Below are 108159 nucleotides of genomic sequence, written 5' to 3' on the forward strand. Positions count from 1 at the left end.
TTTCTTCAAAAAAAACCTTGACTCCACGTGTAATAATAATATACTTTTAGTCTGTGTCCATAATTTTATTATCTATGACTCCGTGTCATACTTATAATTATACGTTCATTATATTATTTTCAATCCCCTTCCCATTTATATTAGACATTTATCACCCACTACTTACAGATAATAATTTTATATTTAGTACAATTTTAATCAATTTCAAAGACATATAAATAACAATATCTATTTAAATCGGTAAAAATAAACGTAATTAGGTTAGTGATTAAAAGCCATTTAGATATAATAGCTATTTTTTTTTAACTGTTATATTAATTTTAATAATACATTACAACCAAACCACACAAGGTTCCTGGTTTTTATTTAAAACATATTTTCACCCAAAGATGAGCTTATAATTACAATTACTCAGACCATACTTAAACATCCACCCCATAAATGTGTTAAATAATACTTGTGTGCTTATCGATAATAACTGCAGCTGACCTGTCCATTACAAACAGAACTGGGCTTTGATTGTAGTTAACAATAGTTATATGAGGTAATAAAAAAAATCCCACAAAAATCAATTAGTCCACAAAAAACTTAACTAGGTAAAAAGTTATTGTGATCTCTTTTATAGCCCTCATCACCAAGACTGTAACACATTTCAAGTTTTTTCTTTCATTCATTTTTTGTTATATTCTTTTTGATATAGTAATTAGTAAGCTTGTAGTTTTAAAACAATTAAAACGTTTATAGCGAAATTCTAAAATTATAAATAAACTCTTTTTTGATTAAGTTTATAAAATACTTGATGAGTGTACAGTGTACACAGTAAATTATTTATTTAAAATAATAAATACACGTCTGGAAAACTTGTAACACTAATAAATAATTAATGATCATAAATTAATGCATTTATTAAGAAATAATACCGTTTTACAAATTGTATTTATTATGTATAATATACTCTTACCTATCTAATCAAATAAATAATAAACCTACATTAATAAATTGTTACCAGTGTAATTAATGATATATAATATTTATGTGTGTATTTTTTTTATCATTATTTATTATATATTTTATATTAATTTATATTATCAAATTCGTAACATACTAATAAATAATTATTATTATACGTACCTTACAATTGAATTAAAAACTTTTTAAATAAGCTACATAACCAACATATTTGCGAATTCGATTAGCTTATACATGTATAATATATATATATTATAAAGTCTTAAATTAATTATATTTTCTCAGACATAAAATATATTGTTTATTAATTTAAGAATTAAAATATGATTTATACAAATCATTAACAATAACGTAATCAGTTAAATCAGCAAAAGCCCAATATGTTTACTATTTAAACATTACCAATGGATATAGCAAACTATATAAAAATACAATATTTAATAATTATATCCAATCCGTTAATAATATTAAATTATTTGTTAATTTATTTGTATAAATTCTTTTTATCAAATAATATTATTGCGCGATATATTTAAGTGCAGAACATGACTAATACCAAATTCTAATATTTTTATTTAAATTTATATTTTATTTTTTAAATGCATGAACACCCTATCAAAAAATAATTTGTGGTTGGTAAGTACATTACATAATATATAATATAGGGCATCATATAAAAAATAAAATTCCGCACATTATTTGCGATGCTTTTGTCCTTCACTCCACCTAATTTTCACCTTACTAAATAATACCGTAACCCTTCTTCGACATAACTTAATAATATATACAATGCAAATCTAGTATACAAATAATTCGAAGCGACAATAATGCAAAACAATTCATGTATGTCACACGACTATTTTACTAAGTTTTATTTAGATTTAGATTTTATAAACCTACATAGTACACAAATATATATATATAGGTAGGTACAAACACAATAAATTATACATAAACGTCATAAGGCGTATGAAATTGCAGCAATCCCTAAAATTTACAAGGGCATGATATCATATTATGATATAAAGCATCCAATATGTAACTGAATGCATCCTTTCTTTATTAAGAACGAATCACACGTTGAGTGTGTAAAAGGTGCTTTTTTTAAACTACTTCATTTTTAAGATATATTATTTATAAATTATTATCATTATCACTTTAAGTTTTTTATCCTTTTAAATTAGAACAACTATTTTTAATCTCATATTCTGAGGTATACTTTTTTTTCGGCATATTCAATAAAAAAAAAAAAATCGATTTTCGAATTAGTAATTCATTAGTATCAATGAATATATTTTAAAGTTAATGATGAACGAAGTAATCGATCAATATTTTGTGGTGTGGCACTGTGCTACTTAAAAATCGTATACCTATTTGATCAAAAAGCTTAAAAATACAAGTATAACACAATATATCTCCATAAACTATATTTATATAAATTAAAAAACACCTAAATAATGTGGATGCGTAGATTATTTTATTTTTATAAACGTTTGAAATTCAAAGTTCTGAAAAATTCATTTAAAATCACGAAAAATAATAATTATTTTTTAAAGTTTAACATTTTAAATGTTAATAGAAAATTAATAATATAATATAAATGTTAAAATATACGATATTTTTGGCAATAGTTAGTTCAATTCATTGTACTATATCAATAAAAATATAAATCACCAATAGTATAAAATATAATATGTATGGATTTTAAAATATCTTAAGAGTGACACATCGTGATTGCTCAAAGTTATTTTTTTATATACAATGAATTATTATTTAATTCAAATTTAACACATTCATTAAAATGGCCAATGACGATATACACTTAAAACAATAGAGTGATTTCTCCATTTTGATTTTTTTAAATGTCACAATGTCACGTAAACTAATAGGTATTTAGAATTAATTATAATAATATGCTATCCAGATAATATTATTATTTAAATTTTTACATGATACAATTTTAGTACAAATAAATTTTAAGTAGAATGAAAACGGTGCATTTTACGAAACAAGTTATTTTGAAATTTAGTATTTTTATGACAGTATCTTAACATATTTTACATCAGCTTATATATCTAAAATATGTACTATATGAATAATTTAGATAATACATATTTTCTTAGCTGCCTGTATAAAATTATTTGTTAAATTGCTTAGTGAAAATAATAAAATAATTTGATATAATTTTGAATATATTATAATATATTATATTTTTATAAACTTATAAATTGCAAAATACAAAATATTATTCTGGATCAAAACTTATAAAAAATAATATTCAATTAAAATAAGTATAATTATTGATATTATAATATTATGCTCATAAATTAACGTTATCTTCTAATTTCAAAGGATGATATTTTTTTGCTCACAAGTTCGATAATAATTAAGAAAATATCTCATATTATTTTTTTTCATTAAGATAAGTTCCAAAAATTGATCTAAATAGGTCGTATTTTCGTTTTTAATTGGTGCAAACAGACCATGTCATTTATGTCCAATGAAGGGGACTGTTTTTTGTATGGATATTTAGTTAGATTATTGATGTCTAAGATTGATTACGTATTAATAAGACAATTTACATAAATTTACATTAATTGCGGGTCAATAATCGCCATTCCTCTTTTCAAAATACGCACGTTAGTAATGAACGTAAATATTATACAAATTTAAGTAATATTAAAAAGAGACATAATATGTATTTTTAAATATCTTTATATATCTCTATAAAAAAAAATGATTATTTTAAAATATATTCTACTCTAATAAATTATATCAATTAAATCATATTCCTTACTTTATTAAGATATACAATTCATCTATAAATAGTACCAAATAACTGGAAACATAACAGACAAAGTTACAGTACCAATTTTATGTTATTATAAAATATTAAGCATATTTTTACAAAAAACAAAATAATAATCACATATTTTATAAGATTTGGAAAAAAAATTCAAAGCTAAAGTTCAAACTTTTTAAACATACATTTTCATACAGATATTTCAAATAACCATTTAAATACTCGAATTAAAAACTTACATATATATTTTATGAGTATTTAAATATAAATATATTCAAATAATGCCTATAATATTTCAAACAATATTACATAGCAACTCTTTTTTTTTTTTTACTCTTGTATTACTTTATTGTGATAAATTAATTTTTTTATTAAATAGTGACGAAAACAACTAACAAATCTCCAAATTATTTAACATAAAAATATACTTAGGCTTTTTTTAATTACTTTATATTATTTCAAATAAAAATCAAAAAATAAATTGGTTTAGATACTTTTTTTAATTTATTTTGAATATTAAATGTAATGTACTTAACAAATACGATATAAAAACTAAAACAATAAATTGAATTAAGAAAATTAAAATAATATTGTTAATTAATTTAATTATTGCAATTTATGAAGTATTTATTAAAATACGAATTACTTGTATAACAAACTATTCCAACTTCTCAACATGATTTAATTTAGTTTATTATATCTTAAAATATTATTTTTTTGTTTTTTTTTTTTTTCATTTATTTTAATTATTAATAAAATTCCATATTTTTTAATTATATTTAATACCTATATAATATCCTAAAATATTAAACGTCATACATAATTATAACCATGGAAAGTTTTAATATAACTCATTCAAAAACACTTAAAGTTTAAATACATTAGAATTAATAACATTAATTATTTTTTATTTTGTATATTAATTAAACGCTGTAAATACTATACTTTATTATAAATATGTACTGAAACTGTTTTTTGTTATTAAAACTGCATACAACTAAAAAAAAAGTAGATATAATATAATACTTCGTATATTTTTAATAGCTAATATTTATTCTATTTTGGTGGTATTAAAAATTATTTCGCACAATTAACAAATAAACTAATACAAAATTAAAATGCGTATTAAGTATTCGGGGTATTTTGATACACTATTTAAAATCATTTCTATATCCATCTATTCATCACAATTGAAATACATCAGTAACTTAGCGATTATTTTTATTTCAAATAATATATACCTAGACAGTTTAAAATTTCTTAAACGACTTGAATTTATGATTTGATTCACAACGTTAGTAGAAAGATTCATGGACAGATTCAAAAATCCTTATGTAACACTAAAAGACACATGTGCTCACAAAGCATAGGTGTTTTCACATAGACAAAGCTATCAGGTCCAGTTCATGTTGCAACACTACCCTTTTTACACACTCTGTACAATTTCAAAAACTGGAAGTGAACCATATCTTCCGTTTGGATTGTCAACCAAAGCACTCTGACGTCCTCTATACATATACTGTATATGAATACTCATAAACTGTATAAACATGTGATCCGGAGTCTTAAGAGATCTGCTAGCAAATTATGAAAACAGGACCTTATTGATATATGTTGAATATTCGATCGGGATCTTCTATAAAATATTGGATCTGACAGATTACAGAAAGGACATGGTCTTAAATGCGTTTGAAGCTAACTAAAGGACAGAAAATACAAAATGCGTAATCTCGAATGACGGGTTAAAACCGGCTTGAAATAAGGCGAGACAAAAACAAGTTTCCAAACTGATGGATAACTATATTATATTATGAAAGTTGATTTGTAAATATCAATAAGGGAGAGACTATTTCCCCTACATCTAACAAATTTAATCATTCACTAGATCCTTTATACTACAAATACATACTATCCAAGTGATAAAAATATCATTCTCCAATCTACCCCATGTAATAATTAAAATAAAAAAATAAATAATTTAAAACTTATTGAAACAATTTTAATACAATATTTAATAAACTATTCCTCAAAGTAAAATTTTGTAAATAATCTTAATAAACATAGAAGTACATTTTATAATTATTTCATGTTATATATTAAAATTAAAAAAAAACTGTTAGTACATTATTAAAATAATAATATTGATTATTATATTGTTAAGTCAATACAAACTTTGGTTTTTTAGGAGTTATACAATAAGTAATAACAAATGTCATGTTAATATTACACTTTTTTTTTTTAATTTAATAATAATAAACTTATCAGTTTCTTTTAAATTAAAAATGATTGTAATTTTATTATTGGGTTACAAAATTATTGCTCCTAAAATCTAATTAGTAATAACCATCCTTTAACAATTTAGTAGAGAAGCTAAATTTGTAAATAAAGTTCTAATAAATTGTATTTTATTTTAAATGACTACTGTAACTTTGCAAACATTAATTTAAATATATATTTAAGAATAGATTACTTAATTGTTAGAATACAACACACATAAAAAATATAATTTAAGTATGTATATATAGTATATAAATTAATAAAACTTAAAATATAGATGTCATTTCAAGAAATATAGAAAAATAATTGTAACAACATCATAATCAAACCTATTGAATAGATAACTTGGAGAGTAGGTACCTTTATTATACCTATATTACACAACTGAGGTGGAAACAACGATAGTATTACTATCCTCGGCCGTATTGAGTATTATATAATGATAACAATAACAACAACAACAACAACAAGCAAATTATACAAAAACATCTTTATAGCAATTCATGATAAGTCCCTTATAACAACATAAGAAAAAGAAGATCTGTCATTATGTTCGTACAATCCGTGGTGCAATGGAAGGAGGATATAAAAAATGTCAAAGATCAAATCTATGAAGATTATAAATCTAAAATTACTTTAAGAATCAATCATGAAGAACCTTGTATTAAGTTACCAAGCTTTTTTGTAAACACAAATAAAAATGATATCAAAAAATACTGAAAAGTCAAAAATTTTAAATATTTACAAACGACACAAAAAGAGCATGTCATTTTATAAAAATTATATCAAATATAGAAAATAATAATATTAAATTTTGTTAAAATTTAAAATCTCAAATTTTATTCATTTTAAAATTTCAAATAAAATTACCAAAATTAATTTTATTGAAATCTGGTTTTATGCAAATATGCTCGTTTGTCAGCAACTTTTATAATGCACTATGACATCATTTACGCACAATTTCATTTTTGTTTCAGTCAAAATAAAATGATTCAAAAAAATAATTAATTTTAAAATCAAAATCATGGAAATAAATAAATAATAATTTTACAAATCATTGATAATTGTTATTTACTTATTATTTTCATAGTTTCTATGCAACAGAAAAAATTACCTGGAAATATCACATTTTTACATGAACAAAAAATATTATGGTAAGCATTATTTACCATTTGTAAACAATACTATATTAAAATTTTAGCATTTGACTATTCACTCTACCTAAATGCGAAATTCAGCAAATAATCCTCAGAAACTAGGCGGCTGCACGTGTTGTTGGGTCGGACGTGATCAAGTCTCGTTCACCTCTACCTATAATAAAAATAATACAATCTTTCGAACGGCGATACGAAAACAATCGATTATAGATTGAGATTCATGATATTAATTTCGTCGAAATTTAAGCTGTTGATCAACATACATCTATAATTATTTTAATAAGTTTCTATTTCTTTAAATTCATTTAATGTTATGTGAAACAGCGTTTTTGAAATAACTATATTCTTTACAATAACATTTGTATTACTACTGTTTTTAAATTTTTACTTTTTTGAATGAAAATATACATTTATGATAATATCCTATGTTCCAAATCATATAATATTTTCAGAATATTTTTATGCATAAAATATTTTGCTGCTCCAACAAATAATGACACATATAAAAAATAAAAAACACTCATTACAAAACTTATACATTCATCGCTTTCCTTAGAGTCTAAAGTATGATATATTTCATAATTCATGTAGTAATGCGTTTTTAGGTACTGTTTTCTTTTTATATATTGTATAATATCAATGTGGATGGATACAATTAATGTTCTGTTGTTTTCATTCATATGTTTAAAGTTGTACTATCGCTTATTTTCAATAATTATATACTTAGATTTTTGTCTTAATATATTATTTTAAATTCAAAATAATTTCTGTATTTAAAATTCTTAACAAAGTAATATATCTAGCTTACTTAAGCTAACTTAAGCTTACTAAAGTAATTTACTTTCAAGTAAAATTTCAATAGAAGTAATAAAACTTTAAAATGATCACAATGTATAAAATTAATTATATTATTATTATAAATTAACTTGAAGTTTTAATACATTAATTAATATAAAATTGCACTAATTTAATAGTTTTCATATAATTTATTTATATGTAATATTTAGTTGCATATCAAGATGATTTTAATTATTTTTAAATTTAACAAATATAATATGGTTTAAAATGTTTGTATTTAACAAAAAACATTTTCTAAAATATATAGGATAAATTTAGAGTAATAAGTATAAGATATTATTTATTTCAATTTAAAAGCTTTTTATACTATATTATTTACTTCGGATTTCATCAAAAAACTGCCATACAATTCTGCAGATATATATTTCACTATTTGAAAAATGTTCAATTATATTAAAAACTGAAATAATATTTTTTACTTTATTTTTCACCTAAATAAGTTGTCTCTGTCTTGTAAACGTACAATATCTAACATTTTTATTCATGGTAGGTTAGTATGACACAATTTTTGACTAGCCATGGTTGCTTTAACGCTTATTCAAATTCAAGAAACAGATGGATGCAGTATGTAGAAGTTAGGTGCAGCTTTGATCCATTCCAAGAGCAAGTGGGAGGCGATGGACGAGATTGTCAAAGCAGTACTTTCAAGGAAGGAACTAAACGAATAGGCTTATCATGGAACCAAGCTTATCATTTTTATTTAAGTTGTTTAATGTGGCTCGAAGAGCAAGTTGAAAGTTGTGTGGATAGAGACGTTTATGTAAAGATTAGTGAGAGGAAGATTGACTTTCCACTACTCGAAAATTTTTTTTTGTAAAGTTTTCTAATAAATGATGATTAGCAGAGGTAAGTGGTGTGTCGCGTAAGTAAACAGTCTACCCCCGCTGATCACTGCAATTAAAAAAAAAGAAAAAAAGAGGTTAATTACTCTATTATAAAGATAAAATTACTAAACGGAATTGGAACTTCTGAACGTAAATTTTTATATTGTAGGTAAGTAGTATGAAATGGCCAGTTCTAGAACCCCCCGGTAATTTACTGTCACATAATGTATGCATAACAAATGACTTTTTGTAATGAATTTATTCGATGATGATATACAATCTCTCGATTATATCCAACCCATCGGTCAAAAACCGTAAGAGACTCTTTTCAAAGACGAAACTATCACACTGTCCAAGACTACTTATCGTAGTGTAAATATGCTCGTAATCGAATCACACCTCTGGCAAGGATTTTGCGTGCTTTTAAGCAGACAAAATCTGAAAAAACGTGGAATAAGCCATGAACGAATCGATTGCGTAAAAATCTACCATCATACGATGTGCGGTGATGGAACAGTCCGATCTGATCACATCATATTTAAGTATGAACATTTATGTGGAAAAATCATCAAACATTGAAGAATTAACTGCAGCCACCTGTATATCCATAACGAACTACACACGATGAATATAGTTTCGAAAAGTCAATGTGGTTTCATAAACCAGATTAAGTTGTTCACGAACAAACAATTGACATTGTATTGGTCGACGAATGTCCGGAATAACTTGATCAATAGCGGCGACGGCGGCGGCAGGAATGGACAGATAATATTTTATATTATATTATATTATATTGTGTTATAATATATTATACATTTATACGTTATTATTTACGACTTATTGGATTCCATGAAATATTGATCCTGCATTGTTCTTGTATATTATATAAAGTACTGATATTAGCGTCCAGATGCTGTAAACTTGACCTCTGAATCTCCCCGCCGACTAAGGATATAAGGGAAAAATATAGCTAACATATAGGTATCACATTTAATATACACACTCATATGCCAATTGTACCATCTGTGTGTTCACTATTCATCTTCCCAGGTTTATATATATATATATATATATATATATATGACATTTGTACATTATTTTATGTTACTTATACGAGTATTATTATTGTAAAAATAGGTATGTATTGTTCATAATATTATTATCGAATATTATATTTTAAAATAAAATTAGTGTTGTATATTTTGTTATTTTAATAACCTAATTTATTTCAAAATTCATTTTTTTTTTTTTTAAGTAAATGTTAAACTGTTCTAACTTCTTGGTAGGTAAAGAGATTGTATTAAATAATTTGATCATGAATAATCAGCAATTAGGCAACTGTGTTAGCTGGAAAAATTATTAGCCGCTTCGATTTCAACGCGAATATCTTCGTTGGAAAGCTTTGGATCATAATTTCATCATGAATAATCTATGCAGATAAATAAGTCTAACTGTTTATAATTTTTCTCATCAGACACAACTGAACACTAAGTCACTTATTAAAATGATTATACATATTTATATTGAGTTTTATCACACAATGACACAAATATCTGTATGTATAATTATCATCTGAATGACCCGATGACACGTAGTTACGCGCAGGACTGTATGCTCAACCGTCATCTGGTAACGATCAACCTGATTATCGAACGTAATAAGGACAACACATTACAAATTACCTACAGTCCTCAGCTCTTCAGCTGTACGCAAGATCGCTGTGTCATCCTCGGCCAACCCGTTCTAGTCATATTTATATACATATATATATGCCTCTAATATTCTTGATCTTTTAAAGTCCTTGAAGGACTTTTTTTACCTTGACTATATTCCTTCATCTATCTCTACCTAAGCTGTCTGCTATTATTGCCACTCCCTGTACGCACTTTCTTCAAAAATCGTTGACTCTATCTGCCCAGCGCTGTCTTAGACAACTCCTAGGTCTTTTACCATTAGTCTTTCCTTGCAGAGCTTTCTTTAAAATCTTGTATGACCTCCATATATTTCCCGCTAATATACACTATACCGAGTTTTTGGTAAATATGTTGTATTTATCTATTAGCTCTTCTTTTGTATACTTCATTCTCTAAAATAGGTACACATATATTTCTAAGCTATTTTCTTTCAAAACAAGCCATGTTTTTCTTCACTTCTTTAGTGTTCGACCATGTTTCACAAGTTCTGCAAACGATAGGTTTTCCGCCAAGTGTACAAACTCGATGCTATAAACAGGCACGTATTGATAAACCGATCAGAAAACGTACTATATTTTTTATACATTTCTCAAAATAAGTAAACTTTTTCTAACTTTTTGCTATTAGCAATATTACGTTTTTATCAAACGATAAGTTCATCACGATGAAGTGTGCGTCGTAATTTAACAAATTGTGTAAGAAGTACGGCACGGATTTTAGCTTTTTAATTTAAGGTTGTATATATGCATATAGTTTTCAAAAAACGACACGCCAAGTGATTGTGTTATGCTTGAGTGTCCAATACCAGCCATCCATACTATTGTTGTATGTTTATAAGACAGTAACAACACATGTGAGTGTAGAGTTCTTTAAAGTGTCATTTCCTTTATACATTTTTCAATTATATAGGTATTTCTACTTTAGATTGATTTAATTTTATTTGCAAATCAGAAATATAAATTCCTATAAGTTAGGTATTCCCAGGTTAATCTAAAAATTTCCTATAAAACTATATAACACATAACTTTAGTTTAAACGTTTAAAACAACAATTGACTTTATTTGTATTGTATTATTGTCTATTGGTTTCTTATGTAATTTACTATCTAAACTAATTCTGTAGATACCTCACACATACACCAATATATCCGGTTCAATAGCGACCACAATAGTCCATTCTTCCTTCGTGAATAAATAGGAAACATTTATCATCAATCACTACTGATTGATGAGTAACCAGAACAGATTGCATCGACTCTCTTCACTTCTCCAGTAGTAGTATATGATTCACGTAACCCTTTCTCGTTACATAATATATCCTAGTCAAAATTATGTTAAAAAATAATAAAAATCTAAATTTATACACACATAAAAAATCTTTTTAATAAAACATAAACATAACACGTTCATAATCGTAAAATTAATGAAATTTTTTTATAGTAAAAACAATTGTGCATTTAAAATGTACTTATTCACTTAAATAAACTAAATTACAAATTTTAAGTCATGTACATTTTTTGATGAACATTTTAAATAAATATTGAGTATATATAAATATTATATATACAAAAATAATATATAACTAAAAAATATAAATTCACAAAACTATATTTGAAACTTAATAAGTACACATTAAAACTAAATATAAATTTATTACAAATATTATTGAAGTAAAATGTAGAAACTATTATTTTATTGGTTTAAGTTGGAGTTCAAGTCTAAAGTAAAGCTAGAACAAAAAAATTTCATAAAAAAATATATAAACATGTTATATCAAGGGTATACTATTAATTATTTTAATTTTACTGCGAATTATTCAATTCTTAGTAAAATATACCTCAAATTAAATTTCAAGAAAAATAATGTATTTATTATAATTTTTTTTTTGAAGCTAAAATGAATTTGATATAACGTTATATAAGTTTTAATAATACAATTATTTTACTAAACAAAAAAATTCATTTCATTTTATTAAATAAAAATACAATATAAAAAATGCTTTTATTTTAAAATATTTTTAAATTCTACTTACTCTTTAAAATATTATTATGTTTAATTGCTTAGCTAACAAATTAAGTTGTTTAGATTGAATACTTATACAACATTAATAATACGGAGTGTTTAAACAATTTGCCTTCGATTAAGAGTCAGGAAAATCGTTTAATATTTTACATTTTTACACAATAAAAACAAAAATGGAATATTACTTTTTTCAACTAATTATATTATTTTACCTATATACCGGACAATTTTGACTGACATATAAAATAGTTGTACATGACAGGAAAATGACATAAAATAAATGGATATCAAACTATAATAATATGTACTTGTTAGTTGTTTTACTTAGTTGGAAACTTGACAGAACAATTTAACCGCAGGTCATCAAAGCATTTTCAACTAATTGAACTTCTAAGGTAAAATTATCATATAAGATAAAAACACGTTTTTATATTAAAATGTTATAGGGAAACGATTTCAATCAAAATAGTTAATTATTCAAAAAAAAAAAATACAATTATCTAACGAATACTAAATAATAATAATAATGTATATTCAATGTGTTCAAATGTGTATAAGGTACACACATGCATTAATATACACAATTAATATATATGAATATGATTCAAAATTTCGAACTTACAATTAATTGTATTATAAACAATATTAGTCAGGAAATTAATAAAATAACTGAATTATTATACTGCGTCTTCAAAGAGTTTTAGTTTATTTCGAATAATACAATTTTTTATAGCTATATGAATAAACGTATATAGATTGGTTTATCTAATTAAATATAATCTGAAAATTGTCTAACACATCGAAGTAAAAAGAACATTATAATATTTATAATAATTCATCTCCGTGATAAAAATTGGTTAACTCTGTACACTAATATAAAAATAAATATATTCTGTTGGCATAATTATACGTAATAGTACAAGATACATATTACAATGAAATACATTTTCAAAAATGTATGAATTGTAAAATTTACAAATTAACGAGATGAACCCAAGACCAAAACTATATTGTAAAATCAAACAAATATTATCTAAATAATAAATTTATAGCCTTTACTAAGATTAAAACAAAACAAAACAAAAGACAATGAGAAAATTGCAAAAACCAAATACTATACCTATTCCAAGTACCACAAAAAAATGAAGAATAATTAAAGTTGCCGTACTTAATGAAAACAAATATACAGTTGACACGTAATAATGTCAAGAAAGGTTGAAATGAGGATCAATATAATATTGAAAATAGAATCCCACCTACGGATAATCTACGTATAGAGGTATCCAATGGTAGGATCTAAAATTTAAATGTGACACACATTGGATTCTATAGTATAATGGTAAAAAATGTAACCATCAACCGAAAAGTAATAAAAATAAACTCAAAGAATATCCAACAAAACCTACAATCATCCAAACGAAAGCTTTGTTTAAAAATAAACAATCGACAAAGAAAAATTTTAATTTTAATCTAGAGACAAAAACTTTTTCTACGCTATTCTTATTACCTACATAGTTCAACGTTTAATAACCAACAGTAAAAAAAAAAAATAAAAAATATTGTTAATTGAAATTGATAAACTCTTATAAAATAATATAAATTAAAAAAATAATAATAATAACGTAACACATTAATCCAATTATTAAAACATCGTTTTAATTGTATATATTTTACGAAAGTTGTTAATTTTAATTTAAATCAATAACTTATTGAATAAATGCAAAAGTTTTCAAAACTAAATAAAGATAAATAAAAAAAAACTGGAGAACTTGCTCTACTGTAAATTTTAAATATACTTCGTTATTAAGTTACAGTACCTAATATATGTGTTAAATTTGAATTCAATTATAAATTGCTGATAAAGTACAAAAAATAATTATGATTGGAAACAATGTATCAGTATTTATTAAAAATAATAGACAGTTTATTTAAAAAAAGGAGGTACTAACCAATAAATTTTTATTTTATTAAAAAGGCAAGTTGAAGTAATTTTTGACGAAATCATCGCATATATTATATTATTAAGTAATATTATGTATACTATAAATTATTTTTATTAACTTATAACTCAATTCTATCGTGCTTTGCGTAGAATGGTCAATTGTGTAAATTGCTTAAAATTATTTGTCTTGTATAAATTTAAAGAATATTTCCAGCTAAGTGAACTGGTTCACCGATTTATGAAGCAATAAAGATTTTAAGTCGTTGATAACTTTGTTGTAATTTTGAATAAATATGCTGGTTCTAAGTTACTTTTTTGTCTAGAATAATTTCAAGATATTTTATGCTTGTTGACCAAGAGATATAATCACTCTTACATTTTAAAGTTTTAGAAGTCTTGTTGGACAAAGTGTGAATAATAGAGCAGTGATAATAAGTTTTATTGACAATGAAAAAAAAAAAAATATTTAACCAAAGACTATAATCTAAGAACAACTAAAATTTATAACGTTTTTATAATCTCATATTTGGTTTTTGTGTAAATTATTATTTTAATACCAGTTGAGTATGCCACTTGATGAAAGTTTAATCTGATTGAAATCGGTATAACTGTTTTAGGCGACCACGTGTAAAGATATGTTAAGTAAAACAGAGTCTGGCTTCTATTTCACAATAATATTATTTTTATATTTAAATAGCTGTTGACTATTGAGTCAAATTGAATCATGATGATAAATTTTAATGATTAACGATTTTTTGATGGAACATATTTAATTCCATAAATATATTATGCATATTATTTTCATATCGTATTAGCTGTTTCGGAGTCACGTACTTTAATATCTTGGATATATTATTATTATATTTATTTTAAGATTGTAAAATTTCTATTTCTTACAACTACGTTTTGTTATTTATTTTTTTTTTAAGCAAAAAGAATTACTACTCGTGTTTATGAAAATTTAGTAGTTTAAGTATAAATTTATAATGAATATTTCAATACTTTGAATTGTGATTTATTTTGTTAGATATTAAATAAGTGACACATGCTTATAATTTTTACCGTGCTTATTTAATATATATATTATTCACAGATTTTATCAAATGTGTAAGAGTAAGAGTTAACCACGATAATATTTTGATTGTTTGATTTTCAAGTAAATTATAGACAATGGGAAATTCACCATTACATTAATTAAAAGATAATTATGTCATCACTGTGAAGTTTGTAGATAAATACATATAATAAAACTTTAAGTATTTGATAACATTAATTTCATCTCACAATGTCACTTACACTATACACAATATTACAATCACTCATTATCTTTGTGTATAAATTAAAATTAACTTAATAAATAAACTACTATTATCTTCGTTGGTTTTGTTCTACATATTATTTTGTTAAACGTTTGTTAAGTATTTTCTTAAACTTAAAATAAAAGATTTATTTTAGTTTAGGTTTTAGTTATCTTCCTATAGTTAATATGATCATTCTTGTGCAAGAAATGATTTACTTATCTGATCGCAATTATGCATTGAATTTGCATAATTCGAAATTCATCAATACAATTATAATTATATATGACATGAGTAATTTATAGTAGAACTTAATTGATTCGGGTACTTGACATTTATTGATAGTTTAAAGTTATCTATGTTCGAATCAATTGAAGACAATATTTCAATAATTAATATATTGGAGAAGATGCTATGAATATTTTAAATACTCAATGAATAATTAACTAATTTGTATTAAGCAATACCAATAATTCACTTGATAGTTAAGAAAAAAAGTTTATGATTATTTCAATAAATAGTTTTTAAAATATATTTTTTTTTTTTTTATTTGTATCAAATATTTGTAATAATTATTATTTTTTTCAATTTAAATCCTGTCAGTAATATTGATGTACAAAAAATTTACAATAAATTACTGATCAGTGTAATATAATTATAACATTTTAAATGTGGTAATTACTTGAATAAGCAGTTCGTAAACATTAAATTAAAATGAATAATATTATATGCATTAATATATGATTGGCATTACACACAAAATTTTTCCTAAGTAAAATCATCGATTATAAATATTATTATAAATTAATAGTACAATATTTTGAAAAATATAATTTTTCAAAGAAAGAAATTTTTTTTTTTTATTTATTCTGAAATATACAATCTATGCCCTTGGCATAATAAGAATATGTGCTATAAAAATATTTGACATGTATAAGGTGAGGGAAGAAACCATCCAGTGATCGCATTTCCTTTTGTTTATTTATACCTAGTCATTATATATAATTTTTTTTTTTTTTTATGTTAATTATTAAGAAGGTCTCTACAGCAGTTTTTTTTTAGACGCCGTGGTGAGTTTCCTGGAATCGTGTGAGAAGCTAAGCCTAAAGAAACGAAATTAATAGTTATTTGCAAATATAAATAAAATTTATTAAACAATAATATAATTATTACACCTTTTCAGTTTTCAATAACAAACTTCATTCCTGAAATGTATTCATTTTTCGTAAGTAATTAATATTATAAAGTAGTAAAATAATCAAGAAACAAATAATAATATTAATTACAATTTGAATAGTTTATACAGTGCAAATTTAATATTTTGTGATATACTTAAATTTGTAGGTTCCTAAATTATGCCAATTTTCTAATAGAATGTTTTCGTTTGTTACATCATCAATAATATACATATTTTGAATTAAATGTATCTTAATGCATATCATTTGTTCAATAAAATATATAACTGAAAACATTTAATTACCTAACCAATATTACGTATTAATTACACAAAAATCAAGTTAATAGAAGTTTTATTTTTCTAGCCTTAACAACAATATTCAGTTTAAATGTACAGAATGTAAATAATATATTAAAATATGGCGCATTAATGATAAAATGTACAAGCTCATCGTAAATTTAGTTCATTGTTAGTAAAAATGTTAAACAATGCTAACCTTGAATCTGTACTTATAGTTATTTACTATAAATAAATATTTTTTTTGTTTTTTATTTCATATAACTAATATAAAGTGTGTGAACGTAGGTACTCAAACGTAACTATTAGCCATAAATTATTGATTTTATTATAAATAGGTATTATGTTAATTTAAAATTATTTTTAACTCTAAAAATATAATTAGTTTAAATATTTATGAGCTCTCGCATAATATGTCAATGTATGTTTACAGTGCGTAAAAATTATCTTATCATAGTAAAGCAGGTTTGGAAATTTACAATAATACTCATAAATAATTAAATAATGATAATATTCCGTTACGAATATTATGACATTTATTACAATATACCTAAATATAGTATTATTTTATTCGTTTTCTATGATCAGCTTAATTAGTTTATAGTAATAATTTTAAACAAAGTAAACAATCGCACTTTTTTAATATTTTACAAATGGGGGAAATACGTTTGAGCGCATTTACTAAAAATAGAACACTTTAGGACGTAAATCCATATTCCATATACTACGTTTGGACGTAATATTTCTCTTCATAATAGCACGTTTAGGCACATATATTTTTTGTATATATTAGTATATTATACTAAATCTGAGCATATTAATTTTACCCAAAAGACACTGCAAAGAAGTTGGCTCAATATAATCTTTCAAAAATATTTAAATTTAGATTTTTTTTTTAAATGTCCTACTTTAATATTTTTATTTATATTTATTAATGTTATTATATATTATTTAATTAATTTTGCCGCAAAACGTGATACTAATGTTTTTATATAATTTAGTATATTTTTGTCAATTTCATACGTTTCTCGACATATTTTAGAAAACTTTTGTTTTTCTTCAGTTTCTTTTTTTAATTTAATTTTCAATTACTAGTTACAATATTCAATATTGTGCCTAAATGTGTTTTCATAAATGCGCCCAAACGTGCTAACAATTTTCATGTAATTTTTTTTAAACTGCGCCAAAGAGATAAACGTCTTAACAAATACGAGTATATTCGGTTATATATATTTTAGGGAAGTAGGGTTATAAATATATACCTAAATACATAATATGAATATTTCTTAATATTTTTAAACTTTTAAAAATATTTACATCAAAACCAATTCTATTTAAAAAGAACAAAAACTTACTTAGGAAACACAAATGTTCACTCAAATTTAATCATATCAAATATTTATTATTTAATTATTTTTATTATTATAACTTATAAAAACAGGATTACTTACTTTACAAATTTCTAAAAACAATAACCTTTATAAATATTGAGTATATAAAATAGCGTCTTTGATTCATATTGTTTTTATTTTTAATAATGTATTTAAAAAATACCTATTCAACAAGTAATAAAAATTTGTAGGTACTTAGATAATGCAATATTATTTTCTATTTATATCAATAAATTTATAAACCTAATCAATGCATCTAATATCTTCAGTAAATTATAAAAATGTTATCTTAAAAAGAAAGTGCATTATATATTGGCAGTTTTAATAAAACAAATGTATCCGATTCAATTTTATTTTGTGTAGTTATTGTACTTACGTTTAAAATACTCAAATAAATAGATAATAAATGAATTATTTTTAAAAACAATTAACCCAACTAAATGATATCTTTTTACTGATTTCTTAGGTATACTTTTTCATAATATTCATTGGTTTTCGTTGTAAGCATTTAAATATAGGTACATATATATATTATACAATAGATAATCTATTATTTTTGTAATATATTTTAAAATCATTCAAAATTATCTATACTTTTGAGTTGAAAGTTTTAACACAATATAGTAAAACAACTTGTGTTTTCATTCACTTTTGTTAGATATTGAAACACAATCAAATAACTAGTATTGATAGAGATATGGCTCAAGATCAATAGGTACTCACTTTATTTTTAACTCTTTAGGTACTCATCAAAACTACTTACTCATAAAAATATCAACTAAACGCATCACACCAACAATGAAGACGATTTTTGCTATTTGAGCATAAACTCATCAATAGTGCAACCGTCAAAATCCAGCCGACCATCTATATTGGTTCCCTAAAATAATAGTTTTCGTGACTACATGCCTTATACTAGGACCTACGTTTTAAACGATAACGTTACAGACGACCAACCACTACTGAAGATTAACTTCATCAGTCATCGCGTGGAACTTTCTTGTTTACATCCAACAATTTCCTACAAATCAGACATTTTCATAGTAAACTCTTTATCTTAGATCACCAATATCGACAACCAATAACCACAGAAGCAACAGTGGCAACTAATTTCACAAATAATATTTAAACCAAAGAAACAAATAGATTTTCCACATTCTGCAAATTCTCAGTCATTTATTGTACATTAAAAGTACAGATGATTAATGTCTTAAATCTAAAAAATATATTTAACAAATCCCTCTAAAAACTAAAAATATTTTCCCGTGCAAATTATTACTATTATTAACTAAACAATAATAAGGAAATGTGACAAACGTGAAAACTTAATTTCTATTTGCATTGATGTTAAAAAAATAACTCGTTCAATTAAATTTGATGTATAGTGCTTTTTTAAAAACATCGCGAGCGCTCATGAATTTTATTATAAAAAGGTCGATGGCCTATACTGGACAAAAAAACTAAATGAGTTATAATTATTTTAATTTACTCCGCTCTTGATTAAATTGGCTTAAAAATTAAAAAGAAAAAAATAAAAGTAAAATTTTAAATTCTTTATCGTTTTTACTTAATTATTAACCATAAATGTGATATTATGATAATAAATTTGAACTTAATCAATAATTATACTCCTAAAAAATATCCATGAAGCTTAATTCTGTCATCAGAAATATTAAGACAAATGCTCAGTATCTTATTGAATTACCGAAACAATACTCGTACAATCCTTACAATGTAATTTCTAGATAATTAATATTAAAAGTTCTATATGTAAAATGAACTGTATATTTCAACAATAGAAGAAAATACGTGACCCGAAAATACACTAATTTAATGAAATATAAGTAAAGGACAATGGAACTTTACTAGCGTACACTAAATGCCGGTCTAGATAGAATTGGATGCTTAAATTGTACTTCTCCACGATGGAGATGATGGTTTTACAGTTTTTACAAATACATAAATCTGATGTGTTACACTTGAATTTCACTTTATCTTATACATATATTTTTTTTTCACTCGACAAAAAGATAACATATTATGACGTATCACAATTCTTTATTGAAATGATTAGTTTTATTATTATTTGAATACTAGTTGTGCATACAAAATAGTTCATATCTACAAGGAGGTAAACATATTATATTTCTCGAAGAATATAAATATTTTACTGAAATACTTTTTTACAAAATATGAATTCATTAAAAATACAATTTTTGAAACGGAACTATATTTTTTTTGATTTCTTACTTTTTCGAATTGTAAATTAAATTTTTAATTTCATATTTCAATCAGAATATTTTTCTGAGTAATATAACGTTTACAAATTGAACTTTGATTTAGTATTTAATATTATTTATAAGTATGTAAAATGTTGACTAACAAAGTACTAGATAAATATTTTGCAAAGTCCTGTTTGTCTCAACTCCGCTCATCTAAACTATAAATACTTATAATTGATTAACTATTCGTTGAAAATTCCATTTTTTATTCATAAAAACTTCTTGTAAAAAGAATCTAATTTGGAAGTTTAAAATACGAGAATATGCAATCATTCAAAAAAATAAAAATAAATGATAATGGTAATGATAAAGAATACAAAAGTTACGGTGAGGTGTCTGAAACATAAACAACAACCCACAAAATGTTTAAGATACACTAAAAAGAGTCACAATGAAACATGACTTAAGATATCCAACCAAAATATTTTTAAAAATTTTAATTTTTTTTTAATATTAAAAACTTATATTTTAAAATAAACTATATATACTATGTCGTATCTATACCACGAAATTCCGCGAATCGTACGTTTCGTGAAAAAGTCAAAGTTTACATAAATGGAAATGTTTTTTTTTTTTTTACTTTGCGTTATTCCACTATCTTGGATAATATTTTACGAAATGGATAACTAAACTACACATAACGAAACTAATTTTGTCATTAGGATAAATACTTGGCGTAACAGTATTTATAATTATGTGTAAGTATATAAAAACTATATTATAAAGTGTGTTGTGTGTGAAATAAATTACTCTGTGTAAGATATTTATATCAGACTATCAGAGTAACTATTACTATAATATTACGGTATTTTAGATTATATTAATACTTACTATAGTGATCTTATAATGACTAGCTAGTATCTTTAGTTTGGTCCCCTTATATGCTGCCTTTTTATTAATCTGTTAGAAAATTTCCAATTTAAGTATACTAAATCTATCTGTTTCAAACTAAATATTGATCTATCTAAGGATTCATATTATAATCTGCACTGTGCTCAGCTAAGTATTAGATCTTGTGAATTTAAAAGAAAGTTTATGATCTAATTATTTTTATATGATTTTTTTAATAGTATCGAGGATTACCCTAAGTTATTACCAATGGTTGACCCTCACACGAGTCAGATTAACTGCAAGTCAGATAAATTGTTTTTTGTACCATTTTTTACCTCTAATATTATAGAATCATATTTTCCTTTTGTATTATCATTATTTAAGTTTATAACCGGCTTTTTCGAATTCTATCAAATTAGAGTAAGAAACATGAAGTTGAGAAAATGTTTAAACAAACTGTTTCTACATTAATGGAAGGACACGGTTTTTTTAGTTGCTTTTGTGAAAGAAAATGCCAAACAAAAAAATGTGCATACCTACTTAAAGATTAATTTAAAATGCAGTTATCGATGTCATAATAATTATATTCTATATTTAAACAAACAATAAATATAAATAATTCATAATTCATAATTTTCCCATTTCATTTTATTTATAATCAGTATATTATATTCCAAATAATTAAATATTTAAATATAAATATTGTTACGCTAAGTATTTGTCCAGATGATGGAACTAGTTCCATTATGTGTAGTTTAGTTATTCATTTCGTGAAATCTTATTAAGATCGCAGGATTATACGAAGTTGAAAAAAGAGTTTCCATTTTGCGAAATAGATATAACCTTTGTCCATTTCGCAAAACATACAATTATGCAATATGAATACAACATATACATAAAAAAATATAAGTTATTTTATCCTTTGAAGCATAGTGTCAATACTAGATAAGCGTCAAACAAAAAATAAACTAACTGGAAAGGTATTTGATTTTGTTATTTATCAAATTTATAATTTAATGCCTATTTAATGAAACTGCCTCTTTTCAAATATTAGAAATCATATTGGCTATAATGTATGAATACAACACTGCTAATACGTGCAAAACTTACTTTAACATCATAACTTATTATTATTATCTTATTTCGTACCTCTACTATATTATATTATATTATTTTACTTTTTACTTTTAAATATTTAGTATTTTCAAAAATGTTCAATTCACAAATAAAACTGGACTTCGATACAATTTATTTTAGTGAAACCCAGTAATATCTGAAAAAATATTTTCAATAAAAATTAAAAATAAATATAAACGTGAGTTTCTAAAAAAATATATTCAAAAATAAATATAAATTACTGGAGTAAAAATATTTTCAAAAACGTTAATATTTTACTGAATAATCAATGCGCATACAGTAAAAGAATAACCATCCACAAAGTAAAATATTTGTTAATTAATACCTCCAAATTTATTATCTTCACATTATATTTTACATTATGAATGTTTGTTTAATGCTTACTTATCCATTAACGTATTCTCCATATAGAAATGTATTAGTTTTAAAACATACACTTAGTGTTTAACCATTTGATGTATTTTTTTAAATTAAATAAATAATTAATATTCGAAAATCTTTATTTACTATTGGATTTTTTGTAATGGACGTTGCATAAAATAAACAATAAATCAATAATTTTAATTTACATGCATTTTGAAGATTCTTCAGCATAAACTGAACTTGCAAGTGTGAACACACACACACACAATAATGGCAATATTTTTTACATGAAATAATATAGCTTACTTACTATTTTCAATAACATATAATAAATGGACTTGCAGAATTTTTATTACCATATAAGCGATATTTAAAAATTGAGAAACATAAATTATTTTACAAGTTTAAATTTGTTTTAACTTGTATATTGATTACAAATTTTAAAACAATTTATCAATCCTTTAAAATTTATTTTGTTTTAAATACTTTACACTTCTTTAAACATTAATACTTAGTTTAATAAGGAGGTAACAATAATAACCCATTAATTAGTAAAATTCAAAACAATAAAGTATACAACGTTGGTTCTTTATATTAATTTAAATCAATAAAACCACTTACTTTGTAACTAATTTTTAACGAATGCTACCTTCTATTTTTTGATTCTGGTAATTAAACAAAAAAAATTGTTTGAATATTAAATAAGTAATGTCGTAAAATAATTTTGTGACTTGAAAATATCTCAGAAATTATTTTTGTTTTAACGGATGTCTGAAAGTATCGAATTCGGTAATGCTGCACGGTCATTTAATTATTGAAAACAACGTACCTAACATCAATGTAATATAAACAGCGATAATATTATAATTGGCTATCTGTTAAGCTTATAAAAGGATTAAGAATAATTATCATTATGAAATAGTTTTTAGATTCTGAGTGAAACAAAGGATGCATTGTATAATAATGATGTTAATTTATTTTTTTCCAGTCTTCATATTTTAGAGCAAATCAACTATTCCAACTTTCAACATTGAGGATTATTAACCCAACTTTTCTTGATACTTGGGTAATTAAAAATAGAAAATTCCTTGTACTTTTCTTAATAATTTTGAAAGATCACGAAAATTTGTTAGGATTTTTTCATAAGCGGCTTAAGTTCTAATTTTTACAAACCTAACTTAAGGTTTACTCTAAGTAATCTAATTATAATTCTCAAATTGACTTATGATATTTTTCATACTGTATAAGTATGATAGACATTAAACAGTATATGGTTACGTATATAGTTAGTTTTTTAACATATTAAAGTTAGTACAAATTCAAAAATTGGAAAATTAATGTAATAATTGTTAGATATTAACAATTAAAATGTTTACATGTAATCTGATAATTTGTATTATTTTTTACAACCACAGAGTGTACATTGTGTAGGTATGAAAAGAATTTTTTTTTTAAACTATTTATTTCGTTTGATAAAATGCACAACAGTGATTTTTGGTACTATTTGTTATGTATAAAATAAATAGTAAAATATCATTACTAAAAATTTAATTCAAAGAATCTATTCTTGGTAAAATTTTATCTTCAGTACTCAGTAGAATTTAATACAATAGTAATATTCTATATTTTAAATTCTATTCATAACAATAAGAAATATATAAATTTCAAAAGAGTAATTTTTTTAATTAATTTGTCAATTACAAATTATTCTAGTTTAACTATTGATTTAATATTGTATTAACTTTTTCATTAGTGGTTATCAAGAATAACCAAAATTGTAAGTTATTTTATAGTTTTGAGCGAAAAGAATTTATTACTTTTAGAATAATGAATCTTTTTATTTTTTATTTTTTTTTTCGTGTTTTTCATCACCCTTTCAAAACAATAAAAACGCTTCAATTTTAAACTTCAATAGTGATTTCTAGAAGCAATAGCAAATTAGATATAATTGCAGTTACTTTAAAGTTTTTAATCCTAGTACTTTTCAAAAAAAAATTATCGAAAAATTTTAATATTCTTGATTGGTAAATACCAATGTTTGACTAAACCAATTTTGTAAAATCAAATTACAAAATCAATAAATAATCATACATTTTTTTAATGTTTAATTTATTTATATTTTTTTTTTTTGGTTAATATTTTTGATAAAGAAATGCTATTTTTAAGTCAGGATACTTACAAAATGTAATGCAGTCCTAAGTTTTTTATGCAATTAAAAACTATAAAAATACAAAGTAACAAAAAAATGTTTTATTTTGACAATACATCTTCAAAATCAAGATAATTTTGAAGTTATTTTAAGATTTGTATTTAAAATCTCAATTGTAATAGCTGGTACGGCTTGAAAATATACAAGATTCTTCATCAGTTTTCTTCCAGTGTTCGTAAAACATTGAAAATACATCAAGGAAATTTTTTTTTAAATATCGATATTATTTTTAAGTTCGAAATCATCAAAATATTTCTAAAGACTAACGATTTTTCCACGAACAGTTTTAGTTGTAATTTAAATTTAAATAATAATCGTCACAAGCATTTAAAACTTATTTTTATTGAGCATATTATTTTTATCTATATCCGATAACATTTTAAACATATTTCTACTTATTTAAGCTATTATTTATACCACGAACTTATTGATACATAGCAATATTTGAATAATCGTACTAAAAAAACTGTTTTCAGACAGAATTTTTGACTTCTAATAAGATAAAAAGACATTAGTCATTTTATAGTAATAGTAATATAAAATAAACAAAATTTAATAAATCTAGTAAAATCTTTGATAAAAATATCCCAAAACTGTTTTAAAAAGATTTTCTTCTTCTAAAGAGAGTTTTTAAATGCTTAATGTATTTTGCGGATTAAATTCGATCACAGTCATCAAGTTTCTGAGGATAATAAGCTTCAAAATTACATACAACTATTTTTTGAAATAAATTATGTTATCCCGCCTATCCACAAATTGTGTACTGAAAATGTTCAATACATACGTAAATACGTAACTTAAAATCCTACGATACTGATAAAAATGTTCAAAACACAGCACTTAACCAATTAAAACAAAGGATGTACAACGTCGATTTTTATTGTCCATTAAAATATTGTGAGACCCGCTCTGTATAGGATATAACTATTCATTAAAGTTATTTATGTTATCTATGTATATAAAGATTTTGTTATTTTTTATAATATAAGAACAAGTAAATTTACGATTACTAACAATCAAAAAGGTATCTACGTAACTTTTTTTTTGTCCATACAATATTATTATTTGTGTTTGTCTATTATTTTTTTTTTTTATACAATAACAGTAAGTGTTTGTGTATGTAAATTTAAAAAAAAATGCAATGCTTACTAAAACTAAATTAAATATACCTTAAATAAAAAATATATGCAAATTTTAAAGAATTTAATATATCAGTATCACAAACACAATATCTAATCATGTAAATTAATTCAAACGTAAATATAAGTTTTTAATCTAGAAAACTTTGATTTTATCGTGATATACTATCTCATATTATATATAAATTTAAAATGAACGTGAAATAATGGAATCCATAAATTAATTTAGTTTGACCAACTTATTTTATTACTTCAGGTATATATAAATATCTCTATATTCTTCAAATATTATGGAATGACATCAATTTTGCGAAATTTCATTTTTATACTGAACAGTATTAAAAACTAAAACAATAAATTATTTAATAATGTTTGATAAATAAACACAATAACTAGATAATTATAATATTTTTATAAAAATATTTAAATATTAAACAAAGTTCACTTGAAAAATAAATTTTAACCTTACTTTGATTTAATTTGCTGAATATTATTCAACCCCCGTACAATCAAAACAATTGATCGGATACAATATTAGATACATGCAATTAGTAGTAACAAATATGTACATTAGCAGTCCTCGGTCCAAGGCTCATCGACAATATCAATGTATACCCCACTACGCGTTAATAGATGAATGTTCGATTTTACCCTTTCGACTCTTTAACACACACACACACACACACACACACACACACACACATACATCCAAATACCACCACTTTCAAACCAATATATTATGTACATGCAAACCGTATACATGATATAGACTGCTAAAGCAAATGTTGTGCTTTTTTTCAACTCAGTTACCTAGTGCCCATCGTCACAACGCGCGTACATTTTTTCCCTATGCACTTTATACAAACTTATTAGATTATTAATGTTTTATCTTTTTAATTATATTAAAGAGCTTCTTTGAAACTTAACTGATGCATATTTTTGCAATCTGAACTATGGATTAATGGCCAAAAAAATGAAAGGAAATTCAAAATACAGCGATGAGTAAGTTTAAATATCTAGTTGTAATATTACTAAAATAAAACGCCATAATATGATTCGTGCAGATACAAGCAATATCGAATAAAACACTCGTAAAAAATGAATATCTCATCAGTGTAATTCATTATTAAAAAAATTTTTTATTACCTTTGTAACTATGAAATAACATTTTTATTGCTAAGAATTATAAGAAAATTATTAATATAATATATACATAGCATATGAAAAAATAAATAAAATTCTATTCATTTTTCTTGTATAATTGTAATGGGAAAAATTAATTGGAAATTCAGTAACTCTAGTTAAAAATAGTTAATTAGTGTAATAGTTTTTATTCTTTTTTAATATAATAAACTATGACATATTATTATAATAATAATAAATAATAAAACTGCAGAAAAATATTTATACAGTCTCTGATTTTCCAAATAATGAATACACATAGTGCATTTATAATTTTATACTATTAGAATAAACAATAGTAACAAGATTCAAAGTTACAAATTTTCCATAGTGTTATTTCGAAAGGGTGATTATAATAATTAATGGAATCTACGAACTCTAATGAAACTCAGCATCCAGAATGTTTTTCTGCAGTAAAATTTTCCCCTAGTTATCATGCAACCAAGTATAATACACATATCAGGTTAATTCTAAAATATTTTCGACAAACTTATTCACAAAACAGAATTTCAGTTAATAATCTATGATATGGTATAACTCATGTAACAAACTAATGTACATCATTATTTAGTTCACACGAAATCATTATGTATTATAAACATATTTTAAAAAAAAATTTAACCATTTAAATATTTTGTGGTATGTAATCAACCTTACTTTTTATAAAAATTATAAATACTAACACATATGCTATAAGATACATTATTAATTATAAATACCAACTTTCTAGTAAGATACTGTTAAAAATAATAAAAATACATTATGTAAAAAAAAAATGAACCGCGTTGTACATTATGTTATTAGTACACTAAAGTCATCGACAAATAGATATTTTTAAGTTATTTTTAAAATGTATTTCTCATTATATTTTTATAAGTGATATTTACCATTTTTATGTTCCTCATATTATTTTCTATTAGTTAAAAAAATGCCTATTTGAGAAAATCTGACAAAAAAAATTTATAAAATTACACAACCAGTACGGTGACAAATTTCGTATAAAAGAAAGTGAAATGCATATACGATGGCTACATAAGATAGCTATTTTGTTCAAAAATTAAAAGAAAAACTTTATAAATTATGTAAATATAATTTTTTAGGATTCATTTGATTTACTGTACAGTATAATAATATAAATATAATATTTTACTAATATTAACACTAGTAATAGAAAAAAAAATTATTTTCAATACGTAATAAAGTAATAGAAGAATAGATAGAAATACTTTTCAATAATCCTACTTTTTTAATGGTAGTCTTTAAAATTATAAAATTATTTAATAATCTCATTAAAAATTATAAAGATTAAAATGATAATATTCATAATATATTCCTGACGTTAAACTAATAACAGACTATATTATTTTTATGTATAATCTTTTAAGCTATAACGTTGATGACTTTTAACATTAAAACGGTTTAAAAAACTAATACAAAAACACCTAAAATTTATCTAATTTCAAATTATTATATTATTTTATAATAATATCTAAGATCCCCTAGCTAAGACGTTCTTGTACACCAACCACTCATAACCTATTACAATACCATATATTCAAAAATAATTATATTATTAAAAGTATAAATAAGCCTATTTCTCTTAAATGGCTGTGCATCATAACTATGTCGAAACGTTTTTATAGCGTATGTATATAATATTATTTTCAAATTGTATTAACAAAAATCGAAAAAAATATTTTTTTTTTTTTTTTAAACCTGTAGAGTCGGTCCGATTTAAAGTAGATTTAAAGTGTAATTCGTCGATGAGTAGGTCACTGTAGTGTTACATTTGAATTAAATAATAAATCATTGTACAACAGTTATTATTTTTAAGAATATTATAATATAATTTACTTATATTATTAACACAATTTTTCTAATTGCACCTAATATATAAAAATTATATTATTGTTATTATTTTTATTTCTCTGAAAGTCAATTCTTATGTACCTTTAGATGGTATATGAATAAGATCATATTAAAAATCCAACTTCAAACACATATAAATAAATTGAAACCATTTATTTTTTATAGAAAACTCATCATACACTTATTAATAGTTCAAGATTTTAACACTTAGTGATCAAAAATTAAAAATTAACTTAAAAATCGATAATTTCAAATTTCTATAATATCCCAAAAATATTTTTTAAATTGTATGATATTTAATATAAATACATTTTGAAAAATTTTTTAAATATCTATACTCTACAGTTATTAATTTTTAATTTTTAACAAAATAACGATTGGAATAAATGGTTTGTCGAAAATTAGTATTGCAACAAATATTTCAGTTTGATTTAAGTGTTTTCCTATCATTTAAATAATGTTGTAGCTACGAGTATATATTGATGACATAGGTAAACGTCAAAATTCAAAAATGCTATGACGCAAAAGTCATCTATCTAATATACTTTTAATAAACTTGTAAAAAAAAATAAAGACTAATTCTTTGAATGATACACATAATTACAACTGTTATGTAATAAGTTATGAATTAAAAAAAATTTTAAATTAATATTATAATTTTGTATATGTGTATATTTAGGTTATATTTCGTACAGTAATATATTTACCTGAAGAACAATACTTATATATAAGAGTTAGATATTGAAATAACATAGCTAGCGATGATAAAGAAAGAAAAAACAAAATAAAGGCTGACTACGACTTTTGGCATGATCAATTACTTCACATCATAAAAAAAAATTCAAAATAATATGAAACTTTGTAAATACTTATATTATGCACTTGATATTCAATATTTATTAAATTTTAAATTACATTTGTCAAAAAAGTTATGTAGTTTTGGATTGAGAAACATGACAGTTCTATTTGTGAAAGTAAAAAAAATATTCTTTTAAGTACAATTTTATCTGTAAATATTATTTCAGTTTTATTTACTAAATAATCATACATATTAAAAATATTTCTTATATAATATTTATTCAATTTTTCGTTATAGTAAAAGCATAGATATTACAATAACTAATTGCTTGGCTTATTTAATATACTAAGTGATACAAACAAATGTATGAAAAAGTAGAATAACCAAGTAAATCTTATCCCAATAATAAATTTAAAACTATTGTAGATAATTTAAGCCAATAATCATCCAATAAAATACATTTTATGCAGCAGCTTTTTTCGTGATATTTTATAAACATATTCATAAAAATAAATTAAAAGTAAATTTAATTTTAGCCATACAATTCGTAATACAATTGTATCTTTTCAGTGGGTCAATTCAAAAGTTTGATAGCCTCATGCGCTTTTCAATAAATATTTGACTTTTATCTTAAAAATTTGAAAACAAAAGAGCAGAAACTCATAAGCTTAGAAATCATTATTGTATTTCTAAGCTTTTTTAAACTCGAAATACATACAAAAGACTTTTAGAATAGAATATCGTTAGAGTGAATCAAAATACCAGAAAATTTCAGGAAGAATTCGAGAAAATATCAAAAAAACCGTTTCTTCCCAAGAGTTTCAGAAAATATGGAAAAACTGAAGAATATTAAAATAATACATTTCCAAAAAAAACCAAAGTTTTCAGAAAATTAAAAAAAAAACAGAATTTCAGGAAAATTAAAAGATTATATTTACGCTTAAGATAATCAAAAGATAAATAATAACCCAGTTAAAAAAAATAAATAAAAACTTACCATTGCTATTTCCCATTTGTCAATACATTGCGCGTATTATATTATACGTATCATTGTATTAAAAAAACAATGAATTATTAATAACTAGATGCATAATAAATAATAAATAATAAATACTTAATAATTTATATTATTCATAATAATTATTTATAAATAAAATATAGAATCTGCAAGATCTATCCACTATATAAACTTTAATTGATGGTATACGTATACTTAGTAATATAGTATATTAATATCTTATGTATTGTGATTATCATTGTTTATTGGATTGTTTCTTTTTCATTTAACATAACATTGTTAATCCTTTAAGGAAAAAATTTTTTAAATCACTTTTTCATGGAATTTTACAATTTTTTAAACGAAACCAAATTTTTCCAATTTCTTCGAAAAAACTCTGAAAATCTCTAATTATAAGTTTAGAAATAATTACTTTTTTTACTTATAATAGCTTAATTTTTCTAGCAAATTTTATTTAAATATAGTGAAAATTTGGATGAATGTACTTTATAAGTTAATATTAACGCCTTAAAATATTAGTCTTCAATATCCAATGTTCATTTGTAAAAATCAATATGTACAACAAACAATTTATCACATTTTTGATGGCATAGAATAAGATACTATTCATAAAAGTGTGTTAAGGTAAATCAATAATATTCATTTTATTTTGAGAATTTCTAAATTTATTATGTTAAGTATTTTAACTATCAATTACATTGACATCATGTAGTAGTATGAATGATTTAAAAGAATATGAAATGAAAAAATATGCTTGCCTTGATGCTTGAAAAAGTATCATATCTATTTAAATTGACACTTTAGAAATGAATCACTAAATACTCCATTTTCTATTTTAGTTCTCTTTCATCTTTAAACGAATCAACTGGATCATTAAACAGATCGTACAATGATATTTCTGATCAAGAAAACGGTATATACGTCATAGTAAGGTGAGTTAAATAAATTGTTTTTTTTTTTTATATATTAATTAATGAAAAACTTGTTCTTATAAATAATTGTAATAATATTCAATAATTTCTTAACTTAAGATCTCGGCCATTAAGCATCAAAGAAAATACAGCAAGTGAACCATCAATTGTATCGTTTCCGGGAAATGGACGTATTTTGGTAGGTTGTATAATGTATATATTTTATACAGACATACTTAAAAATGTTGAATAAATGAGAACTGACATACATTTACAATAGAAAAAATAAAGTTTCATTGTATTCAAACAATGTCATGCTATTAATATTGATATTATATATACCTACTATGCTCTTGATAATAATTATATTGTATATTATTAAACTATACAAAAATCACACGGCGTTTGAGTATGCAATTTGACGGCATCTATGTGTAGATCTCATCACATAATCTATCACAAAATTATAAATTCAACGAATTTGTAAAATATAAATTGAATAAAAAATACCATGACGTAATTTACAGGGTATTATAATAATGTTTTATTTTTAATTTCATAAATAAATATACATAAAAAATATGAACTTTAAGTCAAAAAAATAATGTCTCATTAATATTATATCAATCGGTTTTCACTGCTTTCAGACATAAATTTATCAAGATAAAATTATATATATATATATATATAATAAACAAATACTTGATATTTATTTAAAAAATAAACTTCCAACTAATCTACTATTTTTTTTCTTTTTTTTTCTTTTATATTAATAATTTAGCATTGTGCCTTAAGTAATAAGAAATTCAATCGATAATAATAATACTTATAAAAATTATATACAGTTTTTTTTTTTCAATTTTAATATTTTATAAAAAATATAATTTCTATATATACATAAATAAGTACGATAAGTAATTTTATTTTGTATTAAGTGACAAAAATAAGAAGTTTAGGAGGAACACTTAGTACTATCATCCGATTAAGAAATCTCTAGACCAGTTTCATTTTAAATATCTCTAGGGGGTTTTCGGGGATTGTGCGAGAAAAAAATCAGTTTATTAATGAATCTATATAATAAGATAATTTTAAATGAAAACGATGTAGTATGATTTTGTTAAATGAGAAAGCATTAGGCTTTTTAAACAAAAAATTAAACAAATTTAAAAAAATAGTAATAATTAGTAAAAAAGAAAAAAAAATGATTTTCTATTTTAAAACTTTTTATAATTTTATGTTGTCAATTTTATATTTAATGAGTTAACTATGATTAATTATTAAACCATTAATGATTTTTAAGTTAACGACACTAAAAATATGTCCTATGTTTTTAATTATTTGATAACTAATAACTATCAAAACTTTTTTATCTGCTTTACTAAATACATAACAAATGCATTATAAAATAATTGATTCTTGACAACATTTTTATTTTATTTAAATCTAGAATCATTTTTTAAATTTGTCTAAGTTAATAAAAAAATTAGAGTACACCAATACTATTACATCAACTTATTATATTTTAAATTGCATTTATCATTTATGTTATGCAATAAAATATTAAATTTTCAAATAACTTATCAGTACTTTTTCTTTAACAGACCTTAATAATTTTTAAAATGTAATAAAATAAAATAAAATATTCAAATAAATAAATATTTGTTATTTAAGTGTATTATCATATAATATAAATTAATAATTATTAATAATATTCTTAACGTCGACTGAACAGTATTTAACTATATACTTTAACCATATCATTCTTTATTTAAATATTAAATTTTAAAATTATAAATATTGTTTCAATAATGTAATTTCCAAAATATAACATATTTTAATAAGCTAAGTAGATGTCTACATTCTATGTTAAAAAAATTTTCGATAGGTACCTACTAATAAGAAGAACACAAATAATTTTTAAACGAGGTTTTTATGAAATGAAAAAATGTTGCATCATTTTCATTGTTGATCCAAATATATCAGTCTAATAAAATTGTACGGCATATGAATATATGGATTTATATAATATAATGTGGTATAAGAATTTTGGAATATACCTGTACATTAGGTATTCATATTATAAAATTTATTATTATGGTTCAAACTTAATATTTTAAATATACGTCATAATATTACTCACGTCAGTGAATGTTACCCTTAGGTGGAAGGTTTTCAAACAATTGGTGGATCTAATGGACCTAAATCCAAACTGTTCTCTTTTAATGTCGTATTCGAACCAGCATCTACACAAGAGGACATATTTCAATATTCTGGCATCAAGAAGCTTATCGAGATGGCGGCCGAAGGTTTCAACACCACTTGCTTTTGTTACGGACAAACCGGTAGTGGTAAAACCCACACACTTACAGGACCCCCAGGAATGGTGAGTTTTGATAAAATTATGAAAATAAATTCTTTCAAAAACACAAATTTACATACAACTTTGAAAAAAAATAATGTTGTAAATATTTTATTTCTTTGATTTGATGTATAATTATATTATTTCATCTTTTAGATTTGAAAAGATAAATAATGTCAAATTAATTAATTAAAAGTCTTTTTACGATATTTTTATAAAAAATAATAAAAATTCAAATTCACAAATAATAATATCTTTTTTAATCTCAATAACATTTTGTAATGGATTAATAGCATTGGATCTAAAAATACAGTAATTTTCGCTGCTAAAGTTAGTTTTTGGTTAGGTGGTTTATATTAAATTGCTAAAAATCAATAAAAATCAATTAAAAAAGAGTGGATCGACTATGTAGAGATGGAAAAGACAGCTTGTTTGTTTGCTTTACCCAAGTGCTATATGAAAAATGCTGATCAGGTGATGGATGTATTTGGTACCCTACCTACGTTATTTATAGCAAAGCATTTCACGCCGACCTCCTCTGAAAAAGAAACTTGGGTCATCTCTTTATGAGTTTAAATATATGCGCATATTATGCATGATAATATATGTATACTGTATATGATAATATAATTTTAATACATCCTTCGGTACTCGGCTCGGACAGTGTTCGGGCGTGTTGGTATTCATTTGACATGGCAAGGTCGTCGTCGTTTTTCATCGTCTATTCAATTTCATCTATACCATCACGATAAATTACTACCTGCAACACCTTATCGTAACCATGTCTGCTATTTAATACCCAAACATACACTTTGATTTCAATATTTTGTATATCTCTGATAATACATTTAGTTAGGTTACCTAATCTAACCTTATAACACTACATAACTCATAGTCCACAGACAATCCATACTTATTACACATATGCTTGTTCGCATATAGCGAAAGGAGTGGCGATAAGTGTGTGTGCATGTTTTAAAAATATTTGATATCACACACAAAATAAAAAATACAAAAATACATAGAAAATTAAAATAAATACGAATACAATATTAAAATTTTCCATATTTTTTTGCAAAATTTAAATCATTCAACAATCATTTTAGTTTTCGAAGTTTTTATGAGCTAAATTATATATTTAAACATTTGCTCTCATATAAACTATAACACATTGCACACATAAATAATTACAATAATTATATATTACACCAAAGTACAGTTTAGAATTTCTTTATTGATTGATTTTTTGATTTATCATTGCTTTCAAATGCAATACATCCATCTAACAAGTTAACTGCTCTATGATAGAATACCCTTGAAATTTAATTTAGAACCAAATGAATTCCCCAGTTTTAATTGAATTTATAGTTATATTGTTCAAGTATTTATTTAAAATTATAAATAACTATATAAATAAAACAATGAACACATACAATTTAGAATGTTTTAATTATATAAAGTAATTCACAACTCCGCTCACTCCCCCCCTTTTCTTTAATAAAACAGAAATTCAAAATCTAGTTTTTGAAATTTTTGAATATACTTAAAAACTATATAATTAAATACTCAATATTTTTTTGTACCGTTTAAATTTGAGAGTTGATAGATTAATAATTACTTTTTTAGACTTTAATCATAATGTATGATTATTTAAAAATAACTATCTACTGAACATTTTAAAATAAAAAAGAATGGATCTCAATTAAAAAACAGAAGTGTTGTTATAACTACGGGATATCTTTATGTGGTACAAAACTTCTCAAATATTCAAAAATGAGCTATAGAAGTAGATCTAAAAATTCTAAAAATCAAAGTTTGTATATACTTAATGAATCATTCTGTATATTTATATATGTATAATATATATTATTTTAACTGACAATTAATTATATTATTATTATAATTAAACAGAATATGGTTCTTAATTTGTAAAATACGTACTTATATTTTAGTTCCTTAAATACATATGTGATGCTTATTTCCTAGACGCTATTATAAATGTTTTCTTAGATAAAATGTAATTCATCTGCTGAATATCAGGTACTGAATAGTATGTTTTGTTTTGAATACGACATGCAACGTATCTATCTGCCATACAAAAATGTAAATGCTTGAAATTTGTCCGTTGTGTGAATATTCTGTAAACCCAAACAACTTACAGTGATAAATTACAGACTTGTGTCCAAGTGATATATATTATTTTAATATGACAAAACATAAACCACCGTAAATCATACGCAATCATATACACATTCAAAATTATACTCATCGAGAATTGTATTAGTTTAATTTGGCTCCATTCTCATCAGCAATTATTTAAGTTTTAAAATGATTTTAATTCCAAATAAAATATTACTCTCATACTTATTTTTAATCGTATTCAATGTAATGTTTTTTTTCTCCTCGCCTACTTCTCAGTTATTATAATTGTACTATACATTTAAAAATACAAATTTATACGTACTCTTAATGTCTATTAATTTTAAAGATTATCTAAATTCCTAAAGCTATGGCAATTTTTTATTTATTTCAACGTTTAACTATGTAGCTATATTATCAATTAATGATAAGTAGATTTTTATTTTACAGTTTTAATTGTTGATGCTTGATATGTTAATTAAACAAATTTGAGTTCAAAAATACAAAATATTAATATAATCACGCTATTATGATTTAAACTGGTATATCTAGTCTTTATTTGAATATTTCAAATTTAATAATCTTTTTTTATCTTAATTATTATTTTATTAAATTATCATAAAAGTAACTTATCCAATTAAAATATAATTTATATTCTTTCAATCTACTTTTACTGATATACTATAACTTACCACAAAAAACAAATTTCAAGTATTGGACTTAAATACATACAAATAATTAATATACTCATTACTTATTTAGTTTAAATAGTATTCCTGTTTAAATAATTACATTTGCTATGTAAAATTAATTTGATTATTTTTAGTTTTTCAACAAGCGTATTGAACCATTTTCCGTGGACCATGGTCTTATATTTCGATCATTTATGTATCTGTTTCGATTGGTGCAACAACGACAAGATCTTCATTTCGTACTTAAAGCCTCATTTTTAGAAATTTACAACGAAAAAGTAATTTACTCCATTATATAATATAATATTATGCACATACACTTTATTGAATAATTATTTTTACACATTTCTATATGCAAGTCAATATAGTTCATTGAACTCGGACATTTTTGCTATTATTTGTGATGAGTTTGAATGAAGCGTTTCACTCAACACATGCCTTAAATATTAATATATTATACTCGCCTTCGACATGTCCGATCGTTGAACTTTAAAAAAAAAACATTTTATATAATTTTTTACGCAACAAAAATAAGTTTAATGACATAGACAAATATTATTACCATTTATTGAACCTGTAAGTGATGTAGTTCATTTAATTGAATGTTGAAAAAAAAATTATGTAGGTGATAGATTTATTAAACCCAGGAACTGTCAGAAAACCATTAGACGTAAGATGGTCCAGGAAAGCTCGTAACTTTTATGTCGATAACTTGTTTATGGTGGACTGTGAAGAATTAGATGACCTACAAGCTGTACTAGAAGAAGGTAATACATCATAAATTTATAAAAAATAACTCTATACATTTCCAAATGCAATAATACCAATAGATTAAATACTTAATTATATAAACGTTATTACAGAACTAAATTTAACATAGCAATGCATTGTAAGTTAAATAAATTTGATGTATTCAATCATGTTTTCCACGAAAATCATATATGCATTTAATTTTAATTTCACTTTATAATGCAATTGAGTAATTATTGAATTTTTAAAATGGTGAAAAATATTTAATACAGGCATGAAAAATAGAACGGTAGGGAGCCATAATATGAATGAAAACTCCAGTAGAAGTCATACAATGTTAACGGTGTATATTACGTCCGAACAACAAGTGAGTACCAACTTATGGGTAGGTATATAATTTATTTTAAATTATTTTAACACATTTATAGAATATAATTGCCGATACATTATCTTATCAGATTTCATTAATTTTAAGTAGTTCCTTAGTTTATTTCCTACATTTTAGTTATTATTTAAAAGTACAAATATAACATTAATTTTCAACAAATTTAATGCACGAAAATAAAATAAACACTTTAACAATCAATAAATATATTAAAATATTCATTATACCCAAATGTAATTTAGCCACATAAATTCATATTATTAAAATATTATTCAATTCATCAATAACCCAATAATCCTCTGGATTTGTAGGGTTCATTGTGTTAGTCAATACAATAATTAATAAGCCATTAAATAATTTTAGTTACGCTACCAATGACTAAAAATCTTGAGCCAAATTCAGTACCATTTAACGCTTTTATTTTAGTAGGCATTGAGTATCATTTTATAATTTAATCTCGTAGATTCCACATCTATGATCTCCTCTACATTTTAATTACATTTAAAATATTTTCAATATCTAACATTTGTTACGTATAGACACTTTCTGTTCCTATCAAACACACAATAATATTTTCCAGTATTATCTAAACATTCTAAACTAATAAATATTGTTATAAATAATGTTATTTTAATAAACTTAGTTTAAACAACATAAATAAATTTGTAACTAATATGAACGTTGGAAAGTAACTAATAATTGAATAGCCCTAATTAAATTAAAAAAATCTATTTAAAAAAACAGTACTAACAGTGGTAGAATCAATGTCCAAAATAGTATTATATTATGATAATTTATAATATTTAAATTTTTAAATTTTGTCATTTATATGTTGTACAATATTTTTTATTATTATTTAAACATTTTCTAAAAGAAAGTAATACTTTTGTATTTACAATTAAACTTCCATTGTAAAATATTCATTTATATTCTACGAGTATACAGGCATACAGCTACAATAATATATTAGTAGTAAACAGATACAAATCAATTGTTTATGATTTCAAGTTATTATTTTTTTTATTTTTAATGGTAAATGTAAAATATATTTTTATATTATTTCAAAGTTTAAGAAGTAGTTTTTCGCTTATTAACTTTAGTTTTCCAAATACACTGTGAGCTAAAATGTCTTAAAATGTGTTTAAAATACATACGGTAAATATATTTTACAAATATAATCTATTAATATGTTAACTATATTAATTAAAATCAAATATATCATAATATCATATTAAATGTCTTAAAATGTATTTTAAATATACCCGTTACATTATTGTAGTAAAAAATTACAAAAATTTACTCATATTTTACAACACTCATAATTAAACAATATTGTCACTATCTATTTCATAAATTATACTTAAAATACACTCTGTATGATATTTCTATAAAATTTTACTGAAAATATCTTGACAATGTTACACCTGCATATTTTGAAAACGTGGTTTTTGCTGTCAAAACACAATGTGACAATATTTTGATAATATTCAAAAACTTTCCGAACACACGATCAAAATTTTGTAACAATAATTAAATTTTTCTCACAACATTTTGAAAACATAATTTTTCTGTATATATTATATTATACATTATTTTCTACCAAAATAGCTGTAATTTCAATAAATAAACACATTCAGTAAGATTATAATACCATTATTATCGTACACATAAACTACATAATAATTACCTAAAATAGTGTATTTTAAATTATTTATCACATAATCTTCGCATACACGAAAATAAATTATTTTAACCGAAAACGACTGAGCGGATTAGCAAAATAAATTTATATGAGCAATTATTAATAAAACTACATCGTTAGAAATCGAATTCATAGTCAAACATAATATAATATATAGTACATAATATCGAACTATCTACATTATATACATATATATATATATATATATATATATCTTTTTTTTTCATATTAAATAATGTAATCTACTAGTTACCAATATAAAAATCTGATTTATAGTAAATATTTATTATGGTAAAAAAATATTATACTATGAGAGTATAAATACCTACTATTTTTAATTTAAACTTTACCTATAAACAATATTGTCTTACTTAATTATTATTTATTTTTAACAACAAGATACTTTGACTTTTGAATTATCAGTCTGGTGTTTGGCTTACAATGATATTCTATGGTGTTTTTGTATTATTAATTATTTTATAATTTTAAAATAAAAAAAAAATGTGAAATTACTAAACATACGTTACTGTATCTTTACATTATTTAATATTTTCTAAAAATACATGGGACGTTTAATTTTTTTAATTAATATTGATTTGTTTTCATTTATATTAACCGTACGGTATAATATGTGTTTATTATTTTAAATATTTTTACTGATTATTTTTAGTTATCTGAAGACGGTGTTTTTATCACGAAACAAGGCAAAATTAATTTTGTTGATTTGGCTGGCAGTGAAATGACTAAAAAAACCATGAGTGAAGGAAAAACTTTAGAAGAAGCAAATAATATCAACAAAAGCTTAATGGTTCTAGGTAGTACATAATGTATATATGTATATTGTATTTGTATGTGTGTGTGTGTCTGTGTGTGATTTATAGCTGATACATATCATCCCCAATCAAGATCAATTTATACAATTAATTTATGGATACACAATACAATTGCATACGAATAATGTACAATCAAGTTATAAAAATATCTAGACAAATTGTAAGTTCAAGTTATATCAGTAGCGAATCCAATAACTGGTATTATTTTATGTTCCTTTCAAATTGTTATAATATTACATACAAAAAGGTTAACATCTATTTCCACCAATATTTTTACATTATTCTTATACAAATGTATTAAATAAAATAATTTTTGATAATCATCAGACTTCAGGGTCTTCAACGTCTTCTTAATCGATATGTCATAATGGAATTGTTGGTTGAACAGTCGAGGTCAACTTTTTAGTAGCCGTTGAATAAATAATAAAGATATTTTCTTGGGGTCATCATTCCACAAAAATAAAAATAGAAAACCTAACCCTTTCGATCAATAACGCCTTTACCAATACTGACTTCCAATCATGTGTATAGAGTTCATAACTATCAGTGCAACACAGCGTGTCAAACGGAAAAGTTGACCCCCGCCACGATAGAGGCGGGGGAATAAATAGTTACGAAAAATGAAAAATAAACGTTCTTTCGTTTTAATGATCTTTCTTTTTTTTCTTACTTAGGCTACTGCATAGCATCGCTGAGTGATCCTAAGAAGCGGAAAGGTCACATCCCGTATCGAGACAGTAAACTTACCAAACTCTTGTCTGATAGCTTAGCCGGTACTGGTGTCACGTTAATGGTAAATTATTTTAAAATTTAATAACAATTTTAACTGTGCCAATATAAAATAAAAAATAAAAAACTGAATTAAAAATACTTATTTTTGACACATACAATTAAATTTAATTCAATTTTACTCCTATGTTCAAAAAATAAACAACAAATTCAAACAATTTTTTTATAAATATTACATTATTACGATATATGTATACATTTGTTACAATAATAAAATAAAAGGGTGGTGAAAAAGTTTGTATCTTTATAAGACATACTAAGTGATTCCCTGAACATAGAACCTCTATTTTTCATGTATTTATTTGTGTTCTATTTTTAAAATGTTTTATTGTATTTTATAAAGACTATATTTTTAAATACATTTACTTAGATTTTTATTCCGTCTAAGCGGTATCCTGAAGCGATGACAATTTATTTTAAATTTAAATCACCTTCTTTACGTAAATTGTTCAGCAAAAGACTTGATTGAAAATGTTGATGTACCTACTAAGCTAAATTAAAAATTATACGATTATTTTTTAAGTTACTTAATTTTTTTTGTTTTAAGAACAATAGATTTATTAAAAAATTATGAAAGAAAATTATATATAAATCTATTAAAATCTTAAAATTTGTAAAAAAAAAAAAAAAATGCCTAACATAAAAGTATTAGATTAAATATGAAATAAATTTCATATTTTTGTCCATTTTAAAAAAAACACCTTTAATATGTACAGTTTTATTACTATAAGAAACAACTCGTTCAATTGTTAATTGAAATGTATCAACGTTTTCATTTGTTTGACAATTTTCAATAAAAAAAAATTCATTCGCATTTGAGAAACTAAATTTATTGTACCCCTATCAATACATAGTGCTGTATGATATAAAAAATCTATTTATTTTAAAAACAATACTTAAATATATGCTTCAAAATTCCAGAATTTCTAGAATTTAAATAAATTCATAATAAAAGAAAATGAAGGTAAGCATATTAAAGGAATAGTTCTGTATAGACGTGTATACATAAATAAACATGTGTGATTATATTTTATTCGTTTTACTTATGATACATTTAACGTATATTATAATCTATAAGAATAATGATTTCAATATTTATAATTTATTTTTATAGATAGCATGCATATCACCAGCAAGATCAAACGCTAGTGAGACAATAAGCACATTAAGGTATGCAGCTCGTGCAAAAAAAATCAAAACCAAACCAGTGATAGTTATGGTAAATAACATTTTTAATAATTTTGATATTAAACTTATCATAAGCATTTAATTTTAATGTTTTCATAATTTTTCATTTTAATGTCAAAACTAAAGAGCGGATTTTTAGGTTCTTAAAAGCTTAAAATATGATGCTAATATGTTCTAAAAAAAACCCTAAAATATTCTCTAAATATACCTTAAACTTTTAAATATAATAATATGATTTGTTTTTTTTTTCAAAATAATTAAATTAAAACAATAAATAACTTATGTACTATTCCTTTTTGGTAACATATAAAATATTTAACTATAAAAAATACAAAACAGTTCATAGGTATATGAATATAATGAAATACGTATATAATATAAAAACAAAATAGTTTAATAAAAACAATGCATAACTTGTATGGCCTTTAGTGACAGCTAAGTTATTTAACTATAAAATATAAATCAGTTCATACTTAGTTACCTTTATAAATATAATTAAATATTAATAAAAAAACAAATAAAATTAATAAAAACAAAATTAGTTCATACTTAGTTACCTACTAAACTTTATCACCATCAGTCGTAAATACTGTATCATTTATTTTATTATACGGCTCTATCCACTGTTTATGTAAATATTTTAAACTTTTGTTAATTTTCGGTATTTAAATAAAATAAAAATGAATATTACAAATGTAACTAAATCGTCAGACATTAAAGTTAAAATAATAAACAATATAAAAGTAAAAATAGATTTATTATTAGAAATCATTCTTATCACGTTATTATAAGATCGTAAGTACAATCATGGATGAAGAGTAACAGAATGATCATCATTACCAATTTGATTACAAACAAGTAGATAATTGGATGATTTTTAATTTTTATCATTCTTATATAAAATAATTTTTTTTTCTAAGCAAAACTGTTGCTGAAAAATATCACAAATCGATAAATTAATAATGTATAATATGATTTTTTATGAACAATAATAGAATATATTCTAAAATATGAAAAATAGGCTAAATATTCTCTTAAGTCAAAAATATGCTTTAATATGCTAAATAAATTTTTTCCTACGAACTCTGTGATGGATAAGTCGTCCACATTTTTCACTCTCATAAAGCTGCATAAAACCAATAAAAATATGTAAAAACCTAAAAATCCGCTCTCTAGTCATAACAATAATTTCACAGACGCTTTAACGTTTTCTTTTACGATTATTAATTTACAAAATGACCAAACCAATTATATTCTATCTGAATAATTAACAATATAAAAGTGATATTTTTAAAATTAATTTGTAATTTTATCAACATTATAATTTATCATTTTTAAATTTGATGACCAATCATTATTGTAGTTGTTATTGTTTAATTACAAAAATTATAATTTAGTATCTTGAAATCTTATATCATATTATATTAAATTAAAAAAAAAATTGTTTCTAATCATTGTCATTTTGTTTAAAAACAGAGTGAATAATTAATTAGTAGCATATTAAAAAAATATCAACATAATATTATATGTGTCCAGTTCCTTTAAATTATAATTCCTAAGTATTCCAATTTATAAACAGGTCATGTTAACAATACGTCACTTAAAAAAAAAGAAAAAAATTGCCTTCTAAAAATACTATATTATAATATATTAAGAACTCTATTATGACCTAGGGTGGTGCGGTGGTTGGCCTCGGTCACTAATGTGTTCTAAGGTCAAGCATCAGCCGACGTCACTAGCTCTCGGATGGGTGACCATACGAGTTCTTAGAAACGAATTCATGGCAAACACACGTACACACTCATTTTCCAACCCTACTAACCAAACCTTACAAACAAACGTTATACAAAAAAAACCTATTGTTCCTATGCTCAGCTAATGGTCTTAGTTTCCAAGCTTAAATAAGATCAATAAAAAAAAAAAACTATTTACGTTAAATTTACATCACAGTATTAAACAAATAATCTTCAATTATATTTTTGGTACAACTTGAAAAGTAATTTACAAAAACACTAAACTTTATAAAGCTTATATAATTTAAATAAAAATCCACTAAAACTTCTTATGATAAATAAATTTAAAGAATAATATTTATTATTACATTAACAAAGGGAATTATTTAAAAATAAATGTCCATTAATAGTAAAAATTTAAACTAAATAATAATAAACTTGAACTTTCAAATTATAGTGAAAAATTTTTGGCAAAAATTATTTAATGGTTTAAACGCGTACATTGAGACATCAAAATATTTTGATTATAATAAAAATAACTTATTTTAGTTAAATGTTTAATGCGTGATAACATTAAATATTTTTATTTAAAAAAAAATCATAGTTAAGATTCTATAGTCTACTAAAAACGTATTTAAAATATAATAAATTCTTTGCTTTACTTGTAAGTTTTTTTAAATATACCTACTGATTGTCTTTGTATTAATATAATATATATTATAATGAGTAATGACTACCAGTAGGTTTATAATATATATTACATTTAAATGTAATAGATACTAAAATATAAGTTTCTCTATAATACTGTATAAAATGTTTTTCAAAAAAATTTTCTAAACAATTTTATTCATTTGAATAAATTATCATCATCATTATTATTATTATTATTATTATTATTATTATTATTATAATTATTGTTTTTGAACTTTTAAAATAAATGTTAACATAACTTTTTTTATTATCATCTTATTAAAACAATAGATGTAATAAATAACATTTTCTTGTCATGATAACAACAAACTACTTAATTTATTACTACATATAGCCATATAAGTATGTAACAAATAAATTTCATACATTATCTTAATATACCAAGTTAAATGTAGTTTTCAAAAAAAAAAGAAATGATATTTAATGTCGTATTTTCTTATAGGCGACATCGTCAAATGAATTATAATAGAAACTCTGCAATTTCAAAGTAATAAAACCCTAATCTAAATTTATTGCAAAATTTTAAGCTTTAAACAAATAATATATTAAACAATAAACGTTATAATTTTATAAGAGATTTTATTATATAATTTATTTACATATTTATGACGGTCCAATGTTTCCAAAAAAATAATATAGCATGATACATAAAACAATTTAACAAAGTTATCATAATAAATAATGAAAAAATATTTAATTAAATTATAATTAAGTACTTTTCTTATTAATATTAGCAGAAAACGATGAGCCTTCGTTTTCCAATTTCATAATTCGTAGAATAGGGCAGTTATAGGAAAAATGAATAGAAAGTATTGATATAGTAATATAATGTCCCGGACTCCAAAATTCAATTTAAACAACAGAATTACACTATAACAACAATATTTTTTTTAAAAAAAGATATGTTAATTTGTACCCTCCTACCAGCAACTATTTAAAACTATAGATAGATTTAGTTACTACTCACTGTAACATATCAGCGAATAATTGAATATATTATGTTAAAATGTTTACGAGTTATCCATGTTTAAGATATGGAAAGTTCATTAAATTCTATCCTTATTTTGCACTTTAATTAAATTCACTAATTTTTTTAATTAACTTCTATTAGTGGTGGAGAAATTTTAAACAAACCATTGTAGTATGTATAATATTTCTATTGAAAAAATATGCATAACAAAGTATTTTGTGTGATAATAAGCGTGCATTAAATGTTTACAACGCTTAACTCAGACATTTATGAACATTGTTCGTCGAAACCAAAAAAGTCCATTAACCTTCAGAAATGCGTAAGCTTAAATGATATAGAATTAATCAACGTTGCCATTTTCTTTCATCTAAGTTTCGTTGAATTACATAAATACGATTGGTGGTAAAAATTGGTTTATTGATCTTTAACCTGTAATACTAACAAATTATGGTAGTACATCAAAATATAATTCTATAATTATTTAAATAATGCAATTTTGATTAAATTATGCACTTCGTATTGCCCATAGAAATACCATACAATATTGAAGATACAACATTTAAAACATTGATTGCGTAATTAATTAATTGCATGTAAAATATAATTTAACGCGTTTAACAGAGATTTACAAAATACTTAGTCATGACTGTTATGAATAATAATTGTTAAAAATTTATTTCAGTATAATACGACATCAAATTTAACGCACAATATTATCCTTTTTAGAAACTTCAATATGATTTATAATTTGTACATTATATATATGTATTAATAAACTCACATAATTTATTTATTTATTCATTATATATTTTACGGGCTGAGCTCTTTTTACAAGGATATACCTACAAATGAATTTGATTGACAGAAGATATGTGCATAATAGATACAATAATAAACCTATTTAATAATCAATAATTAACCTATTTTGAAATTATCAATTGAATTATATTCGCTTGTTGTAGGTAAAGAAATTAATTCTAGTTGATCTTTTTCATTTTTTTTTTTATAATAAGTCATATTGAAAATTATTAATAAACCTATTATAATACATTTTTTTATGACGCTTCCATTAAATACTTATTTATACTCACTTGTCGTTATATTTATATTATAACTTAAAAATATTACTCTTGATTTTATTCAGGATCAATATTCTGAATATTTTTGATATTACTTGATGTTGAATAGAAATAAAGAATCATTTGTATATCTAATATTCCATGTACCGTATTAAGCAAACTTGTATAATGTATATACTCTCATGAAGCATAATTTTATAACTAATATAATTTTTAATAGATTTTTCAACTTTTTTTAAAATTGATGATATCACTTACTATTTCTTTTCTATTACATTTTACACTTAATATTTTTTAAATCATTCAAAAGCTTTATACATTATTCAGGCAATATTAAATGCCTGTTTTAATTGTATTCTCATTAAAACATTTAGTTTTATTCATAAAGTAACAACTAATAAATAAGCAAAACTTATGTAAAAAAAAAATAAAATAGATTTTTACATTAATATTTATATTATATTAATAAAGCATAATAGTATATGCTATGTAAATATTATTATTAATATTTTTGTTTATTACTTAATATATTAAAACAATTTATTGCTTATGTAGATTTATAAATAGAATATACTAATTAGTTAAAAAATAATATAATATACACTTTATTAATATATATATATATATCAGTACAGTTTATGTGCCTGTGCAAATAATATATTACTTTTCAATACATATTTTATAGTTCTGCTCTTGTACTATAATAATTATTTTTATACGAACTGAATACTTTTTTTTTAATCATCGAAAATCCTGTTTTTATCAAAACCAAAAAAAAAAAACAAAAATTAAAAACAAGTTCTCCAAGTAAAACATGATTATTTTCATTTCTAGTGGTTTTTTATTTTTAATATTTCGCCCCTATTGTTATGTATTTATTTACGTTCAATGAATGTTAGAAAACACCTGCACATCAGTAAATTGCGTCCTTCCAACAGAATGGTTCAATATTATGATGTAGGTACCCATCTAAATAAAACAAATATATGATAGGTTTTATAATTAAAATGTTAGTCCTACTCACCAGGCGCCAATTCGGAGGTGAGTGCCATCTCCCACCCTCGTTGGTCGTATCAAAATGTGTTATTTAATTTGGTATATATCAAATTGCAATAGTTTGTGTTATCCTATGTTAATGTATTTTAATTATAATAATTATTCAAATTCATACATTTTCGTCTTTTATATTCCTAACATAAATTAATAAATTGATGATAACAACATTATTAATGTGACCTACTGTCAAATGAGCTACGATGACCGTCGCTGCTAGCCGACGCGCGTTGCTTCATAGGATTTTGTCTTAAAAATATCTTCCGTATTCATCTAAAATATATCTATACAATTATTGCTTATCAGTTCATAAAAGTCACGTAATAGTAATATTACATAGTGTTGATCACGCAGAATACACATTACGCTATCAACAATTCCACACTCGACAACCGTCGATACACACATTTTACGATACCTATTAATTATCCATCCCTCTCATTAATTTAGCATGCTACTCACTCGTAATAAATCATGGATACATTAGTTTGATTATGTTTTATAATTCTATGTAATGTGTTACAATCAAATTCAACTAAATGCGTCAAATAATAATATGTATATTATTAATTTTACACGTTATTGTATACCTGTTAATTATTTTATTTTTTTTTTTATTATTAATAATTTTTAGTGTATTAATTATTATGTTTATAAAACAAAAAAAATACTTAAGCATAATGTATCAATAATTAAAAAACAACAGATTGTTTAAAATATTTTATAAAATATTAAGTACCTACCTAAATTTATCATTATGTACATTATACAAAAATTTTAAAATTATAAAATATTAGTAGAATAGTGCTTTAAAAATAGTTTATAAATTATATTTATTCGATGAATCCAAACCAAACATTTCAATAAATCTTAAATATTCAATTTAAAAATATTTATTTTTTTTAATGCCGAACCATTTTAATTACAATTGTATTTTGATCATACAATTTAATATGCTAACCGTTCGAATCAAATAACATTTTAGATAGTATTCTTAGATTATTTTCGAAAAATATAATCTAAAACATTGTTACATCAAATATTAATTCTTTCACTTTAGACATTATTACTACACTTAAAAATGTTCACCTTTAACATTAAATTTTAGACATATTTTGATTTATTTATGTTTTAGATTATTTCAACACCTGAATACTTTATAAACATCATAATATGTCGTAAACCCTTTTTAATGAGTTCAAAGTTTGTAGATATAAAAGATTTTAAAATAAATAAACATTATTAAATAACTTTACTCGTACATCATAATCGATGAAAGTACTCTAAAATTGCTGTTCCTAATTTTTAAACTTGAATAAATCATTATTTGTTTTATTCATATCCCCATAATAAATTTTATTTTATTTTTATTATATTTTTTATTTAAGTAAAAAATTGCTATTTTTTTTTTTTAAACCATTGTATAAAAAACAATAACAGTTATATATTCAAATATAAGTAACATTTGTCATAAGTAAATTATAAATATATACATCAAACATAACACCTACTAAAATAATTTTTTCAAAAAATGTATTTGACTTTAGTATAAAACTATATAAATAAATTTAAATAAAACTAGACAGTTACAAAAACGCCATTAGGGTAAATATAAATTAAATAAAATAAATAACGATAATCACTACATTTTATAACAAGGTTTGCAAATTAATTCAGATGTTAAATATTGTTAACAATTACGGGGAATTTGTTGTGTGTTTATTTAAAAGTATGGCTAGTAAAGGAATTAAAGTACTTGATATAGTTTTAAATTCATTCAGAAAACTGGACACTATAAAATACCAAAACTATAATATGATATTTCAATTTTCCTTTCCACTTACGCCATTTTTATCTTACCAGTACACACAAAACTTGTTCTTCTTGATTCCCTGGTAAATGTGAATGATGTTTCATTATTTCCGAGTACATCAGTGGCATAACAAATAATAAACAGTAAAAATAATATCAAACAAAACCGATTCTCAGTAAATACCACAATTATTACACGTTTATATGATGATGACTGTTGTATATGATCACATTACGGTCCCTTGTCTGTACAACAGGACCCCAGAGAAGCATTAATCGTCAGTTTGCGGCGTGAAGTGGAAGCGTTGCAGAACGAAAACGATCATTTGCGAAATGCTCTGGATATTAACAAGACGTCGTCGGCCAGTATTTTGAGTAAGTTACTTGTATACATGGACACTGTTCTTTGTGATAAAAATAGAAATAAATACAATACACAATGATTACCAGTTACCACTAACAACATGATTACATTAATATTTAACGACATAAAGTAGTGTGGTCAACAATGGTAGGGTGTAGCAAAAGGTTAGTACAAAAAATAGTTTTAATATTTTAGACTACCAAATTTTATCTGTAAAAAATGATGGTAAATTAAAAATAAAAACAATATAATTGAATATTTTGACTAAAAAAAATAAAAAAATTCTGATTTTCCATGAACAATTTGTGTGAACGCAAATCACATTTTGCGAACACTTAATTTTGCACATTATAATACCTAGCTACTTTAAAAGTTAATTAAAATACATAGGAAATCTTGCCGTCAATAATCACGGTAGAAATGTGATCGAACTACCAATAGGAATGTTTAATTTCTGGTCATCTAAAATAAAAATGATATACTTAAGCATTAAGTATTATTATGTAAGTATTTATATAGATTTTAAATTTAATATTTTATGTTTATTTAAATACAAAATAATTTTTATCGTTTATGTAAGTATTAAGTTGTTACACCCCCCCCCCCCATTCCAATCAAACAACTCGCAGTTTTTTTTTTTTTTTTAAACCCTATTGTTCAAATTTAGGGATATTTTGTACAACGCTTTACTATTAAAATAATTACCTAACTATAAAAAACCATAAAAGCGTATTCCCTTGTTAGTATAATACAAAATAACATCGTTACAGAAATATATTGTATACAATTCGTTACATAAATTTTACTGTGGTACAATAGTTCCAAAAAGCAACATAATTTTCATTACATAATCAATAATTAAAAAAGAAAATTATATTGAAGATATTTGGTGAATGGTGAGCTTATTTTACTTAAACAGTAAATATGAAATGGAAATAACATTGATAACCATAAAACTTAAAGACGTGTAAAATATATTAAATGTTCAAACATATTTGTGTAATAATGTTACGAGTACACTAAAGAGTCAACCGCTATTTTATTATTATTTCTTATTTACGTACAGAAATAAAATGTGATATTAAATTGCGTTTCTTTTAAGTTAGCATTTGTCGAGTTAATTCATCTAAAATATCTCTCAACTTTATTAAAATTAAAAACAATTTTTTTTTTATCTATACATTTCATAGATAAGTTGGTTAGTATCAACAAATTGTATAAATTTAATTCGAACTTTACAACTCAAAATATTACTACTTGTCTAAAATTATTTCTTTTTATAAATACAATACAGTTTCTGTGTTCAACACGTTGAACAATATAATCCACGATTAACAATATTTCAACAAATAGCTACATACATCCGATGATAGTGTTTCCGTTCAAAAAACAATATATTTCAGACATTTCCTATTATTTTTCCGATTATCAAGTGACAAACGATTTAAGGATACCTACCTTTGTTTTGTCTTTCTTATGTTCTATCAAAACAATCATTTTATTAAAACGCTACCCTTATACTTATAATATGTTATATTATATTATATTATTTCGTATTCAGTTTCGGTAAAACTATCCCTTAGTTTTTACACGTTTACGCAATTTCGTACACAACCATAATAACAATAATAATAACATTTTCAGCCGAACCTGACCTAATAATTACTTTTATTTCTCGTAGATGTAAAAATGCCGCCCAATATGGACATGGACCGGTTAATACAAATGGACCCCAAGGAGCTTGTGGATTTGGTCAAACATTACGCGAACGAAAATGAGGCGCTGCGCAGAGAAAACGCCGAGCTATTCAACTCCAGGGACCTATTACAAAGAGACCACGAAATTGTTTGTCGGGAGAACGAACGGCTACTGAAGAAACTTGAGGACGTCAACTCGTAAATACTTTTATAAAAAAATAACCGATTTTGTGATTTTGTCTCTATTTTTCTTTCTTCTTTTCGTCTCATAGCAATAAAATGTTGTACGTGTGTCTCTTGCTTGATTAATTCTTTGCAGTTGTTATGTCTACACTGTTATGTTTTTTTGTCTTCGGTTTCTACAGCACAGTTTTATTGAATTTCTATCTATGTATTTTAAACTCTTCGAAACTATTTTAGTCTGTTTCTAACAAGACTAAAAAATACTACTTAGGCTTACGATCAAAAATGAAAATTGTATTTCATTTTTATAATAAGAAAACTAACATAATGGATTTATCTACTTGGTACTTGTCATTTATATGAATAACGTGTTAAATAATTGAAAATAATAATAAACTTAGATTAGTTCAACCCTTCGTAGTTCGTGGTTACTTTAATATGTATGCACGACGTGCGCATATTAAAAATTAACGAAACGTCAAGAAAATTAACCTTAATGTAATTTAAAAACTAAATTAATATTTTAGTTTTAAATACGTCACTGTTGCTATTTTATTTTATAATTATTTAATATTTAGGTAACACGATAATACTGTATACCACAATAAATATCAACACATACAGGTCGAAATTAAAGAATCGTAAAGCCGTCATTACAAAATAAACTAAATCAATCTATACAACGTTCGTGACGAGAATAGAATACATCAAAGCAATAATACACTTGGAAAATCGTAATCATAGAACATACTAAAACAATTTTAAAGACACGAATAACTAATATAATATCATTTAAATTCAATTTGAATACAATTTAAAAGTCCTTGATAACTACAAAAATAAACCCATAAGCACAGTTATATTTAATATTCGTAATATACTTCAATCAGAAATACTATTACAATATACGTAAATCTCACGATTCTTAACTTCGTTAAATTGCATGCCGTGCACAATCCCGTAATTATTAAAGCGCTAGAACAAACATACTTTCAGGGCATGTATAAGATCTCCAATAATTCCAGCGCGTGGCCAATATGTTGACAAAATTGAACTGGCCTCGACCAACAGCTCTCTAAACACGCAAAATATCCAAATGGTAAGTTGAATTACATTTAAATATTTTTAATCAATTTAAATATGATTTATGTTACTTCCGTATTTCTATCAATATATTTGGAGCTTTATAATAATTTGTATTTACGTATAATATAGTATATGTGCAATTCAAATTTTGAATTTTAGTAAAAATTAAAACTATTGGACGAAAGTTTGAATACTAAATAATATATAACTAAAAATATGTTCAAACAACTAGAATAATGTATAATATAATAACATGATATAAGAATAATTTAAATGTATGCATTATAACGAAAGTTCTTTATTTTCTATAGGTATTTAATACTTCAGTATTAAAAATAACATATAAAACTCGATAGACACATATTTTACTTTATGTTTTGTTTGCTGTATGAATAATATTTCAATATAATACGATTTATCATTTACACAAATTTTTAAAATATAAATATGAATATTGTATATTCAAGGGTTTTAGTCAACTTTTGTTACCACAGTCAAACCTCTAAGGAATACGAAATATAGGTTTGACAAACGTTTGATCCTCGAATATCATAAATTTACAAGTTTACTTATCCGATTGATTAACATAATATCACAAGAAAAAATATAGATCTTTTAAAAAAAAAAAATGTTTCGTATTCATTTTTATAAAAAAAATTAGAGAAATGTATAAGTTTTTGTACTCGTTTTTCTTTCTTTTGTTTTTTAATTTCTAAAAAATAAATGATTATAAGTACGAATAAAATATATTATCAGTGTAATATAATAGAAATGCATTCATACATAATACATCCAAAGAAATTAATAATCTAGTTTAAATTTGATATTTTAGAATCAGATGTAACTATACACAACTTCGCTGTACCTACTAATATAATTCCCTATCTCCTACTGGATTGTATTTCGCTCTAGTATGGTGTTTACTTATTTAACTCATCTTAAGAAAAATATTATACAGTAATATGAATTTACAGTATTAAATTTGAAAGCAATAATAACTCACCACAATAAAAATATGACTCTGAGTTGAAAACAAAAAGATTTAATACGTGGATCCATCGAAACTAATATATTATATATATATATAGTACAAAATGTCAAAAAGTAGTCGATGAGGGGCCATTTTACAGTCACTGCCTGGTTGGCTACACGATCGAGTTGGATTATTCTAAGCATAATTTAACCAGTGGTAATCAGCCTTTCTCGTGGGTTTTACTATAGTTTTATGGTAAATCTGAAAATGCCAGGACCAAAGCCCCAGAGGTTATTTCAAACTAACCATAGTAAATCTAGTTTTATGGAGATTCTCACATTCACATAGTTTAAATTCACCATAGGCAGCGAATAGTCTTATATTAGCTAAGCTGGCAGTTCGATAGCAATAAATTTTCGGGTATCTAACTAAATCTGAAACACTAATATTGTCAACAAGAAAATGCAAGTATTACTAACATAATAACTTATATACCTATTGGAATTCAATAGTTTTCCAATCCGTAAGTTGTATCTACTGGTGTTTTTAAATATCAAAATCTAGGTCGTTATTTGCCAAGTTTATATCCATTAAACAATTTTGCTTATTCCGTTGTGTTCGACATGTAGCTTTTGTGTAAGACTGTTTTAGGACTTAAATTCTAAATAATAAAATATATCGTTAAAGAAAAGCATTGCGGCATTTAAAATAAGTATTACAGAAACATATATGTAATTAAAATATTAACAATAATAAAATAAAAACCCGTCAAATCACATAAAATATAGCAAATTGCTCAATATTATAAAAATTAAGTTAATAGTTTAAAAATCATACTATTTGATTTTTGAACATAAATTTAACACGGTTGAATACGGTGCTATTATAACTTCAATAGCATTAATGTGATAAATAAATTATAAACATGAACTTTAATCATTAAAGCATAATTATCAATTGCATACACATTTAATACAGACACTGTAGAATAAACTCAAATTTAATTAGCTTCGAAAACGGAAAATTTCTTAAGCTATTACAATTCAAAACAATTTTTTCTTTATTAAAAACGTTAACATAAATAACAACATTCTTTGCACGTAATTCTTATCAGTTTTTAATCACCACCAATTATTGTCAATTGTTAGACATGACTTAATTAAGTTTAAAATACATAAATATTAGGAAAATACTTAGAATGATTCTAAAAAAAAGAAATAAATACCTACCTACTTATTGCTTAATAAAGAACCAATTATAAACAATGTTTTTATAATTTAAATTTCATATAAATCCAAAAAAGTTTAACAAACATGATATATTGCCATTAGCCACTAGAAGTTTATATAATAAATAAAAAATATATGTTTATAAACTTTAAATAAGGATATGAGTAAAAATGAAGTTTAAAACATTAAAATGTAAAATGGTTATATCTTTAAATATCATATATATTTTACCATAAAAGATGACATTTAATCAATGTTGACAATACCAGTCAATAACGATAATGCCTGATTTAACAAGAAATTAACGTCAATAACTAGTCATTGATAACAATTCCTAATAAAAGAAGGCATTGATGATAACTAGAGTTAAGATGTTTATGACTTTTGCATATTTTTTCTTTTAGTTGTGCACATTACAGATTCAGTAATAAATTCGTTGACATAGAATCAGTACATTCAATTTTATGTTACAAATTTAAAAATAACTTAAATATGATATGAACCTCGATGTAACGCAAATGACATATTTAATTTTTTTTTAAGTATATTTTAATATTTATCCGGCATATTTTCATGTATTTTTAGTTTTTTTAAGGCCATAAACCCTAATGATAACATTAAAAATTAAGTTAAAAATTGAATAATATATTATTATACTTATTATCTATTATAAGGATAAATCATAATCTCAAAACATTTAAGATTAACTTATTTTTATTATATCGATTTTTTTTTTTTTTTTAAGTGACTTCAATATTTTATATCTTTTCATCCTTATTATTTCATGGTAGACTGTTATGACACTTAGAATTACATAATCTAGTACATGCACGATAATCACTAAGAACATCTATTGGTTTTATACTGTGTTTTACAATGGCATCCTGTAAATCCTTACGATCCAGGTATGCTGTTGCAAATAGTTACAATAGGTTATGATAACAAAAATAAAACCGGGTTTACCATAAATGAATATACTTTAGGTACCTACCTATGTTTCAAGATTAGATCGATCGCCGATACAGCATGGTGTTAACATTTGTTTTGATACGGATTTATAACATTGCCAAATATAATACGAAAATGTTGATAAAGTTACGAAATATCCAACATTTCCTATACTTTCCAGTCATTGTCAACAATGACTGGGAAATCACGATAATTCCTGAATTATCATCTTTTTGGTAATATATATAAGAATAATTTATAAACAATAGATACAATCAAAAAAAATTGTATAAATAAACATAAACATGAAAACAAATAAATAAATCATATCTACGAGTATGTGGCCAAAATCAATGTCGACAAAAAAATAATAACAAATTTACAAATTTACTGAACAAATTTAACAATTTTAAAATAATATGTTGATCACTTTAAACATCTAAGATATTACTATTTCAGCGAATAGATATTAAAAAAAAAAATCTAAATATTATGATAATTAATAACAAAAAATTTTACAAAATTTTAACTGATTAAATATTTTATATACCTAATATACATTTTCGAATAATAATAATAACCTTGTTAATAATAGTCTAAAATTATTATACATTAACCCTAAAAATTCAACTTCATTAAACATTAAACTATGAATTATAAATTTTAAAATCTTAATCATAAAACGTAATTCAACTGACCTGCAAAAAAATAAATAAAATGTGGCCTTAAAATACAGTAATAATAGGTGTACAAAAAAATATACATAATTTTTAATTTTAAAATTAATTTTGGATTAACAAAATAAGTATTATTTCAAATTATATTAAGTTTGTTTGTATTAAATCAAGTCTAGTTAGTAGTATTTTTTTGAAAATATGTATTTTAAATTTCCACAATATTCTTTATAAATTTATGAGAATCTGACGACAACCTTAAAAAGTAATGAAAGTACTTTAGCAAAAATGTTTTAACCAAACTCCGCTCTGAATTGTTTTACAAATACAATGGTATACTTTAAGTATAGTTTTCAAATTTATGGTAAATAATACACCACTTTATTCATTATTGTTCATTTCTGCTCTGTAAAGAGTGAAGTCAGACGAGTGATCACGCCTGTCATTCGTATTCTGCATCTAATCTAGTTTTTTAGTATTTAACATTTTAAAATTAAATTATCAATTCACATAATTTTTTTTTTTTAAGATAAAATGTCTCGTTTCTTGTAGTGATAAAACTGATAAATGACGATACTTATATGGGTTTTATATTTTGTATAAATAACACGAACAATGCTCATATATTGAATAACTAATAACTCATAAATGGCAAAACTTATCCTTAATAAATTGTTGAACTGTAAAAGATAAAAATGGATACAAACAAAGAAACTTTTGTATAGATTTAAAACAAAAATCATGTAAATAACACATATAAATTCATAAAATGAAGTGTTATGATTACATACATAATCAAAAACATATTTAGTCAAGAAATACATTATGTTTCAGGAAAATATTGGATTGGAGAGAGAAAAAAGAGATTTACCTATAGCCTATCAAAGAGAAATAGATAAAAAAGGAATTGGAAATACGTATGATATTGAAGTATTCGTTATTATAGAAATAACACTATAAGTTTATTATTTTTCAGAATAAGTAATTTTGTGGGCTCTTTCAAAAACCGAAGAAAAGCTTTATCAGATATTTATAAAACACCGTCGAAACCAACTTCAACTAAAAGGTAAAAAAATAATAACATATAAATCCTCATGAATTTTCGCGGAAATTTTTACTCACCCTACGCGTCATGGTGTATATAACTTCATTTTATATACACCAACCAACATAAAAAGTCATATATCATATTATTCAAAGTATAGTGGCTAAATAATTATTGTCTAGACCGTTTCATATAAAATTAACATATCAACTGAAAACCCCACAGGAATTTCAGTAAATAAGTTTTCCTTGAAAACTTCAAAATGTACCCGTCTTATTTAATTAGTCTTGCAAACTTTCTAAAACTAAAGTAAACAAGTTTTCAATAAACCAACTAACGGCTCCAAAGATTGTAAGCATTATAAAACTCGTATGTGTTTAAATCACCATTGTTTAAAATACGTAATTTATAAATTACAACTAGGCTTAAAGAATAATTATGTAAAAATAGTGTTTGGGGTTAGGTTAATACACATTAATAATGTTTATCGTGTCAAAAGCTCATATTGTATAGAATTGATACTTGACGTCACTTATTAATTAAGTTTGACAAGTAAATAAAATATATGTACCTATACTTCGTAACTTTATGAAACTATACCTCATCGGTTTTACACAATTTATAAGCCATATCATATTGAAACAGTATCCAATTATAGTCGATTGAATATTTCAATTATTTGGAACAAAACATGCAATATTAAAATAAAATACTGACGTATTTTTAAAGAGAAACAATGGTTGAAAAACCCACTAGCTACACTTTACTCAATTACGGTTCTTATTGAACACGCAATATAGTAAATTAAAATTTAACGAGAAGTATTTTCAAATAATTTGTGTACAGAAAATATGTACAGGAATCAATATAACTAACATTTCTATACGCATACAGCCAACAAAATGTTTCTAAAATGTATTATGTACATAAGTAAATTGCCAATGGACTAATATTATAGAATTAAAAGAACTATATTATTAAATTTAAATTTAAACCCTGTATAAATAAAGAGTAACACTTCAAATGGTCGACCATTAATTCTTTATAATCATGCAGCCAAATTGAACGACAAACACAGGTATTCATAAATTTAGAATATTTTTAATTTTACTTAGACCCTACTGTACCTAAGTAATATCAAGAAGGTACATAGTTTAAAAACTGCTTTACCTATATAATATATTGCATGTATATTGTATACAATACCTGCTAATTGTATATCAAAACAAAAAACATGATTTTAATAATTCTACAACAGTTATATTTTCATGAAAAAAGTTTATTTTAAGTACTTAACCAATTAAATTATTTCAACAATCCAAAAATCTTTAGTGATTTACGTAATCTAAATTATTTTCAATATATTGAGCGAACACTTATTTATCATTATTAACAATACATTTTTTTAAGTATTATTAATTTGAATTGCATTGCATTGGCAATGTTTTAAATCCTTATACAATTGTTTAGTTTAATAAAATTCAATATTTTATTATTTTGGAAAAATCAAAATAACTCTCAATTTTTTTAACTAAAACAAAATTTATAAATATATAGCCATAAGGAGAAAAATGATATATTATATTTTTAATGTTATGAAAGTACAATTATTTATATATAAATTTATAACTGATGATACAAATTCAATTTTAAAGGACCTATATTCAACTCCAGACAATCCCTATACAACCATCCTTTTCCGTGCTCTAAAACATAATTATACCGGTAGCCTAAACTAAACATAATTATTAAAATGAATAATGATTATTCAATTTTTTGTACTTCAGTTTAAATCTGTAGACTTAAGTAAGACTTAAAATTCGTAGGTACTTATTTTAAATAGTATAGTAATATAAACCAAACTATAATCTGCATTCTGTGTAATATACAGATAGGTACTTTACATATAATATATACGATATACATAATATATATTTCCAATGGGTGGCACTAAAACATAGATAAAAGTAAAAAAAAAATTGAATTTTCAATAAAACGAGTTAAACCTAATTTATAAAATACCAGTATACTTAAATCGAGCTTTGATTTAAATTAACACAACAAAAACAGTATCATAAAACAGAATACAAATGTAAATGAAAAAATAATCAATAATTTACTGGATTAAATTATTATTATTAATTCATGACAAATAAACACGAACAAAACAATTTCATCGTTTTGATATGCTAAAATATTGCTGGCAATATTATCCTATTAAAATGATTGACAGTGACAACTAATAAGGATTAAATTATTTTTAATTACTTAGCTGATAGTTACCCGCCACAATAATGGTTATTTTTATGCGAATTTAAACAAAAATATCAGCCACTAAATCATACTAATTAAATATATTTCGAATTTTAATTAAAAATACTTCAAACTTAAATAATACCTACGTACAAATAAAGGTTGTATTAAAAATTAAAAATTAAATTTTTAAATTACCTTAACATTTCAGGTATTTCCCCTTAAAAATAGTTCAAAAATTAAATTTCCGAAATTTAACATCTCTAAATGCATGTAACGTTTGCACATTTGTATATTACCATAGATCGCCGCCTATGGTTGACCGCGTAACCTCGTCATCATTGGTAGTTGACGAACCTAACAACAAATTTGACAACGGGCTGAGCTCAGCAGCGTCGACGCTCGCGTCCATCATCAGCCGACAAGCATTTGACATACCACGAGCAGCCAAAGACAGTGATCACTTAAGAGACAACAGGGGAGATAGCAGCAGTGATAGAAACAGTGGAGGTCGTAGAAGCAGTGGAGGTGACGACATCGGCAGTGCAGATGATCGACGGAGCGCCGGAGGTCGATTTTCACTGCCGGACATCGTAGACTCCGGTGACGACATCAGCAATGGCGTACAAGTTCGACGGGACAGCGTCGGGAGTAGCGTGTACTCGAGGCGAGACACCCCAGCCAGAAGCCGCGACCCGTTTGGAAGTCCGGTGACGCCACAGATGTACAACGGATACAGACACCATGCTGGAAACACTCGAACAGCCGCCGCCGTCGCCATGAAAACAGCCGCCACGTCTAGTTGAAATCCACCACATGAACCGTATGGACTTCAATGGGTTAAATTCCGTCATTATATTGTAAACATATTTTACCTTACGAAAATTTATCGCAAATTATTGATCGTCATAAAAATTTATCGGAACAATATTTATCACGACTTATAAACCGTACAGTAACTGTTTTATTATTAATTGCAGATAAAAATGTGTAATAAATTAAAAAATAATAATAATAATACAAAATCAAGTTTAAATTGCATAAAAAATTTAAAAAAATTAAGCCTACCAATTTAATTTCCAACTTAGATATCAACATACTAATATCTTATCTACCTATATTACTTATCTATATTTTACGCATACAATACTTAAAGCTTAAATATGTAATACAGAAAATTCTCTTTAGTGCCAATGTGTCTGTACTGGTAACTTCTATAATGTTATTAATGTCTCAAAAATAGGCTTATATGTAGGACATGTAGGTATTGCGATAATAGTTATTAATCTAATTCTATACTAATGACGAAAAATAGCGAATAACTCGGATAAGATAATACTGTGATTTGCAATTATTTACGATCAATAATTTTACAATAAATAATTAGTCTATACGATCAACCAATGTCCTATAAAATAACTGCGTTTAATTGTCGTATGGTGAATTATTTACATTCAATTGAAATGTATCTATATAGCTCAATGCTATAACCGAGAAAAATGTTTAAAATCTACTACTAGACATAAGGCAATTGTTTAGAAACTACTAAGAAGCCTACTATAAAATGTAAAGTGTATAAAGTGTTCTTGACATTTATAAATATTTATCAAATATCATTTCATGTGCAGGTATCACAGTGTAAAAATACATATTTGAGTAATAACGAGTTAAAAATTAACATTAAGTTAATACGTTAACTTGAAAATTCGTTAATTATTTTTAGAATTAACTAAATAAGTTACTTTTTTACCGTACATGAGGTGATATTAATTTAAAATAAATTTTATACAGATGTATTAAAATGTTGATAAAATTAAACTATTATATATTTATTTAAGGAATATTACATATCTCAAAATCATCTAGGACTCGTTCAATCCAAAAACGTATACAATATACATTATCATTTTATTTAATAGTTACCAATTTGCATTTATCAAAAATGTATGTCTTATAACATAGTTAGATAGGTAGAACTTATTAAGAATAAAATAGTTTATAAAATATTATTTATCAGTGGATATAATAATACAAAGTTTCCTAAATATTAAAATACAAATACAAAAATACGACTTAAGATTCCCTTCTTTGATGAATGAAGGGAACTTTGTCGGAGAATCAACTGCTCTCCCAACATTTATCATTAACATATATTTATTAAGATTTGAGTTTGGAAAAATATCAAATTCATGGGTAGGATATTATAGCATCATTTAAAAAAGCTATTTTTGTTACCAATAATTATAAAACGTAAAATTTTATTTTTTAACAAAATTGAGTCAATTTTTTTATTAATTTTTAACTGAACGAAGTTGAAAATAGACTTTAGGAAACTTGAAACATAAAAAAAGTTTTCTATTAACTTAACTTAATTAATTATTACATATATGTAAATTGTGAACATGTCAAATATTAAAAATCATATGCATACCTATTTTGAATATCACTATTAAATATTATTTTCTGTCCAAATTCTACTAGTATATTAGCTTAGTTACGATTCAAAAATACTATAATTATTTTTCAGAATTTAAGGTGATCCATCATTTGTTAAAATGTATGATAATATATAATACTGTTTGCGCCATGAGACTAACTATAATTTGTAACACGTTTTTTGGTTATAAAAACTTTTTTGCATTCACAGACTGTTTTACCTTGTTTAGAAAATTTACATAATTACGTTCTGTCCTTACAATAATATTAATAAAACCTGAATAATTAAAAATAATGTTTAAAATAGAAAACAAACAAATTATTTATCAAAGATACTTCCTTTTTATCATTTACCATTACATTAACGATTAACTGATCATTATCATAGAATACATAAAATATCCAATCGATTAAGTAGATTTCCCAAAAATCGCCTAATATTATTATTATACTCCTATTGGATGCTTGAATTTTCTATTTTATTCTTATATAACATAATAGTCTATTTTTAACTGACTATTTACAGTATGAAATCGTCCCTTATTACAATGCGAATTATACTATAATGTCTATAATAGTAATATAGCTATCAAACACCTGTTATAATACCTAGTAATAACGTTAAATAACGTTTTATCTAAAAAATTTCCATTAAAATCAAAAGTGTAAAAATTCTTAATTTTGAACTAGAAACTAATTCACCCAAACGTACACGAGAGCTGTACACCATCCCTCTAGGACCCAACATAACCTTACTTAAATACCTATTTAATATTAAGTTTATTTAGTTTTATATATTTGATATTTTTAATGCATTGCGTTTTCTATTGACTCCTATTAATTATTATACTATTTATTATAGACACTCATGTTTAAGATAACTTATCTTCCTCTCTATATTAATGATTAATATACTATACTACTATACCTACCTACATACGTATCTCTTCATATAATATACAATATTTTTTTTTTAGTATATAACATAAATTGTTCTCCTGTAAACAAAACTTTTTTGTACATTTATTGTCTTATTATATTATTATATATTATTTTTAATTGATGACTGCAGTATATATTATTTCTTCAACCTCAACTTGAGTAGTGGAATCAGATGTATGGATAATTTTAATAATTCTCTTACAGTAGTTGCCACTTATTGAATCCTGTACTTCACAAGAACGCGAGTCCATTACCTGAAGGAGTCAATTAGGTAAAAGGTACAAAAACAAAAATACATACATACTCGTATTATGCGTTATAATAAACAAATTTAATTTGATGATCTACTAATAATATATAAATACTCGTATATATATTTATTTATATATTTTAAAAAATATGTCGTTATTCATAAAAAAAAATTTGATAACGATAAAAATAGAAAATTTTTCAAAAATGTGAAAGTATACCCTTAACAACATACGTTGACCTACTCAACCAGTGTAGTTTGTCCAATACACAAATGTATACGTGTAAATCGTGAACCGCTTATTTGAATCCAACAGCCTAAAGAAACTTTTAACCTTTAGTACAATTAGCGGCGACTACTATGTTAAAATAACATAATTAAATTAAATTATCATAATATCTATAAATTATGAAATATCGGTAAGATTTATTCACGACAACAATGTTGTGCCTACTCAAATTTCTCATCCATATCGCCGTATACCTACTTAAATTATATTAGGTATTGAAATACATAACTAAAATATCTTAATAGAACTACAGAAAAATAATAGTGAAAAGAACCGCAATTAAAAATTGTAAAAGTTATGCATTAAATTGAGACACTGAGTCGTATGTAGTAAGCTTGAAGATTTATATAAGTATAGAGAACATTTACTTATTTAGTTACGTTTACATCAAAACTGAAATAAAACGAGGAAACAACTATAAAACAATGAATAGTATAATAAAACTAAATTTTAGGTTAAAATAGAACCCATACTTACTCTAAAGTTATCATACTATCTGATATTATTATGAAACAATGTTGTATATCGTATAATATAACTTCCAGTTTACAAGAATTTTAAAGTTGAATACTATCATTATTTGTCGCTATTAAACCTTACTGTACTTTCTTCAATTCATCTGATATTATAATAGATCCTTAAATTGCATTGAAAAAAATTTGAACCAACTACTGAACTATCAGTATACAATAGTTCAAGAACTATTAAATAACATTATCTGTATGGACGCAACGCCATGTCCTAGTTTATAACAGTATAGGTATTAAAACAGTTTTAACATGTTAAACTCATTTTAACTTTTAAACTAAATAAATAATTTAATACATTACTAATATTATTGTCATTTTCAATCTTTATCTTTGTATGTATAAAAACCACAGTTAAAAAAAAATATACTCGATTTATATATTTTATTATAATAAATATATTATATGTTCCAAGATGTTGGAAAAACATGCACTGTGCACTTAAAAACTAAGCACATAAATATACACGTCATTTACAAGTATATTTTGTACAAATCTTGGGATAATAAAACCTTAAAAAAATTATTTTAAAGGGCAAACGTTTGTAAAGCAGGATCATTTATACTCTCCCAAAGCGCATACACATACATAGATTAAAAAAACTAAACCTTTTGAACTCTGATTTAAATTGATTTATGCATTAGTTGAACTTGTAAATAATACCAACGTCCTACATATTATATTATACATATTAACAAATCAATTGTGGGTAAACAATAAAAAAATTATATTCAAGGTTGGTAGGTGATATAATCTCTTACATTTATGCAGTGACGTATTTAGGATTTATTTGAGGGGAGAGATATGACTGAAATAGTTTTTCTCTCTCTTCTCAAAATGCATGAAGATACTATCTATTTATTATAACTACACACCTAATATATATTATATCTGTACATAGTAGGTACATAAACCTTATAATTATAACATATAACATATTAAATAATAAATCATTTATTTATTTATCATTTACAAAACTAAAAAAAAAGTCAAGGGGAAGATATATCTTCCTCATCTCCCCCCATAAATACGCTACTACATTTATGTATTGATTTAATTTTATTAATTCCAGTTTTTAAATTTAAATTATTTATTAATTATTAAATAATTAAAATATTTTAAATATGTATATATTTAATAATTAATTACATTTAATCCACTTACATATTTTAGAAGCTAATTTATTTTCAATTCCTTCATTGGCCAAGCATTTTCATTTTCTATACCGTTCTAAAACTTGTAGAATTAGATTAGGATGACCATACGTCCCATTTAAAATGGAATTTTCTCTTATTTAATCAATATGTCCCGCTGTTCCGACAAACTTCAAACAGGAAACTTTTTTCCTCGTTTTTAGAAGATAATTTCATTTTAATCCTATTATCCCTATATTATTATATTATATTGTAAAAAGTTAAAATATTTTTATCAATAACTTTTTGGAAGTTTGTAGAATATTCTCTACCAATACCAGGAACTAATGTAATAATAGAGAGAATATTTTCTATCAAAAATTGATGTATGTAAATAAGACACTTGTATTAGGCTCGATAAAGATCCAATTCAATTTACATTTTGGTCACGTAATCGTGCAATTTATCGTTTACGTTTACTAATGGACATCGTCAAATATGCTCGGAATCCTAATCTACAAATAATAATGTGTTATATACAATCACTCGAAAGGTTGAAATAGTGGAATCTCAAAAGCATTAGGATTAATTATGCATTTTCTTATAGATATTATTATTTAAGTGCCTAGTCACATAGATATACATATATAAACATTATAAAATCGATCAATTGTATTGTGTAACACCAATACTTTGCATGCAATTCGTTTTATTCCAACACGTTTTATGATCGAAAGTATAAATAATGCACACAGTACTATCAGATACACTGTGACAAAAACATTCGGTAATTTTCTCACAGTCATTTTCCACACTCTTGAATAAAATATGCTTTATGAAGATATGATCGAATGTTATACTAAGAGCCAAAAAATGTATAGCAATATTAACAAGGACCACAAAGATGATGAACATAATGATGTTCTTATGGAATTCGATTATTTGTATGTACATCATACATTTATTACGCGGACCAAACAAAATTGCCTTGCGTGCTACGGGTTAATCGACCTATGAAATAGAAAATAAATTTTATGTATGATAGATTAAAGTTACAGTTAATAGGTAATTAATAATCAGGCCTGTCGTTAGGGGGGGGAGGAAAGGTAGGATTCCCCCCGGGCCCGAAAAAAGATAACTAATAATATGTAATGTATGAATACATATAAAAGATGTAAAATTATTTAAAAAGCAATTTAATTAAAAAACTAATATTGTTTACAAATTTGTGCTTTTACTTTGCTACTTGAAATAGAAAAAGTATAAATATTTGAAATTTATTTGGTCTTGTGAGAGGTTGGGGGAAGGAGGGTGACCGTGGCTCCTGAAACCACCACTAATAGGGGCCCTTAAGCATTTTCCTCCCGGACCTGAACTTTTCTCTCTACGGCCCTGTTAATAATTATAGTATCATTAAATTAGACAAACAATATTATAATCTGTTATATAAACTGACATTTAAATGTATTATTTTTGTATGTAGTACATCTTAATTTATAAAAGGCATCGTGAAATGTATATTAATATATTATTTTATTAATAATTTGTTAATAAAAAAACATAGTTCTACCATAATTTTTACTTAATAGGAAACCAAAAATATTTTTTCTAGATAATATAAAATTATAGTTAAAACATAATAAATTATATGATAAATTTGTTTTTATTGAAGCCATCAACCTATTATATTTATGTATATCTAAGAAAAGAGACCTTAACCGTTAAATATATTCAAAGTCCTACCATCCACCAAATAAAAATAGTATATTGGTTACTATTCACTATACAGAATATAAAATATTTAATTACCATCAATTCTCAAGATCTTAAAATGTAACAAATAATTTTTTTTAGTTAATAATTATTTTAAATCATTTGAATTTTATTTTATGAATGTATACTTTCCATGATATACAACTTTTTTCTATGATTTACATTATGATAAAACTGATGTGAAGTTGACCCTTCTTAATTTATGGTACAATCATAATACCACTAAATTAAAATATTTGATTTTTAAATCAATATTATTCAGACGTATATTACTCAATCACTTATATGGATCTGTTTTATGGTCTCCTTATACTCAGAAAGACATCCAAAGAATCGAAAAGATTCAAAAACGTTTTTTTTCTCATTTCGCAGGCTATGTTTTAAAATTTCAACACAAATTATGCATGAGTAGCGGAATCTTTAAATTTATTGTCCCTTGAAACTAGAAGAAAAATTTTAAACATACGTTTTATTAATAACATAATTCATGGTAAAATAGATACTATCCGTCTGCTAGATAGAGTTACATTTCATTTACTTAGGACAGGATCCCGTAATAAACAGGTTTTCAAAATCAGCACTCGTAAAACAAATTATTTATATACCTAATAACACTATCCAAAGAACAATATTATTGACTCAGACCCAAATCTCTTAAGACTTTTAGTCTAACGAAAGAGTAAGATTATCTTAGACTAGGACCACATAACGTTTTGTTTTTAATGTAATATGTATACTTCTACAACAAATCAATTTCTTTCCATTATTTTAATGTTATATTATATATATATATATATATATATATATATATATATATATATATATTATAACATCTGTTCCTCGTAACATTAATTATTATCTCTAATTGTACCTATTAACATTTATGTATTTCCTTTGGAAATTGCCGTCAGTCGTAAAAATAAATAAATACCTACGGTAAAACCAAGGTACATAGAATTAGCTAAGTCGGCTATAAATTTCTACATTGTCAATGAGTGTGATGTGGATGTTTTTATACAATTATCATACGTTATAGCGAAATCTAGCGACTCAAGCAAGAGTTCATTGCTGATGGTTATTTAATATACCAAATTACAAAACGGTAGATATCATTGCTTTTATCATTCTCTACAAGGTTACAAGTTGCGACCATTGATTGATTGATTATAGAAGAGAAATGAGAATAGAGATTATTCTGCACGGTTTTGTTCGTGTGCATTATTTTTTAACGAAAATCCAATACCTATATTTTATTATTTTAATATAATAATGTATCAACTGCGGCATTTAATACGTTAATACCAATAATACTTGTTATAAAAAATCAATTTTTCACGTTTCTGTGAAATATATTACCTCATAGTGAATATTTCACATGAAATAATGTCAAACTTCAAACACTTGTCGATTATCATACATATTATAAATATAAACAAAATCAACAAATTTGTATTTAATATTAGAACTCGATGACTTCATAAGTAATGATATAAAATTGGAAACTGCAGGCAACTTATACATTTATGTATTAATGCTGCTATAAATAGAACTCTAACTTTAACAATACCGTCTAAAAATCATACTAATTAATAATAGAATTAGAAGCATCTTCATATACCATATTTTATTTTATTTTGTGTTTTTATTACAGCGAGTCCAGGTGAGACAGTGATTGAGTGTTATAGGCTTATAGCGAAATATTTAACCGTAAGAAATTCAAAACTACTCAGTAACTTGTAAAAAAATTAAAAATTACGTATTGCTAACTTTTAACTTATCTATTAAAAAAAAAAATGTTAGAAAATAATTTAATTAGTACCTAACTAAGTTATTCCTTTTTACAAATAATTGTAACTTAACGTTATTATATTGTTAAGATCAAAGTTATTTACTAATTATTTGTATTATGAACTGTAAATTTTTTGTTCTTATTTTAAGTAATTTAAATAAAATAATATTGTAATATTGTAAATGCTATCATGTTAGGGTAGTGATAAAAATATCGTCATTCGTCGTAGTCGCCCAATCCATCCGGACGATATTGCACCGGTCTGTTAATTAAATATATTAATAATAATAATAATAATTTACTTTACTAAAACTAGTCATTTTATTTTCGATAAGATAAAAATATTTATGAGTAAATTTAAATAAGTTATCATTTTCTGAAAATGTGTTACTTACCTTACTTACTTAAATTAATTTATATTTTAAAATGAACTTCAAGTTTGTACCTATTAACTTGCTCAGTTTTGAGGAAATGAAAAGATTATGCTTGTTTAAGGGTACCTAATAGTATGAAATATAGATTGATTTGTCTTGGTTAACTACTATTTTCTATATCAATCTTCCATTTAAGAATGATAAATGATGATTTTTATGATAAGTAGAAGTTAAAAAAAGCTGTATTAGTTGATATCATTGCCTTGTCATCTGTATAGTCCACCGCTAAGGTGTTGCGTGTAATAGGTTAGTCTGAACTCTGAAGAACAGAACTTGACAAAAAATTCATTCTTGTGAAACACCATCTCTAATGCCTACTATATTAAAATAAATAGTCCTGTGGCCAAGGGCAGAGTGGGAACAAATTCAGATCAGGAGAATAAATTTCCTCCGGGCCATTCAACTTTTTCGTCTCTTGAATAGAAACTTTATTTTATTTATGTATGTAATGAATTTTGTATTTAAATGTATACCTAAAGGTAAATAACAACTATTTATTAGGTACCTATGTATTTTATTGATATAACTATTAAAAGAAACTTTAAATCTAAAAACTAAAATAGGTGCCTAACCAAAATGTATTAATCTTAGAATGTTTTTAGATAATATTATATGTTAATAAATAATAAATATAATCGATTTTAGATGATAAATCATTATGATCAAAGATATTTTCAGTATTCGTTAAAAATTTAGGTAAATTTCTTTTGCAATAACATGAATCTAATTTCATACATTGTTTTCCACTTTGCATCAATAACTTTTTTCTTTCTCTCTTCAAAACCGTTTTTCCTTATCTTACTATCACTCATTTCGAGGAAAACCAGGAAATATTCAATATTTAAATGAATATTATATTTAAAAAAAAACTTTTTAAAAGTATGAAGTATAAATATAGTATAAAGGTACTACAACATAGGTATATTCATTTAAATAATAACGTAATTATCAAAAAAGTTTTAAATCATGAAAACAACGAAAAAGATGATGATGAAACTTTAAATAGACAGACTGTAAGTTATCAACTGAAACCTAAAGCTGTTGATGATATTAAGGAGAAGCCAAGTAAAATTATTCATATCCACCTTAAACAAGACATAGACACTTTGACAAGGTTAGGTTTTTGACGATTTAATATTAATAAGAAAGTATTACGCCAAAGTTACCTGTAAACTTGAATTAATTACAAATCGCTATAGACAATATGAGTCATCTAGTAATTACAAATCGTAATAAAAATTTTTTACTTCTAAATGACAACACATCAAACATTTTATTATTTTCTTCCGCAAATATGCAAATATTTAGTACCCCATAACATACAGTTGGTATCCTGCGAGTATGAAATATATCGCAAGTATATACTATCCCGTAACATACAGTATCTCGAGAATATGTAGTATCCTGCGAATATGTATATAGTATCTCACATATATATTCATGGGATACTGTTACAGAATAATATATATTTACGAGATACTGTATGTTACGGCAGCGTTTCCCAAACCATGGGTCGCGACCCATTATTGGGTCGCGAAATTTTTTTGATGGGTCGCGACTCGAGGTTACGATTACAGTTATTTTAGTCGTAAATTGATAAATAGTATAAATAACTAGTATTGTAGAATAAATGACGTAAAGTTATTTTGATTATGGAATTTTTTTTATCTTATCGGTAAATGTGCTAATGACTAGTGACTAGTCGATGCGATCGGCTTGGTCGTTTGTCCATAATCCATAATATACAGTTGAGCAACGAGCGGTACATCGAGACTACGAAAAGTTAAGTTTTCGATTAAACACACATTTTTAACTATTTTAACACATTTTTACCTAATGGATAAATTTATAATTCGTAAGGTTAGGAAATATTGATATGTTTTTTGTACTTAGCGAGTTTCTAGAAGAAGACGACTCGGTGAATGTCAATGATATCAAAACAATTATTTCATTGCATTTAAATCAAATATCAATTGCATTGAATAGTTATTTCCCGAAAGATATTCGTGACGATTTTCAATGGATTGAAAATCCTTTTACTGTTTCTATTGAAGAGTTGAACTTCAATACGCTTCTTGAAACTCAGATTATCGATCTTTCTTGTGATAAAACTTATGAACATAAATTTAAAAATGAAACTCTTGTAGATTTTTGGTGTGCAGTATATAATGAATATCCAGAACTTTCAATTAATGCAATAAAAAAACTATTACTTTTTCCTACCACTTATTTGTGCGAGAAAGGATTTTCTACCATGGCCAATATTAAAACAAAACAAAGAAACAGATTAGATGTCACACATGACATGCGCATCAGTTTATCTGAAATTGTACCCCAGTGGGAAATTTTATGCAACAGTGTCCAAAATCAAAATTCACACTAATTTTTCTATTATACTAATTTTTTGTATTTTTTTATAATTTATTTTATTTATTTATTAATTAAGTTATTATTATTCAGTATATTGTATTTGTATTGTATTTTATAAAATTCAATGATAAAATGGAATATAGTAAAAATCTTATTTATTTAAGGCATACTTTTTTTAAGGGGGGGGGGGGTCGCGTACCTAATAAAGATTAAATGTATGGGTCGCCATTGCAAAAAGGTTGGGAAACGCTGTGTTACGGGACAGTATATGTTTGCGGGATAGGTACTGGATTTTATCTAGACTGGTTTAGGATCCACTAGACCATCATACTGTATTCTGTCAAATAGATACTCTGATGACGAAATATGGGAAAATGTAAAAATGTATATTTGACTCGATAGTCACGAGGCAATTAGTTATTATTGTGTTGCAGAACTTTGGGAAAGTTATAAAAATAGATGATGTGTACTATACTAACGTGAGTGTAGGTATATCGTATATACTATGTACGGCCAACGACAAATTCATAATATCGAATAGTTATCGCTTATCAGATTCAAAATTTCAAAAATAATATAAAAGTGATTATTAATTAAATTGTTAGTATGATTTCGTTTTCATTTTTTTTTTTCTATCAATACTTCAGGCCAACGGGCCATTTAGCTTCCAGGCTACCAGGATTTTTCCCAGTATTCCGGTGGGCCATTTCGCCTCTGCCCATGACGGATTTAAAAGTAATGGTTAATGATCATTTAAAATTATTTTAAATAAGATTTTATGATAATGTAATAAGTTTAATTATATTGCATCTATCTCATAGCATACTACACTATATAATACTATGGTCACAGGCTCACAGAACAATATATGTAGAAATTAGAAAAGAAACTTAAGAAACAACACTCACACTCGGTCAGCTGGGCGGTCTACTGTATCCCTACAGTATGAAGTATTGGATTCTAAAAGTTAAAACCGTATCCGTAATCTGACTAGATGTTGGTAATGTGCATCCCTATTTGTTACGATATTATAAAAACGGAAACAGTCCATTTCCCGCGTAATCTTCGCGGGTCTTATGTAAACAAACATTGCTAGAAACGAGCAAATCTGGAATTGCAATAGTTGCATTTTTTTATTATTATTCAGTGTTCTTTCAACAGTTTCAACTAATTTTCAACAATATATTGTTCATATAACCATTAGTACTGTGTTTATCTCGTTTTTGATAAGGTGAAACAGAGCCTTGGAAGTATTTATGTTTGGAAGTTTAGCGGGCGCGGGGAATCGTAATCCGCCGGTAAATCCCGTACATACCTACCAGACGATCGATTTATTATCTACTACGACTTAGCCAATCATATCACCGAATTCGTCGTTAGGATCTCTGCTATGCTGGGGATGCATTTCGGAGAGTAAAATTAGCATACATGGTTGGTGGAGTCGAGAGATACCATTTTGAAAGCTGTAAAACCAAATTTGGATTTTTAGTAATTTTTATTTCGTACATTATGTCCCGGGTACTCATAATATGCATTATGCCGGTAGAGACGAATCGGTTTATAATTCATTAAAAATTTTGTATTACGACTTAGATAATCATATCCCTGGCTTCGTTAGGATCTCCGCTAAGTAGGAAATGCATTTTGGATGCAGAAAATTAGCATACAGTGGTGGTGTGGTCGAGTTGTCTAGAAAATAATACTTGATGCAGGATTACAGAGATAAAATACTACGTTTAACTACAAGTGCAATTTGCTTACCAGGGGAATTAAACCTATTTGGTGGTATAGAGTAAGTCATTTGAAGTCGAGTGATACCATTTTTAAAGCTGTAGAACAAAATTTTGATTTTTAATAATTTTTTTTCATAGGATACGTTACGTGCGGACGTAATATACATTACAGCGGTAGATACGAATCGGTTTAAAAATAGTCTGAAATAAAATTACTAAAAATCAAAATGTTGTACTATATATTTGAAAATGATATCACTCGACTCCATAGGACTTACTCTATACCTACCACTAAAGGGTTTTAGTCGCCTTATAAACGAATTGCCAATTGGACTTGTAGTCATTATTTATTTTTTTTAATATCGTAACAAATAGGGGTACGGTAAACATTACCAACATCTAGTCAGATTACGGATACGGTTTTAACTTTTAGAATCCAATACTTCATACCGTAGGGATACAGTAAACCGCCCAGCTGATCGAGTGTCGTTTCTGTATTGTTCTGTGGATTTACTCTATGATCTATTTAAGACCGAGGTTAAAAAGATATTAGCAAGAGCTAACCATGGTTTTGGTTATGATCTTATTTGTTATCAATGCTATTATGATAAAGTTACAATCACAAATTATTAAATTATGATTAAAAAATGAACTAAAAAATATTTTGTTCTCAGAACAGTCTGAACTTAATTTTTATCATTAGTAGTTATAAACACTTTAAAATTAATAATATTTTAATGCTTTCATCCAAACCAATATCATTAAATGTAAACAAATACGTTTACCGAGCTTACAACATTTAACTGAAAAATTATCCCTACTGCATTTAATTAACACATTAACACTTGGTAAGGCCTAATAAATACTATTCAAGTATTGATGTGATTTCATTTATGTTTGAAATTTTTTCAGTTGTATAGACATTTTTAAAAATTTGGACTGATGTCTTCTAATAATAAAAGTGGAATTCCCTCTAATGAAGAAATTATAGAAGAACTCACTAAAGATTTGGAGAGTTCAGCCATTAAAACTGATATTTCTGGCGATGATGCATCTCATCACAGTGAATCAGATTCAGAGTTTGATACTAATGTAAACGAAGAAAATGAAGTTAAAGATGAAGATTATATTGATGACACACTATTACAAGCAAGAGATGATAAACTACCAGAAGAAAAAAAACGGGTTAGTATTAGGATTTTCATTATATGTAATATTATTATAGATCTTAAGAATGTTTATGAAATAATTTTATACTATTAAACTTGTTTACCAGTAATTTCATGGTTTAATTAATACTCAAAGATATGCATGATTTTAGGAATTATTGCAAGAAGCTATTAGTTTAAAAAATGAAGGTAACGTCAAGTTTAAGAATCAAGAACACGAAGAAGCTTCTAAAATATACACGGATGCATTGCGTACTTGTCCATTAATTTTCCCGAATTACAGAGCTATATTTTTTGCAAATCGAGCAGCAGCCAAATCTAACATTGTATGTTATAACAAATTCTTTTGTTAGTACTTACCTTTAATTTATTTTATTTATTTTATCAACAGAATATAGAAAGTGCTATTCAAGATTGTACTCGTGCTATTGAGTTAGATCCTGATTATTTAAAAGCATATATTAGACGTTCTAAATTGTTTGAACGCAATGACAAGCTTGATGAAGCATTAGATGATCTAAAAAAAGTCCTTGATATTGATCGAAATAATGCTGAAGTAGCATACAATGCTAGAGTAAGTAATAATTATTCATTATTAAAATTTTCATTAATTTTTGTACATATAAATTTAGGTATTACAAGAAAAAATAAACGAGCGTAATGAAAAACTAAAAACTGAAATGATGGCTAAACTTAAAGATTTGGGCAATATGGTACTAAAGCCATTTGGTTTATCTACCCAAAACTTCCAAGTTAACCAAGATCCAAATACTGGTGGATACTCAATTAATTTTAAACAATGATTCAATTAAACATTTTGTCACGACTTATCAACTCTCTTTAGCTTGTATATATAAATGTAATTATAAGTTTAAAATAAATAAAAACTATTTGGTGATAAAAACATATTTATTTGATCAACTTTTTATTGTTTAAAAATAAGGTTTTTTTTAATAATAAAAATAAAAAGTTAAATAAATGCAAAATTAGGTAAGTAAAGTTAAACAAATCCACACAAAACCAAAAATAACTAATACTAACAAAACAATAGTTTTCTTTCATAGACCATGAGAATGCAAAATTCAAAGTATTTAAATGAAATACCATTGAAAGGTTGACATTTTGTTTGTATGACATCAATATTGTAATAGTAGTTGTATTACACTCAACAAATATTTTTCGCCAATTTTCACATGAAGAATTCTTCCGTCGAAACGGATAATGTGAGTCATGTTCTGGCTACTATAGGTTGATCTAACATAGTTATTTCAATCTGTTAATAAAGAATTAAGGCAAAGTACATTTTTTTTTTATATGACATAAAAATCAAAAAATAAGGTATAGAAAACTAGTCTTTTAAATCATCCAATAACTTTTCTTCTATCTATTTATGTAATAAAAGATTCAGTCATTTCAGAGGCTCCCTTTAAGGATAGTAGGGTGTATCTTAGCACTCCTATTTTTGTCTATTCTTTTAGCATGCCTTAAAATTTACAAATGCACTAAAAGTCTATTACATAAAAGTTATAATATATTATAAAAACCATTATGCATATGACTTTCAAATTATTTTAATTCGTCAACATAATAAAAATATAACTCAGCAACACCAAACATTTGCCATACATATATTTAAGCCCACAAGGAACACATCTAAATGGAAATAAAAACTCATATATCCCCCACCAATTTCTTATAAATTGTCATCAATCAATATTGATTGTTACAGTCAGTTTATATTTGGAAAACAGGTGTGTTCTTTTGTGGATTGGAATATACATAACATATATCATGTATATTTAAAATTTATTGAGATGAAGAAAAAGTGAACTGATAATGAAAAAAAATTAGACTACATCCATTTTAGTAACCTTATAAATAAAATTTAAATGGCACCACTGAATCATTATTTGAATTAATTATAAATCTATATTGTATAAAGAAAAATTACACTACCACCAATATCCTGGTTTCAATAATTTACGACTCAAATAAAATTTTTAAAAAAAATGGTTACGTCAGTAGAGTAAATATTAGTTATTAATTAGCAGTTGCATAATAATATATAGCTTAAATAATAATAAAAAATAATAAAAAAGGATACAATTCTTAGCCCTCGTTCAGCAGGATTGGTAAGCAGCAAACCTCTTGGTAAATAAACCATTTCATTCTGTTCAACTATAAATTTTCCAACTTTGCGTAAACACTAAAAATTTGTTTAAACAATCATTTAATAGTAATTTTGAAATACCTACATATAAAATTAAATTTTTATTTACTTTTTCATAGTGTGTATCTGCACACAAAAACATTGTATACACGGTGAAGCATGCAAAACAGCCTTCACAGTAAGTCTTACATGACGCTTTTTCAGCTTCGGCAAAATATGTATTCAACTGATTGATTGTATATTCAAAAACCGATCGCTCGATCTACAATCAAACGTTATTCAAACAGTCAATAGTTTAATAAAATCAAGCATTCAATAAAATTCTTACCTTGTTTTCAAGTCCTTGTGGAAAACTTGTCATAAATTTTACAGTTGTGCCATCTGAATAGTCTCGTTGAACAAATACTTTAGCATATTGAGGCCCTTGTGTTTGACTAGCTGCATTTCCTTGAGATGACCTTATAGTTGGTGGAGACATAGTGTATATAATATTTTATAACTTCAAAATCAATGCTTCAAACTATAAAACACTTATAACTATTCACCAACTACTAAGTACTTTCAAAGAGAAAAATACTAAACGATATTGAGACAAGTTATACACTTAATTATATACCTTACAGTAATTTTTTAGATATTCTCAAACTAAAAATACAATTAAGATTTAAAAATAAACACAAAATATATTAATTTTCTTAAGAATAAATTAGATGTTTGGAATTGAATATTTAGATCGATCAACTTTTAACAATTTTAACTATAATACCTATATAGTACTATATCATGTCCTATATTAAAGTTATTACTATCTATATTTGGTAAAAAATACACACAACAATAATGATAAGTGATAACAAATTAAAAAACAAACAGTTGGTGATTGTATAACTGTATAAGTAGACCATGTAGATAGTAGTTAAAGGTTCATAATGTTCATATTATGACAAAATATGTTCATTGGTGAGTATAATAAAGATCTAAGATGAATGAACTCGGTTAAAACATGAAAAATCTAAATACTCATTTCAATAAAATAAATTATAAAATGTTGTATCTTAAGTTAAACTCACGCAATCGATTTATCATGCAGTAATTCTGTAACAATACTTCAATCAAGTAGAATGTTTAGAGACTTACAAAATTAAATCAATATGGTGAGTAATCAGTGACATTAAGCTAATATTATTATGAATTATAACACAGATTTATTGATTTTCAGTTAATAAATGCATGTGATCCAATTTTCAATGCAAATATACAGTTGGATGGCAGTTGTATTTCTCGAGAAGACTATTCTGTTGAGAATCTTATTTCATCAGATGTGGAATTACGAAAAAAAGGATTTCTTTGCGAGACTTTTATTCGGCCACCTATAAGCTTAACATTTAGTTTCCCATTTGCGTTTGACATTAAGTATGTGGTAATTGGCACTAGAGTAGGCGGTCAAAAGTCTTCAGGATTTCAGATATGGGCAGGACGCAGTAACAATATGCAAAAGATCTGTTCTGTGGTAACTAATAATGAAATGATAGTATTTCATGACAATAGTACGGATTTATCTACCTTTGGGAACAATTATGAAAAATGCTGTTTTAATATATCGGCTAGTAGAAATATCAGATCGGCTGAAAAGTTATCCGTGGGTATTTTCAAAACAGCAAATTCTATACCTGCAATAGGTAAGTTGGAAATTTGGGGAAAAGTTTCATGTAGTGTACCGAAAGAAATTCGTCAATCAATAACTCGTAATTGGGAAGAGAGTAAAATACCAAAACAAATACAAAAACAAATTAACACACAACTGATAACAGAAAAAAATACTGATCCTTTCATTATGTGTGATGACTTTTTAGATTCAATTACTTATGAAGTAATGACATGTCCTATGGTTCTACCTAGTGGAAAATATGTTGACAGATCAACAATAGAAAAATGCATTGAACATGATACCGTATATGGACGTACACCTTGTGACCCTTTCACCGGAATACCATTTACAGATAAACTAAGACCAATACCTCTACCTGAATTGAAAGGACGAATTGATTCATTTTTAATAAAACATGCAGATGATGATAATATAAAATGTATACCACGTGCAGTTGGTAAACATAGTTTTAGTTTTTACACAGAACGACAGACTAAAAAAGCCAAAGTACAATGTAGTACATGTAACAGCAACTGCAATTTGTATTATTTACCTTGTAAACATCTGCAATGTAGAAGTTGCTTAAAGACTGAGAAAATTAAATGCAATGTTTGTCATAGTGACTTTAATCGGAATCAAATTGAAAAATATCATGAAAACCATTAGTATAAACAAGATTTTGTTATCAGAACGATTACAATTATGTATTTCTGTTCATTCCTTCAAAGATAATTACTACTCCATAATATTAATCACTCATAACAATAAGATTAATGATTAAAATTACCATAAGTAAAAATCAACAACTATAAATTCATTAGTCAAAGTTTTCTATTTCTTTAAAGCACATTGTACATTATGTTTTAATTTTTTTTTTTTTTGTATATTATGTATTCATTTTATTTATTTTGCATACAATTGTATTATATTTCAAAATAAATAGAAGTTATGTACAAAAATACTTTTAAAAGTATTAATTTAAACTAAAAATCTTTTTTTTAACATAGCTGTAAAAAAAATTAAGCTGTGATGTAAATTGTTTTCATTTTTTTTATTAGAAAAAAACTTCGTATTAAAGGTAGTTACTTTTTACCTAGTATATTTTTATACATACAATTTAATTAAATATTTAATGTATTGTATATTAAAAATTTTTTTTTTTTTTATTGAATTTAAGCTTCGGCGACTAGGGCCATTAGCTGTTGTAGGGGTTATGAACTGTGGTAGGGATAAAGTTGGTACGGTAGGTTGTATTTTTATGATTGTTACAGTTGATAGTAAACATGTGTATGTGTGGCAAGGTTTTTAACCACTATGATCCTGGGTGGTCACCCATCCGAGAGCCAGTAGCTGTGGCCATTACTTACTCTCAGTCGCATTCCGCAACTGGTAGCAGCCAACGCGCCACGCCAAGCTACTATATTGAAATTGTTAATTATAAATGTAATCATAAAATAAACTTAAATCATTAGCTTAGGAAAATAATTACTCATGTAGAATATTTTTGTAACTGAATATTACTGAAAAATTGTATTCATTAGAAAAAATACCAAAGCACTTATGTCAGTTTACATCCACCTCAAACATATTAAGCAACAAGTTATTTTGCCAAAGTATGTAGTATGGAAAGCTTCAAGGTATACTTTTCAAGTATACTAAAAGATCTGACTATGAATTTCATTATTTATACAAACGGCACTGACATTTAAAAACTTGACAATATTGATAATACTAAATTAAACATCAACTAATCTACTAATCTCAACTGTCGTCTATCATTCATCCACAAAGAGGATTTCAAATTTCAATGATTCTTACCTTTAGCACCAAGACTATTTTTAATAAGATAATATTATGAATGATTTAATATAATCATGTAATTTGTTTTTTTAAATATTTCATCTAATAATAATTGATATTTGATATTAAATTTAACATAATTTTACATTTCTATTCTTAAATTATTGCTCAATAAATATGTTGCATATTACATATGTTACTATATGCGATATTTATTAACTCATTTTATTTCTCCATAGTCATATAGTAATAAATGAAAATTAAATAATTTATGAAATAGTATCATAATGTATTAAAACCATATGCTTAACAACCCACCATTAGTCATAATTGGAGCACAGATTTTTATGTACTAAAAAGTATTTAAATATGCCATATAATATGCAGTAAAAATCATAAAAATATGCAAGAACATTTTTTTTATTTATATAAAATTTACAAATTAAACAATATACAATAATTAATTACTTAAATAAACTAAGTATATAAAAAAATTTCGTTTTAATATGCAGGCCACAACTATGATATTCTTATTATTTTGGCCAACAGCGGTTGCCATTTGATTATTACAATTGTTTTCTTGCTAATATGTTGACTTAGCATAAACTAAGTCAAAGATATACCATAGTTAATAAAGAAAAAAAACAATTATTCAGTTATTGCAACATATTATAAAATACAATTAAACATTTAATTTATACATCAGGGTACATCATATGAATTGTACTACACGAGCCAATATGTTTTTATGACTTGTTCTTAACGTCACTGTTCTATTCATTAGCAACTCCATGTGGATTTGGCAGTGAGTGCAAACAAAAAGTTTATTTTAATATGTAAGCTACCCAACACAAACAGTGGTATGATGATGAAAAGAAGAAATGGATAATAAAAAATAAAATTTAAAAAAAACTGTTCTACATGCTTTTTTTATTATTTATATCATTTCATAAAACATTTTCATTTACAAAATAAATTCCATAAAAATCTGAAAAACCTTACATGCAACATTGATAAATTTGATTAAAATAGAAACTCCTATGATATATATATATTTCTATAAAACATATACACATATATTTATAAATAAAATTAAAATTCATATTGTCAAGCGTATAATATTAATACAATATATTATATAAATATAGTTTACATAATATAAATATTGTTTTATATATTGAAATAAATTAAAATGTATAATATTAAATCTTAATATGTTTAAAGAGAAAAAAAAATTTACCCTATGGCACATGAGCCTGAAATACATCAAACAGTTATTTATTAATTATTTTGGGGGGGGGCAGTAAAGTGCTCATCTACAAACAAAAATTTTTCTTTCTAAAATCTAAAATATACATTTATTTTATATGTATATTTATAATTATTTTATAAATTAACTACAAATGTCTAAAATAACAAGAAAAAACAAAAACACGACTATTTTAACGTTGAGATTCGTAAACAACAAAATAAAATAAAGTAATATAATAATGTATGTATATGATATATATATATATATATATTTAGCCTATTCGAGAGATTGTCTAAATTATTTAGGCTCTTAAGTACTTACAAAAATATTATAAAAACTTAATTACATATATATATATAAATATATATTAATTTTTTCATTACGTATAAATATATATTTTAATAAAATATATAATTTTAAATATATCTCACTAATAATTAAATTATTGTGAGTATTATATTCTATATTTATTTAACATAATTCTATAACAAAAAAAAGTGTAGAACGAACTGGCATGGGTCGATTTTGGCACCTGGCATATGGTTTTATTAAAGAAATTATATTTTAATTATATTTAATACTGAAAATTTTCTCTACATAATAATATCGAAAAACTTTTCTAAAAAAAAAAAATTAACATTTTATTGCACACTATAAATAAAATATTAAATAGTTCTTATAAATAAAAACAACATAAAAAAAAAAAAATGTTTTTATATATTTTTTTAATTTTCTTATTTTATAATATCCTTGTTTAAACTAAACAAATTTAATAAGTAGGGTTGTAAAAAAAAGTTTGTTCAATTTTCTTTTATATTTTTAAATGTCGTATACTTTTTGTTATTAGACCATTGTGGTGGTTCAGTGTTCAGGAAATAAACAAACAAAAATACTAAGACTAGTGATGACAAGCGTATAACGATTGTCGACATAAATACCAAAATAAACAAATATAGATACATATGTTTTTAAAGGCATAAAGGGACTCAACAAAATAAATCTATCTAGTCTTTAAATTGTAATATTACGAAACAACATTAAACACTATAATAATATAAATAAAACAAATATTATTATACGAAAATGATTAGACAGACAGATATTGGTTAGACGAATAATTTTAAGTGCAACATTGCGTTTTTTTAAGTGTGTATATATGTGCGCAGAATGATATTGTTTAGTTGTTAATTATAGTTCCGTCTGGCAATCGTCGCACTTCGGCCGCAGGCTGCATTGTGTGGTGTTAAAATAAAGGTCCAGTATGTTAGATCTCCGCAAGCCTTTTTTTGAGGTTAAATAAAAAATAAATAAAAAAACATGTTAGTAATGAAATATTTCAAAAAAAAAAAAAAAAAAATAGCAGCTAAAAGTATTATGTTCTATTATTGTATTAGTATAAGTACGCCGGTGACAAACATAAATGTTCTGTCGAGTGTATTTCAATAGTTATTAGTACAATATTTTACTACCATATGAATGAAAAGCGTTATGACGTAAAATACATATGAGTAATACAAAAAAAGACTTTCATGTGATTATTATTTTTATATTTTAATCAGTAATGTAAGTTTTTTTCATTCCACTGTCTATATATTATATGCATTAAATTTTAATATTATAGTGCAAAATAAGGGATGTTTCGTAGTAATCGTAGATAATTTTGATAGATGTCTACCTTCACCAATAAACAAATCTTCGGTTTTGCTGTTAAATACAATATTAGAACACAATACGTGAAAAATATACTTAAATGTTAAATCTACAAATTAATATATATGTAGCTCCTACACCTACATAATACTGTCATAATAAGCAAAAAAATCATAAAATGTAAAATGTATATAAATTAACTATAAATGATATTTATAAAATATATTAAATGTAGGTATATAATATTGATAGTATACCTACATAAACAAAAATAAATGATGAGAAAAAATAAATAAAAATATCACAACCGAAAAAGGTCTAGAAAAAAAAAAGAAGCATAAATAAAATTAATTACGCATGGATCATTGAAATTGATGTAAAATTGGAGTCTTTGAAATTTGATAATCGCGCCAGATTATACCCTATAAACTATGATTGTCTAACCCTAAATTAAAAACGAATAGCAACTGACCTTTCAGATTCAAAGAACTTTTTTTTTAATTTTGGTTTTTTTTTTTTTTTTTAATTGACAATCGAAGTGCCAACCCTCTGATACGGATGATCCCTGATCTGAGTCAAATGCCTTCTTTGTTTGGCGACCTGAGCCGCCGCCGCAACCGCGGCTGCTGCACCTGCTATAAACATATTATTTCTATTTATTTATTGAAAATTAATTTTTGTAATGCATTTATAAAAACACCGTTAGAGAGCCAGGTTCCATTTTAAAACGTCGACCGCCTACAACTTGTACAAAAATAATAGTAATCATAATTTAAAATAAATATATATATTATATATGTATAACAAATTCTAAACATAGATGTGTACTAAACAATCACAAAAAAAATATACATTACATTAATTATATAATCAGCCTGAGTATTTTTTTCTTTATAATAATATTATAATATAATATAATATAAACATAATTAAAATATTATAAGTGTTTGTCATGGTATTTCATTCTTATCAAATTAAGGAACTTTAGGTGTCAGAAGTATATAATATTCTTCTTATGAGTAAAAAACCTGTTTGGTGGTTCTTTTTGGTCCCTCAAGTATTTTGTTAATTCGGGTCCTAATGTTTTTAATATTTTACTTTATATTTGTTAAAACTTTAGTATTAACTATTAATGTTAGAGTCACACCTTGGTTTACATATTTCTAAAAATTATTTGAATATTTGTCCCAGTTAGTTGAAAATATTGACTAAGAAGATAAGAGAGATATTTTTAAATTCACTAATTTTAAAACTATGAAAAATACTAAAAATATTAGGGATTTATTTAATTGTTATTACTTATTAAAATTGTTTTACTAGTCAGAATAAAAGTTCTGAACATTATTTTTTTTTTCAATAGGAAGTACTTGAGGAGTATTATTAGGAAAAATGTTTGATTACCGTATTAAATTTATTAGTACACACCTAGTTTTTTAAAATAATATTTTAGTTGAGTTAGACTAATATTTGAACTAACTAAACGCGAAAGAAACAGAGATAAAGAAGGGATATATATATATATGTATATATAACTAAAATAAAATCTATTAATAATTACTATAAAAAATAAAAGCTTTGAGTAATAAAATTGATTAAAAGCGCGCAAAATATTAAGGAATCAAAAAAAAAAAAAAAAAAAATAATAATAATAATCATAATAAAATTAACAAGATAAATAATAATTATATAAATAATAATAATAATAATAATAATAATAATCATAATAATAAAAAAATAATAATAAGGAATATTGAAATAAAATTAATTCCTAAGATTATACATAATTAATAAATAAGATAGCACCTCACAAACATAAAAAAGAAGGGTTGGATGGCCAAATACTAAGGATGGTACTAACGTTGATTTGGCCAGTGACGGTAGGTGAGCCCTTGTAGTTCTGGAACCATTAGCATGTATCTGGCCGAACATTCTTTTAATATAATAATAAAAATAAATTAAAATTTAAAAAATATCTCAAGAACAGTTTGCTTTGAAAAGTAAAAAATACTGATTAGGTTCATATGTGTTTTTCTTCAGTCTTATTGAAAACTAATAATTGTTTAGTGATATTTGAATAGGGGCATTTTAATTGTAGTTTTAAATTATTTTCATTCTGAATAATGATTTCTCAGTCTCCCAAGCGCATTCAATCATATACACCATATAAATATATATAATATATATATTTATATAAATCTTTTTTTTTTTAACAAACAAACAACAACGCACCCGAATGATCGGCAGGAGTGTATTCTGTGATCAATGGTGATCCAGCTAATGCATAGTTGGCATAATCAGCGTATGGTGTATATATAAGACCAGCTGCAGCAGCTGCTGCTGCAGCATGATGATGATGTTCAGCTGGAGATAATAACTGAGGTGCACCAGGATTTCCACCACTGGTAGTAATTGCAGTCGGAATACGTGGCGATAATATAAGTGGCGCAGTTAATGGTGTAGCGGTTTGTGGTCGCAAAGTTGTGGCTAGACCACCCATACCATGTGGCGACAAAAGTCGCTGTGTCTCAGCAGCTGCTGCAACAGCCATCCTACGCCATTCTTCATCACAAGCTAGAATATTTCAAAGTTATTATATTGTGATTAAAATACTAAATAAATTATTATTATTTTTGGTACAGTAAAGATTAATTTACCAGCTGCTGCCAAGGCTTTAGCGTTTGAGTCCCTATAAGTACCATTGATGATAGCAAGTTCCATTAGTTGGCGTTTCTTCAATTCATCTTCTCCATCAGCCTAAAAAGTAATTAAGACTTTAATTTATTTTATTGTAATTAAAAACCAAAAAGATTTGTAAAAATAATTTCAACTAACAGGTACAAGAAGCCTTTTAACTTCATCAATAGCTCTCTTCAACTTAAGCTTAGCCCGGTTTTCAGTGTCTTCAACGGATATCAAAACATGAAGTTCTTCGCTTAAATGTTCCCAGTTGGGTTTACCTCTGTTTTGTTCCTCCTTCAAACATACATAATAACAATTAATTGATAAAACATTTGAAACTATCCAATTCGTATTTACTTACGATTCTGTATCAAAAACTTCCGATAATGGTGTTAGCAAATAAACGATATTTATGTATAGTGTTAGACAAGAAAAATCAATACAAAATTAACAATTAATTGTCATACATACCTTTTTCTTATCACGCATTGAACCTTTTCCTCGAACCATAATCTTACATCCTGTTTCTAATTCCAATTGTTTAGCCGTCATACCTCGTGGACCCAATATTCTTCCGACAAAGTTGAACTGAAAAATATCAATATAAATCTATTGTTAAAATCGTAATTGAAAATTAGGAAACAATTAAAAATAACACAGAAAACACATAAAAATCATAACATGTTGAATGATTGTCGTGTAGATGTATATTTTAAGTAAATCACAAATCATGTCAATATTAGCAAACATTTACGCATAATTGTCATCAAAATTTTTTCATTTTTTCTCGTGACAAATTTATTCACAGCTGTATTATACAATTCTTAATTTATATTTAGAAATAAATTTATCACCAATACTATTCAAATAACAAAAATCCCCATTTCTAACTTTTAATATTTATTTATTATATGTATTGGCGATGACGATTTATGAATAATTAGTATAAAGTGCAGATTAATATACTGAGAAGGCATTTATTGTAACAAATCGATAGATAATAATGACATTTAAAATAACGTTAACATCATGTATGTACATAATATCACTGGCTGTCTCTCAACGAGCATCCAATGGGTACGTTAATTTCTTCGATCAACGTACTTGAATAGGATTTCTCATATTTTCAACACACACTATATACATATTTACAAATAGTATAATATATTAATAATAATTGTAGTATATATATTACGATTATAAAACAGTCGAGTGGTCTCCACACATCACTATTATAATATTATACTAATTGATTCGAATAATATACAAATGACAATTTAAACACGCGAGGTTTCCTTTTTATGGCCGGCGTATACGAATATTATGCAATATACGACTAGGTTGATTGGGACGCTTTAAATGTCATGTAAACACGCGGGCATAGGCCAGTTGCCTCTAAACACAATTTGTAATTTAAGCTGAGTGCACTAAGATAATTTGTGCTCCTTATATTTTACGGTAGGTAAAAAAATATATATTTTTGCATTTAACATTTTAGTAGGTAGCTGATTTACAGCCAATATCCTTATCCTATAACAGTATCGGAGTTTTTAACTACCTATAAGTCATTATAGCTAATGAATAAGAATTTGAGTGAAATTTTACAGAAGAAATAAAGTTTTCATTTTCTGTCTAATATAGCCAAATCGGTTTGTCGCACTACATAATACATACTTTTATTAAATGCACGATTGTAAATAATTTTTATTATATTTCAAATATCGAAATGTTCATTATAATATTATGTTTTTATTTAATATAAGTGAAGTAACTTAGGTTTTACTGAATGTTTAATAATTAAAAATAACTAATAAAAATTATCTAATGCGGTGTTTGATCTACAAACCTCGAACATAACACCGAGCGCAATAAATTTATATAAAAATTAAAAAGATAATTTTAAGTGCAATTGATTACCTCGTGCACATACCCACTACTACAGTCTACTGGCACGCATAAAAAATAGAAAAATTATCTGTTCGAACTCTAGTTGTGAGAAACATATAATAGTAGAAATTGGAACTTTATTTTTATTGGATAGTTATCAATAAATTGTAGTATTTGCTTGAAATGTATTAAATTTGAAGCGGTTCGATCGGAAATGTAATTTTATATAAAATATTCTGTTAGAAAACACGAGTTGTTAGAACTATTATAAAATATGTATTAAACAATATTTTTTTGGAATCGTTTTTACTTGACAAATTATTTCCATGGAAATTGTTTCACCGGGAATGTATATTATTGGGTTACGGTACACGATTCTAAACAAACATTTTCTAGTAAACTTACTACTTTCATATACTTTTCAGATAAAATACGTTTGCATGTACATTTTTTACCAAAAAATATAATATTTCCAAATCAATACAATTCTACAGAAAAATTATTTCCCAAATGTTTACGTCCCAACTCGTTATTTTCTTACAAAACCTAGCTTCCACTAATCCACTACTACAACACACAATCAAATACATATATGACGATAACGTGATAAAATTTTTATATTCAAAATATTGTTAAAAAAATTACAGAAACGTTAATTTCACGTTTTAAACATCTACCGAGGCTCGTCGTCGTCTATTTTTATTTCCCTTTGTTATACCGCTGGATCAAGAAGTGGACGATGACAATAATAATTAATAATAGTTCTACAAAGCCTGCTTGTGCATTAACTATTATTTTATGGATGGCACTCCTCTGTAGACATGCGTAACCGCGGTTACACCTAGTCCTCAACAGTATTATTATGATACTACAACTATTACGACTAAGACGTTATTACCAAAGAATAAAATATCATATTATGTACCTATATTTTAAATTATTGTAATTACAATGCCTGAGATCGTAGAATCCACGGTAGAGGCAATGGTGACACAGACATTCAAAATTCCCTAGAAACATATTCATAACGACATTTAGGGGCAAATATAAAAAAACCCTCATTGGTCATTATTGTAGCCTGTGCGCAATTTTTTTTATAACCTTTTTTATTTCAAATTCCTTTTTGTAACTGTATTGCACAAAAACGCTTAACGGTGTTTAAGTGATTAAATTATATTGAACTCACTCTCAGTTACCCACAAATATTGTATAATCTATTTATATCATATTTAAACGAGATAAAAATACACAACTAATAATTTTATGAAGTTAAACTGTACTTAACTCCGTGACCCATTCCGCAGTACATTGGTTATTGTTATTATACTTATAATATTTATCAATTAAACATATCTAATAGCTACAAATGTAAAGCACAGCCCAAGTATGACTAATGATGTATCACAATACCAAAATATTTCATCGAAATTGTTATTATAAGACCCGAATGATAATTATGTAGATTTAGGTATACTACAATGACCTCGGCGGATTCGATATAATAGAAAGCCGATAATTATACATAAAATCACTGATTTATAGACTGAACATGGCTAAAGCATTATTGTACATTATCAAAATAATAAAACATGTTATAAATACACAACGATAGTGAGATTTAATTTTTACATCATGTACGTATTAATAATTAATAATTACAATACTAGTAATATTTAATAAGCCATATATGCAATTATACTACAAACATTTCATAGATAAAAAAAATATGTATTTCAGACAATTATTTACTAAACCAAAAATCAACAATAAAATATAAACAGTCAACTATTCGTCTAATGGCGACTGTGTATAACCCTTAGGCTTAGCGAAATTCACGAGTTCACAACAACTTGAAATGACAAGCCAGAAAAAGAAATGGTAATTCATGTGAGAAGAATCAACAATTAATTTTACCGCCGATTAAGGATAAATAAAATATATAATAGGTTTATTTTATCATTAATTATTGCTATATATATATATAGTAACAACTCGATGATAATAGGCACCACCACAAATCACAACAATGGTTTGCGGCGACGAAAAATAACTAACTACCACACATCACAATAATATAATCGTTGTGCTAATGAACCGTTTTTGGCCAAACCCGAATAACGACGGTGCTAACACCAAAAAAGGATTAAAACCCCTCTCTTTATAGGCGAGCCAACACACACTTTTTCTCAATCTCTCTCTTTCTCTCTTTTATTCCTAAAGTTAAGCTTCTCGCAATCTCGCCGGGAATAATATGCTAAAATAATAATAATATATGTAAATGTCATGTACACGATACACAAAAGTTTCACACAAATGCATTTGTCACCATTCATTTTTATTTTTATTTTTATTAATATTATTATTATTATTATTATTATTATTATTATTATTACGAATGAACGGAGAATTGCTAAGAAACGGAAAAACGGTTTTGGATAGAAAAAAAAAATAAGAAACACTAAGGACACAAGGCAATGGCGGCGGCAGCAGAGACTGCGAGGGCGCCATTGCTTGTTGGCCATATTCAGCGTTGTCACGATCCTAAAAAAGAACCCGACCATATGGTCCTCTCATGTTTTCTCTGGCACGTTTATGATCTTTAACATTGCATATATATATAGAAGTGTGTGTAGACGACGATTATTTAAAAGACGAAAATAATATATACAGACGGTGGTAGTATATGGAAATTTAATAGCGTGGGATTACTCATTTTGGAAATGCCATTATTACGCCTGCGATATACACACATCATTCATTAGATTTTTAATAAAATTATAATAATGATGATGATAACGAGATGCAAATCACTTACATATACATCTACAACCCCGCGTTGAATATATTGATGTGAGTAATAAGTAAAGTTCTTTTTTTCCTATCCCACTCTTTCTCCACTCCCTCTCAGAACTATTCGCTATAACGCCTAACTCGCGTAGGTCGCAATTGTAGAGTAGACAAAATAAAAATAATAAATAAAAATTAGAAAAATATGTACACGCCACTGTTGTCCATTAATGGGCATCCACGACCGGACATGTCTTTCGGACCATCCCATTCATTCAATCCGTTGAGTATTACAAATATTATATTATTATATAAACACATGCATCAAGGACATGCCAAACCCATTCTACTGAGTGCATAACATTTAAACTCCATTTTCCTCCCTGTCACTAAAAAATATAAGAAAATATTTATGATAAATTGATGAGCGTAAAAGGCGGTCGATGTCATTATTTTTACCTATGAAAATAAAATAATCAGAATTACGTAAATTATACTTTTCTACGACTCCGCCAGAAAATGCTTCCGAGGTACGACAGTAATATTAAGTAGGTGAAAAATTAGCGTAAAACAAAATTCAAATACGTTTTAATGTAAAAAATTTTAATTCAACAACAAATCCTCTAGCACATTTAAATATATTTACAATTATCAAATATACTATATAACATATTATAATATATATATATATATATCTGTATAGATAACTATTTACTAGGTTCAAAGGAACTGCAATCTATATTTAATAAAATATTCAAGTACTATAACATTCTAACATTTGTAATCTTATAGAAAAATTGAATAAATTAATAAATGCTTTAAAGTTTTGCAGTTGATTAAATGTTAATAGTCAATATTATTAAATTTATCAATTGATAAGTCATACAAAAATAATTTATATAGATAAAGATTAAAATAAAACGCATACTAATAATGAATTTATTTATTTATTTTAAAAAATAAATAAAAAGTCAATTTCCTAAACTAAATGAAAAAAACTTGGACAATAATTTTGTATTATTTTCTACTATTACATGACAATATACGCAACACAAATACAAGTTGTGCATTATTCATACAAAAGATTGTTGAAAGCTTGGTCACAGTTATAATAAATAATAAATTATTAATACTAGAAAAATGTATAGATACTTTAAAGAATTTAAATCAAACGTGTTCAAAATAATTGAATTTCTTGAAGAATGCAATAAAAGAAAATACATAGGTACCTAAATGGCTAAATAACGTATAAAAAATTTATTTGATTGCAATATTCAACCAATTGCAAGATATTCTGAGTGGATCAGCAGGATCTATAATAGCATATGTGGTAATAATAAATAAAATATACAGTGTAATTGTATAAAAAAATAAAATAAATAAAAAATGTCAAATCATATAATAGTTCAATAGTACGTAGTATACACAAGGCAATTTATATTTTACGCTAAAAAAAACTATGATAAATATGAATTTTAATTTCATTAGCGAATTTTTAATGAATTATTTCTTTACAGTGTCTTAAAAATAGATTCAAACAGGGAAAAAGGTCAACACCGCTACCGGCACAGAGTGCGCGTTTTTCGTCGTGAGGAGACTTATTTTTTACAGATTAATCACCGCCATAGTCACTCTGAGCGGCCATCTTTGAATCGCACTTCGAACTGATCATTATTTACGCCACTGGACACATTGCCTACCCACATACTAACTATACAATGAATTGTTGGTACAATTCGAGGGAACGCATCGATTCCACCAGTACAGGTAGTTTTAAAACAACGTATTGACTCCAAGGCCTACCAATTTTTACTTATGATCGTCTTGTAGTTGTACTCATTAACTTTATCGATTAATTGAAAAATAAATTTAAATTTGACCTGATACAATCGTATATACTTCACAATTCATTATTACAATATGAGGACAAATTGGCATTTGCTGATTAATTTGAAACATTATTAGTCAGCTGAGTTTATGCGTCATTCTTTACGTTGGTTTCTCCAGCATAAAATTACAGTATTATATTTTAATATGATTCAAATTTCAGATAAAACTGCTTTATAACATACAGTAATTTATTATTATTATAACTATATAAATAAAATAAAGCTGTTAGTGTTCTTATCAATTTAAAAATGATTGATAAAATTGAAATTTTTAATTTTTATTTAGAAAGCTTATACTTTTCTTAAACTTTACCGACTCAACTCCAAGGTAATTTTTAAATAAAATAGTAACTTAACCTCGAGTTACTTAAAATTATAACTTAAAATAGGCAGAACTATTAGGTTATTATAAAACTACCTGTACTGATGGAATCAACATACTATTCTCTTTAAAAAAATAAAAAGGTCATTCGAAATCGAAGAAATCACGTTTTTGATGGGTTCGACCGCACGACGAGGATTTTACGAGTAGGTAGGTAATATATTATTTCTTGTCGTTCTCCATAGAGAAACGTACTTAGATGTTTTTGTTTAAAATAATTTGTTTTTAAACAGGACTGCCAGAACAGCAACACGAAGTAACGGGACACAAATGTCTGGTATTCAGTTTTCAAGAGGATGGTAGCAGTGGTGGTTACAGGGGATGCGACTGGGTTGTAACTAACCACACATGTACACAAGACGACTTCCACTCGTATTTATAGATATGTTTATAAAAGAAAGGGGACGTTTTTCATACAGACATGTGGTACAGATGTCACATATTTTAAAACAAACGCAAGCGCATGCTGGGGCGGAGGCGACGAAAGAGCAAAATAAAAATATTGAAACGTGAACTGTGAATTACCACGTAATCACGTTAGAAAAACGACAAGACAGATAGAGATGAAGGAAGTACAGACCTTGAACAATGAATGAAATACACTCACACATTATTGAGTGAAATATCGGACAAAAGATAAAATAATCTTTTACCTACCTACTTCGTATTTTATTTTTTTAATATAATAAAATGTAGAAATATATTAACTAACATGATAACATGTGAAACCTCCTAGTACTGATGATTTCATTATCCCATGCACGTTTGGTGGTCATCATTGGTTTATCCATACCCTCCCCACTACAACGTGTTGTATGATATGAAATACATGTAATGTGCTAGAAAATTGTAGATGACGGATATAATAATGAATATTGTTATACATTTGCCTTGACGAGTAAATATCCAGTGGAAAAAGCGCAAGTTACGTGTTTTTCCTCATTCTTGATTTACGGTAAGATTTTTAAATTTATTTTTGTCGTAGTGCCCGTCGTTTGGGCGAGTGCCCACCGACTGGTAGCGGGGGAGGACACACGATACGGGTTGGGATTTTGGCACTGAATATGTACCGGTAAGATGGCACGGCGTGGGCGGCAAAGGCGACATGATATTTTCTCTATTTTTAGCCATGCTGAGCCAGCATGAACGTACCACCGTCAACACCAGCCTCGCGGTCGTTTACGCCACACCACCACTGCTAGAGCCGAATTTATATTAATATTTGATATTGTTTTAAACATTAATATAGAAAAAACTTTGTGGTGAGAAAATTACATCCCCACTACTACTACATAAACAATATAATTTACAGTAACATTACGTCGCGCCCGCACCCCGGAAAACAATAATAACAATAATAATGTGTAATAACGACAATAATTCAAACGCATCATGATCTTACCTCCGGATGGTCCTTAACCGGCACGAACACTTTTTCGGTAATAGTGACAGGCGCGCCGTCTGGTTCCGGCAGTACCAACGGTTCCTTCTTCACGCCGTTCACTTCGAATAGGCTGGCCCGGACTTTGGTTATTTCTGTGGACAAAAATTAAATCTCACGAGTTTATACACAGCAATATAAAAATGCAATTATTGCGTTGTAATGTTATATTTGAAAAGGTAATACATAATAAATTATACTCTTTTTACGTAATAATAATAGTTTCGATATGATACACGTTATCAATCATTTTTTCTATACTTGTAACAAATTTATTTTACGCGCGTGTACTGTGTAACTTATAAAAATCATAAATGTTTTCAGCATATAGGAAAAAAAGTGATATTATGTTATTATTCTTTCTATTTGCTGTTTTTAAACCTCCACCAACTTGATTAAGAGTTTAATTTTAAACCAAGGAGGGTTTAATGAAAATATGTCTAGACATCTGTTATTCATTGTCTTAACAGAGAAGGGTTGTTTATCACTAGATTGAAAATTTACTTATCATGTAAATAGCAGGAGCGAACAGAATACAAAGAGAATCTCGAGAAAAACTACCAAAAGTTGAAAAATTAAACGAATAATCTCCGTCATAGTAATATATTATAAAAGGTGTATTGGCCATGTAAATTGTACCTATTTTACACATATATTGAGACGCAGTTTTTATCCGTGTGTAATATTCGATGCAAAAATAAAAAAATAATACAGTTAATACGATAATATTCTTATTGAAGTAAAACTAAAAACATTAAACGTATACAAGTATAAAAAATATATTGTTTGATTCGCTACCGAAATGGGAGTTAAAAAAAATAATTATTTATATACTGTTGACATCATATCATTGTTTCGTCCAATCCGTATAATGCTATTGATCGTGTTTCATTCTCATAGTGAACGAGGCAGCAAACACTCTCGGGAGTAGGATAATTATTAACGAATAACAAGTGAATAATAACACAAAGCAAAATGATAAGTTTCGCTTTCGTTAGTTTGGGTGGTGTCCTCGCACGACTGGGTGCGCTGCAACAAATTTATGGGATTGCTCAAACGTTTTGTTCTTTTCAATTCCGATCAATTAAAGACGGAAACAGCAGCGTCGTATCAAAATAATAAGAAAAAAAGTATACGTCAAAAAAGCCTGTCGGATACAGCTAGATCGGTGGCGGTGGGCAGTGAACGGTGTAGCATATATTATAACATACACAAAAACTACATCGTCGTCACCGTTAACTACCGACCGTGACGACGAGCGGGTGTGCGGAAATTATATAATATGATATTATATCATGAATAAATCCATTCAAAGGTCGGGCTGATTTCCTCCGATGACTCGGTGTAGAAGAATCGCGCATACGGGCGTGTACAAATTGTTATTTTATTATCATTTAGTATTATTATATTTTCAAGATTTATATTCAAGAAGGAGTAGGAAATCGTCCCACACGCCTGACACATAATTCCTCGCACATACCCACACACCCACACGCTACCAGTCAACGACGACGAAATTATTGTAAATCGAAATAGATTGTTTTTTTTTTCTGCCATTTAACCATACGATATAATATGAGATATACTTCGCTGGTTTTCCACCACATGAGCCTACGACCGTCTACGAACGTATTTACCGTGTGATATTAACTATTATGTGTCCATCGGAACATCAGTTGTACGGCGGCAGAGAACCGGCCCCGAGAGGAGATTCCGAACGTATTTTTAATGCGAGTAATAAAAACCGGTTACCTGAGGCGTGGGAGGGGAGAGGGCGCATCAAGGTCTCGACAAACGGAACCCTTTATTTTTTTTTCCAAATACGGATAACAACAATCAAATATTACGTATACGAATATCGTATTATTATTGTCTAACATATGCACCGTCCACGGGGATGATCGCGAGTGGAAATCTGTGTACAGAGCACTGCACAGCCCCTAAATACCTATATAAGTAACGTGCAGTGGACAATTGCGAAGAAGCCGCGGCCGATTATCGTTTTCAAAAGGAACATAATAATATAATATTATAGAAATTATAAACCTGCTATTGTTGCAGTACCGCGGTCGCCGCAGTAGCATGGTGCAAGTGTGCAACTAGTTGATCGAGAAACGGATTTAAAAACAAAACCATACACAATATTATATATTGGTAACATCTGTTGTGCTGGAACACTTTCAGCGTTTGAAAAGTAGACTTTCACAAAAAAAAATCTTTTATCCGACGTTAAACATAGTAGCTAAGCCAATATGTACGTTGTTACATATATGTACAATATGTACGTTGTGTGTGTGTGTGTGTGTGTACATGCGTTGCTCCACACTACAGATAATATATTTATGCAAAACGGATTATTGGTCAAAGTTATAAACTCACACTTTATTAATAAGTTGTAATTCCGTAGAGCTCTAAAATAAACATTTTCAAGTAATCGTCGCATATCGGATGTGTAAGTATAATAATTACAACGAGAAATTAAAACAGTTGCAATAAATAGAAGAATACGCCTGAAAATAATTGTACGCGGCTCATTTAAAAACACGTTTGTGATGCATTTTATGCTATTACATTATGCATTTAAAAATGTCATCTAAAAACTAAAACGAGTGCCAAAAAAAAAACTCGTTTGCTCGCGTTCGGTCTTCATTAAAAGATATTCTAAGAGTTAATATTTTTATTCCCTCTCAACCATAGCAATTCTAATATTATAAATATTATACTACTGCATATACAGCACACAGGATGCATCATCACGAGGTTTCCGTGCTTTGTCTTCCCGACGAAAACATGTGTGTGTGTGTAATGTTTAAGCCACGTTACCGCGTATTCTTTATATGGCGTTTGAATCATTTATTATTGTTATTTATATACTATACTCATATGTATACATAATATAATACGAAACGGAAAAAAATTTAGGTACTACATCGTCGAAGTTCAGTGGTTCTCAGAAGGGCGGAATCGTCATAAAGGGTCAAATCGGGAAGACGGGAACGAATAACTTACACGTATGTAAGTTGTAGTATAGTATGTACACCACACACGAACATATTATTATATTGTATATCGTGTACAGTTAATGCCTACAAATCCCGTTGCTTATTTTATAAAACCATTTCTCTAGGCGATGGAGGGGAATATTACATTACGAGCGGGTAAAACAATACACGATTCCACCGACTCAGAAGTCGACGAGTGTGACATGTTCATCTATATAAAAATATCGTTTTCACATTGTTCTCCGTCGCGCGATGTGTCTCGAATTACCAATCTTGTCGATGCCGCTGCCGCCGCCTTTCTTTCTTTCCATCCGTCAAGGCTAAAACGCGCGCACATTACACGATACATACATACATACATTACATTACATTACATATACATACGTACGTATATATAAACCGTTGTCGTAGTTATTATTATTTATCAAATTGTTATTCTATTGCCATTAATAATAATGAAAAATACTAATGGACGTCAATTATTTATGGTTGTACGGGTATTCGCACATGGTGAAAAATTAAACAACCCCCATCATCGGGGTGGTATTAATAATAATATACTGATCTAATAATTTACTGCATATGCGGGCGTTGACCAAAAACTTGTTATTTTCATTTTTACGTAACAGGGTACGTAATTACTACAAACTAACGCCTATGATCGTCGGAGTGTTTATTTTTCAACCTTCGATACGTTGGTATACGCCGTAGTCTTTTGAAGGGGAGAAAACACACGCAATGCAGACGCCAGGTCCAAGAATAGATGCCAATGCACTTGGCATCTGCTGTGACGCCATTTTGACTTTTTCAACACACTCTTTATTTATAAACGGACGACGACGAATCCCCTCAGTATATGGTATTTTTATTTTTATTATTTTTTTTTTTTTTTTGTCTAACGATATATGAAACAAAACCGTTCTTTGAAAAACGGCAATAATTATCAAGCATGAAACCGCTTCACGAACATAAGATAAAGCCTTGAGGGATTTATCACGACTTAAAAATACGGCGGGACAACGGCAGTGGTCGAAGGACTTGCGTGCATAAAAAAATCATAATAATCAACAAACATATGGTGTTTGACTGCTATTGCTATTACTGGTGTTGCTTGGACAAAATATATTACGAATGACGGAATACAATTATTTCTAAATTAAATGAACAATTAAGGCCGAGTTCAAATACAAAAACGTATGTACAAATCGGTTTAAAACGACGATCAACATTGCCCCACCATACCCAAGGCTACGAGTTACCAGAAATTGATTTCCCATCCGTACATAATGTTAATGTATTTAAGCGCTACATAACTACATGTGTGATGACTATTGACAAATCACATGAAAGCCTACTAACGGTTCTTTAGATATCGAAACGAACGACATAAACTTCTGCTATTATCATGGCACACGTTTAAAATAACACGGGGCAAGGGTAAACGTTTGACACAGAAATGCAATTTTTATTTAAAACAACAAAAATGTTTTCATACATAATAGATACAAACACGAAAATTAGACATATATATACACTGTTATTATTATTATGCGATTTACTGTAAAACGTATTTGGAGAGAAAAATAAGTTAGCTATGTATACCATAATTTACAATATTATAATATACGTTATGCGTATTTATGTACATGTCACACTACTTGTAATAATATAAAGAGCCAATATAGGTACGCCATTAAAAAAAAAAATATTATTGTTAATCACATGGTTTTTAACCGATTTGTAATGTACAAGTCATGTGTGCACACGAGTAAAAATTTAAAAAAAACACGAATAAATAAAAAAACTAATCACCGCATTTACTTTGACCTATTTATCAAAAATTGCACTTACATATCACTCGTCTAAAAAACTTCAGTATTACTTATGTCCTACGTAAATTGATTATTGGTCACTATTAGCTACATATACATCAAAATCTGATTTGATAATTATTTAATTCAAGAACAAAAATATTATAATATGATCTTGAAAAAAAATATTCGAAACTTTGAAATTATATAATAGTGATTATTCAAAACGCAGGTTTTTAGTACATTCGTCACATAATAATGAATTTTATCAGTGGCGAAAAAATTAATGCTAAGGATATATTATACTTGTATTATGTTATGAAATTTAATTCCCAACACCAAGACTTTTACTCAAACGTCTAGAACTATAGTCATTCTGCTTCAGCAACGATGAGATCCGCTCGTATACATATATATATATACTTAATAAAAATTCCGGTTTCTTGTGCGGTTTCTAATCGCGGACACTAGAAAATTACAGGCTCAGTGACCAGTCCCTTTTTTGGCAAGTGGGCCAGCCAAAACAAATTTTTCACTCGTTAAAATAATATATCAAAATGCTTTGGGCTATATGTGTCACCCACTGCGCACCTTGTATTACACTATAGTCCACCAGTACCTAATGTATATGTATCTATAATATATCTATAATATATATTATTAAATATGGGTACACCGACCAGACAAACGACCATCAATAATTTGCTAGTGCATAATATTATAATAACATTATTATCAACCATTTTAAATTCACAACGTCATAGCAGCATTGTTAGTACCCGGATAAAATAATCGAACGCTGTATACAAGCGATGGAACACGATTGTGCACATAACATACAAAAAGTCAAACAAGATGCTGTTCAACCTAACCTAACTAGGTTCGTGCTGATGTAACACACGTTTGAAAACAATGATGATACACGAAGACATTAAAAAAAAAAGATTTTTAGTAAATTTTGATATATATCACGATTTCTACCATTTCTTCACAAAAATTATTTCTCATAAATAATTTTCAACTATGCGTTTATAAAAACTACAGTAAAAAAAATTATACTTCATAAATATCAATTGTAAACCATATCGGAACTTATGAAGCCCTTTCCTTATTTTTTCAAAAAAAGACAAATGAATTACGTAATTTCTCTTATAGTCTTTCTCTCTTGGGCCAGGTCTAAAATACAATTCATAAACTAATGATGTTAATAGAGTGTTTGAATGCCGAAATGAACATGGTGATGACTTTACAGCATAATGAAGGAAATGCGATCGTGTGAAAGCACCGTGATGCCGTCTTGCGACGCACATCTGGTGTTTATAAGAGTGTATGGAAACTCGCGACATTAGTGGTGATGGCTGAGGCGACGGAGGAGGACAAAAACTTTCAAACCACATCCATAGATAGTAATGCAGGTCAGTGGCACTTGGTTTGTTGAAAATTATACACACACATGTGCACCGATCTATGGAGTTGTGACACATAGGTTCGTAATTTTTATGGACATATTTTTATATTATTATCGTTTATCATCGTTATATACTATAAAATATTATACAGAATTCCAGTGACAATATTTCATGTGCTAAAATATGCTCCAAGTAACAATAATAATCAATGGTAATAATGATGTAAATGATAATAACCATAATACACGTGCAACGCGTGCTGCTGTAACTCGAATGCGAAACGACCAAGAGCGAACGTGATTTGCACTGGGGCGCGAAAGTGGGAAAATAATTGTGATTGAGGAGGGGATATACACTTGTAATGTAGGTCAGCGCCCAAAGGGTGATCGCGAGTATACGACACCAAGACGACGGTAAATGTAGAAAAAAAACTATTCAAAGGGAGTCTGATAACGAAATATTGTGCAACAAGGTTTTTTTATTATGAACGAAATACATTTTCACATCATCCTCCGACAACACAGTTTGACCGACCACTACGACGAACGAAATTATTATAAAAAAAAAATATTTTCGACAAACATATTATATTATAATATAATGATGTACAAAGATAATAATAATTTACGAATCACAAAGTATCGAGACATATTATTCAAATTAACAGGATTATGAAAAACTGCAATGACGCTGCTGTCGCAGCCGAATAGCACACAAAACGCAAAACAGCCTTGGGCCAGTTTCGCCCAAGTCGAGATGGTATGATATTTAATGCTACGACTAGTGCTTCCGGAAAATGTCATATCCTATAAAATAATAGTCTCAAGGAGTGGCCGAGGAACACGACAAATGGCGCAGAAACTTGGACACGACTCCTTTTTTTTTTTGAGCGTTAAGAAAACCCAGATCAAACGACTAGCTACATACTTTCGAAATGCAACAACATGTGCGCGTCACAACACATTACACTAGAAGCGTCGCTGTCGTCGTCAGTCAACAGATATTGTATAGGTATAGTTGGGTAAGTTGGTAGGTAGGTAGGTAAGTACACCGCACCGCAAAAACCATGTTAACTATATATAAACACATAATTGCTGTGCACTAGATAATATTATCGTACTATAATATATTCCGTACACAATCTACTGCGTAAATCTCTGGTGGCGAACACTCTGTGCGTATTATACAGCCTCTGGCCGCGGATTAACGAACCGCGATAGCTTTGATCGACATTAATAACGTCATGCGGCTGTAGTGTCCCCGAGAACATAATATTATAACATACAAAATTGATATCATCAAATCGACTATGCGGAAATCGGGTCGTTACCTATTACTTTATATGTTACATAGCCATATCTATATATTAACACAACTCGCCTACGAAACCGAAAATTGAATATATGATGTATTATGAGTAAATAGTAAGAGACACGATCGTTTGTACTTTTTTTTTTTTGTAATATATGCAGTATGCACTTTACACGTCCAACGATTATCTTCTATAATATAACAACTTACAAGATGCGTTTCCTGTCGACGAAAACACATAAAACGCATTTGTCAAACGTTGATAATAAGTACAAATAAAAATACAAATTAAACCCCTTTTTTGTTCCACGTAGAATTACATTAGAAAGCTGGAATTTAATTGCGTCTCACCACTATCTTATATTCCTACAATATTCATCTCGAACGACATCGAATTACTGCGGTGAACACAAAATATAACTCAAATAATAATAATTATAATGATATGTTTATATACCTTCCAAAAACACTCGAAACTATCATGATGATATTTATTCACCGAACGTACTATAATACTTTCTTAATACAATTGATTTAGGGAAAAAAAGTTATTTAACATGAATTATATGAATGGCAACAAATTAATTTATATACTATCTAACTTATAAAAGGAAAACAACAAAAAATATTGAAATTCAACTGATTAAAGGTAAAAAACCAAACAGATTTTAGTATTTAACAACAATTTGGAATTTTCGGTCGTTATTTATTTACTTATCTATTCTACTCGAGTGTTGATAAGATACACATAACTACAGTTTAATGAACTAACAATAATTCGAACGAATTTTGACAATAAAATTAAACCTATAAAAAATAAAATATACTATTTTACTTTATCTTAAAAATGTATTGTACCTAGTACAACATTTTTAAATGCACGAGACAACTAAAATAAAATAGTATCGATAAATATACAAGTAAAATTGTATAATTAATTTATTTGATCTATTTATATATTACATAACTAAATATATTATAATATGTATTATTATTAAAACTTATAACTGAATCTATTTCATATTTACAATAAAAGTAAATACCTCAATATGTTACATTTTGGTATTTATTATTCATAAAAAGTTAATTTTAATTGCCAACATAGATGGAAATAGAGGGACTTGAGGCCCTAAATCCTCAAAAATTGTTAAAAATGTTAGTCTACCTGAAATTTTAACGAATTTCTGTCTATGTTTCTTAACTTTTTATCCAAAAAAGTAGATACAAATAATTTTATATTGTATAACATTATAAATATATCTTAAAAATAAAAAAAAAAGATTAAAACCCAAAATATTATAATATTATACATGACAAATGATAGTGAAAATATACTTTAAACTCAAAATAAGTAATTGAAAGTCAAAAGCAACATAATATGGCATAACTTATTCTATCTAAAAATGTTCAATATTTTATATAGCATAAGTGATATTCATTTTTATCTATGTAAAAAAATAATGTAAAATTAGATAGCTATTAAGTATAAACAACTAATTCAATACTATAAAAAAATTGAATTTCAAGTTTTTTATCTATGGATATATTTTTAAAAGAAGTACAAAATTAGGAATATTCTTACTTATAAATGTAAATATAAAATAATTAAATTTAGCATGACATCATTTTGACTTAACCAACACGTTTTTTATTTATAAACAGACGAAGAATCCCCTCGGGGAGTGGATAATTTTTTTCTGACGAAAAAAACATCGTTCTATGAGGAATAATTTTATCGAGCTTTAAGAAGACAGAACACGATGGTCGAATGACTGCGCATAAAAAAATATATAATAGACAATAGTTTAATATTAAATTACACTAATAATATAATATAGAATGCATAATGAAATAATATATAGATTTCCATTTATTTCGTCAACAGACTTTCGACAACTAGTTGAGTGTATTTAAACGAAGGTATTTATAAGGAAATAAAAAGAAAACCCATAGAAGATTCTAAAAAAAAAAAAAATTTAATTTAATTTATTGTTTGCGATAATACTTAATTACACATTTTCGCATATCGCTAATGAACTAAATACACAAGGAAGCAAACGCTACGTCGACTGTTTAGTCATGAGCCGGTCATAGTACGGACTACGGATGGGCGTACTGTACTCTCTTCGCGTTTGTACACAGGAAATTGTTTTTTCAATAGCTGACAAACGATTTGTAAATAAATAATATTCACCACGTGCAAAAGTATACATTTCAATACTTTGATTGTTCGTAAAGCCAATAAATATTTTACAATATTTATTGAGCAAAAACTATTAAATTCGGTAAATTACGGGATTTCCTCGTAAAGCCAACGAAGGGTGAAGGACTGGTAGCGCGAAGAGGCACGGTAATGTATTATTTTTCTCCAACTTGAGAGGTTTTAAAATAATTTTTGGATAAGCCCGTAGCACATATTATTCATTTTTATACCAGGTTTTCCAAACTCCAGTAAAACAAAAGCTTCGTACGGTAGCCGTATTATTTTTTAGTATATATTTTTAGTCATTTCCAATTGCAGTGGCACTAAAACTATTTTAAAACGGGCAGTCTAAACGACACGACAGAGGACAACTTACGTTGACGACATTTTAAAACGTTTAAATCGTAAAAAATAACACATGAAGTGCAATATTTCTACATATTTTTCAGTCCCGATTGTGTTTTTCCCATCCCTATTATGATACTATAATAAATGACAAACGAAGCAAATAACCATAATAATTATAATTAATAATAACGATGCGAATATTAATTTTATAACGTAGCGTAATGTTATAATTTATGGCAATGTCACTGCCTAGTATTTGACATATGTGTTGACTGTATTCTTTTACACTCGAGGCACGACGGAAAACAATAATAATAATAACATGTAAAACAACGTTATGTGGTTATATATTATACGAAACGAGCGCGTTCCCATTTTAAGGCGACAGTCTGTGCGTTCACGGCGGAGCGGGGTGCGGCATCGAAGCCCACTTGTTGCGCAACGCGCGCTCCCATGTGTGTGGAAAACCCTTTCGGGGACAGTCCGGGACGGACGGCAGCGATCCACCGGTTGTGGGCCCGGCACCGGGCACGGGCAACTGTGCGGTAGAGTCGACCCGGGGCGAGGCCCTGCCGCCGTCCCGGCCACCGTCACGATCCCTGCGCACAGGTGCACAGATCGCGCGGCGGCACCTGTAGAGCACGTGGGCCGGCGGTGTGGTACCACCACTGCCGGCCGACGCCGCCGCCGCCGCATTCCGGTCGTGAAACCGAATCCGTGCGCGCACATACAAACGCACACAGACCGACGGCGGCGGCGACTCGTAAATGGCAACGTCTTTGAGCGCGCGTGCGGCCTTCAATTGAGCTAGCTCGTAAACACATACGCGCGCATAAAATTACTGAACACGCGAGACCAAACCTTTTTTTATTTCTTCTTTACAATATTAGGCGAGCGTGTAAAAGTGTTTGGTCCAGAGGAGAGAGTGATATCCCCCGGACGCGTTTTTACGATTATGTTTATTAATTTTTATTTTTTTTTTCGTCTGCGTGGACGAGACGGCGGGCAGTCGGGAATCGTGAACGACGAAAATAGACACACGGGTGTGTATGTGTGTGTGTGTCTGTGGAGTGGGATACGTGGAGGGTAAAACGGGAAAAACGAGATACTCGCCGCTGCCTCCGCCGGCCAGCAGCGAACCCGTGCAGACTAAGAAGTGTTTATCGGTTGGCGACGAAAAACGCGACCTACAAAAATGAAAATTAAAAACGCACGCTGCCACCGCTGACACTAAAAATCAGCTGAGATCATTTCTTATCACTAGGCCGCGGCGGCGGATGACGGCAGTGTCAATGATGATAATAATAATAGAGATATTATTAATTAATCGCGCGACGCCAATGGGCGGACAACGGAATTACGATTGTATGTCTTAAACGCTTTTTCGGTAGAATCGGAAACGATACCACGGTTGCGAGATACCGTACGACAAGCTAAACGACGATCGGTTGTGGTGTGTATAAAGCAATGCGGTAATAAGCTAAAGTAAATCATAGTGATATTAGTAATTACCTTCGTCAATAAGCCGCTCGACGTGCATAAACATGTTTGGAAACGCGGTGATTTGTTTGCGGTCTTTAAGCAATTGCGCCAAATAGTCGGCGATGCTCTGCGTGTTGACCGCGTTCATTTCCGTCATTTTCATGGAAATTTTGTCGTTTGACGACGTGTGGAGGACACCGGTGATGGTGGTCGTTAGGCAGTTCACAGATTTTCTCCGGACGACTAGATCGGTGGCGGAAGAGTGGTTTGGATCAGGTACCTTTGTGTAGATATATCAAACGAAGTTTGTTAACATTTTTCGCGTTTTACTTGAACGATGGCGACGACAAATAATACTACACCGCAATACGTTATTGACACGATGATTTATGCTACGTTTGAGAACGTGTGTGAATGTGTATGTGAGTGTGTGTGTATGTGGTATTCAGTATTTTGATACGGACTAGTAATAGACGGACCAACCGTGTTATCTGTAAACGCGCGTCGCACTCGTCGGTTTTATATTATACTAATACTATACGATTTCTATAATTATACACAAGCGTGTTACAATATATGAACAATAAATTATATTGACGGTGATGATCGGTCGACGTTTGTATTTTCTACCTACAGGTGTATGGCGAGAGGAGAAAAAAACGAAAAACGGAATACGACCGATGGGAGTAGTTTTTTCTCTCGAACTGCGGACGCGTATTGGACTGCGCACACGATGACGAGTGCTCTTTTAAACTAACCTCGGCCGAAGCCCGTAGGTCGGCCGACGACGTTTCAGCGACGGCGCATGCGCGACGCGATGGAAAGAGAAACAGTAAAAACAAAACGAGACGAGAACATCGCCACCGCCGCCGCCACCGCACTGCTGCGCGCTCCGTCCGTCCATTCCGTTTGTGTATTATTATTTCGCAGGGCAATACAAACACCATATTTGGACTTAGCGCGACGCGACCGGACAGCCGGCCAGCACTTTGAGCAGCGGAGCTCGTCACCAAAGAATTTAGGATTTCTTCGACCGGTTCGCTTTTCCGGCTCTCATGATATTGAGAG

General features: G+C 26.2%; 6 protein-coding genes across 9 annotated transcripts; 4 read left to right on the plus strand and 2 right to left on the minus strand.

Moving 5' to 3' along the window:
• Nucleotides 1–27566: 27566 nt before the first annotated feature.
• Nucleotides 27567–62045, plus strand: LOC112599010 (kinesin-like protein KIF12). The gene is made up of 16 exons (XM_025345709.1): nt 27567–27671; nt 32377–32469; nt 32569–32647; nt 34610–34831; nt 37773–37916; nt 38264–38405; nt 38661–38755; nt 41146–41290; nt 41983–42101; nt 43212–43316; nt 50901–51018; nt 52689–52902; nt 53884–53986; nt 58632–58714; nt 58774–58863; nt 61400–62045. Exons 1-16 carry the CDS (start codon nt 27631–27633, stop codon nt 61899–61901), a joined length of 2295 nt encoding a protein of 764 aa, XP_025201494.1. The 5' UTR covers nt 27567–27630; the 3' UTR covers nt 61902–62045.
• A 10499-nt stretch (nt 62046–72544) lies between these two features.
• Nucleotides 72545–73051, plus strand: LOC112599179 (protein FAM200A-like). Its single transcript, XM_025345990.1, has one exon. It carries the CDS (start codon nt 72545–72547, stop codon nt 73049–73051), a length of 507 nt encoding a protein of 168 aa, XP_025201775.1.
• A 2425-nt stretch (nt 73052–75476) lies between these two features.
• LOC112598800 (tetratricopeptide repeat protein 1) lies at nt 75477–76848 on the plus strand. The gene is made up of 5 exons (XM_025345420.1): nt 75477–75619; nt 75684–75956; nt 76093–76266; nt 76332–76514; nt 76573–76848. The coding sequence occupies exons 2-5, from the start codon at nt 75714–75716 to the stop codon at nt 76741–76743; spliced, it is 771 nt and encodes a 256-aa protein (XP_025201205.1). The 5' UTR covers nt 75477–75619; nt 75684–75713; the 3' UTR covers nt 76744–76848.
• A 78-nt stretch (nt 76849–76926) lies between these two features.
• Nucleotides 76927–78834, minus strand: LOC112598801 (golgin subfamily A member 7). Its single transcript, XM_025345421.1, has 4 exons — nt 78439–78834; nt 78220–78372; nt 78045–78146; nt 76927–77213 (listed from the first exon to the last, which is right to left on the minus strand). The coding sequence occupies exons 1-4, from the start codon at nt 78586–78588 to the stop codon at nt 77169–77171; spliced, it is 450 nt and encodes a 149-aa protein (XP_025201206.1). The 5' UTR covers nt 78589–78834; the 3' UTR covers nt 76927–77168.
• A 173-nt stretch (nt 78835–79007) lies between these two features.
• On the plus strand, nt 79008–80626 carry LOC112598908 (RING finger protein 37). Its single transcript, XM_025345576.1, has 2 exons — nt 79008–79264; nt 79330–80626. Exons 1-2 carry the CDS (start codon nt 79262–79264, stop codon nt 80422–80424), a joined length of 1098 nt encoding a protein of 365 aa, XP_025201361.1. The 5' UTR covers nt 79008–79261; the 3' UTR covers nt 80425–80626.
• Nucleotides 80627–83818: 3192 nt separating this feature from the next.
• Nucleotides 83819–107849, minus strand: LOC112598706 (protein held out wings). 4 transcript variants are annotated; one of them, XM_025345261.1, is made up of 9 exons: nt 107122–107849; nt 95487–95620; nt 87611–87727; nt 87293–87433; nt 87115–87214; nt 86690–87031; nt 86319–86390; nt 84933–85095; nt 83819–84090 (listed from the first exon to the last, which is right to left on the minus strand). In XM_025345261.1, exons 1-8 carry the CDS (start codon nt 107252–107254, stop codon nt 84983–84985), a joined length of 1152 nt encoding a protein of 383 aa, XP_025201046.1. In that variant the 5' UTR covers nt 107255–107849; the 3' UTR covers nt 83819–84090; nt 84933–84982. The 4 variants fall into 4 exon arrangements, with proteins under 4 accessions (XP_025201046.1, XP_025201043.1, XP_025201044.1 ...); XM_025345258.1 differs by lacking the exon at nt 86319–86390 and having other exon boundaries at nt 83820–84090; nt 107122–107848; XM_025345259.1 differs by lacking the exons at nt 83819–84090; nt 86319–86390 and having other exon boundaries at nt 84743–85095; nt 107122–107848.
• Nucleotides 107850–108159: the final 310 nt, after the last annotated feature.

The sequence above is a fragment of the Melanaphis sacchari genome, unplaced genomic scaffold, assembly GCF_002803265.2.
Source record: "Melanaphis sacchari strain LSU unplaced genomic scaffold, SCAv2.0 Contig4_pilon_pilon, whole genome shotgun sequence".
NCBI classification, from domain to species: domain Eukaryota; kingdom Metazoa; phylum Arthropoda; class Insecta; order Hemiptera; family Aphididae; genus Melanaphis; species Melanaphis sacchari.

Bases quoted from the DNA above. Each gene is read 5' to 3' on its own strand.
- LOC112599010 (XM_025345709.1), top strand. From the start codon at position 27,631: ATGGCCAAAAAAATGAAAGGAAATTCAAAATACAGCGATGA. The intron at 38,756-41,145 runs GTGAGTACCAAC...GATTATTTTTAG, and splicing joins ATATTACGTCCGAACAACAA to TTATCTGAAGACGGTGTTTT. The intron at 51,019-52,688 runs GTAAGTTACTTG...TATTTCTCGTAG, and splicing joins GTCGTCGGCCAGTATTTTGA to ATGTAAAAATGCCGCCCAAT.
- LOC112598706 (XM_025345261.1), bottom strand. From the start codon at position 107,254: ATGAAAATGACGGAAATGAACGCGGTCAACACGCAGAGCATCGCCGAC. The intron at 87,215-87,292 runs GTTAGTTGAAAT...ATTACTTTTTAG, and splicing joins TTAAAAGGCTTCTTGTACCT to GCTGATGGAGAAGATGAATT. The intron at 86,391-86,689 runs GTGCGTTGTTGT...TTATATTAAAAG, and splicing joins CACTCCTGCCGATCATTCGG to AATGTTCGGCCAGATACATG.
- LOC112598801 (XM_025345421.1), bottom strand. From the start codon at position 78,588: ATGTCTCCACCAACTATAAGGTCATCTCAAGGAAATGCAGCTAGTCAA. The intron at 78,373-78,438 runs GTAAGAATTTTA...GTTTGATTGTAG, and splicing joins CACAAGGACTTGAAAACAAG to ATCGAGCGATCGGTTTTTGA. The intron at 77,214-78,044 runs GTATCCTTTTTT...CTTTATTAACAG, and splicing joins CTGAACGAGGGCTAAGAATT to ATTGAAATAACTATGTTAGA.
- LOC112599179 (XM_025345990.1), top strand. From the start codon at position 72,545: ATGTTTTTTGTACTTAGCGAGTTTCTAGAAGAAGACGACTCGGTGAAT.
- LOC112598800 (XM_025345420.1), top strand. From the start codon at position 75,714: ATGTCTTCTAATAATAAAAGTGGAATTCCCTCTAATGAAGAAATTATA. The intron at 76,267-76,331 runs GTATGTTATAAC...TTTTATCAACAG, and splicing joins CAGCAGCCAAATCTAACATT to AATATAGAAAGTGCTATTCA. The intron at 76,515-76,572 runs GTAAGTAATAAT...ATATAAATTTAG, and splicing joins AAGTAGCATACAATGCTAGA to GTATTACAAGAAAAAATAAA.